Below are 136825 nucleotides of genomic sequence, written 5' to 3' on the forward strand. Positions count from 1 at the left end.
GGATTCTTACTGCTTCGTTCTCTCAAAGCTTGGTCTTCGCGATAGTCAGGACGATTATGCCAAGAAAAAGAACTATCCGTCCAAAAAGGACCATTCTGGTAAAAAAAAGGCACTTAAAAATTAGAGCATACTGTCTCTCTGTTTCTTCTCATTGGTTTTGTTCATTGCTTCATCTGTCCACATTGGGAATGATGGCTTAGATTTCTGGTTGCCATTGTCATCCCCTGTTCTCTGCAATGTCAGTGTACTAGTTCTCTTGATGTAGTGAAAGTGAAAACTTTGATATCTAGATACCAATCTTGAGAACGTCTAGGTAGAAATCACGTACAAGAATGGTGAGCATACAGTGACAGGTACTGTTTGTGCAGTCCAATTTTTTCTTGTTCAATAAAATGTTATGTTATTCCTTGCTGCTGTATTAATTATTAAAATTTTGTCGTTATATTTGTGGTGTGAACATGGTTTTGGGCTAGTCCAACTGAAGCTAGTAAATAATTTTCCAATGATTCAGCAATCAGCAGCTCGCCAGAAGAAACCAACTCCGTTATCTCATTGTAGAGTTGTGTAACCCAATTTTAGTTCAAAATTAATCCAGTTGCCTGATGAAATACTGAGCCGTGGTTAATAAACGGACGAATTGGTGCCGAAGTATGCAAGGTTCAAGAAGCAGGAGGAGAGATGATACAAATCAAATGAACCTCAGACTTTACAGTTTTAAAGCCTTAATAAGTTAAACGGGTATAGCTATGAATAATGAAGATTATAAATTGAAATCTCGCAGAAAATTAGTCACATTCAGGATATTCTGCAGCACAAGTAATACTTGCCTAGATTCTGGTATGTAGAATGATTAGTTACGTTATTTCACTCAATAATACTTGAGAAATCTATCCTACCAAGAAAGCATATTTAACCGTTGAATGGAGGCGAATCTGGTTGCGGGGGATCCTCAAAAGGAGGGATAAAAGGCAGTGGGGGACTCTGCTCTTGCACCACCGGTACAGCATCCGGTGACGGTGGCACAAAGACGAACGGCAGCGGCTGAAATGGGCTCTCGGGCATATCAGGTATCAGCGGAGGTGCAAAGAAAAAGTCGGGTGCTTGTGGAAGTGGAAATGTTGGTGACTGAAACACACCCCCGTCATCCGCTGGAGGGCTTGGAGTAAATGTGAAAGGCAATTCAGGTGGAGTATAAGACGGGATAAGTGTTGGTGCTGGTGGCGTGAAAATGATGTCTGGGCCGTCTTGTGGTGGAAGAAAGAAGTCTGGAGGAGGAGATAATATGGGTGCAAGAGGAGGTGCTGGGGTGAATATATCTGGCGGCAAGTCTGGTATTAGTGGTGGAGGAGAAACTACGGGGAATGTTGGAGAGTCTGGGTTGGTATCGGGTGGTGATAACCACGGAAAGACGGGTGGTTGTAGCAGTTCAGGGGGTGGGGGTGAAGGAACAAGTGGTGGTGGGGGGAAAATAATGGGGAGGTCAGGAGGAGGAGGGGATGGTGAAGGAGGGGGTGGCGATGGGACCAAGGGTGGTGGTGGTAAGGGCGGAGGTGGCGATGGTGAAGGTGGTGGAGGGGATGGGGATGGTGGGGGCGAGGAAGGAATTGCAGGTGGTGGGGGTGAAGGTGAAGGTGATACAGGCGGCGGTGACGGTTGAACAGGTGGCGGTGAAGGGACTACGGGTGGAGGCAGCGATATGGGTGGTGGTGAAGGTATGAGCGGTGGTGGTAGCACTGCAGGTGGAGGGGAAGGAAGTAACGGTGGCGGTAAAGGAATAAGTGGAGGAAGAGGAGGAGAAGGCTGCACAATTGGCGGCCGCGGCGGAGTCGGGCGGGGAGAGGGAGTTGGCCTAGGCAGGAAAGGGTTGTTTCCGGAAGACCTTGAGAAAGGCCATTGGCCGCAGCTTCCAAATAAATATGAATAAAGGGGGTCACAATTTGATGATCCTCCTGATCTTCTTCCTCCGCTGCTGCCTCTTCTGCTCCTCCTCCTACTGCCAACTCTATTTCTTCTTCGTGCACTTCTTAGTTCTTGATCCTCTTCTTGTTGACTCGATTTTGTATGGTTATCCTTGGGGTGATTTCTGGAATATTGTGCAAATGATGAATTGACAAACAGCAATGCTATCAGAGTCACTACCAGTACGTTTCTTTTCATCCTCAGTATTTTTGTTCAGTAGTGCACTTGTCTACGTTCAAGAACTGGAGAGCATCTCCGCACCAATTCTAGTAGTAATACTCTGCTTAAAACAGAAGCAAACTTGCTAGTGGTTTGATAATACGCCGCCCACCTCGTATATAAAGACCAGTAGTCGGATAAATAAATTAAGCAGTAATTAATACTACTACCAGTTCTAGCACTTGAGTAGGGTTGATACAGCTGCTGCTGGAAACCAACTGGAGCAGTAATTGAAGCCAGCTAAATGCGACGAGTATCGATGCAAATGGATTTGGATGGAGACACCGACTGAGGATATTTACTGTACATTACATGCATGCAGCGTCTGTGGCCGGGGTTGAATGGGAAGTGTGGCCGTGTTTCAGGTTGCAGTTGAAGGGTGGGCGGAGGAATGGGTGGGAATTCAATGAAAGGGTTGCCTAGTTTTACGTGCCATTTTTGACATGAACAATCATCCTTGAATGCATTCGCAAGAGTTATGCATTTGCTCTCAATAATGCTTCCTTGAAACATACGTACATACATGTAGTCGTACAAACGCACTCCCAAATCTTCTTCCTCTGGATATTGTGTCGCGCACTGTCCTGAGAATTTCGTTTCGGATTGCCTGCAATTATATGTTGTGCAAACACCGAAGGAGCTACCATTCAACCCGGGTTTGAACACCGGACCGGAATAACCAATTCAACCGCTTGAATCCCGAACCAACATTATATTGGCCGGACCTATATTGAATCTGAAAAACTAAGAAAGTTCTGTTTGATAACTCAATTCAACACTTAAACTTTATGAATTCAAATCTTGATGTGTTCAGATGTGTTTGATAACCAAAAATTAAATATTTGAATTAATTAAATGACATTGAATTTTTTAGGCAAAACTTGCTCTAAAAAATAAGTGATAAACTGTTGACTTATCACTGAATATGATATATACTCAAATGTACGTGATATAATACTTAAATCATTCAGTAACTTAATGGATTCAAATTTCAGTTTTCAATTTTATCAAACGTGCAAATGAATCGAATAGTAAAATACCAATTAACTCGGTCTAAACTAGTCAAAATTGAATGATTGAATTGGTTACCACTAATTTCTTCCTCTTTTTTTTTGGCTTCATAGTTCAGCATCATTCAAATTATTTACTATTAATAAAATAACTAAAAAAAATCTAAGCACTTAACGTGAACAATTGAACCGATTGAAATGCAAACTGAAAACACATTCTATTCATTCATCGGTCTAATTTTTAGAACGATGAATTTAGTTGAAGACGTATGATGGATCTATATTCGGCTGAGCTGGTACAATTACACTCGCCATTTTTTGAAAATCTTAAATTCACTTAAAGAAAAATGTTGTTGCTCTAAATTGCAATGTGTCGACAGTTTAAACTTTAAAAGTACTGTAAAGATGTGGGCTTTCGGAATTCTATAGGCTAGTAAACTGTAGTATAAGATGTAATTGTTTAATAAAATTTAAGAAGATTTCTCTGCCGCCAGTGACTTCTATACTTGCTTTTCTTTGAAAGCCATCAGATAGTTATTTGGAGGATTAATACTTACTAATAGTTATTTGGTGCAACCCATTTGTATACTAAAGGCACCGTTTGAAGGAGAAAAAATATGATGGTTATTGATTATCATTATTCTTCCGTCCATTGTGTTTGGATTGCAATTTTTTGGAGTTTTTTTTGTAGAAAATGTACTATAATAATTTGATGTATACGAGGAAAAAGGTGATAAGAAAATGTGTTCACGAAAAATATAGAGATTTTTTTTTTTTGGATAGAAAATCCCTTTCCAAACAAGGCTGTGCGAAGATTGTGAATTCGGCTTTCCAGTGTCCAATTGTGGTGATGTTCAAGTTCAAGTGCCCAAATCATTTATTTGAGCCTTCAGCAGCCACTCACCACCTCAAATTATGAGACCTTTTTCGCTTTGCTACATAATATGGATCACGGACTCAACTGGTTGGTTGTTGGGTCGACAGTTCCTCATGAGCGGTTCTTTTATGTTCAATCTAACAGTATATATAATTTCATTTGTTCAGACTGTATATTACTTTCAATACAATATAATACAATGTAAATGGAGAATGAATTTTCTTGGGCCTAAATATTTTGTTCGTTAGAGGCAGAGGATTGCATTTCATTCGACTTGAGGGTGTTCTGGGTCGAAATTCTACTAGGGCTGTGACTGTCGTTGTATAGGGCCGCCCTTCTTCTAAATTGCAGCCGAAAACTGGCCGGGAAGAGTAAAAATCCAAATTATCAAGCCCAAATATGACAATAAATGCATTGGCGGTTCGTGCGATTAATTAGTAGTATGCATTTTGATTATAAAAAAAAAAATTATGCATTAAGTTTTTGTACACCGACAATGTATACATTGCTGTATGCATGACAATTAATCAAAGAGAAGGGAAAAAGTGGAATTTAAAAAAGTAGGGAAAAAGGGCACCAGGAGATCTACAAGGGATTCAACTTTAGCCATTAGATCAAGGCTTTCTCGACACGCACACATATATATAAAATTCTTAATTTAATTATCCATTCCAAGTGGCATGCCTAAATAAATAGAATTAATGGGTCACATGAATATTTGAGTTTTAACCACCATATTCATATGCAACAACACTTAACTAAACTAATTTTCTTTCAGAATTTCTCTCTCTTCTTTCGTGATAACCTGATCATTTTTAATAAATTTGAATTACTACTTTTTATTATGATTTCCCTCTTTCTTCTAACAAACTATTATTATTTTTCAATTCTGTAATATATTTTATTCAAATGTATTAAATTTATTTAGTTGGTACTTCATTAACGTTGGGAACCGTGCTGTTACAACAGTAATGACATTTCCGTCAAAAAATTGCGTCGTTTTTCGTGATCACATTTTCCTATTACCTTTTTTCCTCACATACATCAAATCGCTACAGTATTTTTTCCATGAAAAATCACGAAAAATGCAATCCAAACACAACCTTAGTTTTTATATCAAGGGAAGAAGGAAGGAATCAAGAAAGCATGCTTGTCATTTTCCGCGAGGCCAGCGGTTCAGAACAACGCATTATGATGGAATAATTTACAACTGCATGTGCAATTATTGTAATTAATTAAAATGACGTTAAAAGTGGCATTAGCAATCATAAAGTAATACAAAATGACGTTTGTTACTTGTTTAATTTAGCTAAATATGCTTTAATTGTTTCACTTCAAATCAAAAAGAGCTTCATCATCGACCAACAACAACACTTTGACTGATTAGTCATTTCCACAACTGATCAACCTTTTCTTTGAAGCACACAACTGATCAACTTGCCTGAAGTTGGCTTTAGGACTATGACAGGACATGCTGCGAGTATTTATGAACTATCTACAAAGCTCAAACGCTATGATCGGTTGCTGAATAATTGAGTTTTAGTATCGGTATGGTAGTCTTCAATTATATTTCGCTTTTTCAGGCTGGTTTGGATTGAGAAATTGGACCAAGAATTTAAAACCCACTTCAAATTGCTATAGTTGTTTAGATTATTTAAGAGGCATTAGGATTTGTAATTAGTTAATTATTAAAATACATTTTAATTACTAAAATAATTAGTGATTTACAAATTTAAGTAATTGTAACAACCAGAGGCATTTGAAGGGATTTCAAAATTTTCATCAAATTCCTCAATCCAAACGCAAGAAATTAGAAAAACTACTAACAAATCTACAACAACTAGTTCTCCTATAGGGAATACAATTCTATTTCCTTATCCCTAAATCTTAAGTAAATCTTCCCCTAATCTTCAAACACTAAAAAAAAAAAAAAAAAAATTTAGACGTTATCAACCGATAACTAGTAGTCACATTTTAGATATTTGTACTTACTATTTACAACTCTCAAAATCACTTTATACATATCAAGAATTTGAATATCCTTTTATTTATTCCTACAAAAAAAGAAGCAAGCTTATCTTTGGATTGTTTTGACGCTCAATTTATATATTATCAAGAATTTCAATGTTATTTTTTTTATAACGTAAGTAGGAGGTATCGAAACTTTTTGCTTATACTTTTTCTCCCCTCCCCCCAATTTCAATATCATTTATTTACTTCCACGGCCAAAAAAGAAGGAAAAAATTTATGTTAGAATGGTTTTGCCACCTTAACCCCAAAAGAATAAAAATAAAAATAAAAATCAGTTACACCAATTTTTTTTCACCACTAGTTTCCACTTTACAATAAAAAAGAAAAGGATATTAAAAAGAAGAATCCTACTTGCCACTTTCCACTTTTTCAGAAACCACAACCCGGTACGTGACTGTCTTTAAAACAGGGGAGGAGGGCACTGTGGCATCATCTTTTGATAACTGCCACATGATTGTCGTGCAATTGACACTCCTTTTCTGGGTTTAAAAAAGGCATTGGTTTTTCCTGCCACTTTTTCTTTGTCTTTTCTGGGGACCAAATTGCAGACAGATGCAACACGAAAGACTAGGAAGACTGAGATTACACATCCAAAGTTTTTGTACTGTTCTTGCTGCTTCAGTGCCACTCTGCAACTACATTTGAATTGAATTTCAAAGCGCTCCATACAAAGTTACACTATCAGACAATAAAGACAGTTTCATTGCAAATCCCATTTCCAAGATTTCCCATTTCCCCCTGTCTGTTTGAAAATCTGTAAAAGGGGTTGATACAAAAGACAGCGAGAAGAATCATGAAAGTTCTGATTTTGGTGGTACCCGTCTTGATTTTCAGCTCACCTTTGCTCTCATTTCCTGTGGATGTGAAGCCAAACCCTCCTGTTTCTGACCCTGTTCTTCCTACTGAGAAAGAGCCCCCTGTTTTCCCTACTTCGTCTCCTGGTGTGGAAGCTCAATCTCCAGGTAATTCAATAATGTCTTGCCATGTTTCTGATTTCTACTAGCACTTGATTGTGAATATGAGTTCATGCTCGTTTTGTTGTTAATTATTGGATGACTACTTCAAGTTCTGAAATTATGAAAAATACTGATCTTGTTGCCGTTTTGGATATATTTGCGAAATTTTCCCTTGTCCACGGAAATGGTCGCCTTATCATTGAGAGTACTATTTTATCGTACTTCTCTGTACTTTCAGCAAATCAGGATTTGAATTTGACACTAAAACCTGTAACAGCTCTGTCAGCAAGTACCCATCCTTCCCCCGATGACGGTTCAGTTGGGGTGCTTTGCATTGAGAAATGTTAAGCAGGAGAAAAAGAACGTTGTAGATGATTGATAAGCTGTTCTTTTTCCTTTTAAAGTCGTAATGCTGTCTAAAGCCCTTTTTTTTTTGCCCTTTTTTGGTCCATCTTGGGCTTTGAAGGAGAGGCGGCTGTCAGGGCAGTCCATCATCAGGACATAAACAAGAAAATTTTAATTGCACTCGTGGTTTCTGCAACTCTTCTTGGTGGAATATTATTATTGCTGTCGTGTTTTTGGTTCTACAGACTCAAAAAGTTAAAGAGTTCCGATACAAAGGCAAACCAGAACTCAAGTATGATGCTTTCTTCAAGATGCCTTTAAGTCCTTCTAATTTCTTTTTCCTATCTTATTTGTACATTCTGTAACTTGCATTACAACTTATTTTGAGTTTGGATTGCTTTCTCAAGATGCTGCAAAAGGGGTATCATTGGGTCCAATTTTGGATAAAATCACTTCTTCAAAAGCTTTTGGAAAGAAAGGTTCAATTGCTGTTATTGAATACCCTTTGCTAGTAGCTGCAACCAGCAACTTCAACGAAGACAACATTCTGGGTGAAGGTGGATTAGGATGCGTATATAAAGCTCAATTTAGTGATAACTTCCATGCAGCTGTCAAAAGACTCCATGGTAAATGGCAGGACTCCGAAAGAGAGTTCGAGGTAAATTCCAATCGACAATTCTTGAGGATTCTATTTGATTTTATCCATTTTGCCTGTATTTTTATTTACTGCTTTCGTCATTGGAATTGCAGAATGAGGTAGATTTGTTGAGTAAAATCAAGCATCAAAATATAGTTTCAATTCTAGGGTACTGCATTCATGGAGAGACACGGTTTTTGGTGTATGAATTGATGCAGAATGGGTCTTTGGAATCTCACTTGCATGGTAAAATGCCTTCCTACTTTTTGATGTATTATATTATGTGCATTCTGCATAATGTCTTTTGGTTTCTCAATTTGTGTTTCATTAAAAGAGATTAAGTTTCTCCTTTACTTTAGGACCTTCTCATGGATCAACTTTAACTTGGCATCTACGGATGAAAATTGCTCTAGATGTAGCAAGGTATGACATTGAGGAGGATCTGTCCCTCAAGATGTTACTCAACCCCCCAAACCACCCCCCCCCCTCCCCAATAACTTTTTGGCCTGTTTCCATTTCTTGTAGACTAAGATGTATCTCTGAATTGACTAGAGGACTGGAGTATTTGCATGAGCGTTGTAACCCTCCGGTGATACATAGGGATCTCAAATCCGCCAACATCCTCTTGGATTCTACCTACAATGCAAAGGTGAAATGTGGATAGGAGCTATGCCTTCAAATTCCTTCACTTTGCAAATGGAAACTTGATGAGTATTTGTGATAAGCTAATGAATTCCACTTTCATACAGCTTTCTGATTTTGGCCTTGCAATTAGTGGCGGGAACCCAAACAAGAACAGCATAAAGCTTTCAGGAACTTTGGGTTATGTTGCTCCAGAATACCTCCTAGATGGTATGATAGAGTACCTTAAGATTTGCAAAATTACATTATGTCAATTACATTGTTGCAGCTAAAGTTGTCTGTTCATTCTTTTGATTTTGTTCTGTTGACATGAGCTTGAATAAACTTTTTTTTTTTTTTCCCTATTGGTCAATGGAAAGATCATACTTTTGAATAGGCATCTGCTGTTGCTTCTTTTGCTAAACAAATATCAATCTTCCTGGCGTAATTATGCATTTGAGTTATGTTTCTTGGTTTCAAAAGGTTTTTCATTACAACCCGCACTGGCATCTTAAATAATAATGACCTTGGTGTTGTATCACAAATACATGTTGGATGCCCCATGATAGGGATCTAAATAATGACCTTGAAACATCTTAACAGAGCCATATCTTGATTGCTGGATCAATTTCAATTATCCTTCTGAAAACTGTTGTCAGTCTCTGCTCTATCTTCCACTGTTCCTGTTGTCTCATACTTGGAAACTTCCAAGAATTACTGCATTCAATGCTTATTGTAGTTTTTCTGCAATCTTTTTCGGATTTTGATATCTCTGCAATCCTTGATTGACGGACTGCTTGACCTGAATAAGTTTTATGTGTCACTTTTAGTGCACACAGTTGAAGCAGAAACACTATGTGGGCTGTTTTTTGCAATCAAAAAACAAAATTACTATTAGCATTTTGCTGATACGGGACTTCACTTAAAAACAAAGATTATTTGGCATCAAAGTCTGGGCCTTTGAGGAGCAAGCATTAGGTTGACCATATAAAGTATAAACACTGTTAAGCTGAAGTGACTTCCTTAATAAGATAGGGCAATGAGGATTTCAGTTGTCAGAGGTGGTGGTAAAAATCCCTTTCTGAGAAGATAGTGTCCTCCTTTAACTTTAAAAACTCTGCTGCTGTTGCCAATGTTCATGAGCCATGTATAGAGAATGTCTTGTTCAGTAACTGCTGATGCATGAGCTTTTATTTAAAATTGTTCTGTATGAAAAAAAGAACTTTTAACTGTAGTTGTTTAATTGACGTTTAGGTAAATTAACTGAGAAGAGTGATGTATATGCATTTGGTGTTATTCTACTGGAGCTTTTAATTGGAAGAAGGCCAGTAGAGAAAATTACTGAAGCTCAGTGCCAGTCTATTGTTACATGGGTAAGTTCTCCCTAATGCTTGTCGGTTCAAGATCTGGTATCTCAGTAAGCATACTTTCTGATGCAATCTTCCTTTTTCATCATGCAGGCCATGCCTCAGCTCACTGATAGGTCAAAGCTTCCCAAAATTGTAGATCCTGCCATCAGGAACAAGATGGATTTGAAGCACTTATATCAAGTTTGTATTAAGACAACTTTTTAGACTGCTTAGCAGAATAATGCCTTCTTATCAATTACTGATTCAACTCCAATTATTCCTCTGGTAGGTTGCTGCGGTTGCTGTCCTGTGTGTACAGCCAGAACCAAGCTACAGACCATTGATCACAGATGTCCTTCACTCCTTTATTCCCCTCGTTCCTGTTGAGCTTGGAGGATCATTAAAAGTTGCATAGTTGGTTCTTGCTCGTGGCTGAACCTCGCCTAGATGCTGTGCTTTCTGCTGGAATATATACTCGTTGAACGGCTGTCTTTCTTTTTTCCTGGTTTTTGATAATTAGATGTACTTATGCCGGAATTCTTAGGATAGAGAACACATGACAGGAAGAAGTTTTGACGTCTGTCAATGTAAATATAAATCTGATAGATTTCAAAAGTGGAGCATCGCTGCACTCTCATGATCTGGATTCATACCATCCCATCGTCACATTGCAAAGTCACCCAAGTGATGGAACAAGGTCTTCATTTTAAGGGTGTTAGTTACCAAAGATCCGCCTTTTCTCTTCTGGCTAAAGAACAGTGGAACATAATTGACTGTACAAGTAGCTCTATCAACATGTTGCCTTTTTGGGCAACTCTTTCAATATTTTAAGACCGTATCCCTTTCATAAGTTCCGGCTATCGATCCTTTACGGAAACCTAGTTTAGAAGAATCCTTTAAACCTGAGAACCTAATTTAGAAGAACCCTTTAAACTTGAGAACCTCGTTTAACACATTTGAATTACGACTAAATTATCATGTAAATGTACATATTCAATCATTCACGTATAACACTTGGTCACAACTCTTGTAATAATGTTCATTAGCAGGCTCATTACTTAGACCTAATCAAGAGAATCTCTTGTAATCATTTTGATGGTCAAGGATTTTCTTTGATCCTCTCATCAACTTCTCAAATGTCTAGATACATTTTTGCCATTCAGATCCCCTCTCCACAAACCAGATCTTACCATCGAGTCCCACTTCACATGAAATGTTCCCCATAATTAATGCAGCTATATCCTGTGCTACCTAATGCCGATTATCTGTACTAGCTTGCAAAAACTCTGGCAGCTTTCTTTTCCGGCAATTTCCCGTATCTGACTCTGAGTCCGAATTACTAGCAAATATTTAACGCCCGAAGTGTAGATATTAATGAAGGATACGCTATCAATAAGTCTATGCATCTTTCTTCGGGCGTGAGTTAATGAGACCACGCCTTCAGTTACATCGTTCCTAAAGGCGTTCCCCGTGTTTTTGCACCTTTCGATCGTTCCCCCTCTGAAGTCGTTTTAATCCTACACCACCTCGTAACGATGCTTTCCTATGATCCAAACCAAACCAGTTATTTAGTAATCATAGGTGAATTTGATTGGTTGCAAAATATAGCAGTTGGAGTTTTCTTGCTCCATGGCCAAGAGCGAGGGGTCAAATTTTTATACTTTCAACCATGATTTCCCCGCCTATGGAAACTGGTTTTTTACATGGTCTTGAGAAGAATTATGCAAACAAGAGTCACTTTGGCGAGTTTGTGCACAGACGAATAGTTTACCGGAATAACTCCATGAGTTTCGCTTTCTAGCATGCAGTCCAAGACGTGATGACCTAGACTTGAAGAATCAGGTGTTTAATTTTTGCAGCTTACATTTTTTTTTTTTTGACTCGATGTGAGTAGAAACTCCATCGAAATTGGTCAATGAAGACCGTCGCACATTGTGACAATTTTTGTGGGAGGCAAGGTTCGAACTCTTGACCTCCCGCACCACCAAGCCTAAGAAAGCTTGGGATGACCAATTTTTGCAGCTTACATGGTTCTTTGCTTTTTAATTCTTCAAATATGAGGCGGCTGTTTAGAATCAAATCCATATCTGCGGAAAGTTGCCAATACATTGGTACCTCTGAACAAGAATTTGTCTTTACATCACATATGCTAATATTCAAGAAGTTTGTATCTTGTCCACATTCAGACTCCATTTTGTATCTAGTATTTCCCAACGTAGCATAGTTGTCGCGGTACGTATTACCAAACAAACGTTGTTGAAAATAAAAGGGATAATTTCAGAAACCTCCCCTGAGGTTCTGACAATTTCACTGAGCTCCCTGAGATTTGAAAAATTACACATACCTCCTTGTCATTTAAAATGACAATTTTACCCTTAAATATTTTAATGAAATTCCCTTATTTGGTATGCTTATACTTAGAATGAGTTTTAAAATTATTTTTTCATTCTTTTTCCTTCTTATTCCTTTTTTTTAAATTTTTCACCAATAAAATTGTAGAACTACCACTATTACTTCTAGTTTCTATTATAACCAAATGTCGAACTAGTGATTTTTTTGACGAGTTAATTTTATATGTAATCCAATGTTTTTGCTGATCTTTATTTTCTATTTTTTGGTACTAAAATTAACAATAAATCAAAAAGAAATTGCCCAAAATCACTACCAAATTATGATAATTCCACTACCTGAAAAATTCATAAATTCTAAATGAATTATTTCGACATTTTCCTTTCTATCTTATAAATCTAAATCCATAATAAAGTACCATCAAAAGTATCCTAATATAGTAATAAAATTATTATTATAGTTGTTTATTAAATAGTAGGTATGGACATGAAAAATTTGGCACATTTTCCTTATAATTATACTAGATAATCTTATAATTGTATAGGAAAATATATTAAAACTCATTACACAAGGGCATTTTTGGGTATTCATTTAAAAAATTGACCAAATCAATATTATTTTAAGATTTTATTACTAAAACCATCAAATCGAGGGAGGTAAGTGTAATTTTTTAAACCTCAGGGGGGCTCAGTAAAATTATCAAAAATCACAGGGGAGGTTTCTGAAATTATCCCAAAATAAAAAGAATATAAACCTGCACTTCTCATCAAACAACTCACAGCTTCTCAGAGATGCCTAACATGATAAAACGCATCATTCACTGTATCTCAAAGTCTTAGCCGTCCCACATATTCCTTCAATTTGATAAAAAAAAAAGAATGAGAGAAAAAAGAAATGTGGCCATTGCAAGATGGTTGTGTAGGAATAACACAAAAAATATGTTTGTCAAGATCGTACATCCGGGTGGTCATGTTGAACTTCAAGATAGGCCAATTATTGCTGCTGAAATAATGCATCGAAATCCCAAATTTTGTGTTGCCTACCCAAATGTGTTCAAGCAGCCATGGGCAGTTGTTGCACCAGAGACCACCCTCATGCCTGGGCACAAGTTCTACGTAGTGCCAATAAATACGGTCATGAAACTTCAGTTACTTTCCATGAAGTACTCCGCTTCTCAGGTTCTACAAAATCAAACAACCACCACCACCCCGAATGGCACAAATGAGGGAGAGATTCACGGAAAGCATTCAGGATGTTTCTTGTTCATAAGCGGTAAACATCCTAATAAAGTACCTTATGCTTGTCTTAGAAAATCTGATAATGGTGGAATAGGAACTACTTTGAAGGAGAGGAAAGGTGATAACTGCTTTACATTCTTGATTACTGGAATGAAGATGAAAGCCAGTAGTAAGGATAAAAGCAAGAAAACAGGATCTCCAAAGAGCTTTGGATCATCTGAGACAGATGCACTGGCTATCAGGAGGACCATAGATCATGGAAGCAGTCCTAAAAGATTATCGTCTTTTGATCGCTGGCAACCAAGTCTAGAGAGCATCACTGAAGAATTTTAGAATTGTAGATAATATCTCATGCATGTTAAGTTCTTTACACACACACACACACAAAAAGTACGTTAAAAGTGTTTTGTTATAAAGGTTTCTAGTGTTAATGCTCAGCATAGTTCGGAATGAAAAGGGATATTTCGATCTGATCCTCTTCAAACGGGGCACATCTGTTCACATTCTGCTTACAAAGAATTTTCTATTTTCGAGTTCATGAAATTGGAGGGATAGACTCGTAAAGCAATTCAAAGAGACCTACTAAGGAAAGGATTCAAATCACGTGTGAACTGGAATTCGAAAATATTAATGCGATCTTAAATATGCCAAGCAAATTTAGTACCAATATAGATAATAGATTGCCTTCTTAACAAAGTTTCTTTCTAATAGAGACAGCATAGAGCCTGGAGTTCTAGGAAACAGCCCCCAAAATTTTCAAGTATCTGTGCTGCTAACTGATAAGCATGTTATTATCTACAGATTGGCCACAGAAATCAGGCAACCGATGATGAATTAGACAGCTTTATTCATCAGAATTGATGACGGTCCAGTTGACAGAACTAAGAATATGAAAATTAAGCATCTCAACAGAATTGAACTTGAAAGACACAAAGCAACACATTATTCTTATTTGAGAAAATGTTCCTTATTTTGTCAATTTTTTTTTTATCATGTAAGTGTTAAATTTCAGATTAAGATTGCAAAATTTCTGCGCCTTAGTAGAATAACACAAGACAGTGAAAAGCAAGAAGCCAAACAAGAGAACCTTGTAGACTTTGGGACTGGTGCAAGGTAACTAATTGACAGCTGAATTGTCTTCATAAGCTAACTAAACTTCATATGTATTGTTCATCATAGTTTCTCGTTTCTATCGCGTCAAAATAAAACATTTCCTTCGTATTCAACAAATTGATGAAGATTTTAATTAGTGCAAAAGATTAAACCCTCAGTCTAAAATATCTGTAACATATCTAGTAGAAACGAGAGAAAATTGTTATAGAATTAGAAATATACTAGGAGTATAACATTTGATCTTTTGCCAACGTGGCCAAGAATATAGGACAGGACATCTAACATGGAAGTCTAGCAAGTTAATGAAGTAGCAAGCTTCACTATGCACATTTCAATGAAACTAATAGGTAATAACAACAACAGAGATATCATATTTACAAAATTAGATATGGTAGGTAGAACATTTTCGTGTGATTTGTTCTCGATATGTAATTGGACATTTTGCTTTTGGTAGGTTCACATCCAGTGAAGTAGGATAACATTTGAAACACAGGACAAATGTCTTTATTTGGTCGCTATTCAGAAGAATCTGAAGGTAGAAAACACAGTGCTAGATGAATCTCAACAAAAAGTATGTTAAGCAACTGCATAACTGCTGCATACTAATTTCTAATAACTGTATACTTAACGTGAAAACAAAAAAAGCTTAGAAATGCGGCTTTGAAAAATAGCCTGACTAGTAGCAAAATTCGATATGCCAAAGCAAACTTGACCACATTAGCTGCCTAACACAAAGAAGTAGCACTACCATTAAAAGCCACTGCCCAACTAGCTTTTCTACTGCAAGGCTCCACTTTCTATCTGTTGGTATCTTCCCAACCCTCAAATTATCATCATCCCCACGAAATCTAAGATTCAACAAGAGAAAAACAAGGGCATAAGAAAATCTAATTTCCTATTGTTTTCTCTTCCCAAACTTTTCTGGGAATGGACAACTAAAGTTTTCATTAATAAACCGGAGATGGAAAAAAGAAGACATGGAAATTTGTGAATAATTGGGAGTTCCCACATCCTCTTTTGCTCTCATCTAAACTGTGTAGTGTTGTTGGATCGTCTCGATGTCAAGACCCTTGAGCTTCACCACTGATTCCACATGCCCCTTGAGCGTATGAAGCTCCCTTAGCCTTGAAAGCCAAACGAATACAAGCAATAAGACACGAAGCACAATCAAGAATTTAACTCAGTTTACGTTTAAATTCCCAACAAGGGAAATTACCTTGCGACCTCAGCACGTTTCTTGGCCTGTTCAGCAATTTCAGACAACTCTCTATAGTTGTTTTTGTCATTCAAAATATCCGAGTTCTCTGGAGGATGGAGGCCATGCAATGTGCGCTGAGCCAAAGCCCATTGTGCCTCCCTTTCTCCCCTACCATAATCCTTCTTTGTAGTGAAAGCGGTCTAAGAACCAGATGATTTGAGGCAAAGATCAGCACGTATTCTTATTCTGGGCAAGGATAATAAATGTTTTTCGTTCTTGATGAATAAACTGGTGACAAGATTACCTTGTTCTGAAGTAGGTTATTCCAAGCTCTGCCGGTCAAGCAATATCTTATAAAAAATTTCATTACATCCAGAGGGATGTAGAAGATAACACTATAGAGCCAAATCACTCCAGCCCATCCCCAGCCTATGCCATGAATATAAGCAAATTCCCAGTTTGCATAGACCGCAATCAAAGTGGCTATCTATGGATACCAAGGAACCAATCAGCAGAATATATATATATAGTCACAGGAATTTAGGGCGAAGGGATGCAATAAGGATGGAATAGACTTACCAGTTGTGCTACTACAAAAGCACCCACGAGCAGAAGACCAGGACGTTCTACAAAAGACCAGCTCCTGGACCGAGTAACAAAGATGAGTGCTTGACTAACAATACTCACTTGCAGGTAGAGTGCTGAATTTAGCTCGTGGTGCTTGTCTCTGATTGACCTTACACCAAATTTATCCTGGCATTTCAGTTGAAACGTCAATTTTGGCAGGGAGGAAAGTGAGAGATTAGGATATCAGAGAAAAGGACACGAATAGGACACCAACTGCAATATGCATCTAAGAGATATCCAAGAGGGATAATCTAGTTTTTATTGAAACAGTAGAACCTTACCGAGAAGAAATTTGAACCCTGTGCAGCCCAAAAGAAAATGACAGTCATCACAGCAAGATAAGTGCCCAAAACTATACCAGTAGCAAAAATTTCTCTCAGCTTCCATGAGTCTGGCATGGGTGATGGTCGCACCTTGTCTTTTGAAATGGTCATGATGGTTCCATCATTTAGGATGGCAATAATTAGAACCATGAATGGTGAGAAATCGAACTTCCAAATAAGTGCAATGAGCATAAAACCAAGGACAATTCTGATTGTTATGGAAACTGCATATATGGTATAATTCTTCATTCTCTGGAATATAGCTCTACTTGTCAAAACAGCACTAACTATCACGCTAAGTCCTGGCTCTGTCAGCACTATGTCTGATGCACCCCGGGCAGCATCGGTGGCATCAGCCACTGCAATTCCAATATCAGCCTTCTTTAGTGCTGGGGCATCATTCACACCGTCTCCTGTCATCCCACAAATGTGCTTTCTCTCTTGCAGCTTTTTCACAATCTCATATTTATGTTCTGTATTCATCCTTAGGTAGTATTAGAACATTTCAAAGAACTATTAGCTGAACATATCAAGTAAAACGACTCAATCACTCAGCATTCCTACTGGAGAGGCTAAATGCGTGCTTCTTCGCTACAGCTGGATTACAAAATATAAAACATAGTATCTCAAGTCAAGTGTGACTTAAGCTTCTCCAATAGCAACTTCATAAAACTCAAAACTCTGAGTGGAAGGTTTGTTGGATGTAAAATGACAAAACATTAAAATAGAGAGAGATGGCCGGCTCACCAGGGAAGACGCCAGCAAAGCCATCTGCCTTCTCAATGAGCTCCTCAACAGGAAGGTTAGAAATGGTTTCATCTTTGTGTTGACCGAGGAGGGACGAAGAAGGATACATGTTGATCCCCATGCCAAGCCTTCGACCAGTCTCCTTGGCAATGGCGAGCTGATCGCCAGTAATCATCTTAACATTGACACCTAAGTGTAAGGCACGTTTGATGGTTTCTCCACTATCATGCCTCGGAGGATCAAAGAGAGGCAAGAGTCCCACAAATACCCAGGGTCCTCCCTGACCCTCCTTGGTCTTCTCTGGTACGGTCTGCAAAAGAAGGACAGGCAAGTTTATTAGTACTAGGTACCATTTTTAAAGCTGAGAGCCCAATTATCATAGCCGAAGCACAACAGCCCGTCGTGCGAGCCTCCCACAGGGGCCACTATGTCAAAAGCGAAGTATTCTCTTAACCTTTAGCCTCACACTCCACTGCAGTATTCATTCTAGTTCCTACGGTCTTTCTACTTATAATTTACGTAAAAACAGTCAGTCAAAATAATTAATTTGAATTGAACTTGACTTATTATGAGTTCTTATCAAAAATTGACGAGAAAAGTAACCCAATTAAATGAGATTCACTAGCTTGCCTGTTGGGCAACAGCAAGAGAGCGAAGACCCCGATCAGCAAACTTGTCAATTATAGAATGAAGTTTCCTCTTCATATCTTCCCTTAGGCCACATAAATCAGCAATCTGGAGAAAGATCTCAGATAAATAGGCAAGTGTTAGACTTGAACCTAGGATCAGATATAAGATAAAACCCTAGACTTTGTGTTTTACCTGTTCAGGAGCACCTTTGCTGACTCTATACCAATCTCCACGGGAGTCAAAATAAGTGATAGCAGTGCGTTTGTCTACAGGATTAAAGGGAAGAAAATGCACCTCAGTAATATCTGCTCTTGCCTGGTAAATTCAAGCATCAAAATCAGCATCATAAAAGGTAAATGATTTATGCAAAGTAACGAGCTTGGGGTAGAGGGCGATGACAATCCATGTTGAATGACATTAATGCAAAAAGTTGATTTAGTTTCACATCATGTACAACTTCTATCAAACTAGAGGTGGAATCAGCAGTGCGGATGATTATAAGGGTTTTTTACTTAACCTTTCAAGACATAAGTTATCAAAGCTACACAATAAAATGGGCTCATTCTTTTTCATTTTTTCAGTCAAGTTGCACCTGAGAGGTCTCTAAGTTGCAAATCAAAGTCTGATCATAGGATCCAATGAAACACTTCACAAGTACAGCGAATGTGAGAGAAGTAAAAAACTGTTTATACCTCTCTTGGATCAGCCAACATTCCAACTATGCAAGCATCAATGGCATCTTGATTCTCCACCCTGGAAGCCCTAGCTCCAAGAAGAATTACAGTATCCCTATCCACATCTTTTGTAAACACCTGCACCATGTGACAAACATTAAAGAAAAAAAACTGAAGTTGGCTGAAGCTCAAGCTGATTCATATTGTCTGTAAAAGCTTTAGATTGGGACCAACCTCAATTAGGTTCTTGTCTACTGTAAGCTTGTTTAAAGTGAGGGTTCCTGTCTTGTCACTACAAAGGACATCCATCCCAGCCATCTCTTCTATAGCAGTCATCCTCTTGGTGATAGCACCTTGCTGTGATAGCCGGTGGGACCCAATTGCCATTGTCACAGACAAAACTGTTGGCATAGCAATTGGAATGCCACCAATGAGAAGCACCAAGAGATTATCAATCCCATCTCTATACCTGCGTTTCTGAATTGGGAACATCACCACCACCTCTACCATTATTCCCACAGCAATGGAACAAATGCAGAAGTTGCCAATGGCAGTCAACACCTGATCAAAACCATCAGAATGCAAGTCAGAAAATGTCAAATCACCAAAAGCTGAAATAGATGAATGTTTGATGTCAAGCTATGGGAAGAACTCTATTTGAGTAAGTTATTTTGCGAAAAGCTTGTTGGTGATGCAAAAACTTCATTCAGAATACGCAAGTCCCAGAAAGCATCGAGGCTAAAAATAAATAGAAATCACCTTCCTGAAAATGTAATTTTCGCGTTCCTTTTATCTTGTCATTTACGGGTTTGTAACTAATGTCTAGTACTTGGTGTAGAATATCATTATCAGCTCATATAATGTGTGAAGCAACAATATAGAGAACCTACCTTCTGGAAATGGCCAACTTGGTTGGTGCTGTCAACAAGATGAGCTGCTTTTCCGAAAAAGGTGTTAATTCCAGTGGCGATCACAACTGCCTCAATCTCGCCTTGCTTACAGGTGGAACCAGAAAACACTTCGTCGGCTGGGTTCTTTGTCACGGGCAGCGACTCACCAGTAAGGGCAGATTGATCAATCTTGAGAGGATCCCCCTCCAGGAGACGAGCATCAGCAGGGATGATATCTCCCAGCTTGATGCTTATTATATCACCTGGAACCAGTATGGCCGCATCCTGCTCCATCCATCTACCATCCCTCAACACCTACACAAAACAAATATAACAGCATACACCAATTCATAATTTGTTTATCACACTGGCTTTGTTGTTGGATTCAGACTTTGCTTCTGGTAATTCAAGTTGTCCACAACCTTCTGCTAACGAAAACTACCTTTGTTTTTGGTGCAAGACCGGCCATTAGAGCTGCTGCAGCATTGCCAGCATTGTTTTCTTCAACGAAGCTTATGGTGGAGTTGATAACCAGCAGAATTATAATGCCAAGAAAATCTTGCCAATCTGGAGGCTTGCCCTGCAAGTTTTTCATTGTACTTTAAGAATTAGGGATTTAATCCAAAACTAAGAAACCGATTAAATATTTTGGGTATGGAAAAGAAAAGAAAACTAAGGAAACAAGAAAAACAAAAAGGTACAAGAAGTACCTGTCCATTTGCCAAGGCAATGGCTATGACTGCAGCTGCTTCCATGACCCATGACAAAGGGTTCCACATAAAACCCAAGAACTTGAGAATTTTGCTTTCCTGTTTGAAGAAATTTTTAAACGAGTTTCATCACCCATAATAACGAAGCAGGTAAACTTGATACAACTGAAATAGAGGAAATGAAATTTGCCTTTTTCTCCTCTAGCTTGTTAGGCCCAAAGATTTGGAGCCTCTGTTGTGCTTCCTGGGTGGTCAATCCTTCCCTTGAGCAATTTAGCTGTTCAAATACTTCTTGAACCGGTATGCTCTCCTTTACGTGAGCAAAAACAAAACCCGTTAACAAACAGCACCTCTTAGTGCAAATTGCTCAGTGAATGAGCTCAGATAATGTATTCTTCCATTTCTTTACAAAATTTTAAAATTTTCACCTGATCATTTATACGTATGTCTATACATTAGAAATAAACACAGCAATATGAAATAAACCATTTCTCGACCCTTGAAAATCAATTTTCGGAATATCAACCCTATAATTTAAAAACTTTTCAAAATATACAATCAGATAAAATAATCAATCAAAAAACAAACCCCGAATCACTTATATAAATTAGACATGGAGTGAATTTAGTAGTATTTGACGTGCAGGTTGATGCCAAACAGTTCTCAAACAGGTGACATGAATCCACGGCTCATCATCTTCTCTCAGATGCAAACATTTGTAAACAAAAAATGTAAAAGACGATACTTGAAAGAAGCAACAATAAAAATTGAAACATATATCACTTTCGGCTTGCGAGTACTAACAGCAAATATTGATGCATAATTAATCAACTTAACCAAAAAAAAAAAAAAGAAAAATCGAGACAGCTTAACTAAAATAAATCTAAAAATTAATATCGGAACAAGATTTCTTTCTTTCGGGTTCAACTTTCATAATAGCGATTTTCGAACCTACTGTTTTAAAAGAGCAGCCGCAGAGAATATATTCATACATATATTACACAAAGGCAAGATATACACGCATATCAAAATTAATAATCAGAGAAAAACAACCAGAAATAAGTACGAAGAAAATAAAAATGGTTGCAATCAACGAAACAAGAGAAGCAAGAAAACAGGCTCCGTACAAGATCAACATTCTCCTTCCTGATCTCTTCCAAGCTGATGCTTCTGTTGTCCGCCATCGCTCCTGGGAATCTTCAAATTCTGTCCCCTTGGATTCAATTCTATGATCTATTTACGTAAATATTTCTACGATTCTGCTTGATATAATCGTTTGATTTCGTTATTTCTTCTCTAAATTAGAGATTCAAAAAATTGATTGTATTATGGAACTGCATGGCTCTCTACTTCTACTAAGTCACAACTTGCAAATACTCTCCCTACTAGTTTACTATTATTATTATTATTATTATTTTTTGGTAAAAAGATAGTTGTGATGGGAATGGGCTAAATATATACGAGAGGAAGAGGAAGAATTTGATTCCTTTTCTACTATCAGTTTCCTTCTTTTGGTAAATTCTCAGCCTTTGCTTTGTAACGAACTTACACAATCTCGACAATCGCTTTGTTATATCGTAATGCTGTTTTTTCAGCATGTGTCGAAATATGACTCGGATGTGATCGTTGAGATAATTCTTACTATTACTGTATAAATTACTGCAATTTAGATTTCCAGGTTTTTGGAGGACTTGAGTGCAAAATAATGAACAGATGGCCTTGATCATAAACCGAAGAATGAAGGAGCGGGAGTCTTGTCAATTTGTAGCCCAAGTCATTCGGTTGAGTGTGGCCATTGTCTAGTATTTTACTATTCCCTTCTTGAACGAGATTCTTTTTTTTTTTTTTTTTTTTTCCTAAATTCAAGGTCAAGTAATATGAGTCCACGTATCTGTTGGATTTATGAGGGTTTAATTTCAAGGCAATTGAGGAAAGCTGGGGATAAGCATGAGAGGATGATGATTTATAAAAGTCAATTTTTGAAAGTGGAATAAATAAAAAATAAAATAGAAAATCAATCCATTGGATTTGGGATGTGGGATTTGTCAGTTTAAAATTTGTAAGTTAACGGAAGGATTTCTTACTTTAAAAGAATAAATTTACTTGATTTGTTGAGATCCTATAGTATTGTGAGTTTTTACTAGGTCAGATTGCGTTAGAATACTATTTCACTTTTTAAGGTATATCATTACATTTACCAAGGAGTCGACTGGCATCTGGCAACTGTCAATAACTTTTCTCAGTGCAAGTAGTATTTATCTAGAACTAGAAGACAACAAAACCCTACTTGAGAATTGGAAAACAACTGTATAGGGTTTCCTCAAAATCAAAAGGTCTAGCTAGCTCTGGCCTTTTACAGGTTTAAGTCGGGGAAGCATTTAGCATCCCAAAAACGTTGCGGTTGAGACGCAGTAGCCCAAGTTGTACATAAACTTTGAAAGGCCTTTTCAAGACCAACCCATAAGCTAAAACAAACCCAATCCTTAAATCTTAATAAGAATTGAATTAAAAAGAAAGAACTAACTCAACCATGCTAATACGACTTAGGAGAAATAATTTCTTTTAATGTCACATATTTCAAATTTTAATTCAGTGTCTCAAAATCATAAGAAGACTTTGCAGTTTGTAACACTTGAAAGACAAAAATTTTCTGTGGGTATGCCAAGTATTTTCGGTTAGTTTCTTTTGATGAGCAATATAGCGAACTATAGCAACTCCAATATTGTCACTTTATATTAGGGCCGTAAATGAATTGAGCCGCCGCGAGTGATTTAAGTCCGAGCTCGACTTGAGTTCAGTCAATATCGAGTTCGAGTCGAGATTGAACTAACTAAGTCGAACTCGAGATCAAAAATACTAAACTCGTTAACTCGTGAATCAGCTCGAATTCAATTGATTATATATTGATCGAGATCGAATCGAATTTGAACTGATCAAGTCGAATTCGAGTTCAAAAATACAAAACTCGTTAGCTCGCGAGTCGGCTCGACCTCGATTGATTATATATATATGTATATATATTTATTTTAATAATAAAATTATATATATATTTCTAATATTTTATGATTTGTTAAGAAAAATTTATTATTCTATTCATTTTTAAAAAATAATAAAAAATAAAATAATTATTTTTTTATTTTTTAAAACTCTAGCTGGACTCGAATTTGATATTTTGAGTTCGTCGACTTCGAGTTCGAGTTTCGTAAAATTATGTTGAGATTCGATTCGATTAGGTTGAAACTCGACTCGACTCGAGTCAACTCGTTTGCACTCCTACTTTATATAGAATGACATTGTTCTCAAATGATTTTAGATTTTAATTTTGAAAAAGTAATTTTATTGTGTTCTTAACTGCTTTTATATTCTAATTTTGAATTTTTTAAACCTAATAGGGTTCAAAATCAGAAGCATCTATTTTGGTGCTCTTTTATTCTGATTTTTTAAAATCAACTTTTACACAATCATAAGTAGTTGAGAACAAAGTCAATATACATAGAAACTCTCTCTGACCATTCTGTCATGCATGTCCACAATTTCTATACCAAGAAAGGATATATATATTTTTTTAACCATTTGCAATGGCGCCAATCTAAGGAGTTGGAGTATGTCCTCTTGCATGTCTCTACCCTAAAAAAAATTGTTCTCTCTTTATCTTATATTATTCGGAAAATGAGGATTTATCCCTGATTTCAACCTTATTTCCTTGCATCAAGATATGATAAATAATTGATTATGTCTTCCTCTGTAATCATCTTTGTTATCCTTCTTAACGCATTCATGATATTTCGACCTTATAAAATTGGACTCAAGAAATTAATCTATGTATATTGGAAAATTACTTAATAGAACAGAATAAACCATGTTTAGACTGCTAATCGCGAATACTACTATTCCAACTTGTTTTTCCCAATCATGTCGTAAAAAAAGGAAACAAACTGTGCTGAAAACTGGACTCCGAAATGTTAAGTTCATGAGTAAAAGGTCATGTCCCACATTGGTCTGAGAAATGGAGAAAGAACGGTTAATATGTAAGTAAAGGTTCAAGACCTAATGGCTTAAACTTTTGGGTTAGAATTGGGTTCCTGACTTACATATTGGACTCTTTGGTGGACTCTCTCGAGGTGTTTCTCCCTAACAAATTGGTATCAAAACTCACCTAACAAATTGGTATCAAAACTTCAGATTGTGAGATTGGATTACTCATGGGCAAATCAATTTTTCTCGAAATTGGACTGGTGAAAATTCTCTTCTTGATAGTAAACCGAAATGCAAAGGAGTTTGGTTGGTGTTGGACCAGGTGTGCCATAGGTTTGACAGGGGTCCGACTGATGTTAGACTAATGAGCCAAAGGTTGGCAGGGGGTCCAGAATACAGTTTGGATGTTGAAGAAGAGTGGTTCCATGTTTGGGAGAAGAAGTGACCTTGGTGATAAAGATGAACTTGCATTGAGTATTAAGTGGGCTCGAAAAAGGGTTTATAAATTTGGGTTTAATATGGTGGTTACTCATGAAGAAGGAGATTTGTTAGATTCTTGAGTAAAGGGTCGTGTGTCACATTGATCCGAGAGATGGAGAAAAAGCGGTTAATATGCAAGTAAGAACCCAAGACCTAATGACTTAAACTTTTGGGTCAGAGTTGGGTTCCTAACTTATATATTGGGCTCTTTGGTGGACTCTCTCGAGATGTTTCTCCTTAACACGAAATGTAGCAGCAAAAAACAAAATGCTATTGGAGCTAGTTCAACCTTAGAATAAAAACCAGGAGAGAGGTGAATCCGTTAATGCTCCGTCTTTAATATCTAGCTGCAAACTTCTAAAATGCGAGAGCTGATGCTGGACTTCAACAAAAACAAGAAACATTGAGTGAAAAAGTCGATGATAAGTTGTTTTCTTGCCGACAATAATAACCAAATAGAAAGTGATAACAGGACTGTGAGAGAAGAGAAGCCCACAAAACTGAAGCTGATTACTAAAAGGGAGGACCTGATAGGATAACATGGCATTTGATACCTAACAGATGGTTGGAGAAACAAATCATGTGCCCCCTAACATGAATTTTTGGCTCTTCATTAACGTAACATGGTTGCACATGTCCATGGTTATGGCAAAGGTTCAGAGTCTATTAGTTGACGGGAGACATTGCCCGTCCAATGCCCATATACAGACGTTGTGTCCGTGCACGTGTGTACGGGCATGAATTCTCACTTCTATCATACATACTCTCGAAATAAAACGAGGGCTGCAAGGAATTGGTGATAGTCCACAGAATTTAGTGCCATCATTTGTGGTTATGGTGACATGACAAGGAATAATTTACGTGATAGAGTTTTTGATAAAATTACTTGTTTAAGTGTTTAAGTATGATGTCGTTAGATATGTGCTAAATGCATTGAATAGCGCGTGATTATAAATTTTTTTTATATGTATTTAAAATATAATAATTACTCCAAAAATATCAATTTTTCACTTCTGCTAAAAAAGCATAAGTTTTACTTTGCTCTAAAAATATCAGTAGTTTTGCGCTTCTACTAAAAAGTACTTTTGATATCATAAGTTTTACTTCGAAATTTATGAAATGATACTCGCCAAATATCTTTAAAAAAAACTTTTATCATTCAAAAGTATTATTATTATTTTACCAAAAGCATCACATTCACAAAAAGGCTCTTAATCACTTTTGGATGTTTACTGCTTGTTGATGTAAGTTTAAGAAGTTGGACTTCCTGTTGCTCTTAATTACCGATTTACAGATTACCTAAGACTCGACTCTCCGGTACTCATCATCTCGCCCTAAAGTGAACAGGAATTTTTCATTGTCCAGCGTCCTCGTATAGTCAGGGATTACGTACGCTTAATTAGATTATGGATAGCACTGAAGTTTAGCTCCTCAAAAACCATCACTTTGTATTTTTCTTTTCCCCTGAAACGAACAACATCTTGTTTCATCAGACGTTGGAAGATAAATTTGTGATGTTTCCAAATCTGGTCTATTCTAATCAGTAATCTCAGAAGAAGAAGAATTATCTGGGTGGGTTCTTGATGATAGATATCCAAGAGAGAAAAATTAACTGAATCGGATGAAGATAGGATGGACCTGGGGGACCAAAAGTCGGCTTTTCATATAGGGTCCAGAAGGCCGGGTTGCCAGAGCTGAGCAGCACAAACCATACGTGCTGAATACTAGCATCATCAGAGATGTAAAAGCTGGTGAGAGGCCAATGAGAATGTTCCCCAGATATGCAAATGCATCATCATCAGCCCCAAAGCGTCAAGCTCTGTTCACATCGGACAGGGTAACTTCCAATTTTCACGAGTCACGCATGATTGTTTAGTAAAGGTTCTTGGGAAAAAGCATTCCAAGACGAGACTACCTTTTGGTTCCCCCCTTGTTTTCTTTTCTTTCTATATCATTCTTCCGGCTCCGGGAGGATTTCTGGTTTACCTACTTGTACTCCCGAATTGACATCTGATCAGAACATAGAGCTAAACTTTGTCCAGTAATTTTCTTGATTAATCAATTTTATCATGTTATACTTCATGAGAAAACTTGATCCCACCTAAGATTAGGGATATTTCTGATTACATATCGAGCTTTTTCTAGAAAGGAAGCTGCCAAATTGGTAGGGCGTTTGCAATGTCCGCTTTCTGCTTTCCACACTCCTAGAGTTAAGCAGTTGATAGAGCCTGGCGTCCAGTGCAGCATCATTCGTGAATTATTAGTAGAATACGTGTAGAAACAACTGTTAATTGATTGAACATCTGAAAATTTTGAAAAGACTAAAACTTGGACAATTGTATTTACCGCCACTAGCCTCATCATTTTGCCCTCCTATAATCAAGGGCCTGGCAGGAGGCATCCAACTGGGCAGAATGACTAGTGCATTAACGTGTAAGAACAACTCTGTTTACTGGTTGAAAAACTAAAACTTGGGTGAAAAAAAAATATATTAACCAGCAAGGGGTGATTTTTCAATGAAAGGAACGAACACACGAAGAACGAATTTCAAAAGCTTTGACCACAGAAGTTCTTCTGTAGAAAGTATCGACGCTCAAAACCTATTTTGTTTAAAATTTACGTTCAATTTTATTTAAATTATACGTTTTCAATGAATATATTTTTAATTATCTTTTTAATTTATTACATTAAATCGTTATCGCATATTTTTCTACCAAAACTCTGAAAAATAGCAATTCAACCGAGTACGAGGAATAGGTAATCACGAATGATGAATTATAATCAGTTGGTCGGCATATGAATTATGATCATGTTCCTCCATCCTTAGCAACCCGGGACACACACTAGATTCGATAGGTACAGGCAGCGTTTGACTGGATATCACCACAGCGGTCACTGTTTACACAACAGGGCTACAACCACTTTTACCGAATTTTGACCATTGAAAGCTTTGCTCCTGAACCTGATTGATAATGGTGATTCCCCTGCCCCAAAAGCCAATTACTAACACAACAAACAACCACATCGACAAAAGTTGAATGCTCTCTTGGATTATTACTGATATAGTACAACGTTAAAGTTTTAGCTTCTTAGTTTAGACAATGCGCGTTCTTCCATTAGTGCAGGAGAAAACGAAAAACTGAAGAGGAATGCTACCTTTTGCTATAGTCAACATCAAGAGTTCCCGAATGCCTTTATCAAGGCATCTAAGTTCAACAAGGATGCTCTAATAGAATTTAATAATGCTACATACATAGACTAATTCTGCATAACACAAGAAAGCTCAACTGGGCTATAATCGAGCAACTCCTGGATCATCTGCTCTATGTGGTCATCTTCAAGTGACTTGAATTCTTGCCCACTGAGACTCTCCCCCTGGCTTTCACAGCGATCCTGATTCAACGGCACAACAAATTGCATTTCGCCATCTCTCTGGCCAATGCCATCAAGAACCCTATTCCCACGAGAACCACATTGCTGCTCTTGATTTTCCTGAGCAAGTACAGGCCTCTTGTTGACCATCTTGAGAGAAGTCATGTGGCATCTTTGAAGTTTAGCTATTAAGGTAGCAGACAGAAACTTGGTTGAGGAGGAATCAGGATCATTGTCATTGTAAGCAAAATTTGTACGCGCTCTAGGCCCACACATGAGCCTGGCTGCTTCATCATAAGCTCTCGCCGCATCCTCTGCTGTCTCAAATGTGCCTAACCATATTCGAGTCTTCCTATAAACATTAAAACAAAATGCAATAGCCCACTTGTCAGTATATAAAGTATACTTACAATTGATCAAGAACTCAATATGGCAAGTAGTAACTAAAATGAAGAGAGAATACGTTATACATACAATAAAGGATGGCGAATTTCGGACACCCAAGAGCCCCAGTGCCGCTGCCTGACTCCACGATATCGTTGTTCTGGTCTACCCATGGCTGTAACACGAGCAAATACAAAAGGGTTTTTGATAAGAAGTTGAAAAATTGCAGGTGAAATGTGTTGAGGAAGAGAATATAGTATCACTAGAAGGAGATGCAGGGGAGGGGGTTGAAGAGCAGGGGACTACGGGTTTTTGTAAGCGCTCATTTCGGCCTTCACCCTTCAGCTGGCAATCAATATGGGACTGGGCCCGCGAGGCTTTCTATGACTTTCTTTCACTTCTTTCCGATGGTTATTATAAAATTTATAAAACTGAGAGTTTTTCATAAAGTGAGACTTGAGACACAAAAGAAGTATTTGTAGAAAAGGTTGCCTAGAAATATTTATTTCTGTTGGAATTGAATTTAGCACTAGATTTTGTCAGTGAGAGATGTATCAGGTAGCTGCATACTGAGGATTGCAGATATTCTTGTTTGACAATTGCATGAATGGCTGAGTAGTGCACTTTCTCTCTCTCTCTCTCTTTTTTTTTTGGGGTAGGACAATTGTGTGCCAGTACATAATCCGCTTTAACAAGCTATTTGATAGTTAACTCCCTGAGAAACGACAGGCAAAATTGATTCTTGCCTGTCAAAGGAACGTGTTGACATTCTACTACACCATTATTCTAAACTTGTACTCGCTTATATTTGTGATGAATATGCAAAACCCGTTTGGACCAGCCTTTGTTTGGCAGACAAATTTTTTATCAAGTTTGTCTGTTACAAGTTTTTTAAAAATTTTAGTTACAATAATTTTAAAAAATTTATTAAAATTTTTAAACTATACACTTCAAAATATTAAAAAAAAACACACTTCAAAATTTTTTTAAAAAACTTTTACAGTAAACTACAGTATAGTTTTAGACAAACACCCAAAAAATTTACTTGCCAAACGGGGCTGTAGTTTTGGAGAGTTTTCGTTGAGAAATATCCAGTAGCGATGTAGTGTATGTGAGTTATAGAGATGATTGAGTGATATTTCAAGAAAATATTTTAAAATCTTTTATTAAAAAAAATAGCAATAGAAAGGAGACCTCGATATTCATAATTGAAACGCATAAAAAAAAAGTTATTTTCGTCAATCTATTATTGCTAGATATTTGTAACAGAACGACGTCTGTGAGCCATAAGGGTGATAGATGCACCAAAATGTAGGTGAAATGTACCTTTCTTCAAATTTAAGTATCCGTTCTCAATAAAACACTAGGAATGGCTGGAGAGGATTTTTTTTTTTTTCTGCAATAAGAGCTAGAGGCACTATGCTTGTAATTTATTGCACGGACAAGTTACGTGGCTCACATCACATTTACTAAACATAGGAAACCTGCCCATATGCCTCATTCTAGGCAAAGACAAAAAAAAATTGTAGATAGTGTATCTGTTCTGTTTATGTCAATTTTACATACATTTTACGGGCGTGGTGTAGTGTCTGTAGCTGCTATTTTGACCATCTTCTCTTGTGCTAGATTACGCAATCCAAGAATGCAACAAGGATGTTGACGTTGTTTTCTTTTTGGTAAAGTTGTACAATTGTTTCGTCGATGCTAAAGCAATTTGCGTCATTTCTACCTTAATGGTGACCATTGATGCCCCTTTCAAATTGCAGGCGCCAATTGATAATAATGACTCCTCGAAACTTAATGCTTGATTAATGATCCATGTTAAGCGTCTCGGGTTGTTATGTTGCATCACTTTTTATTGGAAAATGATCAAAACTTGAGAATTCAAACCTCACATTGAGGAGCCTTAAGAGTTCATTCGGATTGTTATTTTCGAGAGTTTTTTTTTTATATATATATATTATAGCAATTTGATATATGTGAACTAAAAAAATAATTAACAGAAAATATAAAAATTTTTCTACAGAAAACAACGATCCAAAAGGCCAACAACTAGTGAAGAGCATGGACAAGATTTAGTAACTCTTTCGAGTAATTGTTATTAATCTTTGTTGCAATAATGCATCTTCAAGAACAACTCCAAACTAGGGGAAGCACTATAAGTTAACGAACATCATGATATTGGAAAAAAAGAGAGAGAGAAAGCAGTAGTGCTTCAAGCATGATAAAGTGTCTCGTGGTTTCTTAAATAAACAGCTAATTAAACAAACTATATATGCATGATTTGAGTGGTGGTATATATGTACGTCGAGGAATAATGTGCATTTCTTACAACAAATCCAATCATGCATGCAAATGTGTGCTCTCTAATTTCATTCGCACAATAATTAACAGAAACATTAGAGAATTAACACAGCTTGGGGTGCAGTTAAAATTACAATTTACGAGCACAATAATAATAACTTTTTTTTTTTAAAAAAAGAGGGTTGATGATGATACCTGATTTTATATACAAGCACAATGATATCGCTCATGCACAAATTTTCATGATGGCTTTCATCGCACTAGAAGAAAATTTCTACTAGTTTTGTCCATCTGCGCTAGGTGTACCATGTATGCCAAATTGTCATCTAATCAAATCTTATCGTTTTCCTTTTCGTGCATGGTAGTCTATGCTTGACAGAGAATGGTCGACAAAAGAACCTGCAGGCTATTGATTTTTTCTGCAATTTTGTTTTCAGCCATCACATTCCAACTCTTCTCTTTGCATGGACTAGTTCCAACTTTATACGTACCTTTCATACTAGTTTCAAATTTTAAGTTTCTGGAAATTTGCTCGATTATTGACAAGAGGAAAGCAACTTACAAGGCAATTAAGTTTTTTGATCATTGCTTCATGCATGATATATACTCTTCCATACGTCTTCAAAAAATGAGCTTTGAACTCCAAAGGATCGATCACAATTTTCAAGGGTTTTAGGATGCTAAATCAAAGCAGTCTCCTTAAACTCTGACATTTCTGATCAGGCATTATTTGCAAGAACTGCCAAAGACAGTTGCCTGCGTTATCCTCCTGAATTCAAGAAATATGAAAACATCTTTTGAAATGTTAAAGATCTCTGAAAAATGGAAGACTATGAAGCCCTATATATGCATAAAACAATCACAATCTGCTAACTAATTGAAAAAAGTAAGATTGCGCGTGCATTGAGAATCAGAGAGATAAGAAAGATCCAACCCAAAAATTTATTTTTTTTATTTTTTGGTTTTGCTTTGTGATGTTCCTTTCTTGACATTCACTCAATGGCTAGAGAGAGGTCACCTTTAGATTCTAGGGGGCATTATAAAACATATCACAAAGTGATTCACTTCTCTAATGCAATTCTAATGATTGTCAAAAGACAAGAAAACATTAACACCATCTAATGTGTGCCACTCAGCAACTGGGCCATGCTATAATTGGAGGATTGGAAGTAAAAGGTAAATTTAATGTGATCGAATATCCAGTTTTAATGATATGTTACCTCAAACTTTTGTTCCTTTTCTTTTTCCTCCGTAGTCCAATCCGAGCTCGAGGATTCACACCTAGGAACTTATTGTCCAAATCAACATCCCATTATTTGACTCAAAATACTCCAATCGCATAAAAAAACAATCAATACTTCTGTGGTCGGCTGTGGACTGTAAATGAAACTAAAAATGAACTTGACGTTACAAAAATGTTGAAATTGAGTTTGAACTTGTAGCTGTCTCGACGCGATTGTGCTTGAGCTTAATTTTGCAATAGTTTTTGTATGGTTGTTGAATTAATTATAAATCGAGCTAACTTTTGAGTAGAGCTTGAAAAACCTAATTTATATGTGTAATTGTGCCAAACCAAAATTCAAAATACCGTTGATACTGGTGTTCGTATTAAGAAAAAAAAAACTTAAATACCTTCTTATAAACTTAAAAAACCCTTCCTGATGTTAACATTGAAACTAGATGAAGGCACGTTTATGATAAGTGATGCATTAGTTTCATATGTAGAAACTTTTTTTAAAAAAAAAAAAAAAAGAAAGCGAGGAAATATAGTAGTTTGGATCCCTTATTTAATTTATTGATCATTATTTAATAAAGTATTTTTTTTGGTACTTTTCAGAGAACAAATTTCATAATGCTAGTTAGTTCTTATACAGCTATAAAATTTTCAGCTGCGAGAAGGTGGTAATCACATTAGAGTGTGTGCTATACATTTATTTATAGATCCACTCACCAATGGAAATAAAGAAAAAAAAAAGTAAATAAAGATAGATCCTTTAAAAAGTTAAACAATTACCCAAAAAAAAAAGAAAAAAAATCAGTTACCCAGCCCACCCAATTGTTTCAACAGATCCAAAAAGCATTGAGCAACCTCCACTGAACAAGTTAAGCCCACAAGCCCAATGCCAATACCCGCTCCGTTCGAACCCCCACGGCCACCATCTCCCCTCTCCTAACCAGCACAGCACCCGCTGCCCTGTCCTGTCCTGTCCTTCCCCCGCGATAACCTTCTGCTTGCCTAAAGCAGCTGCAGTCGCCCTCCGCCGCCTGTCACCTTCTCCTTGCTCATGGAAGCTTCGCTCGCCATTCTCATTCCCCTTTTCCTGTTTTCTACCCACTTGCTAATCTTTTAAGGGTTTTCAGCATACGAGTTTGGCCTGAGGTATGGAGCTTCGTTCATGTTGTTGGTGTATTTTGTCTACATTGAGCTCGTTCAATGGATTTTACTTATCAGTTTGTTCGGGATGCTGTTGGAGTATTTTCATTGCCTTTTGTCACTAATTTTAGTGAAGCTGAATTTGTTTAAAATTTCGTCCTGAGTTGAAACGGTTCGAATCGGACAATTCGGACTTTTTTGACGCACCACGAATCGTGACCCACCGATTGTGGAGTTGATCGTTCTCGAACGGCCAGCTAGTTCCGGTGACAACTAGTCCGATGCGGACAAGACATTGAAGCATTTCAATAGCCGTTTTTTTTTCTGTGCGAAAATTTTTGGTGGTGTCAATTGGTTTGGGCTCAATGATGTGATTTTTCGAAAATATTTTGGATGATTTTCTGGTATATAAGTCAACTACACGTCCAAAAAAAAATTGCAAAGGCACTTTTATGGTTTGCGAGCTTGCCCTCGACGCAATGTTTCTAGCGATTAGGCACAAAAAGTAGTTTTGAAGGACTAAGGGTGAACTCCATGATTGCATAGTAAATTCCTGTTAGATTCACAATTGAATTACTCCAGAGAATTCATTTTGTATTAGTAAAGTTCACTTTTTGTGGGACTTGTGATCCTGCTGCTTTCGAGGACAACTAACTCTAGTTTTAACTGGTACACTTCGTGCAAGTATAAATAAAAAATTTGTTAGTTATTCTTAGTGATGCATTCAGTCAAATGATCAAACCCAGTAGATAAAAATGACTCCATGTTGGTGGCAAAGATCGCAAACTCAATGTCTATGAAATGCATTCAGTGGTAATGCAAAGGTCGCAAACTCAATGTCTATGATGTGGTAGCAGAGTGTCTATAAAATTTATTAAGTTTTAACAAGTAGGTTCCTTAGAGAATAGGTTCCACATTTAACCATGTATTATTGTTAATGTTGGGCTTGCTCTTTTACTTCGCCAATTGTAGGAATTTGTTTGAAATGATTGAGTTATAGTTTGATGCCCAATATTGAGGCTAAGCTATATTCATGTCCTGTTGCTGATTGCTTGTTCATGTCTTAATATGATCAATTGCCGGGGATGGCCCCATTGTCTGCTGGATTTTTGAATAATGTAAAGTGTGGAAAAGAATGAAGTCTATTCTTTTAATTAAAATTTTGTTATGCACAATGTGATGGTTCTTTTCCAATATGTATATGTAATTTTCTGTGATATTCATTTTACATGTGTTGTTTTCAGAGGCTTGTGAAAAGCAAAGTTCCATAGATTCAGCACAAGGATGGAGGTTGATTCGGGGAGTTTGGATCTTCTTTTACTAACTCCATATCAATGTAAAAGAAGAAAATTATCTCCACATGGAAAAGCTGCTTCTTTGTCATGTCAGGATCTGAGTAGGATTGAATCTTTGTTCCCAACCCTGCAATCAGCCGATTATTTCACTGAACCTAGCTTGAGTAAGCTTGTTACTCAGGAGGCCTTATATCCTGGTTATTGCAGCAGAGTTAGGGATTTTACTGTAGGAAGGTATGGTTATGGATGTGTAAAGTTTATTGGGGAGACTGATGTTAGATGGTTGGATTTGGATCAGATCATCAAGTTCAGGAGATATGAGGTGGTTGTCTATGAAGATGAAACTACCAAGCCTGCCATTGGTCAGGGCCTAAATAAAGCAGCTGAAGTAACTTTAGTACTGCAAACAAGAACTTCAAGAGATAGCTGCAAAAACCAGTCAACCAGAGTTATGGAGAAGCTGAGGCTCAGCACAGAACGACAAGGTGCAAAATTTTTGTCTTTCAATCCATCAAATGGTGAATGGAAATTCCTTGTTCAACATTTTAGCAGATTTGGTTTGAATGAAGATGATGAAGATGACATAACCATGGATGATGTGTCTACTGAAGTTCAAGCTCCTTTGGAAATGAATGGTGGAGACATTTCAGACATTGATGAAGAAACTGCTTTTGTTGATGCACCTTCACTTTCACATTCTCTTCCTGCTCATTTAGGGCTTGATCCCGCGAAGATGAAAGAAATGAAAATGTTGATGTTCCCTTCAGAGGAAGAGGATGAGGAATCCAATGGCATGATTTCATACCAGAGGGAACGACTGAATAAAGAATCTGTGAAATCTCCTTTAAGACAGTCTTCTCAGCAGATAGTGAACAAAGACAGTCCTCCTTTAGTTCGCAAGACCCCACTAGCTTTGATTGAGTATAACTCTGGAAGTTTTGGCTCAAGCTCTCCTGGATCAATTTTAATGGCCAAACAGAATAAGGGTGTCCTCCTAAGGACAACAAAAGCTGAAGGTTTCAGGCTTGATCTGAAGCAACAAACACCAATAACTGGTAACCATTCTGGGAATATCGTTGATGCTGCATTATTCATGGGCAGATCGTTTCGAGTAGGCTGGGGTCCTAATGGCGTTCTTGTTCATTCTGGTATGCCTGTTGGCAGTAGTGGCTCTCAAAGTGTTTTATCTTCAGTAATTAATTTAGAGAAGGCTGCAGTGGACAAAGTAGCACGAGATGAAAATAACAAAATTAGAGAGGAGCTTGTTGATTTTTGTTTTGAGTCTCCACTTAGTCTTCACAAGGAAATGAGTCATGAGACGAGGGATGTTGAAGTTGGATCCTTTAAACTAAAGCTTCAAAAAGTTGTCTGCAATCGATTCACACTCTCAGAGATTTGCCGTAGCTATATAGGGATTATTGAGAGGCAACTTGAAGTTACAGGGCTGTCTTCTGCTTCTCGGGTTTTACTGATGCACCAAGTAATGGTCTGGGAATTGATAAAAGTTCTTTTTTCCTCAAGGCAAATGAACGGACAATTGAAATCTGTGGAAGTGGACCATGAGGGAGACATGATGGCTGATGCTGGGGAAAGTTCTCCTGAAGTTGACTTGGATGCACTTCCATTAATCCGGAGAGCTGAGTTTAGTTACTGGCTTCAAGAGAGTGTTTGCCACCGGGTACAGGAAGATGTGAGCTCCTTAAATGAATCTAGTGATCTGGAGCACATATTCTTACTCCTAACTGGCCGCCAGTTGGATGCTGCTGTGGAGTTGGCTGCATCTAGAGGGGATGTCAGACTAGCTTGTCTTTTGAGCCAGGCTGGTGGGACCACCGTCAACCGTTCTAATATTGTCTGGCAGCTTGATATTTGGAGAAACAATGGGATGGACTTCAATTTTTTTGAGGAAAATAGGATGCGTCTTCTTGAATTGCTTGCTGGCAATATCCAAGGGGCCTTGCATGATGTTAAAATTGACTGGAAGAGGTTTCTGGGAGTGTTAATGTGGTATCAGCTTCGACCTGACACTTCTTTACCCATTGTTTTCCACACATATCAACAGCTCCTTGACAATGGAAAGGCTCCATGTCCAGTTCCGGTGTATATTGATGAGGGACCAGTAGAACAGGCAGTAAAATGGCGTGCAGGAGAACATTTTGATCTTGCTTATTATCTTATGCTTCTTCATTCTTCTCAAGAAAATAAGTTCGGCTTTCTAAAGACCATGTTCAGTACCTTTGCTTCAACAAATGACCCACTTGACTACCATATGATTTGGCATCAGCGTGCAGTTTTAGAAGCTGTGGGCACTTTCAGTTCTGATGATCTTCACATTCTTGATATGGGACTTGTTTCTCAGTTGCTCTGTTTGGGCCAGTGTCACTGGGCGATCTATGTGGTGCTTCACATACCCCATCACAAGGATTATCCTTACTTACAGGCTATGCTTATCAGGGAAATCCTCTTCCAATACTGTGAAGACTGGAGTAGTGATGACTCACAGCGACAATTTATTCAGGATTTAGGAGTTCCTTCAGCATGGATGCATGAAGCTCTAGTAAGTCGCTCTGTTTCTTTCAAGTCTGTTCATTCCTTTAGCTTGGCGTAGATTACTCATGTTATGGTTGGGAAGCTGCAGAGATTTTTCCCAGCTCTGACAGGTTTGAGGAATTTTTATTTTGGGCTTCCTTTACAGGTGTAGTAGAAATGTAATATTAAGGAGTCAAATTGACTCGTTCTGCTCCACTTCTGGTTGTCATAGTTCATTTGCTTAAAGGGGAAAAATTAAGAGCACTATATAGGGGTTCCATTCTGCTGATCTTTTTTTTTTTTTTTCAATTTAAAATGCATGCAGGCAACGTACTTCAATTACTATGGAGACTTTTTCAATGCCCTAGAACACTTCCTTGAATGTGGGAACTGGCAAAAGGCACACTCAATCTTCATGACTTCAGTTGCTCATTCTCTGTTTTTGTCAGGTGAAAGACTCGAAGCTACATTTTCTCTTTCTTCTACCTATTACTTCACTATGTTGCTCATACTGGCTGATACAATTTTTGTTCTTTTGGAGCATGTGACAGTAGTTTCCCTCAAGAATTAGATGCTTGCCACCTTATTACCAAAGATTTTACAAGTGGTTCAGATATAGTGCCTGCAAGGAGAAACTTGGAGTTTCTTCACAGCATGCTTTTGAATTGATTTAACCATTCTATATTTGTGTACATTGATTATAGCAGCGTAGGTAGAGTCACATGTCTCTGCTTTCTCTCTAGTTGTCATTAGTTTAGAACTTCGATTAGATCTCTTTTGAGAAGGGAGGCTTGGTTAATTGATTTTAGCTTATGCAAGTTTGGCACACTTGAACTCCTGGTATAGTAGCATAGAGAGGGTTGAAACAATTTTTCAACCTAGTTTTTCAAGGGGAAGCTCAGTCTGAGTTATAGGCCGTGTCTTTCAAATTTGACCAAATAAAAGTTTGATGAAGAAAACTACAAATGTTATTTTTGTGGGAGCTTGGCATTTTTTTTGTCACTATATATTCCTAGTTTACTGTTCATAAGGTTTAATTTTTTAACAATAAGTGGTAGTAAATAGTGCTAGTCCTTTTCTTTTTCTTTTTTTTTTAAAAAAAATTAAACACTTTATAGTCTTGAAAGTGATAACACACTAATTTTTTTTAGAGAGACCTTTCTAATCCATTAAATGTTGAGTTATGCTCCTACAACCGGTACTTTTAGGCAACATTCTGTGTCAGAATGAGTCTGCTTAGATTTGCCTTTTAATTTCCTAGCTTGGTATGATCTCTTCTTCTTTTTGTTTTTTTTGGTAATATATATTGTCTTCCAGTTTATATTTGCACTATTTAGGTGGTAGCAGAACATTCTTTTCCATTAAAATATTGGGCAATCATTTACATTCTGGGCCAATGGTTTACATCAAGAGATCTTCTTTGCTGCTGTTTGATGGTATTGTTTAATCTATTAAAATATCCCTACTTTTTGCAGCCAAGCACTCAGAGATATGGCAGCTCGCTACTTCCATGGAAGACCACAAGTCAGAAATTGAAGATTGGGACTTAGGAGCTGGAATGTATATTTCATTTTATTTGTTAAGGAGCTCTTTGCAGGAAGAAAGCACCACAATTAATGAACTGGTACAATAATCCTTGGAAAAGCTGCAAATGTTTGTTAGGGCGTTCCATATCTCAAGATTACATGTGTCAGCTGAATGAATGATTTCAAATGTTAAAACTCAGATCTCACATGTCATGTGAAAATTTCACCACACAATTCTCCTTGACATGTTCCCTGATATATCATTCTCTGCCTTGTGTTCCCTCAGCATATGTTTGTGCTTTGTGTGAGGACTAATGAGCACGGTGATGGTTGCAGGATAACCTAGAGAACAAAAATGATGCCTGTGCAGACTTCGTTGGTCGAGTGAACAAGTCTTTGGCCGTTTGGGGTAGCAGATTGCCTACTGACTCAAGGTATTGATAGTATTTTCTTCTTCCTTTTTTTTCTTTAATCCTTTGGAATTTCTATTTGGATACGCAAATAAGGTAACTATACATTATAAATGTGTATAATTTGAACTGAAATGATCAGTTATAGGATGGAATTTGCTTATTTTCTACTTCATCTATATCCTTTTCTCTTGGAGGATGTTGAGTTAATGGAAACATGGAAGCAAGTTGGACGCTTAGCATTGAACTTGTTCATTTACCTTGTACAAGTAAAAAAAATTTTGTATTTGGATAACTATTTTCTCCTTTTTCTGTGGAAGTTGAACTAAAGTTTTTGTTTAAAATTATGCCAATCTCCTTCTGTGCTTTCTATAACCGCTTTTCTAGTTGATGTGCTGTATAGGGCATCATCTTGCTTTTGATTTCCTGTTTTTTATGGTTCTTGCGGGTTTCTTGTTTATTGGATTGTTCCTTCATTTAATTATTTAAGCATCTTCACGACGTACTGGCGTCTCAGGGTGGTTTACTCAAAGATGGCTGAGGAGATCTGCAATCTGCTTGTGTCTGAAAGCGGTGAGGGTTCAGGCATTGAAGTTCAGTTAAGCTGCTTCACGACCATATTCAGAGCACCCCTCCCAGAAGACCTTCGCTCATGCCATTTGCAAGATGCCGTCTCATTGTTTACCAGTTACATCTCAGAGGCTGCCCCCCAGTAGTTCGCTTCGCTTCCACTTTGTTTGGCCAACCTTTTGTAGTTTTAAGTTTCGGTATTTGTATGCGAAAAATCAGTAGTATCTTTGTACAATTTTCTTGAAAGCCAGACAATTTTTGTTCTTTCCTTTGGAGGAATTTTGGCGTGTAATTAGATTTTTGAAGAGGTCGGGTGACATATACAGCATGTTAGTAGAATTGAAGTGTCAGTCTGGCTGGTTTTTTTTTTTTTTGTCAAAAGTGTCAGTCTGGCTGGTTGATAGAGCACACAGACGTATTTCAGCACCTGATGATGGCCGGAGTCGGCGAGTGTCCTGATCCTGAAACTTTTAAGGTTGGCAGCTGTTAATTACGTTGGATCCACGGCTGGACCACATGGACGTGCAGTGCAAGTGGACAAATGGCTACTTTCGTGCCATCTGAGCATTCCATGGAAGTCAAGTTCTCAAAGTTCATATATGCCAAATTAACGTAGTATATTTTATTGCTTTGCCACTTACCCTGAAAAATACACAATTTACCTATTTTTTAAAATCTATTGTGCTCAAATTTTTCTTTGGGAAAGGGGATTTTTTTTTTTTGGGGGGGGGGGGGGGGGGGGGGGGGACGCGGGTTGGAAGAAGCAGCGTATAAAATTTTACAAAATAAAATAGAAAAAACTAGACCAATGAAGAAGTGAGAATTTACTTTTATACCAATTGATACCGATTCTTCTCTTCCAAAACTTGTCTAAGTTTTTGAAATTTGAGTTAAAAAATAAGAAAGTTTCAAGACAAGAGCAGGAAAATCTCGAAATTCACCAAAAGTGGACAATTTTAATTAGTGAAAATCGAGAAGTAAAATATTTGAATTCGGACATTCTTAAACTCTTTATTTTTTTTTTAAGGTGTAAAGTGGGAATCTAGGAAAATAGACGGTTGAAAGCTGGGGAATGCTCAAGTACTCTTCAGAACAGATGACGTCACCAATCCTTTGTGAGGTTTTAATGAGACAACGACCGATACGCGCACCCGCTGGTGCCGTACGCCGCTCTTTGCTCTTTAAAATTAGAGTTGCAGTACAACTACAAATTGCGGATTACTAATCCAGCTCAGGAGTCCTCTCTCTCCCTCTCTCTCGAGTCGGGGGAACAGCTTTTCGAGCGACGACTGCCTCAGCATCGTTCGCTCGAAGGGTTAAATTCCGCGTAATCGCAAATTCTCTCTCTCTTCTCGATAGAGTTCTCGACGAGGAGGAGCAGAAGAGCAGAAGAGGATGCCTCGCAATTCATCAAGAAAAGGTCCCTCCAATTCTGCTACCTCCACCAATTCTTCCTCGGCGGTCGATCTCTTTCGCTCTGGTGATGATCCTTTCGTTTTTTTTCCTTTTAATATATATCTGGAGTTGAATTCTTTCTTTTATAAATTGGAATTTGATCCTCTTCCCCTTCAAAATTTTTTTTTTTTTTCTGATTGACATATCAGTAGTGTTCATGATGACTTGATGCTTAATTCTGCTTAATTGGACTGAAACTCCCGTATGGGAAGTTTTCTCTCTGTCGCGTATTACTAATATCTATGCTGACTTAAAATATTTCTCTTTGCTTTTTTTGGGTTCTTTCATTTTCGTTGTTTGCTTTTTCTTTCTGCTTTTGGAAGCTCAGTTGGTATGGATAATATTTAATTGAAGATTATAGCCATTGTTTGCAGCTTTTTTTTTTGTTATAGAATTTGTGGTGGAGCTAGATTGGCGTGTCATTCCAAGGATAAGGCTTGAATGTTGTGCTTAGGTAAGTAATTATGCAAGGAAAATTGTGATGACTAGAGTAGTTCTTGGATTCTTAGATTGAAAATTTTGTAGAGACCTCATACTATAGTATTTTGAATTTCAGTTCTTTTTGATAAATTTCTTTGACTCGAATTTCGTGTTGACTTTGTGTCAAAGGACTGCTTTTGATCGTTCGCTTTGAGGAGAGTGGGAGTAATCGAAGTAGAGACTTATGATATGCTCTTATGCTTTCAAATTTGGATCACTATTAGCTTCACTAAGAAAGAAAACAAAAACACAAGGTTGAGCTTGGGAATATGCTGTCTTTGTGACTTGTCCTCTTCTTTGGTGAACTTACATCCTGGATGATCTACTTTTGAGTTGGATGTCAAGCCCAGTTAATGGTTTTCAGAGCATGTTGATTTGATAATAAAGGTGTGAACTTTAGCCTAAAAAATTATCAAGGTATGATTTTGAGGTGCCAGCTAAGGACTAAGAGAGTAAAAGGACACCACATTGCATTTTCTGCTGCTTGAAGCAATTAGCATTGGAATAGCCATAGTTCAGGACGGGTTAGCAAGAGTGGCTGGGAGGTTGGGAATGTTTTGGACTGCAGAGAGTCAACAAGATGAACTTTAACAGGATAACTTGTCTTCTCTAGGCTGACAACTTCATGGTCTCACTACTCTTTTTATCTTTGTTCTTTTCTTTGCTTGTCAATTAACAGGGTAAACTTGTCTTCTTTAGGCTGAGAACTTCATGGTCGCTGTTCGTTTTCTCTTTTTTTTTTCCTTTACTTGTGACCTTGTTTTTCCTTTTATTTTTCTTTTGTTGGTGATGGTTAATGGAAGAATAAGGGTTACAGCATATAGTTAAATGGTGCATATCTCCCTATTCCCCCTCCACCCTGGAAAAAAGAAAAGAAAAAGAATTCAAGAAAAGATCTAGTGTCAGAGACTCGAGAAACCCTCATATAAACCATTTGTTAGCCTTCTGCCTAGGACTTTTGATGTCAGTTAATGATTGTAAGAAAATAATGGTATTAGGACATTCGCCTGAGCTTCTTGGTGAGGTAGTGTTGTATTCTACATCTTAAACTCAATTGAGTTGTGCATTATCTTTATTTTTCATATAAACAAAAAAATATGAACAAATTTGCTCGTTTGGCTGATTTGTTGTAAGGTACTTTATCAGTTTAATCTTTTCAAAATTATTTTCTTTTGGATAACTAGTGACATTCTGAATTCTAAGAATCTGCAATTATTATAAATTTTTCTTGTCATTTGCATTTACTAACGGTGATATTCTTCTCATTTGATATGATCTTGTGATACAACAGAAAATTTCAGCACATTAAACTCTCTTTTTCATCAGTTGTATTTTTAATTCTTCAGCAACAGGTAAAGCTGCCAGCAAGGAGCTGGAGCGAATCGATCAGCTCTTCTTTTCATATGCAAATAATTCATCTGGATTAATTGAGTAAGTCTGCAAATTACATTTCCTATTCTGTCCGTGTCATTTGAGTAAGTCTGTGAATTACATTTTATATTCTGTCCATGTCATTTTGTGATATATTTTTCACCCTACTGATTGAATTAAATCTTATAATCTTCATCCATTATTGGGATGACACTTCTCTCAGACCATCAGTTTTCTGCTTTTGAATCAAGAATTTTTCTTGTTCATGCTGTTCATCGTGTCATTGACTATGTTGACTATATTTTTTTTGACAAATGGCTGGAAGCAAATATGAGTTCAAGCAACAATAGAAGCACATTGAACATTGAACGTTTCACTTCTTTTCACATGGTCTATAACATGTGTTAGTGATTATGCTATAAGAATTGTTGTCTAGTTGAATACAATTCTAAAATTCTCTCTTCTTAGGAGTTGGGTGATTGCATAATTGTCATTTCTGATTGTTTCCTTGACTAGCCCTGAAGGAATTGAATCTTTTTGTTCTGATTTGGAGGTGGATCATACTGATGTCCGGATATTAATGCTGGCATGGTAATTTTTCTTTTCAGTTGTGATTTTCATTCACATAGTTTCTTGTAGTTCTGAAATACTGGCGAATGTTAATCTCAGGAAAATGCAAGCTGAGAAACAAGGATACTTTACCCTGGTAAGGAAGCAAACCGAGAGCATGAAGTATTATGATAGAGCACTATCTGTTGTGTTTTTGGCTTCTTTTGGAATGGAATCATGTTTGACTCTTGGATTTTGATATTTTTAACTGCAACAAACCTCGTGGATAATGACAATTAATAACATTAAGATGGATGAGGAGTTACATCTTTGTCAATAGTGACCGCAGACCAACTATTGAAAAGATGACTAGCATCTGTTTGACTATGCCTTTGGGCTTTTGGCTCCTAAATGATGCTTCATTTGTCGTAATATGCGAATGAAGAGAATTAATTTTTATCCTTTTAATTGCTATTACTCTTGAATCCAAACAGAGCCCCTATGATTTTCTAGATTTCTTGAGTTAATGAAGCCACTCTCTTTCTAGGATGAATGGAGAAGAGGTCTCAGAGCATTGCGAGCAGATACAATTGTTAAACTGAAAAAAGCACTTCCTGACCTTGAGAAAGAGGTTAAATTATTTTTACTCTACAACTTTGATAAGTTAATGGTATCATGTCTTGATGCTCCCTAGAAAGAGAGTGACCAAGGGAGATTTGGTTAGTTTCGCTTTAACCTTTTTCCTACGTATTTTATAGGTTAGGAGACCGTCAACATTTGAGGATTTCTACACATATGCGTTCCGATATTGTCTAACAGGTGAAATTCTGTCTGTGCAAGTGTTGTCATGTTTTTGAAATTGGAACTCCCCTTTTCTCCTTCTCACCTTCTATTCTCTGATTTTTTTAGAGGAAAAACAAAAGAGCATTGATATTGAGAGTATATTTGTTCTACTGGATCTTGTTTTGGGATCCCGATTTGGACCACAAGTTGACTATTTGGTTCAGTATCTTAAGGTGAGTAAATATTCTTCTTTCATAACACTTAAATTGAAATTTATTCTTATTCCAAGATAGCCATATCATTCTCAGGACTTTGCATCTAATTTTAATGAAGAAACCTTATTCACATAGTTGTCTTGCTGCCCTCTTTTTAAGAATTGAGTATTATATGATCTTAGCATGTCTGTGGTGTATGTGAACTTCTGCAACTTGCCATGATGTGGTACCACAGAGGTGACATGGTTCCTTTTTGTCGTAATTAATTATTATTGTTTGCAATTTGAGTTAATTTTACAGGAACAGCTGTGGGATTTTATTGTTTTGAGCAAGAGGTGAAATAGGTAATCTTTGCTAATACTTTTGTGGCTTTGATTTTTCTGCAGACACAGACTGATTACAAGGTTATAAACATGGATCAGTGGAAGGGGTTTTATCGTTTTTGCACTGAGGTAGGTTTGTGTTGGTTCTTTCATTTTTATTCCCCAGATGTTTGTCAAATCTTCTAGTAAAGATGATCATCTCGTATTGGGATTCATGTTGATGATCCTGACACTGGTCTAGTTTGTGGGTATCCTCCGTTTTAGTTACATGAACACCCTATATGTTAAATTACATTGTTTGTAACCTCATCCCGCTGCGTGATTTTGAATTCTTGACCTTCTGAGCTTGATGGTTCTTGTGACAGATAAGCTTCCCAGACCTTAGTAACTATGACCCGGACTCTGCTTGGCCCTGGATCTTGGATAATTTTGTTGACTGGATGAGAGCGAAGCAGGGTTAAGGTTAAATTTAGATGCAAACTTAGCCTTCCTCCCCAAAATGCCATCCTCAAAGTAAGCAATCACGTTCCCTATTCCATAGATGGGGATGCTCAGCGGTCTCAAATGTGACAAGAGGCGTCATTGCACAATCTATTGGCTATGTGACTTTCACGTGTGTGCGGGACCAGATATGTTGATCCTCAAGCACGAGTTTAGCGCAGGGGCTGTTAAGAGTCTTGTCACAATATTATGCTTAGCATTGTTATGAGATGAATTCAGATCTTTTTGGGAGAATGCATTACCATTATATGACAGAATTGATATGCTTGCAGGATTCAAGCAAGACTATACACATCAAGTTGGCTGCCTTCTGCACCATCTTCTGTTTAGAAGCTTTTGCTTTTATTTTTACTGATTGATGTTCTTTCTTTCCTTTTTTTTTATTGGGTGTAGGGAACAGATAAAAAATGAAAGGTGCCTTATTCTTGCAGAACTGAATCTCTTGCTAGAACAGCTTCGCATCTAGTTGCTTCTGTGTTATATGGAAAACTTGTTACTACTATATAAAAGTTTCAATATAGTCGTCTGCTTGTATTTTGCGCTCCCTGTTCTTTATTGGCATTTTACAGCTGCTTTATACGATGCCTTGAGCAGATTTAGCGGTGGCAGGAAGATGATATGATTGAATGGTAAGCTGGTGGGACCTGTTTCAGGTACTGCTGGGACTTTTTGCAGCTAAAACGCAGAAAGTTGGGGGACAGTGGTTGGTAAATCAAGAAAAGGAGTCCCCATAATTCAAAAAGCAGTTGAAGTAATATCTACTTTACATGCAAATATTCTCAAGAAATCAGCCAAGCCCCCGTGACATTGGATGTGGAATACCATGAGTCGATTAGGGCCAGCAACCGCTAATGAGGAATTACATGTCTTAGTTTGGTTAACAACTACTTTTGACTGTTGGTAGATGCCCTCACCCTGGTGCTTAATTCCTTAACTAACTGGATTTAACGGGAGTAAAACTGGAAGCTATATATCTATCTAACCAGCGTGAATGAATAACAGAAATGTGAAAAATCTGTGTGTGAAACTAGCCACTTTATATTTTGAGGTCCTTTAATGTCTGTAAAATGAAAAAGAATCAGAAATGGAACGCCCAACTCGCTGGATGGAACGCCAAGACGTGGTTCTAAACACGTTAGTTATTATATTATGGCACAAAAAATTTGGGTCCGACAAGTTTAATGGTACTTTTTAGGTGCATTTTCAGGTCCAAATTAATCCAAGGACTCTGAATGTACAAATAAAGTTTCTTGAGAGGGGTAAGCACTATAGATCACCCGGGATGGGGGAAAAAATTAAAAAAGGTTTTATATAAACCCACATGAAGACATCTAGGAAGAACTAGAGCCAGGAATCAATGGTGAAGATGGAGGATGAGAGGTTCTACTTGGATCCCTATTCGTTGAATCTTGTGAGGATGAAGATGACGATGAACTTGAAGGCGAATTCGATCTTTTTGAGCGGCTCCTGAGTTTCGTTTTCTCGCTATCGCAGACCTTGTCTTCGATTGTGTGATGACCAACTTTAGTTGTGTTTAAGGTCACTGGAATGATACACTTACAGAAGAAACCTGAGAGCCAAAAGAGAAGATACATGATGTTTTTAACTAAATCCGACATGAATAGACTCCCAAAAGCTTCTGCTAATTCAGGTAATAAGCATCAAATCAAATGGTTGTTCGTAATCGTTCACACACACACACACTCTCAACTCAAAATGCAGAACAACCAAAATTTATATCTTTTCGTAGACCTTGAAAGCTAGTAAAAAAATGTGATGGATTCGTGAGTTCTGGTATCCTTTTCAAACGGTAAGCAAAACTACTAGTAGTTTTTAGCCGAATGTTCTATTTGGTTTCTTCTTATAAAGAAGAAAAAAAAACTTCGAGACTCAATCAAAACCATTTAAAAGCAAATTACAGCACACAGTTCTAGGAAGATTGCACAAAAATTTGAGATAAAAAAAAAAAAAAAAAGAAAGCACAGAGAAAGAGGGAGAAGGTTGGGATGGAGGCTTTTACCTAGCTTGGCAAGGCGATTGACCCAGCTGGGAATTGGATTCCCAGTGAGCTTCATGCAAGCATCATTGCAGAAATGGTTACAATTCTTGGTTATGAGATTGTACGCATTTCCTCTGTACTTTTCAGCAAGCTCCTCCATCACTCCCCTCACCTGCCCTGGTGTCATTTCCGTCCATCCCATCAACAGCGATTTCCTAAACGTGAATCCATCGCACTGCTTTGGTTCCCCTTCGAAAATTCCGGTCGTCGGATACTCATGAGCTCCAAATGCATACTCCACCCCGTGAACTGCCAAGTTCCATCCCACCCACATGATCATTAATCATTTTTACTCTGTTTGTAACCTTTTCCTTTCCTTTTCTATCTATGTAGTTATTCCTTTTCTCTCTTTGTCCCTCCTGTTTAAGCTTTCCTACGGTGTAACTTGTTGCAATTGAAATAATCAAAGAACACTTTTCTGCTCAATCTAATCAAATTCTATGTGGGTTTTCCTTTTCACCAACTATCAAGCCAATGTAGATCTGAATTTGCATAGATTCAGAGCCATAGATAGTAGCATAACAGTTACGCCTTTCAGTTAAATTTTTTTTAAAAAAAAAAAAAAAAAAATTCTGCCAAGCTTGAGAGAAAAGCAAGAATGAATTCTGACCTTGAACTCCGGAATGGTAGACCCCGAGGCCGAGCCAATAAGCATACCCATTAATGGATGTAAGGTCATAAACATTCAGGTTCACTGGCACTGTTCCGCGGCCATTTTTAACTGAACTTTTTCTGCACAACATTCTTGAATTTACTCTGTAGTAAAAAAAAAATTTTGACGAATATGCAAGAATGAATATATCTATATATATATATATGCACTAAAATTTGAATCTTTATTTGATGAAGAAGAGAGAAAATTGAGTTGAGCAGCTTTCGAGAATGTTATCTGTGAGTACAAACCGGCGGCATATCAGTGCCGCAGCGTCCAATTTTGGCGGACGGGAAAGAATATATAAAATCTCGGGGAAGGAGAGAAATGGCCCTGAGGTTGAGTGGGAATTACAGCAAGGACCTGAGGTGATTGGTTGGAATCCCAGCTGTGTAAGTGTGTAATCTATATAATTTTTTAAAATTTTGAAAATTCTTTTTGGGAGAAAGTAACGTAGACTCATTATGAGAAGTGGTGGCAGGATGTTTATTTTATTAGATTAATTAGGAGGTTAGATAGGATGGCGAAGGGGGTTTATGAGGATTTTGATTATATTAAGGTATGATTATCTGTGATTATTATTGTATGCATATTGGTGCAAAGAATTGACAGAATGTGATGATCCCTGGTGCAGAGTAAGTTGGTGGGACTGGGCCATGCAAGAATTGATTTTTGATAATTCTCCTTGTCCTCCTACATCTTCTTCAACAAGCTCTTTCTTTCTTTTCCTCCCATTGCAATTAATTTCACAATTGGTAAGTGAAAAATGCAGCATCCTGATTAAATCTCTAATAGGGTAACGGCTAATCCACAATTTAGACACCAACCTCGGAATCAAAGGTTTGAAATTCTGAAGATAATAAATATGTGTGTGTGGGTTTTTGTCGGACAAATCCTTTCATATGTCCAAGAGAAAGTCAGTAGTATATTGGTTTCTCGTCCCCTTTTTTTAGTTCTATGCCTTGATTCTGACTCATGTTAGTCACGGAGTAGCTTCATTTGTCAACAGTCAAAGCCAAATCAAGAAAGTGAATTTGTCGAGAAAGATTTGCTTAAACAATTAGCATAAGTGAAACGTGTATTCAAGATTTTTCAATATTAGCTAAGTAGATCTTGGCTTAATAGTTAAAATTGAGATTTCAAGGTTCAAAAATTTTAGATTCAAATTCATCTTTTCCATTTTCGTTTCTTAAACACCACCTTCCCCCTGTTTAAAAGAAAAAATTAGAAAAAAAAATCTCAAGATTAACGTCCTAACTCAACCCAAACGTAACACCCAATTTTTTTTTTTTTTTAAAGGCGTAATATTCAAATTTTTGTTGCTCTAATATTGCAAATGGACGGCAAGTGGTTTTCTAATTAAATTCGCACACAACAATCTTAACAAGAGAATGGAGCCTCTTCCACCCTAACACACCGTTTCTGGCTAACACGTTTGTTTGGATAGAGATTATTAGCCAAAATTTATTTGCTTGTATTATCAATATATTTTTCAATCATATCAAAAAAGTGTTACTGTATTTTTTTTTTAAACAAAAAATTATCCCAAATGATCTACTATCCAAACAAACTCGACGATTAGTTTTGGTCTCATCTCGCAATCAACATTAGCTTTGCTGATGTAATAAAACCTCCAAGCACCACCATAATATCTCCATAATCACCATTGTTAATAGCATGAGTGCCACCAGCCACCACTTACTACTGCTTGCTTCATCTCATAGTTTTATCTTATCCTGAGGTACTCATTTCATAACTACCATTGCACCAAATCAGGTTGGAATAGTAGGTCCATTTTATGCTAATGCTGATTGAAATTGTTTTAGTACTATTGATGGTTCGTTTGAAAAAAGTGGCAGCACATAGGAATCGAAAAACCATAATGTCGAATATCATTTTCTTTTCTTTCTTAGGAATAAAGACCTCATTGGAACTCAAATATTGCCTCAGACATCGATTGAGGCTTCAGATACAATTTCAGGAGTGGGGACGGGAGAGGTAAGGAGAAATAGGTGATGGTCGAAGTGGGTAAAAATTAAAATGACTATTGATTATCATCTCAGTACAGCTTAAAAAACAATTTGGAGAAAATCGGAATTCTTTGTGCCCAAAAGAACCTTGTTTTATCTCCATGTTTAAAAAATAAAAAATTGTTCAATTCAATCTTTCATTCTCTAAAATTAGCACGCATACTCGGTATGCTTATGAACATATACTTCTTGCTAAAAGATAGATCATGTCCAAGCCCCGATTTGGTTGATCCTAAAAGCTACATACAAGATTTGAAGAAAAAAATAAGGGACTTATTCTGCCAAGTTCAGAGACTAATTCAGCCAAATTGGCAAAATTTCAGAACTTGATGGACCAAAGCTGCAAAATTTGGAGCTCGAATTCTGATCTTCCGGTCCATTTTCTCCGCCCAAAAGCGAATTTAGGAGTAGCACTAAACAAAATACCTATTCGGCATTCTCCACCCAAAAAACAAGCGTTGTTCCCTCTGTGAAATGCTGATGACTGAAGAATGAGAAGCAGGGGACAGATATGGGGCCTATTTTCAAAGCGATTCAGACGCTTTCAAAGCAGACCCTTTTGCACCAACAAGCCCTCCAACGCTAACAACAAGAATGGCACTAATATTATTATCAAGGAGGAGGCTAATGTTGCTGATGAGGCTTCTTCTTCATCTATAAGCCGACAAGATGCCTATAAAGAGCTGGAAAACCTCAACTTCATGACTGCTGCAAAGATTCTCTTTACCACTCCCCCCAAAAACAAGAAATTTGGGTACAGTTTGTAGGGAGTGCATTCATTTTACTTAATACGTGTTAATACGTGGCATGCTATTAATCTGTGTTTCTTGTTGATTTCTTTTAGGCATTTCACCGAACAGCTTCTGCACATGTATTTTTGAATAAATTGTTAGTTGGATCATGGCAAAGTTTCCATTTCTATGGGATTGTTGTGAGTATTCCTTTTGCGAAATTTACCTACGACTAGTCTCACAAGAATGACTAATTTATGTTCAGAAAGAGGCTTTGCTAGCATTAGCAAACTTTATGGCGAATTTTTTGTGTTGGGGACAGTCAATGCTTGAATTCGTTGAAGCTTATATATATTCTTGGTGCCTATTCCCGGCAATTGTTTTCGAGCCTTTGAAGGTAATGGCTCATTCCTCGATTGGGCAGTGCTATTACAAGTCTTCATAGCTTTTCTGTAGTTTGTCTGCATATTATGTAAAGATCAAATGGAATGTTAATTCAATAGTTATTGAACAAAAGAAGGGTTGAAGTGACAGCAGAAAAGCATAAAAGAGGGAATCAAGGGAAGGACAAATTAAACAAAATTGCATCATCTGAATCTGTTGCCTTCTCTTATGCTTGATATCTTGACCCCGTAATCATGGCCTATCGAGGGAGTTGGTAGACTCTCATATGATTTCCATACGAGACTTCTCAAAGCATTTTTATCGGTGTTCATACTATTACAAGACGATTGGTGACCTTTTATGTTTTGCTGGAAAATGGCATTTTTGTTACCATTGCTCCCGCATTCTCCTTATGTATTTCTCATTGATGGTCAGGCTTGACTTCCATCTGGTACAACTCTTCTTTGCCTGCTTGCCATCATTGGGTACTTACAATCACAAACTCTCACTGTATAATTGTTTTGCAAGTTGATAAAGGTGTTAATATGTTTTTGCTGTTTTCCCTGGCAGCTGTATATTTGGTGGCTCAGTATGCTCGCTCAGAAATGAGAAGAATGGATGCGGTATGACAACCTTATCTTTTCACTTCAATGGCACATTGCTTTGACAGTTTTGCTTTTCAATTATAGCACAAGCTTCAGCAAATCATGACTTAGTTGATGATGTGAGATTTGATTGAACAACTTGAGACTAAAAATTGCTGTTTTGCACATTTAAGAGTCAAGCAGACATTGAACCATTTTTATCCGATACATCACGGTTTTCAACATAAGATATAATTTTGTTTGAGTGAATGGCCCAAAAGGTCACTAAACTATTATAAATGGCACCCTCTGGTCACTAAACTTTTTTTGTGGCCGAAAAGGTCACTAAACTCGCAAAAACTCTCCAACGAAGTCATTTTACCGAATTTCAGCGGTTCCTCATCCGGTAACAGGGTCAATATGGAGTGGAGGAATATAGTAAAGGGGCAAAAATGTCAAACAAAATATGGTCAACCTTTTTTTCTCTCGCAAGTCGTGCCTTAGATCTAGAAATTAGCTGAGTCCTCTTTTCATTTGTTGAAAGACAAATCTTCTCTCATCTATTCAAGGAAAAATCTCCTTCCATTTCATCCTGTCCAATGACTCATGGCAAGACGCAAAAGGTATCACAGAAAGAGTCCATTCATGAGTGAAGACAGGATCTCAGATATCTGCTGGCTTATTGATGACATTCTCTCCTGCCTGTCTTCTGGCCCAAAGGAGTGGAGACAAGATAAGAAAGAGTATAAGCTCGATCCGCCTTCACTTCACTTACACAATTTTTTGAGTTAGACCTAACCTAAGATGGACTCAGAGGACAAGAGTTCCAACTATGGAACTATCGAATCAAAGAAACGAGAGCTCTACTCTATCTACGCTATTGCCCGATCATAGCTGTCTTTTGGGAGTAGTGATCCCCATTCGAGTAGGGCAAAAGAGGACAAGCGGAGGAGAAGAGCTAGCCCGGTGACTAGGAGTCTTCATCCCAGTCCAATCGAACAAAGGCGCTAGCCAGTGTATTATAAGATAAGGGAAGATGAAGAGAATGAAGCTGTTGTGCGATTTCCTGACATTGTTTGCAGTCCACATGATCCTTCCCAGGCACAATGAGTGAAGATAGAGGCCTCACGTTCACCATGTTGATGCCGATTCTTTGCTGGAATGGGTCAGTCTCAATTTCTGTGGATGTCTCGGCGATCTGGAATTCTCCTTTATCGAGCGCCGATTGAATTAGGTTCCTGAAAGCCAAACAACCGTTGCATTGGGGGGCACAATTGAGATTCCATTTCGGGAGTTATCATAGACGAACTGTACGACATAACATTTTTGCATTTCGTATTAACATTTTCAGACTTTGCACTATCTTTTACCAACATTCTTCTTCACCAAAATAAATTTTTTAATAACTTACCATACATCGTGTACGGGTCAGCATACTCATCCCTCGGTCGCTTCACCCACTGCATTGAAATCACCAGCTTCACAATTTCCTTGGCTACTCTTGTTTTTGAGATGGGTTTAGGCTGTAACTCGAAGAGGTTTGCTATTCTGATTTGGTTTACAGGTGGTCAAAGTCACTTTTTTTACTGCCGGAGAAGACGAAGTCAATCTATGGGTTCAAAAATGGTTTGGGATTGAGACAATCTATGGCTTCACCTATTCCAATAATCTTTCGGACATTTTTGCCCCTTTACTATATTCCTCCACTCCATATTGACCCTGTTACCGGATGAGGAATCGCTGAAATTCGGTAAAATGACTTCGCTGGAGAGTTTTTGCGAGTTTAGTGACCTTTTCGGTCACAAAAAAAGTTTAGTGACCAGAGGGTGCCATTTTTAATAGTTTAGTGACCTTTTGGGCCATTCACTCTAATTGTTTTCTGAGGTTTTAGATTATTAATAATGTTGGCTGTTGACGAGATTGTTAATATACTCGTCATTTTTGCTTAATGTCAAATCAGCTGGAATAAAAGGGTACAAAACTTGGTTTCTGAATTGATGGTGTTTATGTTTACTGGTATGGCTGTTAGGATTTTCTATTGCAGGCTTCCTTCATTACTAAATTCTTCAATTTAGGTTACGACTGGATTGCTGCTTTTTAATTGAAATTAAAAACGATAGAAAAGAGTAAGATGTTCAGCAACAGATTCCGGATTAACTAGAAGTACCTATTATCCTTAAGTGATATCGATCATGAAGTGATATTCCAATGAATTGATCTCTTTCGCAAATACTTCCTGTTTAAACTGGATATGATATAAAATACTTTTCAAACTTTTCTCCAAGACCTTAAACTCTTGAGCAAGCAATCCATAATCTTATTGTGTCAAGTTGTAGTTTTGCACTGTAAATTGGCTTCTTGTTGATTATGCTCCCACTGAAAGTGCAACATCAGGAACTGGAGGTGAAAAAAAAAGCTGAAGAAGAGGCAAAAGCAACAGAGAAGGCTGCCGAAGAACAAGAAATGACATCTGATCCACAGCTTTTGGCAGTAAAGGTGAGACTAGATAAGCTGGAAGAGACGGTGAAAGAAATTGTGGTGGAATCAAAGAAAAAATCAGCCGATCCCAGAGATAAGGGTCAGGTTGATGATGGTGGAAGAAAGCAACCAACAATGGTTAAACCCAACAATAGTGCAGGAGATGCCAGTTCTTCTAATGCTGCTAAGGGCAGCCCCAGCAAAGAGGCTGGCGAGGGTAGGACACCATCCGCAGCACTCACTGATGCTTCGCAGGGTGATCAAAAGTTCAGCAAAAACTACGAGCCCTCTTCTGATGTAAAGAAGTGAAGAGTGATTAGATTGAATTTTGATCGGATTTGGCAAGCCTTTTATACATCGGCAAAAAACATTTTTGCAACAAGAATTGGATGGAAATTCGGAGACTTGTGAGAGCCGGAGAGGTAATGAGCATATGTGTCAATTGCTCGGATAGATTGACAAGTAATCATGTTTGAGGGACCAATGCTGTACGATCACTGGAAGGCCAACCTAGGCGGGCTTTAGACATCTAGAATCTTAAATTTCTTGGAGGCTCTACATGGAGCAGTTTTGGTGACTTTAGCTTTTCCCAATCTTTTCAGGAGTTCATTTGGATTTCATGGCTCTACCTTATGTATACATTTTGAAAACCATCTTCGTTACTTCACAGTGCAGTAGTAGTAGAAAATTAGAAATTTGCAAATCTATTGCTCGTCAGGTGAGATAAAGTAGAATTATGCACTTTATGAACAAATCACTAGGAATATTCTTCACAATGTGGCCGATGGTCATATGTATGTATCTTGATTATCCTCCGGCCACACTCCCATCGTAAAAAAGAAAGAATTCTCTTCAATAGCAGTTGCTGCCTTGCTGCATAGTACCTCCAACGAACATTGGTGCATGCATGCATTTGGGTTAAAAACAATTATGTTGTTACAATTTTTTTGATCCTTTTTATCGCAATCTTGGATTCTTTTAAAATAGTGCAACTGCAATATTTGGCAAGTACCCAAAAAAAAAAAAGGACCAACAGGACTTGGTCCAAGATATTTCAAGCCCATTAAACCCAGCAAGCAAAACGATTGCTCAACAAAATCACATTTCAATTTGCGTTACTTGTCTCTGATGTCGGAGTTCAGGCTGGAGGGCCAGGCAGACAGGTGATAAACCCTCCTTAAACCCTCAACCCATCATCGGACTTGCCACAGACCTCACACAGTAACACACACACACAGGGATAATGGCGCATCGCTTAGTGAGACCTCTACGAGGGACCATGACAAGACTTCTTCAGCAGCTACAGTTGAAGCCCTCCAGTGCACTGAACCCGGCAAACTCAAGCAGAAATTACATATCAGAGATGCGAAAAGAAGCATTTGAGGGCAATATTCTCAGACTTCTCCGCAATGAAATCCAATACGAACTCGACCACTCTCCTCCCTCCCAGGTACTCATTTAACCTCGTATACTATTATTCGCTGTTACTGTTACTGTTTCTGTTTCTCATCAATTTCCCTTGCCAATAACCAAAGTTCTGTTCTTTTATGCCTGAATTATTCCGGGGTTACGGTTTACTCATTTCTTTTCTCTTTTTTTCTTTTTTTGGTTAATTGACCCTCTATTTTTTTCATCAACTGTCCTTGCCAATAGCTAAATTTTTGTTCTTTGTCGCTGAATCATTAGGGAGTTAGTGTTTCACTTACCAAAACCCCCTACTTATTTAATCTATCTTTCCAATCCTTATTGCTGAATTATGTGAAGCTTCGGTCTTGATCATCGACTTTAGGCTGTTTGGTCGCCTCTGGAGAAGTTTTAATTGTTAGGGATGTGGGATGCTTGCCCGATCGAACTCTCTCTTATATCCCTTGGCAAGATTTTAATTGGTGAAATAACATAACATGATGTTAAAGCAAATCAGTGATGGAACTGGACCTAACAGGAATTCTTCTGTCTGCTAAATGGGAACCGGAACACATGAAGTTCTGTACAGAGTGGTATCTTATATTCTAAAACTGGTCAGCTAACAAAATACGAGTTCATACTAAATTTTCTGGGGTTAATTAATTTCTCCCAAGAGATTTGTACAAAATATATCGCCTGTAAAATCTAGAAGGAAGAGATGATTTTCAATTTTTAGGACAAGTTCGACCATTGTGAAGTAAATGTGTGCTGCTGCTGCCTTAGTCAAGCATCATTCTCCATGCTATGCAATGACTGGTGAATTGTTGTTTTTAAATTAGTTAGAAGGTTAGTCCAGGTTACATGGCGCTTATTGTATCAAGTTTCCTTTGAGTTTGTTTCAAGCGGAGGTACCACTTATTAATCTTGTAGGACTGTGGCAGAGAACCTCTTCAAATATGTAGAAATATGAGGGGTGAATATGAGAAATGACTAAATTGTGACGTTCAAGGAAATATGTAATTGACAATCACAATTGACGAAACAAATGAAGGGATAGAAGCAACAAAGCACATTCCAACTGATAATCTCTTATTGCAGCCTATTCCAGAATTTCACCTTTTTACAGTTGATGAAAGGCCTGGAGAGCAGTGGATCAGATTGAAGAAGAAATTTGGAGAAACTGAAGAGATCAAAGTTGATGTAACAATGTTTGATGTGTCTATCCCAAAAAAGAAACCAGGTGGTGTTGTCACGGAGGATGACGTGCAGCTTCGTGTTACTATGATTGTCAATATCTGCAAGGGGGAAGGTGTTGATGTTTTGGAGTTTGTTTGCTCTGCATGGCCTGACACCATCGAGATTCGGAAAGTTTATGCTCGTGGACAAAAACAGATTACAAGTCCACCCTACATGGGCCCGGAGTTTAAGTATGTAATTGTTTTGCTTTGCTTCTTGAAGTCATCATGATTTAACCGAACATGGTCCTTGTCTCAAGTGTTATTGGTACTTGCTTTCTTAGAACATGATGTTGTATATTCAGGAAGAAGGATGTAATGCTACCATTTTTGTGAAAGCTGGTGAGAAGTAACAATCATAGCATACAGTATTTACTATTTGTATCCTGTATCTTGTTTGCCGCCTCAAGTGAAGGGAACAAAGAAATGGAAGCCAAAGAAAAAAGAAACACCTGAAGAAATGGATTACATTTTTATTAACCTGTTGTATATGTATATATAAAATTTTCCTAATGGTACAAAACTATCTGAAAACCAGAAACCATGGTGTCCTTTTTCGTTGTTTCTCAGCAACTGAGGGTGGAGCTTTAGCCCTTCATATTATGCTTGTTCTGATTTGTATTTGTGGTTTTTTCTATATGCAGGGAATTGGATGATAAGCTGCAAGATTCGCTTTATGATTATCTGGAGATAAGGGGTATAAATGATGACCTTGCTGCATTCTTGCATAGTTACATGAAGAATAAGGATAAAACAGAATTTATTCGTTGGATGGGTACAGTCAAATCTTTTGTTGAGAAGAAACAGTAGTAGTAGTCAGGCTACACTTATCACTAGTTGCGGTATCTAGATCATTTGATTGCAGTATAGGAAGGATGAGACTTCATTACTTGTCATCATCTTTGAATTTCACCTCAAGCGTAAGATGTGTCACCTCAATTTTAACATAAGATTGGAAGTAGGCTGACTTTTTCCCGGCTTTTCTATTGGCTGTTCAATATTCTTGGATTTTCTTATTCTTGTAATGTGGAGTTGAACATTAAAAAGATTCTGTATGCTGTACAAGTCAATTTATGAAGTTCTGACATATTTCTCTGAGCAAATTTTTAGTTTGTTGCACAGCTTGATTGTTTGTTTAGATAACAGAATAATCAGTTTGATAGATAATGGAGATCATGATTTCTGACAAACCATATGAATGCAGCATCGTACTCTTTTATGTGTTTTGTTGCTTCTTATCGTCGCCCAACAAAACTCATTAATGTCAGGGTATGTTTAGATTAGAGATGATCAATCGTCAATTCTCATGCCAGTGTCACTTATTCTCTGTTGTTTCCTTTTCTTTGTTTTTTCCCTTCTTCCTGAATATCGATTGAGTATTTGGTATGATAACTGGAGAAAATAAACACGCGGTTAAAGTTGTCAATAGGGAAGAGCTTACCTGTGAATTTTGGTATTACCAGCAATAGTCCTCATCAAGGATGAAGCATTTATTACCATGTTGATTGTTAATTTAGTACCTTTTAGAAATAACAAACGTGCTTGTGCACTGTGCCGACCTTTTAATTGGAGATTTGTTGATTTCACCTTCTTTATAATAACCTCATTAAACACAAGGCCTCATTATGAGCATCTGTACATGATTCATCTTGGATTTAGCCAGTATGAAGTACCTATTCTGCTGCTGCTACTATGGAAATATGCCTATTTGCAGGTCCTTTGCCTTCTTTTTATTCAACAATAAAGAGCGGGGCTGTCTGGTAGGTACTTTTAGTTTGTCAACTTCCCAAGATTGTACCAGGAATACCTTTTTTTTCTTTCATTTTTTACTCTCACTGATTGAAAAGACTGCCTAATTTTGCTCTGAATGTCGTGCTTGCAGTTTCTAATACTTTCACAGAGTTATTCTTTGGAGGTTAAACTTAGCAGTTTCATTTTTATTCAAGATATATATATATATTTTTTTTTTGGGTGGGGGGTTGGTTCTCTGGAAGGAGCAGCTGACCCCTCATTTTCATGGGGTCAATTTAACTGAGGCTCCAGAGGGATAATGAAAGTTACTGAAGCTATGACCACATTTTACTCCAGAACAGGAGTCTCCACTGAAGTGAATGTAATGTTTTCTCAAGCTAGCTTTACAGCAATGGGCAGGTGCTGATGACATCATGCAATGGATATACTCTCCCAGTTTCAACAGGTGCTTAATGTTTGGTATGTGTGAAAGGATGTTTGATATCATCCTAAAACACAGTGTGTTTTATGAGGATAGGACAACCAGATAATTGGCCCTTCGTTAAAGAATAGGGCCCTCACCAAACATAATTTGGTGCCGCATAATGCCTGAAGAGAAGAACCAACTTTCGTTTCCCCACCGTAGCATACGTTTGTTCGTTTCCCACCTAGCGTACACCCCTTGTTCCTGGTCTCTGGGTGTTGGACCCATGGTTCAAGTTAGTCAAAACCTACAGAATAATGAAGCTACACGCTTCTTCAGATTAGGGGGTCAAACTTCAGGCCACAAATCGATCCCTGATCAGGATTGTGTTTGTTGAGGCAAAAGGTTATTTTGATCTGAATGTATTGAATCGTTTTAGTACCACCGACTAACAAATTTTGCCCAGAGAAGGTTGAAAAAAAAAAGAAGAAGAAGAAGAAGAAGAAGGAATTCAGACTATGACAAAAGCTTTAAAATTGTTGACTTAACTTGGTATCTGTTATTTATCACGTCTCTAGTTGCTGCTTGGATCACATTAAGGACCCTGAAATGCATCTAGTCAGTTCTGTCGTGTACAACATTCTCAAGTATCTCAAACTCTCTTTCAAACAGAAAAATTGTACTCTTATGTTATTTCAAAAACACGAGCTACTGAAACATGAGTTTCAAAGATTTTGCATTGAAAATCTTGACACGATCAATTCCAATGCCTCTAACATGGCCCCATGCCTCCACCGAACGAGCAAGAAGTGTATTATGATGGTAGTACAATTTTTTGTTTGCCCCCTCCTCCTCCTGCTAATTAGACCACATAACTTTACAATTTACAATTTTGCACGGTACCTTAGGGGGATGCCATTCTCTCAAAAGGGCTTGCTTGCTTTCTAATAGTGCTCGACTCTGAATTAGTCGAGGGTTTAAATATAATCACCAGACACTTGAAAGAAAATATGAAAAACTTAACGAATTATTGCCCCACATTTCTCTAAATAGATTTTGGCCAAAATTGGAGACTTTACTAGTAAAGGCCTGTGACAAGTAGTACCAACATTGCAACATGCACATAGGGGAAATTTTTGAGTTAAACATTGTATAAAAAATGAGGGGGAGAAAAAGTTTTAAGTGAAGAATTTCTACATTTTTTTTTTTTTTTTTTTTGCATTCTTACCATTAGCATCACCATTCATTCATTCAATTTCTTGCACTCGTTATCGTTTGTACAACTACTACCAAGCCATTAATTTAAACAAGATTACGCATTGAAATCCTACTCGATATCAATTTAAGACTTCTACTTTACACTTATATATTTTTGGTCTGAAATTAATTAGTTTGTGCACATACACGAATGATCTTTTAATGACATCTACCAGATCTTTTATTTGTTTCAAGAGAACACTACGGTTTACAGTTTGCATCGGACAATTTAAGGTGGAAGATTGATGATTAATTTGATTCCATACACAAGATATCCTGTAATCATCTCATACCATTTAAAGACGTGATTTTAGGTAGTGGCAGAAAATTATTATGCCCCTCATCCTGCAATCTTAAATTTATCAAACCACAGAGAAGTCACATACCATGAAATGAAGCTTCTTTAATCAATTGAAAATCATTGTGGATCTTCTTTCTTGAGACACAAAATAATATAGGCTCACATACACATATAAAAATCGTCCATCATTATTATTAAAGTTAAAGATGCCCCCTGTGAGTGGATTTTTGAGTTACGTTACTCTTGGATAATGACAAGATAATTTTTAAATATTTTACGTGCATCATGAGTCTGATGTGTCTCCACCATGGTACTTAGCTATATAGGGTCCTGCTTAAGAGATCTCTTAGGTAACAAATCAAGGCAATGAAGATTTGCAACATTTTAATGTAGGAAAATTGATGTGATAGCATGGCTTGTAGAACTCAATTTCCACATGGCTTTACCTAACGATTGAGGAAGACCTCTGCATAGATGGTCTATTTCTTCGCCTGCAGGTGGGTCAAAAACCCTGTCGTTTAGTAGAGTCTCAGCCCTTCTTCTAGGTTCTAACGACCACTACTACTTTCTACTACTACACTTTTTTTTTTTTTTTTTGTGTTGTTGGAGCTAGTAATGTCACTTCAGAGTGGTATATTTAATCAATCATTCATTCATTTAACTGTACGGACTGATGTTTATATGCAATACTGACTGAAACCCATGATACCATTAATTAAAAATGTTTAAATCTTCAAACCATATACATAGTTGTGGTGCCCAAAAGCATAATGGGAATCCTGACAGTTTCTTCAAATATCATGTATCATGTCCCGTTTGATATTTACTAGGATGACAATTAAAGGCTCCATAAAACCATCATATGTTTCCATGTTTCTGAAAATATTCTGAGGATCAAGCAACTACTTGGACTTGGAGACTTGTTTCTTTTTCAGCCAACTGTTCCTCAAACAACTCTTTCGTTTTTCTTTTGAAAATTTGCATTAACATACCGCAAAGCGTTCTGCCAAAAAAAAAAAAAAAAAAAAAGCTGTATGGAAGGAACATCAACTAAAGCTTAAAGAGATTTTGGGACGAGATGTCAAAATTGAGCACATATGATAATCGAAGCAACGCAAATTGATCGCGAAAGCTATACACGATAGAATCTGCCAACTGCCAAAACGATAAAAATAACCAATTCAAGAATAGCAAATTCCTCTGCGGCTAATAAAGAAAAATAACAATTTTAACATCTACTAATTATTTTAAAAAGAAAAAAAAAAACAGAATCCAATAAGAAGGAGCCCTAGAAAAAAACTGTCACAAAAACAAATAAGCTGTAACTACTGGTGCCACTAGGACTACTGCTGCTCTAGAGTTTGAGGGACAAGTCGAGCTTTTTCAACTCTTCTTGACTAGTTTTCAGGTTAGGAGGAGGACCACTGTCCCATTTGTACGACCCTCCAATTCCTTCAACCACAGGAGTAGAAAATTTTTGATTAATATTGGTATCAAACCTAGCAGCCCCACCAATTGAGGAAGATCCCATGTGATAATTTTCCGGTGCAAGCCTCCCAATCGCCGGTTGCTGATCAAGAGGCTTTCTAGACCATCCAGCTTGCCCATACATAGGTGAAAAGCCAACATGATTGGATGCAAAATAAGCCGGCTTGGGAATCATGGAATGAGCCTGAATCCCAAGAGACCTGTTGTTGTTGAATGAGCCATGCAGAGGCAAAGAAGCCATGCTTGGGTAACGCTGCAACAATGAATCGTGCCCAAAAGCTGCTGCTGATGAAGATGACGCTCCCCCGGTCGAACCACCAATCCGGTTCCCTCTTTTTGCGATTGTTCTCTCACGTTTATGTGCATTTTGATGGCCTCCAAGAGCCTGAGAACTACAGAATTTTCTCTGGCAGTAGTTGCAAGAAAACACCCGTCGCTCGGGTTCTTGATTGTTACTAGCACTATTATTGTTAACCCCCAGGGGATTAATGGCATCCGTACTAGCGCTAGTACTTGAGGGATGATTAATCTGTGATGAAACCCCCATGTTGTTGTGTAGACAATCTATAAGGTTGAGTTCAGGCTTCAAATCCTTGGCGCTGGCGAGGCTTAAATCCAAAGCGAGATGAGGGGTTTTGACATCTTTATCATCATCTTCTTGCTTGTGATTTTGATGTTGCACTTCTTCTAATTTTGGGCTGTCCATTGATGGTGAGTTATTTGGGCACGCAAGAGAATTAGTATCGGAAAGTGAGGCTATGGTTGAAGAAGAAGAAGAAGAAGCAGAAGTTTCATGAGAGAGATCACATGCCTCCTTTCTTGTTGTTTTTGCCTTCATATGGAAGAATTGATGTGAGACTTTCCACCTTGCGGGTGAAGATTATTGGGATAAATACAAAGAAAGTCGTAATACTTATTGATTGAGAATAAATGCTGTGGCGCTATGTATAGAAGGAAAATATACAGTTACAGGATCTTATTACGGTAAGAATTGTGAGACAGACAATGGAGAGAGCTGTTATATCTATGCGTCAGCAAGCTTTTGTTTTGTTTTGTTTTGTTTCAAATTCATGAAGGACACCAACACTTTCCACTCGTCTTTCCTTATGTTAAATTTTTTTTCTAAATTTTCTTGCCTTTTTGGTCTTGCCCATTTTGGGGACTTCGCTGGTTGTTTCATGAAAGAAGGCCTAAAGAAAAGGTGATCTTCCTTCTTAGTGTTAGCATTTTGAAATAGACCTTTCCTTGAAAATATGTGGTTTTGAGTCGAGGTACGAGTTGGAACAATGACTTCCATTTTCTTTATTCCTTATCCTTCTTGCTTGCGAACTGCAATGTCATCCAAAGTGTCAAAAACATGCATGACCGCTTGATGTGCATCAGGGTAACACTAGCTCAAAGTTGTGATTGAAAAGATCACAGCCACTATCTATATCTATCTATGGGGTTTCTTCTTTTTTTTTTTTTTCCTTAATCTTGATCTTATTTCCTTCTAACAAACAGATGCTTTCCTCTATTCCTTTGGATATTTTGTTGAACTAGACTTCTTAACCCCCCAAAGAAAAAATTACATGCGTTTAAAAGTCACATGGCAAGAAGTACGTACAGGTATTAAAGAAGGAATGATGTTTGCCTTAAATAATCAGCGTCAATTATGCAAAGCATTTGCATTAATTACTTCTAAATCGAGAGGGATTTTATTCTTCTTAGGTAAGTAAGTTCGAACTTGTGAAAAAAAGAGGAATTTTCGGGTATGGAATTAACATTCGTTACTGGTAATATATATCGGTGTTGTGTTCGCATTCCAAAATGATTAATTACCAACTTGCATGGCATGAATTTGAATATAGCTGATATAAAGACAAAGTTCATGCAATCTCATCAAGTTGGGAAGAAAAGAAACATTATTGATAACGAATAATGTAAGAGTGGTGCTGTTGCAGGTTTGTCACAATTTTATACTTAATTTCTAGTGCGACAGTACTCATAATTAATTAAGCATGGAAAAAAAAAATTACCGCTGCAATAGAGCACGTTGAGCTAGCACATAAAATTTCTTTAGAAGCTAGAAAGAAAAATTAATCTTATAATTAGTATACAAACTAACTAGCATGTCAAATTAATGGAAGTTAATTACTCGATATTTTTTTTCTTTTTCCTTTTTTGGAGGGGAAGCTATAAAGCACAAATCAGGAATATATATATATTACACATCCACTTCATGTGGAAGAAATTTTTATATATAGGAGTATATATGCCATCATGGTGCTTTTTATGGCAATATTCAAAGATCATGTCATCATTAAGCTTCCCAAGCAATGAATACATCAGTAATTTATTCCACTCGCTAAGAAAGAAATCATGCGATTTTCCCACTAATAGAAATGAATCCTATACATTAATTGCTTTGCACCAAACACCTTGACTGAAATTATTTCAGCAGTGAAATAAATATTGTGTGCACTATACATATAAACCATGAGCTAGCGCTCTATCATTATTTTCGTATATCAACAAAATAAGTTTAATAATATCCTCTTGAGGAAGAAATTAATGAGTCTCATTTCTTCTAGATGCTCCATTAACTAAATATAGTCATAAAATAATTACCAATATCTCACCACTGATTAATTGCTCGAAACGAAGCATTCAAAACCCTTTCTTGGCAAAGGAAAGTAACTTTCGTTCCAAAGTGACAGGCACTTTTTATTGGGTGGTTTTTAATTTTAATACAGTCGAATTTATGACAGGGATTTGTTAGGTACCACTCCACATTGAAGAGAGAATATTATAGCCTAAAATGAAACTTGCTCCTCGAATCAGATCTTGGGAGCTGAATCATTATTAATTATTAGTGGCCTAGGAATCTTTTTATTTCGCTGTTGTCGATATCTCATGATCAATCTGCAATATTACACAAGTAGATAAAAGAGTTCCAATAGCTCTCACAAAGTCTCTACTTTGTTTGCTTTGACAATAATTCATTCAGATGTGATTGCTTAATTTAATGGTGTATATCATACTATTACTTGTTCACGGTCACGTAATTAACTACTACATCCTTCTGTCTTTTCATTTTTGGTTCTTTCCATTTAATTTCTTTCCCCTTTACAGTAAATCAAGGGACAATAACGGAAAACCTCCTCTTCTTAAGTGGAATTTATTGAGATATATTCGACCACGAGATCGATGCAGGAATACATTAATAACTTTGGCTAAGCTACAGTTCGGTTCATCATCGCTATTTTTAGAATTTCTTTTTTTTTAATAAAAAAAATGTACTTTAGCAATCTGTAAAAATATACTCAAACAATAGATTAGGGGACCATATAAACTATAAGTTGAAGTTGCAAAAAAATTAAACTGAATCCACACTTCAGTATTAAACTGTTTTTCCGTTGTTGAATTAGCTCGAGATAAATTTACTAATAAATGTTTGATGAGGAAATTAGGTAATTTGGGAGACATTTATGGTTTCATATGTATCTATGCATTCGAGCCAAACATTTTGCCCTCAAAAAATCCTCTACCTACTCTAAGTTAGACTTCATCGGTCGGATCTGTATTGCGTTATTTCATTAAACATTTTGTCAACCATGAAGAACATTTTGCGGATGCGGAATAATTCAAAGGCCTTCGTCAGTCGAAAAAGAAAATAGAAAAAAGATAACCAATAGCCCAATAGCATCAATGCCCCGTGCGCAAATAGGAGTTGTGTTTTGTCATGCAGCAGTTGGAAATGCGACAAATGGCCGACAGGTAGATGGCGGAAGCTGATGTATAAGGGCCTTAACGTGCTACCTCAGTGCCATCCGACGCTGAGATTGATCTCTTTGTAAGAATTATTATCCACAGAACACAATCATTTCCTATATATATACATATATAGCTTCTGATAAACATCGTTTTCACCGAACACTACTGTTAATTAAAGAAAAGGGAGAGACGTATTCTCATTGGAGAAGAAAGGGATCAGGAAAGAAAAGGACATTAGTTTGCAGTTTTAGTTGGAAATTATTCAGTGCACAATAACCATGCTTGGCGGTATTAATTGTACACTAGGAGAAGATGATTGTCAATGAACACTGAAAAAACTAGCTTTGAAAACTGTAGTACCGTAAAATTAGGATGAAGCCTCACAAGACAAATAGTAGTTTCAATCCACAATCCAAGATTTTCTTTACTACTCCCCCTCCCTCCCTCCCTCCCTCTCTCTCAGATCAAGAATAATATATACCGTGTTTGCTTGGACAGGAGATTATATATTGAAAAGAATTTTTAAAATAATCGCATAGAGCGCGCGCTTTACTTTAGGGATAATATGATATACGTAAAATAAAAATGTATCAAAAACATAAAAAAAAATAATTAAAAAACATGTCCAAGGGCAGAGTGGCATGATAGCTGCAGCGTAGACTCGCGAGTGTGTGTGTGTAGTGTATTGCTAATTGCTATACACATTTTTTATACGTACAAGTGTTGGTTCGTGTCACGCATTTACATGATGATGATAATGAAACTTGTGTTGACAATCCCAGCAGGATGAAAAGGGTGTGGTGGTATCCGCCCAACAGCACACGATCGATTGTGATAAACTAAAAAGGCTAAAACAAAAATAACAAATGCACATGCATGCAGTGTCTTTGGATGACATTATGGGGCAATTGTGAAATGTGGGAGAAGCCAAGGGACTTTTGCGTTGATTCCTTGTTGGGTTGAGTTTGCTTAGTCTAATCAAACAGCAAGTCTAGATAATAAAGCTGGTTAGATTTCTTTGTCTGCATATCTGATGCAATCAACATCAGAAAGAAATTTTGAAGAGGAAGCTTTTGTAGCCTTTTCTATCGCTGTCTTTCAGTTTCACATAGAAAAAGGCAGATCACGAAAGAAGAGGAATATATCAAAGTCCAAACACCACTTCAACTATGACGTCTCCCGTTCCTTTTAAATGTCACATTCAAACCCACAGCATCTCCCTATTTCACTTTACTTCTTGTTGCTCGGTTCGTACATGAATCAGCTTAGAAGTGGATCCCCACCCCCCCCCCCCCCTCCCTTTTTTTCCCCCAGAAAACCCCACAAAAAATAAAAAAATGTGGATCACAATTTACAATAACCGCTGAAAAAAGTGAATTAAACTAACCCCAGCACAAATTGCATTAAATCCTTCTCTGAACTATAGGTTGGGGGTTCAAACTAACCCCACCTTCAGTGATAAAAATTTAAAAGTGGCGTCAGAGCATCCTTTTGATTTAATCAAATTTGTATACCTGTTAACCTCTTACAATACTATCGTTGCCCGGCCAAAAAAATAAAAAAGGTGAATCACAATTTACAATGCCCATTTTGCTAAATGAATTTGACAGCAGGCCAGGGTACTGGGCATGGTCAGCATCGCGCTGCTCCAGTGGATTTGGAAGAAAACTTTCGCCCCTGAGTCTTCTTGGCCCATTTGGCTTGCCCAATCAACAACCCGCCCAGCCACAGCAACCCCCATATTTGATACTATTAAAACCTAGAAAATCCCCCAAAAAAAAGGAAAATGGAAAAGTATATACGTATTTCTTATTTTGGCTGGCATGATACTTTCAGCTAAGTATGGTATGCTGAAACTTGTTGGTTACAGACTCCCACTTTCAAGTAGGTAATATTTTCGAAAGGGTTGGGATCTTCTCCGTTCAATTTCTCTCCATTGTTTATATCTTAATTTATATAATATTATAAAATTGTGTGATTGTGCCTTTAATTTTTTTTAAATCTCTAAATCAACATACTAAAAAATGATATGTATTTTTTTGACAATATCTTGACATTCAATTTAAAATAAACATTTGAACAGTGAAATATGTATATATAGGTCAAAATTATGAAAATAATTGCAATGACTAATTAGACGGCAAAACTTGGTCAATTTCATGCAAACTTTTATGTATAACTGACACAAGTAATGAAATATATTATAAACCGTGTTGATTTTCGAATATAATTTCTAAATTAATTTTATTAAGGCGTAATCGAGACAATTTCCCTCCAATGTAACGGAGAGGAGCCTAATCATTCTCAAAAAAATCTCATTTCAATAACAGATAAGACTCTACACAACCATGCTATAGAACTTTTTTTCTCAATAATTAAAACGCTACACAACTGTCTCAATCATTTTCAGTCAACCGATGGATATCCAAGATATAAAAGGCCAACAAATTTAAGCACGAATTTCAAGTTAACTCAATGATAATGCCTTATAAAGTCCAAAAGATGACCTGGTACAACGTCTTGTTACAAACTCAGGATGATTTATTTGTTACAAACGTCTTGTTACAACGTCTTGTTACAAAAGATGACCTGGTACAACGTCTTGTTTGGATAAGAGTTTATTTGGATGATTTATTTGAAATAATTACTGTAACACTTTTTATGATGTGATGTATGTGAGATAAAAAAGATGATAAGGAAGATAAAAAGGTGATTGAGATTTGTGAAGCAAATTATTTTATTTCAAATCTTGTTTGTCCAAACACACCAGACACTGAGAACTAAGGATGAATTGTAAGGACAAAGGAAAGAAATGCACAAGCAACTAGAGCTGTTAAACGAACCGAACTGTTCGGTAACTCGGTTCATTTCGACACATTCGTGTTCATTTCGAACGAATTTTTTTGTTCGATTAATAATCGAGCGAATATGAGCATGTTCGCGAGTTTTAACGAACGTTCGCGAACATAGGCATAATTATCATTTGACAAATTTTAAAATTAATTTTATGGCTAAACTTTTATGTTTGGACTTTGGAGGGTTTTATCTGTTATTTTTATGTTATTGTTAGTTATATAGTTAATGAATAATAGAATTTAGTCACTTAATGCTTTAATTATTTTTTAGAATGATTAATGATTTGTATGGCATATTTAAGGTTTAAAATAATTTGAATTCGAGCATTTCGAGCATGTTAGCGAACAGCTTGTTTATATTAAACGAGCCGAACACGAACACGAACTCGAACTCGAATTCGAACATGAACTTTGTTTAATGAATCGAACACGAACACAGGTTTGGAGTTTGAAAATTAACGAACGAACATGAACGTTGTTCGAATTGCTTAATGAACAGAGGTCAAATATGAGATACTCGATTTGATTCGACTTGTTTACAGCTCTACAAGCAACTAAATTAAGGATGGAATTAAATTTTTTTTTTTAAAAAAAGAGTAAGGATGGAACGACAGTATATCTTAATATTCAAATCTAGCATGCCGGCAATATTGACAGTCCAGATACATGCACCTTGCAATTAAAGATTACATGGAAAGTATATGTACGAGGAACTAGGATGAAAAGGTAAAAACCATGTGTACAAATTAAGCTGACCATCATGGAGAGTCAACAACATTTTGCCAGTGCTTGATCCAGGCTTGACAATGTGCATCTTAAGTTTCAATGGATGCAAAAATTTTCACAAACTCCTGTTTGAACCCAACTAAAGATCAAGGTTTCTAGCCTTGGAAAGTTACTGAAATTTTCGCATCTAGCTGAGTAGAGGACAATATCAGCAACGTTGCAATACTTGCAGAATGTACATACGAACATTTGACAAAACAAACATATATACCACACTTGTCAAATTTATTCCACTCTGTACCCCTCTAATTTATACCCATCTAGCTTAGGGAGCTAGCAACTGTGGTGAATTCCTGATTGATACCATTGCTGAATCTAAAACTTGGGCTTCCTCCTCAATTTTCTTGTAAATATCACCTCTGTAGAAATGTCTTGTCCTAAACAAAACAAATGAAAGAAGACATCCAAACAATGTGGCAGCAGTTATTATCTCAAAAGATCGCCTGCAATATTTCATGCCCTGGCATGTTAAACTTTCCCGACTTTCCTAGTGAGTCCCAATGTTGCTATTTGCTTCATAGCCACCTTGTCACAGAGATAGCCCGCCATTCTCAACATTCAACATGTAACAGCCAAATAGACTAGCCCGGCACCTAAATATTGTCAAGTCGAGTGGTATCTCTGCTTCTGCTCTGATTGCTTGTAATGATATTAAACAGCTATTAATGTGTCAATAACTAAAACAACCTTTTCAATAAGTTTATGGATTTAAGTGTACGATTATTACTAGCTCAACTCCTCAAACATTTAGTACAAGAATTCCAGAAAAGGAAGAAAGAAAAAAAAAAAAAAGAATTCGAAAAAATTGATTGCCGTGCATGGGGGCATATTGCTGCATTCTAAATGATTGGGACTGAAACACAACTATTTAAAATATGAGGGACCTTTCTAGCAATTTATCCCAAAAAGGGACGTTCTCAGCTTATTTCACTAGGGTTTAATAAGTATTGGCAGCCTTGTATATCTTCCCCGCTCTCTCTATTTGTTCTCCGCAACAGGACCGCCACTGCTTATCGCTCCGACGGGTGTTTCTCCGGTGAGCTTTTGAGAAGACGACGTTAACATTGCTTCTCTTTGTTTTATTAATTATTATTTTATTTTTTTCTTAGCTTTAATTTAGAGGTTGTGCAGAGATTTAATACTATGGCGGAAGAGGAGCCGAAGCCGTTGAATTACATACCAGAGGTGATATTGAAGAAGAGGAAAAACAATGAGGAGTGGGCGATTAGGAGAAAGCAGCAGTTGGAGCAGAGAGTTAAGAAGCTCAAGTCGGATAATTTCGTTATTAAGAAGCCTGAACAGTTCATCCGAGAATATCGCGACAGGGTAATTTTTCTCTTAATTTCTTGCTTTTAAGGTACTAAATTTTGTTAAAGTTGTTCAATTCGTAATACTACCACTATTACTTGATCTCTGTTTCCTGTGAGTACAAAGAAGTTTGTAATACCACTAATAGCTTCAGAATTGATGTTTAACACAAGACTTTCTCCTAGCTGTCCTTTGATATTTTGAGCATACCTGATTCTGTATTTGGAAAATTTGAGCTTTCGAAGATTCTTCATGTATTAGTCCCAAACGTGTGTGTTTACATGAGGTTTTCTTCGTATTTGTGATCTGTGGCAATGAAGTTATGAATGCAAAAAACCTTGGACTATGATCTTGTCCTTGGGAAAGCTGTAATAATTGAATGCCCTTCTATTATGATCTGAAATGACTTCGTCCTCCTCTGTGTTGTGTGACATATGGGATGTAATCTAGTTTACCAAATTTGAAGAACAAAAACAGCGGAAAGAGGGAAGAAAGGGGTTCTTTTTTTTAGGTTTTTTTTTTTGGGGGGGGGGAGGGGGAGTGGGAGGGGGACAAATGAAAATGCCAATTAGCAGAGCAAGTGCATCAAATTTTATAAATGATGAATCACTTGCATTGAAGGTTGGCAACAGTACCCATATAGTGATTCTCCGTGCCTTTCAAATGCACTCAGTTTTGATTACGGCCTCGAACAAATCACTACATTTTTCAAATCTCCCCCACCCCCTGTCCATGTGCATTAGTGTTGTTAGTCATCTGACTATAGTCTGCAGTTGAGTTATGTCCTTCAGATCTAATTCCAATGAATGCTATGTCATACATGTTGGAGCCACTGAAAAGCTTTGAGTACTCATTTGGTGGACATGGCTCTCTATAGTATTTTGGGTTGTACCACTTCTTTTCCATTGCTATCCAGCAGCAGAACGTTATTGAGTTATGACCTTAAATTTCATTGACAAACTTTTCTACTATCTGCCTATATTCTGGATGCTTGGTTATGATTTGCTAAAATTCTTACAGTGAAATATTGGTATCCATTGAGCTGCTAATTGGGAGGGGGACAAATGAAAATGCCAATTAGCAGAGCAAGTGCATCAAATTTTATAAATGATGAATCACTTGCATTGAAGGTTGGCAACAGCACCCATATAGTGATTCTCCGTGCCTTTCAAATTCACTCAGTTTTGATTATGGCCTCGAACAAATCACTACATTTTTCAAATCTCCCCCACCCCCGTCCATGTGCATTAGTGTTGTTAGTCATCTGACTATAGTCTGCAGTTGAGTTATGTCCTTCTGATCTAATTCCAATGAATGCTATGCCATACATGTTGGAGCCACTGCAAAGCTTTGAGTGCTCATTTGGTGGACATGGCTCTCTATAGTATTTTGGGTTGTACCACTTCTTTTCCATTGCTATCCAGCAGCAGAACGTTATTGAGTTATGACCTTAAATTTCATTGACAAACTTTTCTACTATCTGCCTATATTCTGGATGCTTGGTTATGATTTGCTAAAATTCTTACAGTGAAATATTGGTATCCATTGAGCTGCTTTCAATATTTGTATTATCCTGCCTCTCATGTCTCATATGTTGAAGCTAATTTAGTTGGAAAACTGCAGCTTCAGAAACCAGCGCTTTTTGTCATCTGCATGTACTGTTGTGTTGTCTGATATCTTTGCTTCCTGATAGGCTAATATATTTGTCATTTGCTGTTTGGCCAGGAGATGGACCTTGTCCAAATGAAAAACAGGAAGAAGCAACTTATACGGAGTGGCGTGATACCCGACTCCAAGCTTCTATTTGTCGTACGCATAGGAGGGTGGGTATCTAGACATCTTATTCGTTTCCAATTAGTCAATACAATGATCTATTAGATCTTGTCCTTGGACATTTATGAGTTATTTGGGGTGCCTTTAAAATTGTACATCAATTCGCCATTTTTTATTTGTTTCAGAAAGAATGATATGCATCCAAACACACGGAAGGTTTTGTATTCCTTGAGACTGAGGAGAGTGTTTAATGGTGTCTTTCTCAAGGCGAATGGAAGGATAATGGAGATTTTGAAGAAAGTGGAGCCTTACATCACTTATGGGTATGCCAAAGCTGAACCGTATTGCTGCTGATTCATATGAAGTTACAAGCTATACTTAATAGCATGTGAATTCTGTTATGTTTTTATTGAGTTGTACGTATATCTGCTCCTTTTAGAGGTCTGCTTGACATGCTGACTTGAAACAAATGATTGGCTTATCCCTGATAAAACCTTGGGACAATTGATTGACTGTACTTGCTCGCAACTGCCCACCTTGATTTGCTGCATGTCATCTCTTTTTTGAGTTCAATCTTCCTCCAGTTCTCCGTTATCGTTCTTGAAATCTAATTGCTTGACAACTATGTGTTGTGTAACTTTGTGAGAATTTAGCTTTTTTTGCTGGCAAATACATCTGTTCTCATCTTTACACGAGGTGGTTGTCCAAATAACATGTTGCAATTCTGCAATTTCAGTAAAAGATGGTTAGCTGTACATAAGCATACTGAATACAGGTTGTATTTCTGTTCCTGTTTTGCGTCCGCTGGCTTCTCAGAAATTCATGTTCACTTGTAGGTATCCTAATCTGAAGAGTGTGAAGGATTTGATATACAAGAAAGGCGTGGCAAAATTTGAAAAACAGAGGGTTCCTTTAACTGACAACAACATTGTTGAACAGGTATGAGAGAGAGATCACTTCTTTGTTGCTTGGGTCCTGTCTGTAGTTGCTTATTAAGGATTAGCAATAACGCGTTTCAATAAATTTTTGCAGGCATTGGGCCAGTTTAACATAATATGCTTAGAAGATATTGTAAATGAGATCACAAATGTCGGCCCACACTTTCAGGAGGTCTCTAGTTTTCTTTGCCCTTTTACACTCAACAAGCCTGTAAAGGCATTGCAGGGCAAGAGGAGACGATACAAGGACGGTGGGGATTCTGGAAATCGTGAGGATGACATCAATGAGCTGCTTCGCAAGATGAATTAACACGTTGATGGAGTTCCTTATCTAGATATTAAGTCAACGGGCTGATGTACTTTTTTTTTTTTTTGGGAATTAACCAGCTGAAGTACATTAAAAGCTTTGGAGCATGTAGCTGTAATTCTTTGTTCCGTTAATTAAGGAGATACGCAGTAATATAAGGATTTTGTCTTTAATGCAGTTACACGGTAACAGAATGGAATTTATCATTGTAGTATACTTGGTTAACAACTATACTAATCTGAAAGTAATGAATGATCGGAAAAGAAAAATGGAGTAATTAGTGGTCCAGTTACAAAATGATTGTATGAGAAGCAAAATTTTAAACATAGCCTCAGGCTACGATTGGCTATATTCTGCATTCAGAAGATGTGAACTAGCAAGTAATCAATTTTCGCATACAGGCCAAGAAGTGAAACATGCCGCGGCTCATTTGAAAGTGTCCGCCAAATGGAACCTTTGTGCCGAACGAATACGATGCTGTGGTGTACATTACGCCAGGATTCGAGGACGTCCAAGCTCTTGAAGCCGAAAGCCTGAATCATTGCGCCATTTAGATTTAGGTGTTCATCATTATGTTGTTTGTTGTTGAACTTTGTCTAGACGGCATGCAAACGGTTAACCTTAATCAAAACGAATAGCAGCTTATACGAATGCTCTGGTGTTTGACATGGAACACGGTGATGACTGGTTAGCCCTAGACAAACTCTACCACGTCCTGTTCGGCTTCTGCGCCACTATCATTTTCACTCTCCTTGCTTCCCGGACCCGCTGCGCTTTCATCCGCAACCGTTCAACCTGGGTTGGGTCCGTACTTTCATTGATGGCTGGCGCCTCCAAGGAGGTTGCAGACGAGATGGGCTACTTCAAATCCGCCGGTGCTTCAGCCAAAGATGCTGTCGCCGACCTCTTCGGGACTTTAATTGCTGTTTTTGCTCTTTGCTTGACTGAATCATTTAATATCCCGGTGGGACTCGGATCTGATTATTCGGATCAAGTTAAGAGGGTCGAGATGGTTTGAGATTGACCTCGTCAGGTGCAAAGAGGACATAAAGCTGTCCACTTGTGAAGGAATCATCTGTCAGGTTAGCTGGATTCATTTGATGGGTGTTTTTCGTTGCTCAGAAATTCCAAATTAATATGCAGTTTTCCTCATCTTTTTGTGATGGTTGCTTCTGTTGATGAAGGATGTGAAGTTTCAAATTCGTGGATGCACTTAGCTGTAGAGGTAATAGCTACGTGATTTAATCTGTTTTCTGAATGATTTGATATTTGGCCATTTCAGATGACTTTACCTATTTATTCTCTCTTTCGAAGTCGGTAATTTGAGATGATATCCTCTGTATGCATATCTGTTCATTTGGAATTCATAGAGGGGTCAATTAGTTTTCATGAAGGGGTAAAGGTGACGACTTTGTTGATTGGTTTTCATGAATTTGCTGCGTGACTAGCTGTTTGATTTTTAACCTGTCCTAGAACTGAAAGTATATATCCTGTGGTAAAAGTTAGATTATTCCACCAATAAAGTGTGTTGTGTGTCGTTTGTATAGACACTTCGGTGTCGTTTGTTTCACGAGGATCTTCGGGAATGTGCATCCCCTTCCAATAACAGGGCTGTTAAAGGTAAACTCATGGTTTGGAGTGATTTAGGAAGTGATTATTATTGTTAAGTATTGTTTAAAAGTGATACAATTTGGGTGAAACTTGAATGGACACCTAAATGATGCTGCATGTCTGTCCATCAACGATGTTGATTTCGTGGAAGTGCAATGCACTTGTTTGATTGTTACTCATCCTCCTTCGGGAGATGTAAACACACCATAAACAGGATTGACACTGATGTAAACTGTTTTTTAAGAAAATACTGTGGCTGACCTCATAACAATCAGTTGCATCTTAGAAACTCCCAATTTTTATTTATTTGTTTGTTTAGAAACTCCATGTTATTGGTCCAGCATTTGTCCATTCTTGAAAACTAGTCTCCTTTGCATTCACAGACTTGTGCTTTATTCAAACTAGTGATCGATGCACACTCGATGTGTGTGCAATCTTGGTACTTTGTTGCTATTTCTAGTCAAATCATCAGCCTTTCCTACCTATTTAATCTGATGTAACCTGAAAATTCTGGGTGAAGTATGGTAAAACAACGAATAGGCTGAGATGAGATGTTTGGAGCAACACTTGATCTGTTGCACTGCGTTCTGGGATAAATGCTGAAGCATGTAGCTGGTCTTGTTGCAGGTGTTGTTGAGTTGCAGAAATGGTGGCTGTGACAATGGTTTGTTGGTCTCCTCATGTTTGGACAGTTACGCCATCAAGGATTGGCTGAAGCAGCATAACAATCTGAGAATCTGGTTTGGAGTTCATACGCAGGACTTAACGAATTGACATCGTATAATCCTCCGGCTATGTGCATTATCTAATTCTGGCAGCCGATTTCCAATTTGCTCAAACATCTGATACACGCATCTGCTTTGTAATGACTTCAATATCTCTACTGCTCCCCTTGAACTACATTGCCAACTGGATTGCTTTCCAGTGTTATCCTTTTCCACCCTGTCCTACAAATCTTTCAACCGTGATAGATCTTCATACCCATCGTGCAGTTCTGCAGGGAGTAATAGAGGCCATGGACTCAAAGGCTTCTGCAATAGCCTCCTCTTTGGGTGGACTCTTATGATTCTTGTACTTCGGGGTGGATCTAGATACCTTTTTTTTTTCAGTTGGTTCAATGTTTGCTAAAACGCAGAGAATATCTCATCACTTTCTTAAGAAATTTGTAAAGCAAATGCCTTAAATTCGTTTCTTTAATCGTTTAATTCCACCCTTAGCACCAAGGCTTGTTTTTGGCACGAGACAGCTGGGCCGTTCTAAAAAATCTCCCAGAGCCTGCCTCATATAGCAACAAGAAGGCTGGCAAATTGGCAAGACTTGAACTGATAATTTTCATGGTATTAATTCTTACCATTTTGTCACAACGAGACAATTCATAGATACAGGCAACGATGCTAGCAAGACTCGAACTAATGATCTTACAATACAGCTCTTAAATTCTTTTCAACTAAATAAACTAGAATTGAAAATCTCACAATACAGTTATTGCTTCCTTTTCATCTAAGCTAAGCATATCCTCTCAACCAAGCTATGTGCCAAAGCAAAAATACAAATTTGGAATTTTAGCCCCGTAGAATAATCATCTATTTATGAAACATTATACTAGCTAGACTATGTGATGAAAAAAAAAAGCCAGGCTATACGATGGATGAGCTTAAACTCTAATTTTTCATTTTATAACTCTAATTTCGCTTTGATGACATTTTTTTTTGGGCGAAAGTAGTTCAACAGAAAATTAAACAAAAAAAAAGGGTGGTAAGTAGGGATGTACGCGAATAGCTTGGTCAATGGCTTGGCTTGAACTCGGTTTGACCGAGTTCGAGCCGAGTCTCGAGCTACTCGAGTCCACATTTGAGTCGAGTTCAAGTCAGAATTTTGCAGCTCATCGAGCCGTATAATTTAAATAATATATATAATATAAATAATATATATGTATTATAATTATAAAATGATCATTATGGATATAACTTATACTGAATTTACAAGTAAGGTGTCGAGTCAAAAAGCTTAATTGCTCGACTGAATAAGGTTTGACTAAAGGTCGAGCCTTGTCGAGTCTCGTCTCGAGCTTTTAAAGATTTTCTCGAGTCAAACTCGAGTTTGAGATTTTTCCACTCAATCGAACTCGAGCTCTAAGTTATTTATAGGTCAAGTCGAGCTTGAGTATAGACTGTATAGCAATAGTCGAGCTCGACTCGGCTCGAGTATAGCAGTACTGGTAAGCTCTTTAGTGGGCCTTGGTCTTTGGACTGGTTACCTATGCTTGAAACGGGCCAAGAACAACACAACAGTCTGATCTGAAGTCTGAATAGACATAGAGAGCCCAGGGGCAATTAAGTCAAGAAAATTAACTAGGGTTTCTGATGAGGGTATAAGGGCTATATATTTATTTCAGTCATCAGTAAAGATGCCAGCCTTCGTGTTCATTTTCCGGAAACCAGAACAACCCTAGTTTCCGCCAGTTTCCCCCGCCCGACAGGCAAAAGAGCAAAAGCGAGAGAGGGATTGACAAAACAATGGCGACTGCTACTACGCAGAAACAGCTGTCGACGAAGGAGGCCGACATCCAAATGATGTTGGCCGCCGAAGTCCACCTCGGTACCAAAAACTGCGATTTCCAGATGGAGCGCTACGTCTTCAAGCGCCGCAACGACGGTAAATTCCCATTCTATTTTATTTTGATCATATTTTAAATTTATTTTTTAAATTAATTTGTTAGTACCGTGCTATGTCGTTACTCGTCTGGTGTATGAGGATCTTATGGTATTCTAGATGTCTAATCGTTCTGGTATTATTTGCCTTGTTAGGTTCTCACATTTTTTGGGCAATTATCTTTTAGTAGTCAATTCTGATGGTAGTGCAAGTCCTGACGAGTATGATGGGATCTCAATTTTGAAGTTAAATTATGGGGAATAAATTTCTGATTTTAGGTGTGAGTGACAATCTTTGAATATGTCGGGCTTTTTCTTTCGTCTCGTTTGAAGTTAAATTATGCCTAACGTTATGATCTAGCTGGAACTGAATGAAACTTGAAATGGTGCAGAATTAGGAATTTGGCTTCTGTTACTCTAAAATTAGGACACCTGACGTAGAATTTTGGACGAGCAGCTAGGTTGTAGGCTTAGCTAGTTGTAGATGGCCTTTTTTTCGGTGTGCTTGAAAGCTTTACTGAATGTGCTTGTGAGTCTTTTACTTTTGTTTTTATTGTATGTTGATTTTTATTGTTAACGGCTCAGGAATTCACATCATTAACCTTGCAAAAACATGGGAAAAGCTTCAAATGGCTGCGAGGGCTATCGTTGCGATTGAGAATCCTCAGGACATTATTGTCCAATCTGCCAGGCCATATGGTCAGAGGGCTGTCTTGAAATTCGCTCAGTACACCCATACTCATGCAATTGCTGGGCGCCACACTCCTGGTACCTTCACCAACCAGCTCCAAACCTCATTCAGTGAGCCTCGTCTCCTTATCCTTACAGATCCAAGAACTGATCATCAGGTTATCCCTCGTTCTTGTTTGAGGTTTACCAACTGGGCTTTTAAAATAAAAAAATATGGACGGAATTGTCCTGCTTGTTATGATTCTCAAACTTCTTTTGAACTACCTGCAGCCTATTAAGGAAGCAGCTCTGTCAAACATCCCAACCATTGCTTTTTGCGACACTGATTCCCCTATGCGATATGTTGATATTGGTATCCCTGCTAACAACAAGGGGAAACACAGTATTGGTTGCTTGTTCTGGCTTTTAGCAAGGATGGTTCTACAGATGCGTGGTGTTATCCCACAGGGTCACAAGTGGGACGTTATGGTAAACACTACTGTGTTTTTGTTTTGATTTCACATCTATCAGTAATTTTGCTCATTCAAATGGGGAATATGCTCCAATTGACTTCTGAAGTTTGATGATGTTTGAAATCTTCATAATTTCTTGTTTGGATTAACATGATGTTCTGACACACATAAACAAGTGGCAGCAAATTAGACTGAAATTTGTTTCTGTTACTTTGCATGTCTGAAATATAGTTCTTTTTTTGGCATTTTGGCAGGTGGACCTGTTTTTCTACAGGGAGCCTGAGGAGGCCAAGGAACCACAAGAAGAGGAGGCACCTGCTCCAGATTATGGTGACTTTACTTCTGCAGCTCTTGGAGTTCAGGATAGTTGGGGTACTAGCAATATTCCAGAGGGAGAATGGACAATGGCTGCCCAACCTCCCAATCCTGCAGTTCCTGCAGCTGGTTGGCCTGCAGAGCCTGGTTAGTTTCTGTCCTTTAAAACAAATAATATTATACGAAAAGTGTTTTACTGCCAAGTTTTTGTATTTAAGTGTATAATGTGAAATGGTGAATTGGCTGTCCTTATTTTGTTAGATGCTGCCACCAGTTTATGGCTTAAACTTTTTTAGTTAAAAAACAAGTGTTTTTGAGTATCTTTTAATTCTGCAACTTTTGTTATCTATCCTTGGTACATTGATGTCCCTAAGCTTACTGCTTGTGATCCATTTGTGTTGAATCGTGCATTGTTTTTATTTTGTATCCTAACCCTGTCAACTAATTGTGGAAATTTGTCTTCTGATTGTCTTCAGTCCCTGCAGTATCAACTGACGGATGGGAGGCAACTGCTGCACCACCAATGGCTCCTGGAGTTAACCCCATGGCTCCTGGAGTTAACCCCGTGGCTCCCCCCGGTGGGGATTGGGAGTAGAAGTTTTTGTTAGGGAACATTTTGTTAATTTGTCCTCCTACCTTAAGCCATGCAATCTGCTTAGCTTGAACATCTGTTAGTTTATGGTCTGAATCCTGCCATAGTTATTTTTGTAGCGGTTGAGCTTAAAGAAAATTCTCTGATACAGTTCCAAAATGGTGTTATATGTTTGTCTCAAAACTATAGAGCTTATCTTCTGCTGATATGCTGGTGGATGTTTTTTGAAAATTTTGCATGTTGGGCATTTTCAAGTCAAAAACTAAGTTGATTATATTATGCTTTGTGCACGCAACCTAGTGTGAAGTTTGATCCCTAAGAAAAAAAATGTGTTGGTACTGGTTTGCCTTGCCAGTTGTGCAATCCCTTAAAACGGGGTAAAAGCATTTTCATCTTGAAATCGATCGCTCCTGGTAACAGCTGATTGTGGCACTTCCTATTCTTGTATTACGCGTTCTAATGAATTCTTGTGCATTCAAGTGGATATTAGACCTGGCCTGTCACGCCAGATCTAAGCCACTGGGGTGGGTATGCTATCGGAGCGAGGCCACTCGCCACTCCAAGGGCGGTGGGAAGTCAAAAGGCTACCTATGTTTAATGCATGCGGCAGATGTGCCTTGAATCTTAAATACGCGTGTTACACTTACACGTACGAGGTGTACCTAAGACGCCTTAAAGATACGGTGCTCGATGATTGGCTGGCCCGCCTAACGGTGCAAAGAAAAGAATTTGGTAAAACTTGGGAGTAAAAATCTTGCCACACATACAACAATGTAGATAACGGAAAGATTTGTAGGAATGCCGGAAGGAAGTAAATTATATCCGTCACCATGCCGAGTGAGTTGTGTGGACAGCTCAGCTTGGAACCTCAACGGACGAGATTTTGAACAGGTATTTCCAGTGTTGCAGTTCACTGGCTAAGTTGCGTGAATCCCTCTCATTTCTCTTGCATTAAATTATAGAGAAGGAAAGAGAGAAATGTTCATAAAAATCCGTTTGCGTTAATAATCCAGGCAAATATCAAGAATAAATAAACTCGGGATGTTGTCACTTATCCATGAATTCCTCCATTAACTTTCAAGTAAAATCTTGTGCCGTGATTTTGACTGAGGACATTCTTGAGCACGATATTGCATATCAATGGCAGGAAGATGGTAGCAAAAGAGCAAGTGGACTCGTAATAATGGCTAAGGTATTCATTCATGCCCGGAGAGAAGGTTTGATGAGATTTTGGTCTGACTATTTTGCTGTTTTCGGACTGCCTGCACCACTTTTAGGAGGTCTATTCTTTCATTATTTATACTGATTAAGTGGAAGCATAAATGTCGCAAAACAGTTTTGTCATCGAGATTCATTCAACGGCTTGGTTTTGCATATCCATTCAGTCTCTAAACCAACAAGCAACAGAAATTGAGAAAAAGAAGGGGGGGAAAAATACGGAAAAAAAAAACACGTCCAAAGTTCGTGCCAAGCCTGTACAGTTAACTTAGAGACAACGAGCCAAATTTGTGCAATGGTTCCCCAGCTAGCGGAGTGTATCACTATCGATCATGGTTCACCTTCTGAAGCTGGGTGCTGCTGATGACATGTTTTGAGGGTTGGCATCATCATCAGGTAACTTGACAGCAGAGTAAGTACCTGCACCAGCCAGTGCCCCAAGTACGGGTGCAGTCAGGTAAATCCATATGCCTTTGAAGTTGTTTGCTGCTACAGCTGGACCCAGAGTTCTCACTGGATTCATCGACGCTCCCGTTGACTCCCTGTACCATTACACGAGTGGAAAGTTTTAGATTCATTGGTGATTTCTCAACATTTGTTAATGATGCTGGGGACTAATAATTCAGGAGGAATGACTGGTGTGCATCGTTTTGAGCCTCTCAAAGAGTTTACTTTTTTGTATTTCCCTTTCTTCTTCTTGAGCAGAGAGAAAGGAAGCATCTCGTTTTAACTTTCTGAGTTGTCAACTCACTTTCTTTTTCCCATTCCAAAAGGCAATTATACTTACATTCATCTTGGTCGCAATAATGATAGCAGCAGAAGTTTTCTTTTCCACACAAAATTTAAAAAAAAAAAAAAAAGATTTTCTTTTCTTATTCCTTTTTGCAGCATTATTATCCTTCCAGAAATCTTTATGGCCAAACCTTTTTCATTCTGAATCATCATAACAAGAAATCTATGTGGATTGTTGCCTGTTGGTCTCATTTTTGGTTTTCTAACATGAAAAGTACTTCTTGATTTCTTCGTTATGGTCACCTTCTCATGGATTGAATTCAGCCATTGACCGTGGCCCTTGTATGTTCACGTTTGAAATTTTTTCCATCACCAGTATAATTAGGAAAAGAAATTAAGGGAAAAAAAAAATCAAAGAAAGAATCGCTTGAGATGATTATTAAAATTTTGAAGATTACCCAGCTATGAGTATGTTGAGCATGACTGTAGCTCCCACTGCAATTCCTGCAAGCTCCCCCACCTGTGGAGTGACACAAATGACATGATCATCAATCTGAGAATTAACCATCTTCTCACAAGGTTCCACTAGTGTCCTACACATGTTAGGTTCTTGCATGATAATGCATGTGAGGAATAACATGATAATAAGTCTGAGATTTGGTCATCATGTTACATTACGATTACATACATGTGGATGGACGTACAGAATCCAAGCAAACTTATAAGACAGAAAACCAAAACTGCAATAAGGCCAATAATTTCCATACCCTGTTTATATCATTACATTGATTTCCAGATCACTGACAGATTTGCCTGAACAAGTGTCTGTAATTTTGTAGTGGCACAACTTGATGTGGTCGTTCAAATTAATATTCATTAAAATCTGAAACTTGCAGCTGTCATCATTTAACAGATTGTAGCAACGAATTACAATAACTAAGACTATTAGTAGCATCTGAGTAGTGAGGGGTGACTTACAGCTCTGGTGTCAGTGGCCACAGCAGTAACAACAAACATGAGATTGAAGCCAATGATGAATTCTAAAGCAAAAGCTTGGCCATACTCTCCTGATGGAATAGTTACTCCCCCGCTCATAATAGGATGGAAAATTCCCTTGAGTATAAATGCAGCAGATAATGATGCCAATACTTGTGCTGCTATGTATGCTGGAACCTGACCAAAATACAAATTGCACCATCTGAGAGCATTCAAATGCTGTAATCTTATAGTTGAAAACTACTTGTCTCACTCGTTTGCAGTTTTTAAGGTTAGTTGTTTATACATGCTTCCAAGGAAAGTGCTTGAGAGCAGCAAAGGCAATGGTGACTGCTGGATTGATATGGGCTCCTGAAATATGGCCTGTGGCAAGAATCACAATCATAACAGCGAGTCCGGTGGATGCTGATAGGCCTATAAGAGTCTCTGAGCCTTGAGTCTTTTGATTTACTATGGCCGTGGCTGTCCCTGAAAAGATCAGTATCAGAGTGCCTATAAACTCAGCTCCCACCTGATTTGAACAGCAATTCAAGAACCAATAATATCACATAAAAAGTTATATATGACAGTTTATATTCAGTGCGGGATGTGGAAATTCATAACAGCTTTCGGGAGATTTGCACACCTTTCTTGCAAGTGAGACGGGAGGAGGCGGCAATGCGCAGGAGACAGAGGGTAAGGTACCTTCTTCCAAGGCCCATGCTTCAACCATGAAGCACTTGCAGCTACTAAGAAGCGATCTTCTGCCATTGCCACTCCTCTCAGGCTTGATCCCACCAAAAAGGGGAGCTCCAGGAGTCCCTGGAGTAACTGGCGTTGAAGGGGCTGATGGGACATCTTCAGAATCCATCAATAAAGAAAAGGGATTGAGGACAAAGTAGAGTTGCAGTAAGAGAAGCTGGTACCGCGTGCTCAAGTGCTTACCCTTCCTTCGTCCTTGTGACTGAGCTGGAACATGATGCACAGATTTATACTACAGGGCATAAGAGAGTTGACCTGTGCAGTACCATGAGAAAAAGAAGGCCTGAAATGAAATTAGTGGACTGAACTCAAATGTGATGAGCGAGTGAAAGTGGCTTTGGAAGTGGATGGCGGGACAAAATCAGAAAATTTTTTGCATTAGGAAAAGGACAAAATCAGAAGCATTGAACTTGAGACACCAGTCATGGTCTTCCCGTCCCTTCCACTACGAAATGTACGTATTTTCACTCGAGGCTGGCTTGAACTCAATTATTGTCAAGACCATTGTCTGCAGCGCCCTTAGTTGTTAAAGGAAAAGAAATATACTTGGATTTCAACTATAGTAAATTAAGATCAGGAGACGGCCAGAGAATCATGGTAGGTGAATTGCTAGCGAGAATGCACTCCTCTTAGGAGATTATGTTGTTAAAGTAATCATATTTGGCAGCTTTCTTTTGATTAACAATAGCCAAAAAGGGACTAAAGGAGGAAAATGATGCGTCGGTTGCTAGGATCCCCTTGGGCTGTTTAGTTGTTTACAGAAGATGAATGGTTCAGTTTAGCCAACTTAAGGAGTAGTTATGGCTTCTTAACCTTTTCTTCACTTTCATGTCGCAGTGTAATGATTGAGATCATTACCTCCAATTTTAAAACTAACACAGACAAGTCGGGTACATTAGTATCATGCAGGCAGCCAGTTGAGAGCAACATCTCTGTGGATCAATTAATTTGTTGCATTTGAAGGGGTGTAGGGCTCTGAAATTGAGAATTTCTGTCATGTGACGTACCCCATTTAAACCCCGATTTCACTCGAAACAAAAACTCGAAATTGAAAAGATTTCCAACGACATCGGAAAGTGAATTAAAGCATTTTATGAGAAGGTACATATTTAATTTTTTTCTTCTGATTATATATGTTTCATAATGATCATCTTTATAGTTTGACGTACTAGTGAAACTGCTAAAGTTACACTCAGCTGATTCCAGCTAGTGAACAGATCATGGGGTATTGTCTCCAACTCAATGCTTGTATAACTTGGAAAGTGAAGTACAGATTTCTTGTCTCCAATTTGTAAGTTTGCCAAGTGACACTTTTCAATAAGTATTTGGCACCAGTTACTGATAATTGGCTAGTAAATTCCACCCATCCTTGCTCCTTCAGTACATGACAATTTTGGTCCCTTAACTTACATGACCCGTGATCCAAGATGAACATTTTGCTTTATTTATTTGGTGTGTCTTCAGAATTTAGATCAGCATCAGCTTTGATTGCTAAGCTTCAGCAGGGGTTTTGAATCTTGTTACGGAGAAGTGAAAACAACGCAAGAATAATACAAGTAGTTTTTTTTTTCCCCCTTTCTTCTTTTCTTGTTGAAGCATAAGAATAATAATAGTGAAAGTTAGCAAATGTAGAACACACAAATGATTCCAGTGTCCTGCTACGTTTATTTTGATGCATTTTCCCCAATCAGCCAAGTTGGCTACGCTGTTGTCTTATCAGCTACATATGTATATATCGAGTCCCTAGAGCTAACTCTACCGCTAGAAACAAAAGTCATTTCAAACTCTAAATTTGGTTCTATTAGACTAGTACTAGTTTGAGATGCAGAAGTAAAGGATAAAAAGTACTCCCAGTATCATAAACGAACCAAGAAAGAGATTCTTAACATAATTATTATTAGTATTTCAACGGCAGGGCATTTCTTGCGCTGACGGATGGTTGGCCAGGAAACAAAGTTCTTCCAATGTCATCTCAAAGACAAATTCTTGATGTCTAATTCAAAAGAGCCAATGATGCATTTGCAGAATTATCTACTGATATGTAGAAGAACTAAATTCACTTAATGCCAACTTGCCATGCCAGGGGCATCTCTGCCTTCAGACGTATCAGATTATGGCAGCACTTTCCATCCAACTTTTGTTTATGGCTGCAACCATTTGTTGAGAAGTGGGATGCGATGATAATTATTAATGTGGTACAGAGAGCACAGTAATCAAAGCAGTAAAGGTTAATAAATATAGTAGTAGTAGTAGTAGTCGGTAGTAATAAATATAACATGTGGTAAATGAATGAATCAAACTGCTGAATGATGAACAGCGTAACAGTGATAGTTTGAATGCTCGGGGGCTCTTATTGGGCATCAAAGCTGCCTAACCCAATGGACCCTCCGTCCTTGGGTTGATTCTAACCAACCACAAGATTCCCTCCCGATGGGACTCGGCACTGCGAGTCGGTAAAATTGTCCAGCCGTAGGGACGGCCTCCCCAATAAATAATTTAAGAAACAAATATTTACCACAATAATTTTATTATTAATGCTTTTTTTAAGTGGGAGGAGAGGAGTGAGATTAAAGAGTGAGAGAGACTGCAACTCAAAATTTCTAAGACTGGGAGACTTTTCGCTATTTGAGGATGAATTACATTTGATTCCACCAGACATTTATTGCAATTATAATGAATTTGTTGAAGGGATTGTTAATGAAATCGTCACGTGATACATGATGAACACTGTATAATTCACAGTAAATTACTTGTACAATTTCGTAACAACACGCTGCCGACCGAATATGTGCAACAATTTCGTAACAACGCGCATGGGGCTGTAATCGAACCGAATTGCTCCCGAACTGAGCAGCTCGGTCAAAAATTTGACTCGGACTCGGGTTAATCGAGTTCGAGAAACTTGATAAGCCAAACAAGTCGAGCTCGAGTATCCAGATGCAATGTTCAAAGGCATATTGAGTCTTACCGATTTTTTAAATTTTAATTTTTTAATATATTATTGTTATTATGAAATTACCCATATGCCTAAAAAAAGTGATTGAATTTATGAAATGTTTCAAATCGTATGAAAATTTTTAAAGGGCAATAATGTCTTTTAACTTAAAAATTATCAAGAAAAAGAAATTTTCTGACTCGCATTGACTCGAGCCAATGCAAGTCAAACCTGAGTTCTATGAGCAATCATCGAACTCAAGCTCGAGTTCTAATAATACTACTTGTTCGATCTCGAGTTCGAACCTCCTTCTTGCATGTCGAGTCGAGCTCGAATATGGCGATATTCGAGTTCGATTAAACTCAATTACATCCCTAAACACGCTACAAATGAGAGATAATAAAACAAGACCTCCTTTCCTAAGAAAGCCCCTTTATTTATCCTTTTCAAAAAGTTACAAAAATGACAAACAAATATCTTTTAGAAATCTTCTTGTATCCGCTACCCATGTAAATTAGGAGTAACTTACATCCTATTGAACATGTGTTACATATCCATGATGCCAAAAACATCTGTTCAAGGAATCAATTAGGTTCATCTCTAGTCCTTGCAAGTACTCTATTCTACCAGTGACAGATCCCTGTTAGTCACAAGTTAAAAGGAAAAGAAATTTCCATCGTCTTTCCTTATTACAACCACTTGCAAGTGCCTTGAGTATACTCGACATCAAGTTGATCAAATTAAATTTGAATTTAAAAATATTAAACTTGTTAACTCGCAGCCGACTCAAGTTGGATTATATATATATATATGTTATTTAATAGTAAAATTATATATATATTTCTAATAATTTATTATTTATTAAAAAAATATAATTTTTTTATTTTTAAAATAAAATAATTATTTTTTATTTTAAACTCGAGTTCAAACTCAACCTGAATTTGAGTCGAGTTCGAATTTCTTAAAACTATGTTAAGACCCGATTCAATTAGTCGATTCGATTCGTTGAGGGAAGTAAGAATTTAGTATTAACAACTCTATATTATATTCATGGTAGAATCGACTCGGCGAGGGAAGTAAGAATTTAGTATTAACAACTCTATATTATATTCATGGTAGTCTAGTACTACTTACTGCGGGCCAATTACTGCTCATCTATTTGAGAGAAACCTTGACTCTAGTAGCACAGGGTAGGGCTGTCAATGGGTCGGGTCGGGCCGAAATTCATTATTTTGTACCCGGACACGGATCCAACCCGTTTATCCGACGGGTCTTTTATTCTATGTTTCGGATTCGAATCCGACGGGTCGGGTCCGGGTCGGGTCCACCCGAACAAATTTAGCAAAATTTATAATTTCTAATAAAAATGAGAAAAAATATATTTGTAAACTAATTTATAACTAATGCAAAGAAAAAACCAAATAAGAAAAAAAAATCAAATTGACTTTACTCAAATACATCACCCTAATCAAATTATATTGATAAATATATATTTTTTAAATTATTAATTTATTTATATCCGGATCCGGGTCTAATACGGGTCGGAATACTATATTCCGTATCCGACCCGTTTTTTTGTTTGACAAAATGGATCTGGATCCGGATCGGAGAAACGGAATTAAATCCCTATTCATACCCGCAATAATTTCACGAATCCGGTCCGGATCCGAATCTAGACCGACCCGTTGACAAGCCTAGCTCAGGGAGTCTTGAAGACTCAAACCAAAAGCCCCCACACTGAAAATTACAGAAAGTGAAACCCCACTTAATAAACGTGCACTTTTACCAAGGCTCGATTTCCGATTTCCCTCTCTGAAATCTGAACAGCTCATATCACTTTGCAAGTCCGGGCCCCGGTTCATTGACATATCATCGGGATTTGTGAGCATTATTATTACTCCCTCCGTCCCACTTTGATAGTCCTGTTTTTTTTTCCACACAATTTAAGAAAAAATAGTTAATTTTGTTGGAAAAGTAAATTTAGATTACTATTTTCTTAAAATACCCTCACATTAAATAGAGTACAACTTTATGGGAATTTGAATTGATGGTAAAAAAAGAATCAATTCTCATTAAACGGGGTAGGTTTATAGTAACAACAACTTACATTGAATAAGGGCATTTTAGAAAAATTAAAATACAACTACATTTTTCAATTGGAAAGTGGACTACAATTTGGGACAGACGAAAAAGGAAAACAGGACTATCAAAGTGGGACGGAGGGAGTATTAATATTTTTCTTAAGTACTATGATTAGTCAATATTATATTCCCATACACGTACATTCTTTAGACGAAGGTGTACAACACAATATGTGGAAATTGGTATCACGACGAAAATTGTTGAATATTAGTAGCATGTATATTTATTAGTATGTGAGCTGTAATCGTGTCTCATCTAATGATGATGTTTGATTAACGGTTCCAATTAGTCATAGTGGTTTTTGCTGCGAAACACCGGATAATTCTCATCAGACCTCCAAGGTGGAGTGGAGGAAGTGACTCTACAGCTTTTTCACTTTTTCAGCGTCCCACCAAATTCCCTCCCACCAGTGACTTGTCCATACTCTCTATTGGTACTGTACTAAGAAGGATTATTATAGCTACAAAACCAAAGCCCATTTTTCTTACTGACCTTTTTTCTTACTGCTTCTTAGGGTTTTGAGGAACCATTTTAGCTCTCCAAAAACCCTGCGATTGCTGCCGGCGATTCTCGTGGTCGCCGCCGCAGTTACTGACGGTGGAGCCACATACATTTGGTCATCGTTTACAGTTGTCGTCTTTCACTGGTCACTCCCCGCTCTGTCTCTCCTCCTCCATCTTTTGAGGTAAAATTTTGTAGAGGCCTTTTATTTTTCTTTTTCTTTTGTTGACAAAAAAAAAGTGGTGGAAATTTTGTGCTTCCGCTCTGTTTTCTGGCGTTATTTTCTGTTTTTAGTATCTATAAAGCTCTGCATTTGCGTAAGCTTTACCGTACTTAATCCCCTTTGCTTAATGTGATTTTTTTTTTCTCGGGGCATCATTTCATCCTCCTTTTGAACCTGCGTAATGGGACATTTTTGAAGTGTTAGCTTGGAGTACTGTTTGGAATTTTTTTTTTTCTCTTTTCAATCAAATTGGTTCCTTTTTTTCAACATTTTTTCTTATCGTATCTGTCAAATTTGCTAAATTTCTAATATTAGTTCCTGTTCACTCGACTATTAAGCACTTTTGAGAAAGCAGAAGAAAGCAAAAGAATATTTACCCACCATCAGAGAAAGCAGAAGAAAGAGATTAAGCAGAAGGTGCTCCTGTCTGAGCACTTTTGACTAATATGGCATAATTGATTTTTCTAGAGATTTGTCTTGCCTCTGTGAACTCTGCTATTGGGGTATAATGTAGAGACTGCTAACTCTTTAGTCCATTTAATCAAGAGTTCTTGTCTCAACCTTCTTGTATTTTTGGATTCAATTGGTAAATTAGCTCGACTTTACCCACTGCATCACACTCTAATTTTCATTCAGGTAACAATGTCGTGAAAGCTTCATTTTTATGTGATTTTTTAAATTTTCTTCTATTATTCTTGCTAATGTAAGAATACTTCTTTCCAGTAGCCCTTTTAAAATTTTTTTTTTCCTCTCTCTCCCCTTTTTTCACAGTTTTTGGACATATTTGGTATGTTAAACTGCAGATACTTCTGCTCCTCTTTTTGTTTCTTTGCTTTTGATACAGAGGACAGGGACAGGATTGGAGGTGGGCTGGGCATTGTGGCTTTGTTTAAACTCTAATTGATGTACAGGGATTTAATGAGCTTGCAACTGATTTTTTTTCATTGTGCATGCTAATTTACAAAGCTTGACTTCACAGGCCAGACAATTACGTATTTTATTCTTCTTGAGTATGGATATGATGGCTCACAAAATGAAATGACCTATTCCACCTAAGCATGTTTGTGCTATCACAGCTTTAGCGCTCTCAAAATGCTTAGTAAGATTGCTTCTGTATTTCAATTGTCATTCCGCTGCCGTCATTTGGAAGTTTACAACTTAAAGAACAGTACATTGTTCACTTCAATTCTGCATCTGAGTACCTTATCACCTGAATTTATGATAGATCACACATTGTATCAAATTCAGTAGTCAGTACCTTGGGATCTCTCATGCAGTTCTATCATTATAATTTCCTTGTATTCCTAATGCTTATATTCATTTAAGCTTGATTCTTCAGGCCAATGTTTTGTGGTTTTATTGGTTGCTTCACTTTATGCAATTTAATTATATGTACAACTTTTGCTAATGATGTCAACATATTAAGCTTTATGGGTCACATGATTTATGTAAATCATCTTTTGGTTCATGTTTATTGTTAGATGGGTAGCAGTTGCTCAGATGAAGAATCAGATATAAGTGATTCAGAGATTAAGGACTACAAAGAAAAGCCGTTAGAAGAATTGAAGAGTGGAAAGTTCAAAGTAAAGGGCCCAAATGGCTCCCTTCGTTGCCCTTTCTGTGCTGGAAAGAAGAAGCAGGATTACAAATACAAGGACCTTCTACAACATGCTTCTGGAGTCAGTAAAGGTTCTGCCAACAGAAGTGCAATACAGAAGGCAAAGCATCTTGCTTTAGCTGAATATTTGGAGACTGATCTTGTAAACGAGGCTGAGCCACAACCATTACGTGTAACTCCACCAGCGGTTGCTGATACATCTGAGCAGAATGAGTTATATTGTTGGCCTTGGACAGGGGTGGTGGTGAACATTCTGAACGAGACGAAGAGTGGGAAAGCTGTGGATAGCAGTGCATTCTGGTTGAATAAATTCTCCAAATACAAGCCTCTGGAAGTTAAAGTTTTCTGGGATGATGAGTGTCAGATTGCACAAGCTGTGGTAAAGTTTGATAATGATTGGATTGGTTTCAGAAATGCAATGGAGTTTGAGAAGTCCTTTGAAGGTGATCACCATAGCAAGAAAGAATGGATTGATCAGAAAACTAACTCTGCTTCAGGTATTTTTGGCTGGTCTGCACGTGCTGATGATTATTATTCAGAAGGACCCATTGGAAAGTATCTTCGCGATACTGGAGAACTTAAAACTGTTGCTGACCTTGTCAAGGAGGCCGTGAATGACAGAAACAAAGTTGTGGCTAATTTAACCAATGAGATTGACCTGAAAAATGAAAATTTGAATAAGTTAAGAACAAAATACAATGAGAAGACCTTATCTTTAAGTAGGATGCTGGAGGAGAAAGACATGCTGCATCGTGCTTTCTGTGAAGGTTTTTCCTCCTATGTTTTCATGCTATTAGACACACTGATTTACTGTAATTAACTTTGGTTTATGTGTGTTTTTTTTTTTTTTTAAATTTCCTTGTTCCTTTCAGAAAGAAGAAAGATGCAACGGCTTGCTCACGATCATGTTAAAAAGATTCTTGATGAACAAGAGAAGCTTAACTCGGAGCTGGATAGCAAGAAGAAAAAACTTGATTACTGGAGTAAAGAGTTGAACAAGCGTGAAGCCTTAACTGAGCGTGAAAGGCAAAAGCTTGATGAGGAGAAGAAAAAGGTGATACCATTTGCACATTAGAATGCAGTCACTTATATAATGTGAGAAACATTTCCTGATTGGTGTCAACTGATGGTTTCCAGAATGACATGAGAAACAATGCACTTCAAATGGCGTCTGTAGAGCAGAGAAAAGCAGATGAAAATGTGTTGAGACTAGTTGAAGAACAAAAGGTGGGTTCGATTAATATCATGTTTATGCTCCTTTTTCCGAGTTAATTATTACTTTGCTTTCTTTTTCATATTGTTCCTTGTAAATTGGGATGTTATATATGCAGAGAGAAAAGGAGGAAGCTCTAAAGAAGATTCTGGATCTGGAAAGGGATCTAAATGCAAAGCAGAAGCTGGAAATGGAAATTGAAGAACTGAGAGGTAAATTAGAAGTGATGAAACATTTGGGAGATGATGCTGCTGTTCAGAAGAAAATCAAAGAGATGACTGAGGAACTGAACGAGAAAGTTGAGGAAATGAAGTCTGTTGAGGATTTGTATCAAACTTTAGTCACCAAAGAGCGCCAAAGCAATGATGAGCTTCAAGAAGCTCGAAAAGAATTGATATCGGTACTTTCTTTTTCTTTTTTCCCTTTCAAGTTTCCATAGAGTTCATTAAAACTGAAGTTGTGGTTGATACTATATGAGAAGTATAGGATCAGAAAGCAAACATCGGAACCATTCTACATGAACTTGATTCATGTTAAAAAATTATTGCTGATTTATATGGACTGGACATCCAAAATGGTAGTGGCTATCTGATAATGCCTCTCTGATTTTATCTAAAGAATGAAAAGTTGGTGATGTTCTTTTGATACTAAACAAGATGACTGTAAGGTATGTTATATGTAGGAGAGGAATCTAGGCATGAGTTAATCAATGGGTGGTCCTTAGTTGATCACATCTGATTCAGAAGTGATATTCTTTTGCGTATCGTGTATGGCGTGAAACTGATTAGTTCACATGTTGAAATATGTGAATACAATGTTGTGTTCTTTGCTTTCAGGGCTTAAGTGAGATGCTGACAAGAGGCCGTGCTCATATTGGTGTTAAGAGAATGGGTGAAATTGATCCGAAGACTTTTGAAGGTGAATGCAAGCAGAGATACCCTGATGATTATGACTACAAGGCCCTAGAATTGTGCTCCTTATGGCAAGAAAGATTAAAGGATCCTGATTGGTACCCATTTAAAATTGTCAGGGTCGATAGTGAGAATCACCAGGTAGGCCCAAAATCATTCACTGTATTCTCTCCAGTTTCTGTTTTTCACCCCATCTTTTCACTCAATGCCTTTCATGGCTGACTTCCTCTTGTAAATACCGGAAGCCACTAGTTGTACGTCTCTTCAGCATGTTTTAGTTTCACTTATCTTCCATATCTATATGGGCAAAGGTTCTTTTATTCCCAGTATGTTGTAATATTTATTCCTCAATGCAGAAAATTCTGGATGAGGATGATGAAAAACTCAGGGAATTAAGGTCAGAATGGGGAGAGAATATCTTCCTTACTGTAACAATGGCCTTGAAGGACATAGATGAGTACAATTCAAGTGGTAGATATGTAGTTTCTGAGTTGTGGAACTTCAAAGATGATCGAAAGGCCACATTGAAGGAGGTGATTGGTTTCATCTTCAAGCAATTGAAGACTCTCAAGCGCAAGAGATGATTAGTTGAGGTACGCGTCTTATCCATGTATGCTGTCTGTTTACTAGATTTCGGATACATGCAATTAGCTTCTAGTTAACAGCTGGGTCAGTTGTCAAGTGATAGGCAATTATATATGTGGTTGTGCTTACCCTACTAGGGTTCTCTTATGTAGATGTGCTCTTCTTTCTCTCTCTCTCTCTCTCTCTCTCTCTCTTTTGTATTTCTGTAGGCTAGCGGGAGAAGTTTGCAAATTGAATGCTCACAAGCCAGCATGGATTGGACATGGTTTGAAACGATAATCCTCTGTAGCACAACGAGTCTCAGCAGGCATATGTTTTCCTTGTGCGCTCTTGTGGGAAAGACCGTTCAAACTAATAATAATAATATTTGCTGAAACAAGACAATTCTGTACATTCGAATTGGGCCTGGCCAAACTTTTGAAAATCAATTCGACCATGCTTAAAGGTCTCCTTTGCAATGGTCCGTTCTGGAAACTGATGCCTGTCCGTTATATTTGTTTTAGGTGGCCTGGCATATCATCTGTTCCATTCAATCCGGAATCGTTGCTGGGATGCCACGCCAACTTCAACACCCCAAACACATTCTAGAGTGTCAGGTTATTTAGTAGATTATGTTTTATACAGACAGAGTCCTAAAAATGATAGTTTAACCTTCAAAAATCAATTGCAAATCAGTTCAACATGTTCCGCGCACGTTAGCTTATTTCTGTGAAATAACGCTGTTCGTTCCTGGGTTGGGCTCTAAAATCACATAGCAACAAGGAAGACTTTAGAGGTGGTCAAAAGGAGAAGAATATTACAACCACCGATTAATATTATCAAACAAACAAGAACAGAAGAAAAGCTCATTAGCACTGTTGGTAAGGGCCAATTGTTCGTTAGGCCTGAAGGTTTCCTTTTAAAAGCTAGTTTTTGCACCGATTTTCGCACCGCTTGACCTGAGAAGAAAATCTAATTCTGGCAGTACAAAACATCATATGATTAGGGATCAATAATATTCCAACAGAATTTGGGTCACAATACAGTGAAGCACGTCTGATTTTACAAAACATTCTACTTCATCCTGCACTGCAGATTATTAACTACATATGCTGGAAAAAACAAAGTAAATGAAAAGGATTACGAAACTAAATCAGTGCTAGCACAAGGAAATGAAATCAGTGACTTCATCCAGTCAATAACCACCCCAAACATCTGACTGTCGAATAGACGTAGAAAAGTAGAATTACTAGCAGATGTAGTACACACACAGTACTATGCTGGGAGAGAAATTCTTACATATCCGTAGCAAAAAAGTAAGACATTCCTTACATATCCGTAGCAAAAAAGTAAGACATTGTCTGCGCTTGTGCGCTAGAGTAACTGTATAGAACCATTTCTCCAACAGATCATGTTTACCCAGATTGACTGGCCCAAAAATTTAGAACCCTTATGTCACCAACTACAGTTCCCATAGGTTCCCACACTGACCACAAAACACCCTCAGACTAATGCAAACAGAAAAGAATGGAAGGAAAAACAAATAGAGGAATGGTAGAAAGAAATTTTGACAAAAAAGAATCGATGAAAGAAATTTGTACTCACCTAGAGAGAAAATTTTGGACGAAAAATCTTCCTCCATATATAGGCCTGATAATTACAAGATAGCAATAATCAACAGGCAACAATAGATATTTGCAGGAAGAAAGTCTAAGTTCCAAGTTAGTAGTAAATTTGAATGCCACAAACCCAATGACATGCTGAACTTGATATTTGCAGGAAAAAAAAAAAAAAGCTTCAGACAACTCAAAAATACAATAGATCCAAGATCCAGGCTTGCATGACTCATGTCTATGGTACCAACAAGATGCCGATTCTGAATCCCTTAACTAAATGTCAATGGTTGAGTGAATGAAAGAAGGCAACTTGGGAACAATCATACTAAGCAGCTTCTTTCGTTGTTCTTGAGCAGTGGGACAGCTCTCTTTCGTTGTTGACACTTAAAAGAACTCATGCTAAGCAGACTGTCAACATCCTTCTTAAAATGGAACTTCATAACATTTATCTCCAAGCATTAAGAGAAATTCACATTTTAACCCTGCAAATATAGTGGTTAAAACAAAGTCGAATATTACAGGAAGCACATCAATGGCACTTATCATTCATTTCTGACACTTGAAAGAACTTGTGCTAATATGGCTTTGTGCAGACTTTTGACATCCTTCTTAAAATGGATATTCATATTATTTAGCCGAAGGAGCCAGCTAGAGATATTGATTTTAACCATGCGAAGATCATGCTGGTTGGAAACAAAAGGGAATGATCAAGGAAGTAAAGACAAAAGGAATTCCTAACCAATATAACTATCACTATGACTTCAACATGCTCAATAAAGAAGAGATGAGTTTGAACGTGGAAACTATTTAAAGCTAATCTGTGAACCACAAGCTGGGAAAGCCATTAACTCACAATGAAGCCCGGTTCTAAGAATAAATTACTAGCATGCTATTGACATAAATGACGCAAATCCCGAATTAAGGTAAGTTGTGACTCAAGACATTTCTGTTTGGTCAATAAACCAAATAGTGGAAAGATTTACCAGGTTTCTATCACCCACGGATTGACTATTGATTCAAATCTAGGTTACGGTTAAAACTGGAAAGGACCAAAAGAACACAGATTAATTATGGAAAAGAAAAGGTACAAGAAGAAGAGAAAACGGATACAAAACATACCTGTACAACCTCTCACAAAAGTCTCGAAGCAAAAGCATTTGATTCAGCCAAAATGTGCATGATGAACCCTGGAATGTCAATGAGAACTTGTTTTGATAAACTTGAGAACTATCATTAATATCAATGAGACCTTGTTTTGATAAACTTGAGAACTATCATTACTCGCGGGACACCCATCCAAATGTTTTTAATTCTAGTCATCAATCCAGACCACTCATGTTGGGAGTGAGCAAGAAGTGAAGAGGATTGAAAACACAAAACCAAGGAAATCATTCAATATATACGGAAACGAACAGATAATTTCATCAATCAAACATCTTTATCTGGAAAGTTTACAAAGAAGTACATGGAGTACAATAAACATCTACTATCAATTCTTTGTTTTCACACATTTTTATTTTTTTTCAGTGAACATTCTGTCCATTCTCAACACCTAGACCGTACAAGACACCAGTATACTTCTCCAGCGAGCCACTAAAGAAGTTCTCTTTCAACTTCCTGAATGTACAAGCTGTGAGCAAGCTATCTGAACCGGCTTGGTGGCAGACACCAACCCTCTCAACTTCCAAGAGCTCTGCCAGCTTGTTTAATCCACCATGGAGGCTGTTGCAGAACTTCATCAAATGCTTGATATCATATATTACCGGAAAGTAGATATTAATCAATGTAAAAAACTCTGCCTGCGTGTCCGGCAGGTTCTGGCATGTGAGGAGCTTAAGCAAATACCCGAAATCATATCCACTATGAAATGTAACCCAATACACATTATCATTCAAAACAATCCCGGATGACATCAATAGCTCCCCGAAATGCTTTGCATCAATACCCTTTTCGTTATTCTTCGCAAAATCAAACCCACTCTGCCTCAACAATTCAATGGAATCATTCGCAAAAACATCTTCATTCGGGTTAAACTCCCTGAAATTGAACTGCCAGGTGCAATACTTATTATCCACTCCACATTTAGGCAGATTTCCCTTCTCATCCGAAAATGTGAGGCCTAATTGGATTAACTTCAGTAAGTCTACATTGTCCTTTAAAGTTTGATAATGAAAATCAGTATTGCTCTTGAAATTTCCCACGGGCCTAAGAACAACACCAGGAAACTCGGTATCCATAGCTACATAAGGATAGTCATCCACAATTTCTCGGATCAATGCAAACTCTTCTTCAAGATTATCATTCCATACCTCCCGAATTTGAACCGATTCGCTTTTAGGCAAAAGCGACATCTCTTGGAAAAACAAAAAAAAACCAGAACCTTTTTTTGAACTGTTTCAATCAAAATCTACACAAAATTTCTCTCAAAGAACATAATCCTCAGAGATCCTTGAGATTTACCAGAACCTAAATCCGATCTATTGGACAACCCTCCAACTCCAACAGACCTGCAAGAAAGTCAAAACCCAGAAAAATCAGCCCAGAAAACAACAATTAATCAAAACCCACAAAAAATTAACCAGAAAAGAAACAAAAATTATTAGGATCCGGATAAGCAAAAAAGCCAGAAAATCTTTCCGAAAAACTTACCCTCCAATCAATTAAAGATCCAAACTTCTTTGAATTCTGAATCAATGATCGGAAGCTAATAAGTATAAGAGCGTGGAAACGTATAATTTTTCTTTTCGAAATTATGTATTCCTTTATACATACATATCAATATATGTATATATATCTCTATAGAGAGAAATAGAGAGAGAGAAATGTCTTAGGGTTTGAAGATGGGAGATGTATGGCGGCCAAGAGAGATAAGAAGATTAAGTAAATTAGGGCAAGAAAACAAAGGCAATTTTTTTTTTTTTCCAATATTTTTATTTTTTTTTTATCTTTTTTTTTTTTTTAAAGAGAAAGAGTTTTTTTTTTTTTTACATAGAGAGAGAGGAGGCTGAACGAGGACTTTCAAGAGTCTCTGATTTCTTAAAAGGGTTTTTTTTAAAAAAAAAAAAAAATTGTCATTATTAATTTAATTTAATTTTAAATTTTTGGGAGGAAAAAGAGGAGACAGAGGGCTGCATAGGATGTGGAGCATAGGATGTGGAGGGGAAAGATTTGAATTTTACAAGTCAATAAAAGAATCAAGGGTTTTGTTTGACAAAATTGTTTGATGGATGGATGGAAGATTATTGAACAAGTCAAGGGTTTTGTTAGGGTCTAATGGCCAATCTAATCACAAATTATGCATTTCATAATAAAAAAAAATGTATTATGTCTCCGAACTTTCTATTTTTGTCATTTGTTCTCTCGAAATTAAGCAAATTGCACCTTTACCTCATTACCGTTTCTCATAAATTGAACCATAACTAAAGCACTCTTTATCAGATTTGTGCAGCAGCTGATTGCAGATTAATAATTAATTAATGTTACTGTAATTAATGAATGAATAAGTTGGCACTTCTTCTACAGATTTGATTTTGATGGGAGCAGAAGCGAAAGTTAAGGAGGATAATTAATTAGAGCTAATTTGAAATGTAAGGAATTAGTGTATGAATAAATAAATAAATTGTATCTGACCTCCCTCATTCTCATCGTGGATGCCATGGTAGGGACCATTTAGGCGGTAAGGGTAGATTAATGATTGAGATTTGTGTGGTCAGCGATGGAAGCCTCGTCCGGGGCGGCAATGGGTTGGCTTTTACCTATCAGATTTTTCTTGGGACGTTTTCGTTGACTCTTGAGGCCCCAAAAACAAAACAAAAAAGTTGCACAGTGATTTTTTAGCTCGAAGCATTGCTAAGTGGGACATTTGTACCACTACAAAAGCTGAGTAGAAAAAACGACCCAATTAGTGAGTCAGCAGAGGTTTTGGTGAATCTGAAAACAACACCTGGTCCTGCGCCTGCGCCTGCCGTAGTAGCTGCTGCTGCACTATGATCGATCGATCATCAGGTACTGTCTTGTTCCTGATTCGTGATGACATATTATTAACTTTTGAAATTTTAAAGTGCAACGCTCGCTGTCAATTAGTGTACAAGTTTATGGAAGATTCCACGGCGTAGGTGAAATTCAGTTGTTTGACAAAAAAAAAGAAGGTGAAATTCAGTTAGAGAAAGACAAAAAAGAAACTTGTGTTAAACCGGTTTGTTTGGATAGTGTATTATTTAAAATATTATTTGGAATAATTACTGTAGCATTTTTTGTGATGTGATGTATGTGAAATAAAAAAGTGATTGGGAATATAAAGAGGTGAGTTGGAAAATGTGTTTACGATGCAAGCGGAAATATTATTTGAGATAAAAGCACTATCCAAACAACAAGATGAAAATAATAATGACAGGTTTGTTTGGATTTTTTATTTTTTTAAATAATATTTCATTTGAATCATAAACACGTTCCTCAATTTATCTTTTTATATTTTCAATCACTTTTTTATCTCATATACATCACATCATAAAAAGTATTACAGTAACTATTATAAATAATATTTCAAAGAATACTCTATCCAAACCGACCCTATCTTAATAATGTAATCGAGAATATAAAAAGTGGTCAAAAAAATATGTTTATAAGAATGTAAATAAAATATTTTTTAGTGGCTCGACCAGATGAAAAGCTAGGCATTATCAGAAGGGGGCAACGAAAGAGAAGTGGTGCTACTCTGTACCAGTAATTCATATCCATAGTGGTTAAAGTTTTTCGAAGAAAAAAAAAAATCTGTAAAGCTGAAGTAACAAAATTGATGCAATAAGTGCAGGGGAGTGATGATTGGGACGGTATAATCATCTTCAAATGCACGCTACATTGACGTCTCTTCACCAAAAAAAAGTGAAGAGTGGAGGCCCCACTTTTGCCGTGAGCATTGAGCAGTCGCCATGAATGAATGAATGCATTATTATTGATTTGTTTGAGATGAAGACCGCTCATGGCAATTGGCAATACATTCCATGTACCAAAGGAGATGAATCTGTATCTTTCCTCTCTATCAATTTCCCCAACACTTTGCTTTCAACGCATTCATATATATACCTATCTACCTCTTTCTTTCTTTCTTTCTTTCTTTTTTTTTTTTTTTAAAAAAGCTACTCCGCATAACATCCAGTGATAGTTTAATGGAAGTGAAATTACTATATTAAGGAAGGGTGGGTAAAGAAATTCTTTTTTTTGGGTAGTTATGGTTCTTAAGAAAGATAATTAAATAAAAATTGTCGACTGAAAAATAATTCGTTACGCATAATTGAAGCATCGACAGAGGATATCCGAATCAAGCCCAACTCCGTAAGGAATTCCAGGCTACCCATCACAGGCAATTTGGGGCAATATCCGAAGTAGGCCCAACAGCGACGTGGCTGGAACATTTCCTCAGGGTAGGCCGGGCCTGGACTTAAACCAGATGGAGGATAAATCAGTAAATTCAGTGAGCAGCTAGGGTTTTGGGGCTCTCGTATAAGAGAGCAAAAGTTTCAGTCGTCGTCTCCGTTTTCACTCTCACGACTCTCAACTGCGGCCTCGGCTCTCTCTCTCTCTCAACCTCCGTCATCCCAGGTCAGTTGCCAACTCTCTCCCTTTAGCCTTCCCTCTTCATTCATTATTATTCGTATATGAGATTTGCAAATGTGTTTAAAGTTAGAGCCTTTAAGCTCTTAAGTATGAATTTTTAAATTGGTTAGATGGCTGCTTATTAAACAATGGTTTTTTTTTTTAATGTTTTGGGTTGCTGAGGTTGTTTTGGAATTCAGTGGAAACTAACTCGTGGAGAAAGGTTATTTTGCTGGACCAGAAGCATGAGATGAGGAAATTGCATATTGTGAAATTTATCTGTTTGGATTTTGCTTTTCAAGTTGTAATGAAAGGCTAGATTAGTTGAACATTGTTGAATTGGAACTTTAACTTAAAAAAAAAAAAATTTTTGGACACGCTTTTGCTGAAATGAGCTTAAAAAAATGAAAGAAACCCAAAACAAGTGCTACAATTAGTTGTTTTTGTCCCATGAAGAGGATGCTCTATACTTGTTTTCTGTGTTTTGGATAGTAGAAATGCTCCTTTTCTTTTACATAGACGTTCATGAGAGCGTGATTTATTCTGTTTTTATTACCACTCTGTATATATTAGAAGCATTAAGTGATGCATAGTAATTCTTTTGATGTTTGGATCAGTTTTCCTGTGTGCAGGTTTTATGCTACATCTTACCTTTCCTTCACATTCTGTTTTGGCAGGTTTTAGTCGTTGTTTAAAAATCGAAGGCAACAATGTCGGGGTATGTGTATATGATTTTTCAGTTTGGCTTTTCTTTATCCTCTGTTCTGCTCATACTTTAATGGGAAATGCTCTGGATTGTCTTCGGTTGGGGTTTTTGATTAAACTTTTTAACTCTTGTTGTTTTCTTTTCTCAATATTTTGGTGGACTTATCTAAACTATTAATTAGTTCTTCTAAGTGTTTTGTTGCACGTAACCAGTTTGGACTAGTGCTGCCTTTTTCGGTTTTGTCTTGGCACTCGATGATGATTTTACTTTTCAGTATGGAAATTAGGATACTGATTATCATTTGAAGGACCAGGATCTTGATTCTTTGAACTTTGCTTAGATGGTAATATGTCAAGTGGAAAGTATAGCTTGTTTCCCGTGCTGGTTAATCATTCATTTTATGCCTTCCTTCTGTTTCTTTTTCTTATTTATCTTTTGCTGGCTCTATGTTTTCCTGCATCTGGGTTTCATTGTGGTTTGGATGGCTGTTTATCTTTCATTCTTATTTCGGAATTCTTATTTCGGATAAAGAATGCTGTCTTCTTAATTTTCTTTGTTTTGTATCTTTTATGTTGCAGTGAAGAGCAGCCAGTTGCTGTAGAGACTCCTGCTCCTGCTCCTGCTCTTGGGGAGCCCATGGACATCATGACTGCTTTGCAGTTGGTCTTGAGAAAATCATTGGCTCATGGTGGCCTTGCTAGAGGCCTTCATGAAGGTGCAAAAGTGATTGAGAAGCATGCTGCTCAGCTCTGTGTATTGGCTGAGGACTGCAACCAGCCAGACTATGTTAAACTAGTCAAAGCACTTTGTGCAGATCACAACGTGAACTTGATTTCTGTTCCTAGTGCCAAGACTCTTGGTGAATGGGCTGGTGTAAGTAAATATATGCTGTTGGATTTTGAGGATTATGCTTTTTGTTTCTTGATTATCCTTCCCACCCCACAACTCTTCCTGAATATAAACTTGTGTATCCTATAGCTTTAGTTCTTTAAGATCTTGAAATATTTAAAGCTACTTGCACATACAAAGAGCACTCATACAGGCACATTCTCTTGGTGGAACAAAAAAGCATGGTTAGCAAAGTAGGCTTGGCTGTTTGTTTCAGCTTTTTATACATATTTATGGTCAAAACATGCTGGAAACATTATATTTGAACATTTGAGGACTGATCAGTTAGAAAGGTAGTATTGAGGCATTGGACACTTTGTGATGGATTTGTTCCTTTTATGTGGAAAGAGGAAAATTTGTTTTTTGTACTTGTGATGTGTCTTAAACTTGTCTTTTACTTTTATCGTGTGAGATATGGTGCTGTAGTTTCACTTGTTTTTCCCCTCTGTATACAGTTGTGCAAGATCGACTCCGAAGGGAAGGCAAGGAAGGTTGTGGGTTGCTCCTGCGTCGTTGTAAAGGTAAAGAACGAGCCTAATGTTTTTTGCGTGTTTGGTGTGAAGATACGATGCTTAATATGAGCCCCAACATTTTCTTTTGCTTTCAGGATTACGGAGAGGAAACGGAGGGTCTGCACATTGTTCAAGAATATGTGAAATCTCACTGAAAAAACTGGACGTTGTCTGGGATTTTTTCCAAACAGAAAGCCTAGTTTCAGTTTGTTGTTAAAGAGCTTCTCTTAGAAAAGTTTTGTTATTCAATGAGAACCAAACTACCTTTTTGGAGCTTAACAGATTTTGATAATTGAGATGCCAAGAGTTGCTTCTTATGTATGTTTCACACTGCTACAGATTGTGGCTCTTTATTAGTGCAGCTTGTTTTTAATCATCATGGTCTTTAATACGTCTGGGGAAGAATTTGACAAGAAGTCTTCCGACTTAGGCTAGCAGTTGATTATCTATCCTTAGTTCTCGTGGTGATGATGATGTCTTTGGTTGAATGGTGGGTGTTAATTGCTTTCAGTAACGAAGTAATAATGTTTAATATGATCGGTTGTTGGTAGTGCCTTGTAGAAGTTTTAGCGCTGAAGAAGCAAGTCTCTAAGGTATGGAAGATGAAAATTTAGGCGTTTAAGTTTTTTTTTTTTAAATTAAGAGAACAGTAAAGTGTTCTTGTGCTACGTTGGAATTACAGCGAACTTCACTCAGTGCTTCATGCTGCCGAGCCTCCGTATGTTACTTCTTTTTCACCGAAATGCGTATGTCACTTCAGAATTTCTATGATTCAAAGCAATTAATAAGAGAAGGAAGGAATAATATGCAGAACCCGTGGGTTAGACATCTTAATGAAACTTTCTTTTTCGCCGTTAGAGGATGAGATCATATAGCCGGCTCCCCATAGTGTGATAAACATGAAGCCAGTTAAGCATCATCAGTCGATGGCAATTTATACGCGCAACTGAATACCATAAGCGGGTTATTATAGGCAACAGAAAATAAAACGGATCCACCCAAAAGGAAAATACACACACACATATATATATGTGTGTATGTATGTGTGTATATGCAGATAGTAATTAATTGTTCAGGAAGGTCTCAAAAGTCAAGACCATCTCCCCGAAACAAAATACGGCTTCAACCAAGTTTACACGGAAGAAGACACAATCTTCTTGTGCATCATCATCATTGATGTTGTATTTTCCAGAATTCGACCTCTGTAATTGCTAGTCGGACCTGAATTCTGCATCTGAAATCACCAACTTCGATGACCAGGGCTAACTAATCAATGTCAAGATATGTCACGGTTCTTGAGGGTACTCACTGGGTTCGGAAGTTCGTATTTCACACCTAACTAGTTGAAAGAGATTTATTTGTTGCATTATTTGTATGTTCAAGATTAAACAGTGTATAGAAAGACTCTGACATGCAGTGAATATTTGAATACTTGCAGTTTATGAAGTTCTAAGGGTTCATTGTTTTTTATTTGAATGGCTGAAGGAACAAAATTCAAATTTTCTACTCCAACCAGTAACATAAACGTTGGACGAGGGAATTTGGGTAGTTTTCCACGGTAGATTTTAGCTTTCACCAGAAGCAATTCTTACGCGCATTAATCATGTTAGCTTTCTGTAAGCAGTTAATGTACTATATACAAACCAGAAGCATCAAACTGAAAACCTTCGGCCCCGTTCGTTAATTACAAATGCTTTGGGATCAAACGCACGAGTGCGGAAGGGGAGCCTCAAGTAGTAACCAAGATTACAAGCGTACATCTGTGCGTGTAATGCGCTTAAAGAGTTCAACAATGCAAGATTATATGGTAGAGAGAGCTCAAAAAGAGCACAGAATCATGATTTGATTCTTATCTACAGCAAACTTGACACCACCGGAAATTTGAAAGGACGATAAATTCCTGGAGTTCCACATGATTGTTAATAGTGCATTACTCTATATATTGGTTCAAAATCTTAAACACTTGCAGGAAAACGGGCCCTCTGATACAACTACAATTCTGAACCTCATTTGGAACAAAAACAGCAAATGAAGAGACATTTAAATGACATGTAAACGGAGCAAGTTAAAAAAGGTTTGGGCAGGGAGGTGCAGACGCAAGAATTCAGAAAAACTAAGGCATATTAGTGTCAAAGAACTCTAAAATCATGACGATGCATGCTTGCTTTCAGCTACTGGGAGGTACACACCCTCTGCCGCCAACCAAACATTATCAGGGCGCTTCTCCCGAACACCACAAACCTGCAGAATAGGCAAAGAAGCTGTCAAGGAAGGGCAGATTAAGGGAGAAGGGGCATTTAGCCTTTGGAATTTTCCAGATGCAAGAATGAAGATACAAATCATCCTTGTAAAGAGCTAAGTTTGCAATATATGTAGCTCTCACCTCCTGCTGGCCCCCTGCTATGCGGGTGTATTTCTTATCATGACTGTGGAGGTATCCACCTGTATCTACATGGCGAAGCCTCACCCGCTGATCTTGCCTCCAGCTTTTTCCGTTTCCCTCAATTTCAAGCCTACCGATACAGCATGATGACTAAATATCAATAATTTTTAAAAAAAAAGATATAATAGAAAATCTAAGGAACTCAAGTATCACCTCCAAAAGTCTCCGGTGTCAGATTCACCATCGCTGCCAAAACAACTGACCTGCAAAATTTGTTTAACAGATTACTTACAGCCTTTATAGTGTCAACACACTAAGTCCAAAATGGAGCTGATTCTAAAGCACAAAATATTTCTCCATCTGTGATAAGACACATTAAATTGGTACAACTTTAAGCAGGCTCCCTGTAAATTTAAGTTGATCCATCAGACTCAAAATAAATGATTAAATTGTAGCCTGAAAGTAATAAACCAGAAAACTTGTAGTCATGTCAAACTACTCTTCAAGTTCATTCTTTTGCTTCTACTATTTTCCTGTTTTGCTTGGAATTCACTCCCATGCTTTTACAAGTGATAAAGTTAATATAAAAGCATTCCTTGTTATCTGCAAGGCAGTATGACTACCCAATTGAAAAGAACAGGAACCTCAAGGGAAAGATTAGAGCAAACACAGACAGAGGAACTTAAAACACTGTGTGTCTTTTTCCTTTTGGGAATTGGGGTAAGGATGCGAGCTTTACTACAAGCAGAGTCGTTCTTCCTCTTTAGTCTTGTCCGTTTGTAGCAAGTGCAGGCTGATTCCAGGTAGGTCCAAAAGGATGCCTTTTTAATCAAGTGCCGGTTATGTAAACTATGAGTGAATTAAGACCAATGGAACAAGAGTTTAGGAACTTTCTTGCACAAGATAAACTGGAGGTTTCTTGAAAAGACTCCTATAACTTCAATTCAGGGACACATCTGTATTTGACATGTGAATGAGAGATTGTGATACTAACATGATCAGCTGCACATTCTACAAGTTCATAAACAGCTCGAGCTACACAAGTCAGTCTTACAACATTAACAAAGCCAAGGACACACCACTACTTTATACGTCAAAAAGAACCATTAAACATCATGTTCAACTTGGACGAGAGAAGCTACAGAGAAAAAGTAGGTGGCTGACCTCCATATTGCCAGAGATGGGGGATGCATGCAAGTGGCTATGTAACCATTTTCTGGTCCTCATGTGTTGCAGCTTGATGATGGTACCACCTTTGATTGTATCCCCTTGTTGGGCATTGGTATCTGGTACAGGTCTAACAATCTACAAGCCAAGTTTAATTACGTTAACCTTTACCTAACCTTAGAAAATTATGATGATCTAGAAAAAATAGATAGTAGAAAAAGAAACATACCCAATAGCTGTTTGAGTCATCAACGTTGGGAAAACCAGTGACGGACTGCTGCCCACTACCAGAGCCATATGGTACATCATGCGAATGCAGCCTAAACTTTGTTCTTTCATGCATCAACTTGATCACTGACCCATAAGTAATCTACCAAAATCACAGATGCCGAACAAAATAAGAATGACTTAGCACAAAGCCCCATTATACAACTATTAGAACTCAAAGCATCATACACCCATTTTTAATTTTCGCCACACAATAGAAACCTCAAACTATAAAATAGGAAAAAAAATCAAATTTAATTCATTAATCAGCTCTTTAAAAAATCCAAATTGCAATTTTTGACTGACACCCAGCTAGATTTTCAACAAAGATTGTCGAGGCATTTCATCAAACATGTCGAAGGCTATTACTAATTCTACACAAACAACTCCATTTCCTCTTTCCCTGTCCTCTTTTAGCTTAGAAGCCTCTGAAACGCTAGAATTTATATCCATCACATGCCTATAATAGCAAAAACTAGGTCAAAATTTTGAACCAAAAACAACTATAAATCAACTTTCCGAGTACAGTTTCAACAAATAGGGGGAAAAAGCACACACACAAAGATGCACCGCATATCTGTGCAACTACAGGAACGTAAAAACCACGAATTTGAAGTAGTAAGTGGGCTTTCGGTTTACCTGGACGCCTTCGGAAGCGGCAGAGACAGGGGAAGAGGTGAAATCGGAGTCAAGGGTAAGAAAAAGGAAAATGGCGAGACCGAAAAACGAGATTGCCATTAGTAAAAGTAAGCCAATGAACCAGGTAGTTTGCCAAAAAGGCAAATTGAGATCGGACTTGGAAGACGATTCTCGATAAACTATTCGAGTCGGGGGGGAAATTTGTTGAGCCGAATTCGAAGAAGAAGAAGATGATGACCCGGAAGTGGGTTTCCTTCGAGAGAGATTTTGTTGCTGTTGGCTGCCTGAGGGAGCCACGGTTGAAGCTTTATGGAAATCGGAGCTCCAATCACAGGCTCCGATGCTTGGAAGATCCTAATGATGAAGATGAAGGCGGGGCTAATCGCAACCGGAATCGTTTTTTGTTTTTGTTTTATTTTGATTTGATTTTTGTTTTTTGCTTTTACAGTTCTTTTGCCTACTGAGCTAATGATAAATTTCCAGTGCCACTCGTGCTGAGTCATCATGGCGAATTCCAATTCGCCAAGTGGAGATCGAGTGACGTGGCTAAATACAATTGGATGACCAGTAAGTCACCTGACGTGTCCCTGGCTTCGCGCTACTGTGGACTTTTTTTTCTTTCTGTTGCTTTTAATAATTTCCTTAATCAGCGATGCATTAGAAATTTCTAAAAGAAAACTTTCAAAATAGGAATTAAAAAGAAAAGGTTTTCCAAAAGAAAATTAATTCAACTGTAGATAAAAAAAAAAAGAGACTAAGCTCGAACCTTGATTTTTCTAAGGGTGCATAATATAGCTCATGACAAGATGGTTATTAGTAATAGCAAAATTTTACTTAAAATGTTCAAATTCATTTCCCCATTCTATTCGTAATAATTTTTGGGTCTCCAGTAGCAATGCTGCATATTATAGTGCTCACTGAAGTTTAACAAATTAGCCAAAATTTTTTTTTTTTAATAATTAAAGAAAACCACAAAGAATGGAAAAGGACCAAAATTCACAAGAATGATCCTTGATGCCAAAAGTTCAATCAATCACAAACTAAACCCCGATAGGTAATTAGTAGGCCATTAACAGCACATCCAAGGATCATGCACAATGCTCGTCTATAATCTTCCAGGCTTTGATGTCAAGATTAGTGTTGCTGGCTGCCCCCCGCACCAAAAATGCACGGCCAGTTAGGCACAAAAATCTTTTGTCATCTGCAGCATCTTGTGAGTTGTGAACGTAGCTCGTCAACTTATTTGCATAGAACTGCAATAGATACATGGAAAGCAAACCAATTAGTAGGTTTATTGGCAAGGAGCTAGCAGAAGAATCAAGCTGGTCTAATGTCCAAATTGACGTCTTCTTGCAGATTTCTTTTTCCCCGCGTATTGTAATTGATGGAAATTAAGTTGAAGGTCTAGTCCCTGCTTTATGCTCCTGGCACGGTGGACCTCTACTTGCTCTAACAAACCGTTCCAAGCACAGTTGTAAAATCAGAGAACATCTGAACTCCTAGTAGCCGTCTCTTTAATTTCTCCGGTTCCGGTTGCTGTGAAGCTGTGGACATTCTTGAAACTGTTGCAAAGTTCAGCTGCTTCATTATCTTGTTGGACCCAGGCTTCGATGCACCAGTAGTCACTGAAATCTTAATTTGAACTCCTTTTGAGTACCATTAAGTGAGTCTAATATGCTACCACTCGCATGCCGGATTCTCCAACGTGGAAGAAATGGCTTAATTACAGATGAAAGAGATGGCTTCCAAAGCCCCTTCTAGCCTGGAACGAGAAAGGGAAATGATGTAATGATACTCTTCACTCCATATATATAGATGGCGCGCGCAATGTTTCATTTTCTTGTCATTCTTGTTCTATCTTCACTCTATGCCACAGATCACTTCACCGGTTTCCTCTTGGTTAGCAGCAGGAGATCATTTAACAAGAATGTCCTTTGCTGGCTACTGTGCTACATCCAAAAGGAACACGAAAACAAGATTTGTACATAGGTGTGAGAGTGTGGCTATGGATTTTTCTAGTACGCAAGGCTTCTACGAAATGTTAATTGATTAGATTAATTATCAATTCTCGTCCAAAGAATTCCAATTAATTAATTGATGAAGCTTATGCCTTGGAATTGTTGCTTTGACATGCTTTGGAAGAACAATTGCACCTAGCAATCAGTATACTTTCGAATGCAAACCAGTCTATGTATGCATGGTAAAACTTAACTGCAATTATAATCTTTGAAGGAGCTCCCAAATTGGTCGTGGCCGATGGATTTCAAATTGAAGTCCCCATTTCTTCATTTGTCCTAGCTTCGTCCTGGAGCTTTGAGCTCCACCTGTAAACTATACTGGCATGTGCACATACTACTACAAATTTGTTTTGAATTTTAATGAGATTCGCAAACTCAATATTTCAGAAGCTGTAAATTAGGTACAACATGCTTATAATCTAAGGCATGCCTGTTGGTAAATGAAATCGTAGTAGGAATTAATTGAACTCCACGAACTTCAAGTTCAGAGAGGCTAAGCGTTGAAGCAAGTCTGGAAGAAGTTAACAGGCATATACGATTTTCACATAGAAATTCAGTGAAATATGCGTAATGCTCTGGCGAAACAAGCAAGTATAAGAAGTATCATTCATTCCCTCATGTTTCTATGGCTCCGGCAAAACATGACAGTTAAAACATTTATTGGCATGTTGAAGTGAAATCCAAACGTGATTATTGAGTCACTAAAAGAAGTTTAGGTTTTGGTGACTTATAAGATCACTACAAGCCACAAAAACTTCAACCGGTTTGTTATTTAGAGAAAAGCCAGCAGGGGACAATGTGGTACGATTATTTCTCTTCCTTCAACTGATTTGTTATTTAGAGCAAAGCAGATATAATTTTGTTTCTTGCTGCATCCAAAAATTCGTACCTCACTTCTGTTGTAATACTGTCTTGCTCATCGTGTTTGTGGATGACGGAGATATGCATCGCATGGACTTCCTTAATGTTGCTTTCCTTCATTTTGTCCACAATATGAGGTGTATGAAAAAGATCATCTTCCTGTAACTTCACAATAAAATTTGAAGGTGTACAGGAAGATAATCAGTGTGGAATGTCCCATTTGGATTGTTATTTTCTGAATCTTTTATATATAAAAAAACATATACTGCAACGATTTGATGTATGTAATGTAAAACAGTAATTAACAAATATGGAAAAAAAAAAGTAAAAATTTTTCTTTGAAAATCTCCTATCCAAACAAACTTAATAGTGTTTTGAGCAAGTGAGAATTCTTGTAGTGGTTCTGCATGGGCCACTCTAAATTCGTCTTGCTGCATTACCTAATTTTGATTTCGTGATCGCGAGTTTGATTTTGTTTGGAGCAAGTGAAATATGATGTTTGGAATTGAAGATTTTCAAAGTTCTTGAATTGACAACATCTTCTTTCTTTGCATTCTAGAAAAAGGCAAACCAACCCTCAAAAAAGAAGAAAGAAGGGGAGGAACAAAAGGGGGGAAACCAGGAAGCAAGTGAAAGGTAGTCTACTGACTTTCCACAATTTTATCGCTGGTGGTCTACAACTGAAAGCATATTATCCCGGAATCAGGTAGTTTAGATTTCTACGCATATGCCTTTAAGGTGTTCTTTAGGTAGACACAAGAAAAAATCAGCCAAGGATTGACATGTATCGTAAACAAAGCGTTTATCTTTTATCGTAAATGAAGATTACTTGTGAAAAACAAGAAATGGTGGTGGTATATTTTTTATGATTGTGGACATCGATTTGTGTTTGACTAATATTATTACAAGTCCCAAAAGCTTTTCAAGGATTGGGGGTCCGTCGGCGTCCACCATTATTATTACCTAAAAGAGAAAACAGCAAACAGTTCCCACAATCGGAAAAAACAGGATACAAAGGTGGAGGATCCATTTTATTAGCATTTAATAAATGTAATCATGTGGATAAAATGGCTCTTACATTTTCATTTCTTATGCTATAGAAGAAAAGGAAAAGTTGCTAAAATAGCACCTTAATGATCTGAAATCCCCAGCAGTTTAATTTTAATTAGTGCTCATGCATGTTTTTTATTTTTTAGCACCACCTGATGGATTAACTCTAAAAAGGTATAACTTGAAAATTCATTCTTGATGTTGTCTTCTTTCTCCATCCTCTTTTCTAAAGGATGCGGAATCTATTCTGTCATTAAATTCTTTAGATCAGCCAGAAATGCACAAACGAACTGGCAGCTGGCAACCACAACGCAAATTAAGCTCCCTCCCTAGATAGCTAAGGTGGATTTATTAGTGCATGAAAATTGGATTTGCCATTTTTCCACTACGTTAATTAACCAGAAGCGACTTTAATTTACTTGTTTACGTTTATGTAGATTAAGGTATATTTATGCTGCTTCATGGACAGAAGGATGAGGAACCAGGGAGGAGAGGAGAAAAGAAAACAAAGAAAGTTAAGGGGAAAAAAAAAGAAATTAAAAGAAACAGAGAGAGGGAAAGAAACCCTCTAAAAATTTAATTATAAGTCAAATATTATTGAGAACTAAATTGTAGTTCGTACAAATTTTGTTGGTTAGTTTGCCTCTCTGACCAACAACGTTAATTGTCAAAAAAAAAAAAAAAACAAGAGCTAATAAATACTGGGAGTTTGTTAAATTCAGGATTCAGAACACGACCAAAGTCAATGTGGGGAAGGAGAGCTTTAGGCGTAGGTGTAACTACAAAGAGAAACTTCCCCGAACATGGTTGAAATTTTCTAGCTAAGGTTGTTGCACTTAGATTATGCATTGAATTTTTTTCTGGAAGACTGGAACTAACTTGAGATGACAAGTCCGTGTAAATAATGAGCCAACATAATTAAATTTATTTCGCTCAAGAACCTGCTATGAATATGCTAATTAAGGTTTTCTCAAAAGGGGAAAAAAAAAAAAAAGAACTGGTGAATAATTAGTTTTAAACCAGAACACTGGATTCCTAGTTTATTGAATGTGAAAGCCAAATTTTGCACCAGTTTCCAACTAAAACCCTCTAGCCTTTGCTGTCTGATTGTCACGATACAGTTGAAATTGAAATGTCAGAAACAGGTGATTGGTGTTCGTCAAAGAAGGTAGCAACTACAAAAAAAAAAAAAAAATTTCCCCGTTTCTTTTGCCCTTCTTTTCTTAACCAGTAATCTTACATTAAGAAAACATCGATCAGCTAGCACAAGAACGTACGTAATTTTCAAAATTGGCAAACTGATTCGGTTCGAGTTTAGTCCAAGTGCTATGGATAAGAGGGGGCTGTTGTAAGCGTTTGTTTCGTCTGATGTTCTTCAATTGACTTGAGAAGCCGGTTAAGAGGTCATCGAAAATGACCATTTTTTGAGGACCAAGTCATTCACAGATATGAAAGAAATGCCAAATGCAGACTTATTATGTCGATTGAACACAGAGTTGGTGAAGTATTTCAATCAAATGCATTTGGAAAGGAGTGAGCCGGTCACGCGGTTTGAATTTTTTTCTCTTGCAGCCGAAGTAATAAGAAATAGAAGGAACAAATTAACGGTGGGAAGATAAAAGTTGGTACCGTTTGACTCTCAAGTAGAGTTCACATATGGGTACTCTTGTATTAGAATCATTAAATTCCACTACGAGTATGAGTCTTAATGATTCTGTTTGGCTTAGAACCGGGATAGATTTCATTCAGTCAATGAACTAATCGATTTGAGATTCAAATAGTAAGCGTGGAATGATAAGGGCAAAACTAGCACTTTCATTGCCATTGCAGGATGCCGAACAATAGGTATAGGTGTTATTAATTTTGACACCCATTTCTTACGATTATTCATAACTGTTTACCAAACCCCCCTACCTAAATCTAGTAACCTAAATTTAGACTTCTAGGTTATGTTCAAGAACTTGATTCTTCATTTCTCTCGTCCAAATTTCTTTTTTAAAATTTTTTCCTTGTGTGGAAGTAAATTAAGAAGCATGTTGTCTACTTTAAACCCGTCAGCAATGTTTACATGTCACATATTTGTGAATAAATTCAGTGCACAACATTTCTTTTTGCTACAACAACTATTACTGCAAGGAAAATAGCCTGCGAGACACCCTCTTAACCCAATATTTGCCGTCTTACTATGAGAAAGATTTGTGATGATTTACATCAGATTAAGGCAAAAGTGCTTTGCATATGAGAGATATGGAAGCTGATACAAAGCATTGAATCAAAGAAGTTTAGCGTAATTGAAATATAAGGTTAAGCACTAAAACTGGGCTGGACATGCAAGGCAATAATAAGATCCTCTCGTTATGGTCTTCTGTGACTGCCGTAATCTTGATTCTTGATAACGGAAGAAAAATAATACTGTATGAACAAACTAGTGAAAGCGAAGGCAATAACTTCTGTTTATATCTAGAATTCCAATTGGGTCTTTTGATTTGTCAGAGTTGCATCAATTAGGAGTTTGGGCAGCATTCTAGGGAGTGGTCTTAAACCCCATGATTGATTAATGTGCCAGGATTCAAACTTCTGATTCCATACACATACAGGATGAAAACTAATACGCTACTATTGGCCAATGGTCGGACTGTTTTATCCACGTTAGGAAAGATGTTTAATGCAAACCCTATGCAAGTAGAAACGTTTTGTACCATTAATTTTTATTTGTGTGCATAACCAAAAAATGATGGGCTTGGCTTGCTTTGCCTAATTGGTTCTAGAATTTCTCTGCCCTCAACTGTTGTAACTCGTAACCTGGCTGGATATTTGATATTCTTTGTCATTTCTATTATTACAAAAGAGTAAATCTTATATATACTGACGGTGTATACATTATCACCGTTGAATTCATGATATGTATGTAAAAATTGAATTTCAAATTCAAATTTTGCATAGTTGTCATTCATCCGACGCTGACGGTGTAAACACTTTCAATGTAGAAAAATTAATCCATTACAAAAAAGTAAATCTTATATACACTGACAGTGTATACACTATCACCGTTGGATTCATGACATGTGTGCAAAAGTTGAATTTCAAATTCAAATTTTGCATAGTTATCATTCATCAAACGCTGACAGTGTATACACTGTCAGTATAGGAAAGATTAATCTATTATAAAAGAATAAATTTTATATACACTGACAGTATATACAAGTACAGGAAGGCTTACCAAAAGACTTGATAAAAGAAGGCTGGATATTTGATAATCTTTGTCATTTCTATTATTACAAAAGAGTAAATCTTATATACACTGACAGTGTATATACTATCACCGTTGAATTCATGATATGTATGCAAAAATTGAATTTCAAATTCAAATTTTGCATGGTTGTCATTCATCCGACGCTGAATTCAAATTTTGTGTAGTTGTCATTCATCCGATACTGAGAGTGTAAACACTTTCAATGTAGAAAAGATTAATTCATTACAAAAGAGTAAATCTTATATAAACTGACAGTGTATACATTATCATCGTTGGATTCATGACATGTATGCAAAAGTTGAATTTCAAATTCAAATTTTACATAGTTGTCATTTATCCAACGCTGACAATGCATACACTTTCAGTATAGAAAAGATTAATCCATTACAAAAGAGTAAATCTTATATACACTCGTCACAACGTATACAAGAAGGCCTACCAAAAAACTTGATAAAAGAAGGCCCTACAACGAATGAAGTAGACTTTCATCATCCAACCACCTCTGGAATCCTAATATATTTTCCTTAGTTTTGTTACTTATTTAATTAACTCGACCTGTCTATACATATATCCGGAAAATCACCAGCAGTTTAATTTAATCTTTTATAACCAACCCACTTGTCCCTCTCAGGCCTCTTCTTTCAGGAATTTCTGTTTATCTAATATCTATCACCATTTTCCTTTTATATTACTATTTCTAATTTTTTTTCTTTACTCGAGTGTGGTAGGTGAGCCAGTGAACGTTATTTTCGCACTATAAATTCCACTTGAATCACAGCCTTTTTCTGTACTTTGGGTCTCTCCTTTGCCTTTCATTGCAGAAGAAATTTTGTTCTCGCGCGCAGAAATCTTCTCATTACTTACCAACCTCACGTCTCACCTAAACCAAAAAGAAAAGAAAAGAAAAGAAAAACCAGGTCAGAAGCATGCCTTCAGTTTCCGGCCAAGTCGTCTGTGTCACTGGCGCCGGTGGATACATCGCTTCCTGGATAGTTAAGCTCCTCCTTGAAAAAGGCTACACTGTTAGAGGAACTGTTAGAAACCCTGGTAAGATCAAATATCATTCCCTCCTCTTGACTTTGTATACTTGCGTGTTATGGTTTTCATCTTTTCTTAGACGGGAAAAAAAATGATTTTTTTACATGGCTGGTTGCTAAATTATTGATCATGTCTTTCCATTACTGGAGGAGGGAATTCTTGAGTGCATGAACATGTCAACAGCCAGTATGGTTATCAAAATGTTAGGTCCACCTATGTTTTTTTTTTTTTTTCCAAATTTTTTGTTTTGTATTAAGTGTAGATGATGCGAAGAATGGTCACTTGCGGGAGCTAGAAGGAGCAAAAGAGAGATTGACACTATGCAGAGCTGACCTTCTTGATTATCAGAGTTTACGTGAAGCCATCAAAGGCTGTGATGGGGTTTTCCACACTGCTTCACCCGTTACGGATGATCCGGTAAGTTCAAAGTTGTGGATCATGGTATCTTATACTGCATGTCTGTATCTCATCAGGAATCGACTCCTACTCACCAGTCACCAACCACCCTTTGATCTTTTCAATGTTGGTGAGAAAGTGAAAGAAAGCGATTGCAATCATCGCTATGGACAGCAATAGCATATTTTTACAAATTTTCTCGGTAGCTAATACTAGTATGCAAGATTAAAACCTTTTTTTTTTTGGGCGAAAAGCAAGATCACAAACTTTATGGCCCTGAAATAATTGGAAATAATTAGGTCCCGTTCGGATTGCATTTTTCTGGATTTTTTTGTAGAAAAATTATTGTAACAATTTGATATACGTGAGGTAAAAAGGTGATAAGGAGATGTGGTCACGGAAAACGTAATAATTTTTCTGAGGAAAATTGCAATCCAAACAGGGCCTTAGCATTTCTTAGATTTAAAAAAAAAAAGCAAAATTTAGAATATAATTTTGAGTTGGGTTTGGTGAAGGGCCCTACTTCTTGTTTATTATTATTATTATTATTATTATTTTTGAACATATCTTTTGTTTATCTTTAGTTGGTGGCATGATGCTAAGTAACAGAGCACCTGCCCAGCACCATATATTTCTTTTTTGACATTCACATTACCGGTAGCCTGTAACTCTCCATGGATCCCACCAACCACGGGCAATTTTTTATTTATTTATTTATTTTGGGAAGGGGCGAGGGGCAAATGCGTATGCATGACGCTAGAGGAAATTCAATAGTACTATAGTTTTATTTTTGATGCCTTTAATAATTGTAATAATGATGATGGAATAAACTCATAAAGGAACAAATGGTGGAGCCAGCGGTGATTGGGACCAAAAATGTGATCAACGCAGCTGCTGAGGCCAAGGTCCGGCGGATGGTTTTCACCTCATCAATTGGTGCGGTCTACATGGACCCCCACAGGGAACCTGAAAAAGTTGTGGACGAGAGTTGTTGGAGTGATCTTGAATTCTGCAAGAATACTAAGGTTTGCTGCAACTCATCTTATCTGCTACATTTATAGCATCAGTCCATTAAATATTAGGAGACAAGAAGAAGAACCTTGCAAGTCATTTATTTTGTTCTTTAACGTGGACTCGAACACTTAATTTAGGTGGGGAATGTTGAATATACCGCCCAACAAAAGCTTGATGCTTGATCATGCGATGAACAAGTATATAGAAATGTGACATAACTCATTACACACATCATTTGTGCTTTTCGTGTAGGTGAGCAGCTTCCAAAGTTGCCAACTTAACCTGGCTGCCCTTAAAATATTCCGTTGAATTTTTACTGGGATCTGTCACAATTTTATGAACAGTGATCCCTTTTGGATCTTACGTATAGCTAGAACCAGATTTTGTAATTCTACCTTGCCCTTGTACATTGAATAGAGAGAATGACGGTATTGCAAAATTGTAACAAGATAGCAAAAAGATGGTAGAAAACTTTTGCCGGTGACCGACACATAGTCCAAACCATTAGTGATGATCCTACAAGGTTGATGCTAATTGATGATGGTACGTGCAGAATTGGTATTGCTACGGGAAAGCTGTGGCAGAAAAAGCAGCATGGGACGAAGCCAAGGAGAAAGGGGTGGATTTGGTGGTGATCAACCCGGTGCTGGTGTTGGGACCATTGTTGCAACCGACCGTGAATGCCAGTATTCTTCATATCCTCAAATACTTGACTGGATCTGCAAAGACTTATGCCAACTCTGTGCAGGCCTACGTGCACGTTAAGGATGTTGCATTGGCACACGTTCTTATCTACGAGACTCCCTCGGCATCTGGGAGATACCTCTGCGCCGAGAGCGTTCTTCATCGTGGTGAAGTGGTTGAAATCTTGGCCAAACTCTTTCCGGAGTACCCAATTCCAACCAAGTAAGTTCACTTGCTGCTCAATCATTCTGATTCTACTCCAACTCACTGTAACATTATTCATTACTTTTTATGTAAAACCCAGAAAAGCGGAAGTGGTAAATCAAATTTATGCTGTAGAAAATTAATGAGCCCACAAATTAATTTGGTGGCCGTTTGACTAATGTTAGGTGAAATGGTTTACACCCAAAAATAAGAAATAAAAAAAAAGAGTTACTATTTGAAAAATGACGGCGATTTCTTGTTTACTAATTTGATTGATATCTTTCTGTTTCCGCAACATTCTTTTTGTAGTCTTTACCCAACTTTATGTCAAAGATTTTGCTTCTCCAGTGATAGGTAATTGTTTCCCTCAAAATGGCCGGTGATTTGGCTTCTCAATTTCACCAAACCAAAAAAGTTTTAGCTTTTGGAGAATGGAAATAGTTTTTTTTTTTGGGGACGCATGTGTAAGAAGAGGCTTTATTATTATTATTATTATTCTTTTTGGGTGTGGGGAGTGGGGAAGATTCATTTATTTGTCATCTCCAATGGTGTTGTAAACGGATTAGGGAGCACAAGTTATGCACAATATATTAGCATAAACTATATTTTAGAGATCAATACAGTACATATAATAATCTTGTGGCTCTGAATGAAAACCCAAAATAAGCTCATGTTTGGAATTTCTGATGTAGTTTTTAGAATCAGAAAAGCAATCCACTCGCTTTGACAATATGTTAAGAACTTCCTCTTTATTATACAATCAATTTGAATTGATTTTAACTTGAATTGGTACTATAACAAGAATGAGTACACACCAACCCTTTCTTATTCAATTATCTTTTTTCGTTGCTGGTTTGTGGGCTGGAGGAACTTGGAAGCTCCTTCACGTAAAGTGGTTTAGGTAACCTACTATGACAGGCAAAAGTAAGTTGTGTATCAAATCATTAGACGAAGGCATAATTGGCAGTCATCCTCCTTATTAAAAATGATAAAGAAAGAGACCTCACCTACCGCCACGACCACGAGTCGTTTGTTATCTGCATACATCTCTACCTACCGGGGCCTTGTGTTTTGTGGCTTGCCATGGTTGAAAACGTATCCCTTTCGATCTATGTCATGGGGTCTAATCTCGTTCTTGTCCAAGAAAATCTAGTTCTGTCTTGATGCTTAGTGGCCCTATTTTGATATCCAAGTGTAGGGAAAAGAACAATTTTGCTCCTCGCATGAGATGTATTAATTCTTGTTTCACTTGCGCATGAAAGTTCTGTCCAATCTGATGCTAGTTACTACACAAATTTTCTTTTTGAATTGAGTACGCATGTGGGGTTTTTTTTTTTTTTTTTTTTTTTGTGGTTTGAAGAATACACGTATGGATTTCAAATTTGCATCCACAATAATAGACTAGTATGTGCTAATTTCATCTTCTGCTCGTCATTGTTTTGGTCTCATACGTTATTGCCAACCATGCAGTGACTAGGATGAGATCATAAAATAGAGACATCTTGAATCTGCTGTACATTTTTTATATCATCTTGATTTGAGATGTTGACTTATTAGTTTGTGAACTGAGGTCTCATTTCATCGTGCAAACGGTTTGTATGGATGAACAGGTGCTCCGATGAAACAAGACCAAGAGCAAAAGCTTACAAGTTCACAAATCAGAAGCTCAAGGATTTGGGGTTTGAATTCACACCGGTGAAACAGTGCCTATATGAGACGGTTAAAAGCCTTCAGGAGAAGGGCCAGATACCCCTCCCCACTCGGAATGATGAGCCCATTAAAATTCACTACTAGTCTGACTCTCTCGTATTCTGATTGCTATTGATATCAAAATGTTAGCTTTTTATCATTAAAGAAGAAGAAGTAGTAGAAGTATAAAGAATGTTTAAGGTTGCAATCCAAATCCGTTGCTTGTGAACCAGAATGTTTAAGGTAGTAGTATTTGTGCTCCAGATTTCCGTACCCGTTGTGAAGTCTTTACTACCTAAGATATATACATAGTTTCTGGCTTAATTTATAGTATCTACTTTTTACTATTCTTGGTTCTTCCAATCACTGGACAACTTTTTCTGGCATAAAAAGTCTGGATGGATGATTAAATCTTGCACGTTTTAGCGAGGGGAAAAAGATATGGTAGTGTTAAATCAGGACGACTTGTCCACTGTATGCTAGGGTTGTAAACGAGTCGAACTCGAGTATCGCCATTAGGGATGGCAACGGGGCGGGGTTGGGGCGGGGGACCCCTCCCCCGTCCCCCGCCCCGTTGCCTATTAGTTCCCCCCGTCCCCCGCCCCGTCCCCCGCCTCCTGCTCCGCCCCGCCCCCGCCCCGCCTTGCCCCGCTTCCCCCGCGGGTGCCCCCGCGGGGTTAATAAAATTTTATTATATAATTTTATTATAATTAAATTTTAATAAATAATCAAGTACTAAAATATCAACACATCACCAAATTATTATTCATTGTAATTTTACAATTGAAACTCATAAAAACAATCAAACATAAGTTATTTGAATACAATCCAATATGATGAAATAAATATAACTAAAATAGTCAAGTTTTCACTTTTAGTACAAATGCAATCACTAATTCATTATTGTGTTTGTGCTTTTTTTTGAGAAAAAAGTGTTATTCTATTAAGTGTAATTAGAAATTTAGTATAAATGTATTAGTAAATTTAGTATAACTAATTAATAAATTCTATTAGTAGACATGTAGAATTATTCATATAATTGATAATATCAATTATATTACATAAACTAATATACATTATATAATACATCTAACTAATAATATCATTATCATAAGTTTATAACTAATTAACTTACATATTATATATAATTATATATATATTATATATATATATATATTTTTTTTTTTTTTTGCGGGGGCGGGGCGGGGGATGGGGCGGGGGTATACTCCCCCGCCCCGTTTCTAAGCGGGGGGAAAAAATTCCCCCCCGCCCCCGCCCCACCCCCCGCCCCAACCCCCGCCCCGAAAGCCCCCCGCGGGGCGGGTGCCCGCGGGCCCCCTCCCCCATTGCCATCCCTAATCGCCATACTCGAGCTCGACTCGACTCGACATATAGATAGGGGTGCTCGAGTTCGAGCTCGAGCTCGAACGAGTAGTATTATTGGAGCTTGAGCTCGAGCTCGAAACTTGCTCGCAGTACTCGAACTCGACTCGCATGGGTTCGAGTCCATACGAGCCTTATTGAGCTCGGTCGAGCTCGATTTATTAAATTTTATTTTTTTGATAATTTTTGAGCAAAAAGATATTATTGTCCTTTTAAAATTTTTATATGACTTGAAATATTTCGTAAATTCAATAATTCTTTTGGGTATAAGGGTAATTTTATAATAATATATTAAATAATTAAAATTAAAATGTTCGATAAGGCTCGTCGAGCCTTCGAGCATTTCTTCTGGATGCTCGAACTCGACTCGATAGCCTTATCGAACTGCTCGAACTTGACTCGAACTCGGTCATAGCCTTATCGAACTGCTCGAACTCGACTCGAACTCGGTTCGATTACAGCCCTACGTGTATGCTACGTGCAAAACATTCATACGGTCACGTATACTTACAATATCCAGAACGTCTGCCAGTAACAGTTTTATACTTTTATGCATGAATGATCTGGAAATGATGATGGGCAAAGTCACCCAATGACTTTCTAGTGTGAAAAGTGAAAACGATCGTCGATTGTACTAGGGAATAGTGCAAGCCAAGTAGTAGTTTTTCACTTATTCGTGCGTATGGACTATGGTCTGAACACTTGTCGGTCATCTAATAAACAGACCAACGACAATCGATCCTATATAGGACAACCAACGTACATCCCAAGGGTCGTGTTTTTGCCAACCTTGCTACTGTTTGACAAAATCTCTGGTTTTACTAGTTTGACCACACATACACACACACACACTTTGCAGAAGCAAAAGAGCTCGCTGTCTGTCATTAGCCCAGAACAGAACAATGGGTGGGTTACACTTACACCTCTGTGAGCCCTATCATTTCAAAACACCAGAATTATGAATAGACTCTCCAGCATTTGCTTTTTCTTGGACCAATATTTTATATTCATCCCAAACCAGGAAAATACTTGGTTTAGATTCCATCACGTTTATATCACTAAAATCCTGCCACAAACTTTGGTCAGAAAATTAACCAATATAAAATCTTACACCCACCACCCAATAGATGAATAGACCCAGGGAAACTCGTGGAATTCTCCGAATGCACAAAATAGGATGAGGGGCAGGAGCGATCATCAGAATGAACCGTTCATGACCAGATTTTGACAAAAAAAAAATGTACAGTCCAGATTACTAATTGTACACCGATTTTCACAACGGATGTGGGATTCGCAAAATTTTATACTAAAGTTACATGTTGTGCAAATAAAGTTAAACCGTGTGCAAACAAAGTTACACGCTGTTAAAAATGACCAAAACCGTCACCTGCAACCGTTCCTGCCCCTTGTCCTACAAAATACCTCACAAAGTGTGGTGTTTTTCACTTTTTCTTTAACATCTCATCATGTTTAAATCAATGCAATTATCTTTTTGCCATCACATAGATCCACTTATATGGCAATGCCTAACCCCTTTTCCCAAATTCTGTGCTGATCCTTTTGCTACTTCAGCACTTGAGCTTGTGCTGCCCTCTAATGTTACAAAAAAAAAAACATTCGAGACGAATGAATGTTGTCAATTTAGAATAAGCCACTGTGTGAAAATTATTAGTCCACGTGAGCATTGGAAAGACAAAGTCAAGTCACTTAAAATCAACAGAAAAATGGGGTAACATTCTGTGTAAAACAGCTACTTGAACTAGCTATCGTTTATTTGGAACTGAAAACAGAAACTTTCCCCTACTTCTGCCTCGCCTACGATATCTATACGGAGTACTTTTTTAGTCATCATCCGAAGTAGTCCTCGTCTGAGGCAATTGCATGTTTACTATATCCTCCCTAGGCAGAACTGATGCATTGCTCGACTCGTTTGCCATCTGCAAACTTTCGGGTAGAAGAATGTCAACTTTCTTAGTCTTGCGCACGACCAAGTATAGGATACCAGCCAAATAAACTAACACGGCCGAAAATCCTAGTACTCCACAGAATACAATGCCAACAACCCTTAAATGGCTATGAGTAAGAGTTGTTACCAACTTCTCTGCCAAATAGTAGATGTTTATGCCCATTATCAGGGAGCCAATAATCCAAGTTGCTGCAGAGATCTGTGCACAACAAAAGGCAGCAATGTGATGTGATGTTCTTAAAGCTGATATTACCGTACCTTAGATCGCATAGGCTGCATATGTATCAGCAAACTCATAAACAGAAAGCTAGCTCTCAGCCTCTTACCCAAATAGAGTTTGCATGCATTCCCATCTTAGTCTTGCTACTTGTGAACTTGAGAAGTGGGATGAGTGCAAACGGAAGTTCAAATGACAGGATCATCTGCAAAGAACGATAAAGAAAAGTAGTTTAACCACAACTTCTGTTATTCAACGATCTATCAGCATGACCTACAAAATTGGGTGTTCACCAAAAAGGAGAAAATAGCAAGTACATGTGTTGAAGACTACAAGGAAAGGATACCATACCGATGCTATAATAATAAGATTTCCAGCACCAGCAGAGCCTCCAATCAGTGCCACAATTAGACTGGGGACTATAGCTAAGCATCGAGTCAAGAAGTTCCGAATCCACGGTTTCATTTGCAAGTCAAGGAATCCCTGCAAATATGAGATAAGAAACATATAGTTCTCTACCATAAAGAACAACTCTTGCACTTTACTGCCATCCATATGCTTCCATTATAAAACAGAAAAGCGACAATAAAATTGTTTAACATATAAAAAAAAAAAAAGTGCAACTGACTTGCATAACATATTGCCCTGCATATGTTCCAGTGATTGTAGAACTTTGGCCCGATGCAAGCAAAGCAATTGCAAATACCTTGGAGCTCCAACTTCCTAAAACATGCTACAGGTAACAAAGAAAATGATAGAAACCGGGGTCATGAAATCACGATAATTTGATGGTAATTGCAGTCAACATATACTCGCAATCATGTGTACCGTTTATCTTTCAAACCACGAAACATACTTTAAGTAAGAATGATGCTTTGTTCAAATCCAAGTCTTGACAATTCTGCTCATCTTCTGGGTTCAGATCTGGGGAATTGCAAACTGCACCACTTACTGAGATGACCGATACATTAATGAGGAAGGCCACCATTAGGGCAAACCCGCTTTCTAGCAGATAAAATCTGCAAGCCTCCTGTAGACAATACAAATAATTCAAAATTATGTGAAGAAATGAAAAGTAATAGAAGTGCTTCGGTAATTGCACTTCAAACGGCAAAAGTAGTGGATTGATGGTACTTAGTCCAAATGGAATTATCATTCATCTTAGGCTCAAAAGATCAACTGCATTGGTCAGAACAAATTTTAAATCTTCATCACTGGAGTAGCTATGGATGAACTTGATCCAAGCTTAAGAAAAAGACCTCGCATATAAGATATGCCCATGCTTTACCAAAACATCTTAATTTGGATGACTGATTGTCAAGAAAATCAAAAGTAGACAGAATGTGGTAGCCGGTAGTTTTAGATTGATTTGATAAGAGACTCAGCTATGTACTAAATAGCCCTCATCGTTTTCAACATGATTTTGAAGTAATTACAAGAAACATCCGGGTAAGTAAAGGCAAAAACATGTAGCAGTGGAATGGGCTAGTAATGCAATTTCTGGGATGTAATGTTTGTTGAATTAAAAATTTCTATAAATCCTATATATTCTCTTAACATGGTAAGCATATAGCACTGGCATTACTAGAATATTTAAAACCTCATATCCAGTAACAGCATCAAAACATCATTTCATGATCAAAATACCTGTTGAAATTTAGAATAATCAAGCTAGTGTCAAAAGAACCAAATGATTTCACTTACTTGCATGTGCTAGTTGAAAATAATGAATAAATACATAAGTTGAAATTATAGTCATTTGGAGATGAAAATTACTTTGATGCCAGAAACTGATCGTGGAATTTTCCTAGATAAGACCAAAGCAGAATGGAGGAACAGATTATGCCTGCAAGAAGGAAAGTTAATTACTGTTATAATGTGCATTAGCATGAGTCATTTCATTGTCAAATTAGCTAACATGCTAAACACTCACGGCATAACCATAGCACCAAGCAATGAAATGGCTAGTTTAGTGGCACCACTTCCCTTGAGCTGCGGAACAAAAAGTCCATAAAGAACCTCTGAAGATTTGGGTTTTGCATAGCCAAGCTCCACAAAGAAGCACGCGGCCATGATAAGCACCAACAAAGCAATAAAGATCTCAAGTTTTCTGACCTGTATAATGGTTGGAATTAATTAATACTGCAGTAACTGTATGCTAGGATTAAGGTGCAAATTCTTGATTAAACCATAACTTCTTCGAATTACAACTCAAATTCATCTTTCCTAGTAAGTTCAAAAACCTCAAAATTAATAAGAATAGCTTTAGTACCCCGTATTGCTGTAACAATAGCAAAACCAAAGTACTGAGCCCTGTGATTAGCACGCCACACCATATAGGAATTTTGAAGAGCATGTTTAATGCAAATGCTGTCCCTATCACTAGTATAAGAAAAAGTAACAGAGTTAGCACTGAAATTTATTGAGAGCCACTCACACAGTTTATGTCTTCAAAGAAAGTCACAGATAAGGAGAAGATTAAATTCTATCATAATGATATTATACTCTGCCAAATTTCAGGATGAGGATGTTAAACCAACATAACATCATCATTCCTCTGAATAAATATAAAATAAAATATGATACTCATGCAAGCCCAAGAAACCAGTTTTTGATGATAAACCCCACTTTCTAATTGCCACATGTTGGTTCTCCATTGAAGATAGAAAATTGATTTTGTAGAACAATCAGATTGTAGTCCTTGACAAGTCACTTACCGCATCCTTTCCACCCCTGCTCCTCCTTTAAGTGAACACACAATGAGAATTTGAATATGGAAAATATGTTATATGGTGCTGAGTTTTCTTTCTAAATGCCTATAATGTTTTCCAAATTAGTCAATCAACAATACCCACAATCCAATCATAAGTTGTGCTCAGCCAACTCACACACTAAAGCTGAATAGCTCCAGAAAAGAAGGGTGGAAGTAATATAACAATACTGAGAGCATGATATCACTGCCAAGATGAATTAAGTAAAATAAACAAAAACTGAATACCTACCTTCAGGAATATCACATGCAACAATAGCAATTTCAGCAAGAATCCACAAGATGATATTGGCCACCTTTGGATACTCTTTTCTACAGTGTTCTGCTAAATGCTTTCCTAAAATAGTATAAAGTGATCCAATCTAGCCAAGGTTACAATCAAATCTGAAAGATGATGGTAGCGGAAATACATATGGTAGACCAATAGAATACCTGTAACAACACCCAAATTTGCTGCTAGAGATTGGATTATGAGAGCTGCAATTGATGCCAGTAATATGATCCAAAGTAACTGTAAAATATTAAGAGAAGGTCTGAAGAAGTGGAACAGAATCTTCTTTAGTTACTCATGGGTAGATGTAGAAAAACTCTTGTGAAGGCAAAGCTTTTGTTTGGTGGCTCGCCAACCAAAATTGTAGAACAATGTTCAATGGCAATCCTACTTTTGAGCTCATTATTCGACGCAATCCACAAAAACAAGAAAGCTAATCAATGTCCCTCGTCCATTCAATTGGATTTTCTTTAAATTATAGAAGTCTAAGGGGACCAAATAGAGGAAGTTATTGCTCTTTCAATATGGGACAAGCAAAAGTATCTGATGCCAACAGAATCAAGACTTCCCAACACATGTTCAAGATAGACTTTAAGTTGGATGGACTAAGACAAAACAGGACAATACGCACCCCATACTTGTATTGGGCTCCTGACTGCAGATCAGTTTGAACTGTAAACCAAATCACAAAATAAGGGTCATGATGTGCGGCAATATCTCCATTAGCATGAAACAAAACACATGGCGAAGTCTTACAGTTTCCTGGATCAATGTAGGCAATAGAAACAAGAAATCCAGGACCCAAATAGGCAAAAAAGTTCCTCCAGCTTTTCTTCTGCAGATTGAAAATTGGAAAAGCCTCCAATCAAGTATCTATATTTCATATTACACAGCACTTCAATTATCATATTCAGTGATGAAGAGAAATAGCAAACCAAAAGCCAGAAAAATTATAAATGGGTCTGTTAACAACCATAACTCAAAGTGAAATTTTATTTGATGGGAGTTGATATCTGCAGCTCCAAGGTTATGCTTCTATGATCACTTCTATAAAGTCAAGAAGCAAGACAATGGGACTTTATTTACTTAAGATTTTAGAGATCAGATACATCAGTAATTAGCTGAGCCACTGCCACTTTATAATGCTGCACGAAGAAAATCAGTGATAAATGCTCAATGAGGCTAACCTGAACAAAAGATATGATATTTTGAATCAACAGATTTTGCAAGGAAAAAGGTTAGCTACTCAACTGAGTGTGCTCTCTCACGAACTCAATTGCTGAAGGCCACAAATGGAGTGCATTCTCTAATTCTGAGATTTTTAGTCAGAAATTTATGTCCATGGGATCCTTTTTAGATTCTGATAACTTGGTCTGTTGCACTAGACCCCAGCTTTTAAAATAAATCACAGTAAAGACAAAAAACAACCGACTCCTGCAATATAATTTTGGAAGATTCCTTATGCACTAAAAAAAATCTTCGTTTATCAGACATTTACATGTTGACATAAAACTAAAACCAATCTCAGATAATAAAAACAAACTAAGATGATACATCACTGCATGATATTGTCACCTATTACAGTTGTGGAAGACAATAACCATGAAAAAGGGAAATAAAAACTCCAAAAACTGGTGAAAAACAGAAGAGAGAGAAATACTGACATCAGAAACGACAATCTGATCATATTCAATGTTATCAATGAGCGGCTCATTGGCAAGCCTCGGATTTTCAGAGCTGGTCATGAACTGTCCTTGGCCAGCAGTTCTAGCCGCCATCTTGCCTCTGCTTCATGGGAAGTGAAACGAAAAAAAATTAGAAAATGGATTGAACATAACTGATAAAAGCTTGAATTTTTCCAAGAACAACAATGAGAAAAGAATAAAATTCACCAATCACAATGCATGCAAATAAACATTGAAAAGCCACCCGCAATTACTGTGAAGTATTTCCATCATATAAATTAAATCCACCGAACCGAAAACAAACTTCTGATATATCTAAACAATGGGAAAACCCCATTAAAGCTTAAGCTGCCATCTTGAAAAATTCTCCAAAGGTGCAAGGATTGAACCCAGTTACTCAATCTTCAAAAACATGCAAATTCATCGACCATGATTCTAGAACAAGCGGTAAGGATTAATCTCGTGACCCAGATCATGGTTTTAGTTTTTGCTCGTGATAAAATTGACTGGTTGACCAAAAAAATAAAAAATAAAAAAAAAATAAAAAGAGGATAGTCTTAACTCTTAAATTAACCACCATTTTCAGGGCAGTTAATCTCACTGAAAATGCAATCAAACGCCGAGAAAATTAAAAAATTTCCAGGATTTAAAGAAACGAAAAGAATGTCAAGAAGAGTATGTGAACTACCTTTCTTGAGATACGCCTTAGTTTTGAGAAAACTGAATAAGGGTTGGCAACGGAAAAAAACTGGGGAACCGAATAGTATAGGGGTGGCAACAAAGATTTATCGGGGAGAGAGACAGAGACAGGTCAGAGTTAGGTGTCAGCTCCAGAAGTCAAACATAGAAAATACTTTTTTTTTTTCGACTGTCATCTTTACTCCTACTCCTACACTATCTACGGGGAGGCTCAACTGAGCCTATGATGACCGATGGGGACAGAACCACCACCGGACCAGACGGGTGCACTACGCACCCGTCTGGATTTGAAGCAGAGCCACAAGAGTGGCATTTTTGGTGGGAGGCAAGGGTTCACTTTTTGGTGGGAAGCAAGATTTGAACCCTTGCCTCCCACCCCACCAAACATAGAAAATACTTGCTACCACAAAACTTATAATGTGGTGGTTTAAAATTATTTGGGACAACTAAATACTCTATGTTATAAAAAATCAATTGGGTTTGTTTAGATAGTGCTTTTATCTCAAATAATATTTCGCTTGTATCATAAACACATATTTCAACCCATCTTTTTATATTTTCAATCACCTTTTTATCTCACATACATCACGTCACAAAAAGTGCTACAGTAATTATTCCAAATAATATTTCAAATAATACACTATCCAAACAAAATATTACAGAAGTTTAAAAGAAAACTATCTAAGGCTTGGTATTTATTATTTGCCAGGTCATCTAATGGAATAAACTTGTATAGTAATTAAAATTATATATATGAATATAAGATTTAAATTCTAATATATAATACTATATAGTAGGCGAATAATTTGTATAACAATCAAACTTTGAAATGAGCTTGTGCTCCGCTTATAATTCAAATGATTGAATATTTAAGTAAAGTTCAGTATTAAGTAAATAATATTTATTAGAAAGTGAAAGAAACAAAGCAATTTGTAAAATATTTTAGTTCAAGGTTCCATTGTGAAGATAGGTGAGAAATTTCACTACTTTTGTTGTAACCTTGGGGTAGAAGGAATACAATCAAAATTCAGAAAGGCAAAATGTGGAGCAATAGTAATATATCTAAAAAATAATAATAATACTATTCTACAGTTTCTACTGCCGACAACGATAATATTTGTATAATCAAATCTATCCTATTCTATATGAGGGGGAGCCTAAAGAGGTTGTGTAGGGGGCTAGCAGGTATACAATTTTTTTTCCCGGTAACGATAATATTTGTATAACCTAATCTATCGTATTCTATAGGAATGGGGAATCTAAAAAAGCTATGTAAGGAACTAGTAGGTATACAGATCTAACTAGATCAAAATGATGCTCTGTCACCACCTTTAAATTTTGTTCAAAACAGATGGAATTTAAACTCTGGACCCTGCAGCCCAAAATCCAAAAAGGTACTTAAGTTTCCATTTGGTAACCACTACTTTTACGAGTACTACATTCATAGTCCTTGAATTTACCAGGAAACAGTTTACTTTTCCACCAATCACTACTTTTTTTGGGTTGTAAAAGAGATGCTTGGGTGAGTTCTAACTCCAATTATCATAATGGGTTAGGATATACTTTCGAAATTATAAACAGGATTGGTATATAATCCACGCATCCCTCACATTCATAGCGAAATTTGAATACATGATCAATTCTAAAGCTTTGCATACGGAAAATTATGTACTAGTAATACAATTTGCAACAATCAAACTCCAAACGAGGACGAGGGGAGAGTGTTTTTTTTAAAAAAAAATCTCTACTAGCATTATGTCTCGTGCACTGATAAGGTTGTCTAATATTTGAACTACTGCATTCTTTATGAACAATTACTCGGTCTCTTGAACGAATTATTTTCCTAGCTCTGTACAAGTAGTTTTACTGTATGACTACAGATAGTTCTACGGTTATATTTAACCATCCACAACTTAAGAAAAAAAAATATGCTAGTAAATTCCAAAAGGACTAGTTTACGAAGATGAGTCAATTAAACCAACAAAATTGAAAAGTGAAGAAAAGAAAAGAAACTAGCAGTAGTATTAGGGTGAGTGTTAGATTTATCAGTGTGGTTGCCCTAAGAAATTTCATTGAACATGCAATGAGGAAACGAAAAAATATAGTAATAAAGTTCCCGGAATTGAAAAAGAAGAGGAGGAAGAAGAAGAAAGGAATGTGAAGAGAGAGAGAGAGAGAGAGAGAGCTATAGACAGCTAAACATACCTCTTTGAAGAGCGAAGACTCGAAATTAATTGTACGGGGTTGACAACAAGATTTATAGAGTGGGGAAGAGAAGGGAAAAGAGCTTCTCTGGGAGCGACGAGGCTGAAAATAGTGAAAGTCTAACGCCAAAGGGGTCCTGACTCCTGAGTTGTTCCGTTCTAGACTTCTAGTACATGCAGTCCTTGTGCACTGGTTTTACTGCACTGTAAATGCTGCTTGTGCGGAACTACTTGCAGCATGCCCCTTTTAGCGTGTGCTAATTTTCCGCTGCGTAATACGCGGCCACACTCTTTGAGATAAATAATTGAAGATTAACTTTACGTAACTTCACGCAAAATGTGTCTCGATACACAATATTTTTTTCAAGTATTATTTTGTTTGCGTCATAAATGTATTTTTTAATTATCTTTTCATATTTTTTAACTATATTTTTATGTCACATACATCACATCATAAAAAATAGTACTCCCTCCGTCCCACTTTGATAGTCCTGATTTCTTTTTCACACAGTTTAAGAAAAAGTAGTTAACTTTGTTGGAACAATCAATTTAGGTAGTTATTTTCCTAAAATAACCTCACATTAATTAGAGTACAACTTTATGGAAACTTGAATTGATGGTAAAAAAAGAATCAACTCTCATTAAATGGGGTAGATTTATAGTAACAACAACTTACATTGAATAAGGGTATTTTAGAAAAATTAAAATACAACTACAATCTTCAATTGGAAAGTGGACTACAATTTGGGACAAACGAAAAAGAAAAACAGGACTATCAAAGTGGGACGGAGGGAGTAATATTATAGAGGTTATTATAAATAATATTTAAAACAGTTCGCTAAACAGGTGCCTTATGAGCACTCGTTAAAATATATTTCAGGTGTTATATTTTTTTAAAAATCTTAAAAAAAATAAATAAATACAAGAGAAGGTTGATAAGATTAAATAACAAAAGCATATAAATATAAGAGATAATAATAAGTATTAGTGTATATATATATATAGTAGGTTAGACAAATACTGCATCCATTAGAAAAACCCTATTTAAAAAATATACACTATCCAAGTACATCACATCTTTCTTTACTTTCTTTTTGGCAAAGGTGGAGGAAATATTCGTCTTTTTTCTTGATAGTAATAACATGATTATCAATTGCTTAAGAAAACAAAAGGTATTTATTCTCAAACTGAAGCTGAAGCTGACTGTAGATGCACAAATCCAAGTTGACTGCTGAATAAGTGGAGCATGCTTAAGTAGCACGCCATACTTTCTGTTTTATTCCCAAACTCAGGCGGCGTAATTTATCCACCTCATCACAGATTGTAGTGTAGGACCCAGCTAATTCCATCAGTCTGTGATACAGACAATGTCGTCGTTTTACTGTTTTAGTGTTCGGCATCGTTCTTTTTGGACGGAAGTGGATGATTCTCATCTCTTCTTCTGCTGATTATTCATTTTCTGATCGATTCTCTTGCCAGTGGACAGTGGAGTGGGGTACTTTGAGATTACTCAATTTTGACGAGTTTGAGATTTTGTGGGTCCTCTTAAAGTTTCGAGCCTTGCCGCACACGTGGAATGCGTCAATTCCGGTGCTCGTACTTCCATTGCTACGCAACTAATACTAACACAAAGTACACAGGAAGGAAGATTAGTCTAGTTAAATTGAGATATTCTCTGTATTAAAAAAAAAAAATACACTAACACAAAGTGCAAGATTTATTTTTTTCCTCATTATTAAAATACTAGTAAATTTTATGGGCTACACGTAGATTGAAGGATGCTGGATTAGTTAATCGTGGACGCGGGGCTGAAGCGGTTGTCAGAACAACCGCTCCGGAAGGTGTAACACCATTTGTACATGGTGTAACATCATCTGTACAAGGTGTAACAATTGAACAACAGCGAGTAAAATAAAACAACATTTTTGTGGGTCCCACACGGCGTGAAAATCGAGTTACAAGACGTGATCTGAGCCGCACAAATTTTTGAGACTTCATCCAAGTCGTGAACTGCCTGGGACGGTTGTCAGAGACAACCGTCCAGGCCCCTCGTCCGTTAATCGTAGTGCTACCGATGTTTGTGGGTCAAACAAGAAGGTGTTCCTTTTGCTGGCAATACCAGATGAAAGTATGCCTCCGGTCCAATGAAAGAAAAACAAAAAGAAACTTATGCAAAGTGCAACGAATCCAATTCCACATTTGATGGATTTAGATGTCTTTGAAAAAAGTAGCCATTAGCCAACCCCGTTTATTTGTGCACTTTTTGTCAATGGCATTGAATTTGGATAAACCCAATTTTCAAATATCAAACTATCAAAATTATGTTATGCACTCATCAAGTGGTATGGTACAATTTGAACAATTAAATCTTTGAAAATTGAGTCTATCTAAGTGTAAGACTCGTCAATACTTCGTGTTGGATAGACAAGTCAAGCCTAAAATGAGAGATTTTCTGTTTTGGACTTAAAAATTCTAGATAGCTTGAGACAACTAGAGTCAAACACAATTTAGCTAGAAAAACTTAAAAAGAAATTAAGTGAAAGATTACCTTAAGGTTCAATGATTATCTTTTTTTGGTTATCTAATGTTTAAAACAAGAAAATCTATCTTACTGTGAAAATCTTACTTACTTTGAAGACTTGCAAATGGGATGGGCCATTAAGGTAACACTTGTTCAAATGAAAAAGGGATGGGCCAAATCCATGCCTTTACTGTCTAAATCCACGTCTGTACTGCATTGATAACTTGTATCACGAGCAGTCATAACTTGTGTCATTAGTATTGAAAATTATATCATGTGTGGATTTAGCCCCCAGTGAAAAATTACTCTTCATGCTAAGACTAAATTGAATATTTTTTTTCTGATTCAAGGGAGACGACCTAATTTGGTTTGACAGTAGCAGAAAATATTAAACTAGTAGTGAATACTAAGAAATTGGGCTAAGATTTCTGTAAGCCTCATGATTGGATCAGTAGCGCATAATATTTATTGAACGCTAGCGAGTGAGGCTATGAACTGCCCTTGACTGAATTCGCAGCAACCATGCATAGGATACAGAACAGCGGGCCTTTTTATTGGGCCATGAAATTTTTTTTCGGTTGCACCCACAATGGAGGCGGCCCATGTCTATCTGCCATTTTTCAATATTTGTTTGCTGTTATTGCTTAAATATTAACGTTTATCCAACGGTTGATATACATGTATTATGACTTTGATTAGCTTATTCATTGATACACTTAGGCTCTATTTGATAACTCAATTCAGCACTTAAAATTAATAATTTCGGATCTTAATATATTCAGTTGCATTTGATAACAAAAAAAAAAGCATCTGAATTAATTAAGTGGTACCGAATTAGCTAACAAAAAACTTGGTCTCAAAAATAAGTGATAAGTGATAAGTAATATACACTCAAACATATCAAATTTAGTACTTAACTGTTCAATAATTTAATAAATTCAAACTTCAAATTTCAGTTTTATCAAATGCACCCTTAGTATAATTTATCTACTGATATTACTTGCATGAACACTTTTATTGAAAAGTTGGCACAAAATTTTATGTTAGGCAATAAAATACGTCTTAGGTGTGTTTGCTTGCCGGCTTTTGAAGTTACTGTGGGGATTAGGTTTATTTGCGATAAAAATCTTACTTTCGTAAGAAAATTTGGGAAAAGGTGTGTTTGCTTGCCTCTTGTTTGAGCATTGATTCACATTGTGACTACCACAGCTAGCCACAGCAATGGATGAGAGGTTAGTTGTTATATTTGTTTACAATATCTTTATTACTATACTTATGAACACTATAAGTGGTAATGCAATATGTTGGTTTATGTAAATGGTTACTTGTTAGAACAGGATTCAACCTCAACAGCAACAAATGGTTACTTGTTACATATGATACAGCAGAACCCGAAGAGAGAGGCAGAAAAAGACTAGCACAGCGATGACAAGCATCCAAGTCTGAATGAAACAACAGCCGCATGCAACTCCTTTTGATTAGCCAATGAATCACCCATTCGTAAATATAAACCTCTGCAACAAGGGCTGCATAATCTTTGGACTGAGGCTACATTCTGATAACTAATATGATTTATATAAAACAGCCTCATGAGTGGTATTTCCAATGGAAATACAAGAGCTGTGAAACAATCAGTTTATGTAAAAAATTCACTTATGTTATATAAACACATTAACTTTTGCATAAATCTTAATCATCTATATACACTGTATTATGTATCCATCCATTGCCAATCAAAACCTCTGCCCGAGCCACCTCACTCGAAGCCTGAGGCCGGCCCCTCTTCAACTAGTTTGAATACAAGTGACAGAAACAGCAAACCATTATAGCTTCAGAGACAAAGACAGCATCTGGAGAAGCACGATGTTTCGGCCCATCAGATGGTCCACCTTAGCTCATGGCCCCTTGTTTGAGCTTTGTTCCAATGTACACCAAAGTCTCCCAAGGGTCTTTCAGAAGATAAAACCTTCATTAGAAAAAAACAAAAAAAAAAAAATCGTTCGTCTTTGTCTGAACTAATTCATCCCAATTTTTTTCCTTTTAGGGATGTTACAAAAATTAATGAGTTACCATCCAATATAAGATGATTTTAGAAAATTACCGAGCCATGCTGGGAGATTTTTGATCCATGTATGACCTTGATAATTTGCTTGTCATGAGGACTAGGTTTTTCTCCACCTCATTGGGTTAGGTTTCTCCGAAACGTAAGTATCAAGGGATATATTATTTGTCTCCATATCTTATAAATTCTGAACCTACAAGCAAAATCCCTATACAACAGACGTTTGCAGATGGCACTTGATGATAGATTGCTTTTGCGCATTATTGGTGATTAATAAGTTTATTATTGCTGGGGATATCATTACAAGCATTATTATTGATCAAGTAGAGGTATAATTAGCCGGAACTGGTCAAGCTCACGCCACTTTTGTAACAGGCCCTACTTCACATGATGCCCATTTCCATCGAAACATCGACGTTTGGAGTTAGGGTCAAATGCGCATGCATGAGCGTACAGTTGCAGGGATGCATGAGTTTTTTGACAAATTGTACTGTCCAAATAAAAATTACAAGAAGCCAACAAAAAATTAAACACACATCAAAATCATCAGTCCCCAGGTGGCATTATCTAGATAGAGTTACACTAGTGCAAGCAACAAAACTGATGTCCCAAGCCGTGATAAAGACAAAAAAAAAAAAGGGTTAGTCATGTACTCCTCCTGCGTTTCTGGAAAAGACCATTGCCAGTGAAATTTTGCCCTTTCTTATCATTCTTATTTTTGTTTTTGCTACGTTCTCCTTTTTCTGTGTTTTAATGCTCTGACTGGTCAGAAGTCCTAAGGAATTCATGTACTAAACAGAAATGGTTGTGAAGGATTTTTTCCACGGTAGTGAAGAATAAAACGATATACTCTAGACGAAACTTGGGGAACGAAATTAGTTAGATTCTAAGCAATATAATGTTCGAAGGTAAATTTTTCCTTCTATTAAACCTTTTCAGGGACTTCTGTGGTTTTCTTTTTCCTTCAAAAGAAAAAGTAAATTTCCAATACTTGGCTGTGGTGACTATAAAGCTTTTTATCGGACAAAGGTGTGAAGGCAAAAGAACAAGAAAGAATGTTTTGGAACCTGGACCTATCAAAGATG

The 136825-nt window shown here is 37.3% G+C and overlaps 21 protein-coding genes and 2 non-coding genes across 27 annotated transcripts in view; 14 read left to right on the plus strand and 9 right to left on the minus strand.

Annotated features, from left to right (window-relative positions):
* The window catches only part of LOC113768274 (golgin subfamily A member 2), a 5318-nt gene extending 4900 nt beyond the window's left edge, over positions 1-418 (plus strand). Inside the window, exon 5 of the mRNA XM_027312554.1 lies at positions 1-418. This exon is cut by the window's left edge and continues 80 nt beyond it. Coding sequence (XP_027168355.1) covers positions 1-124 — 124 coding nt within the window. The 3' untranslated portion in view covers positions 125-418.
* A 491-nt stretch (positions 419-909) lies between these two features.
* LOC113767929 (vegetative cell wall protein gp1-like) lies at positions 910-2157 on the minus strand. The gene has a single exon (XM_027312133.1). The coding sequence runs from the start codon at positions 2155-2157 to the stop codon at positions 910-912; it is 1248 nt and encodes a 415-aa protein (XP_027167934.1).
* Positions 2158-6531: 4374 nt separating this feature from the next.
* LOC113768277 (probable receptor-like protein kinase At1g80640) lies at positions 6532-10829 on the plus strand. 2 transcript variants are annotated; one of them, XM_027312557.1, is made up of 10 exons: positions 6532-7058; positions 7519-7689; positions 7805-8055; positions 8148-8280; positions 8394-8457; positions 8560-8683; positions 8784-8886; positions 9910-10028; positions 10116-10205; positions 10294-10829. In XM_027312557.1, exons 1-10 carry the CDS (start codon positions 6890-6892, stop codon positions 10417-10419), a joined length of 1350 nt encoding a protein of 449 aa, XP_027168358.1. In that variant the 5' UTR covers positions 6532-6889; the 3' UTR covers positions 10420-10829. The 2 variants fall into 2 exon arrangements, with proteins under 2 accessions (XP_027168358.1, XP_027168359.1); XM_027312558.1 differs by having other exon boundaries at positions 6534-7058; positions 8587-8683.
* Positions 10830-15731: 4902 nt separating this feature from the next.
* On the minus strand, positions 15732-21687 carry LOC113768273 (plasma membrane ATPase 4-like). The gene is made up of 15 exons (XM_027312553.1): positions 21631-21687; positions 20694-20813; positions 20504-20602; positions 20236-20373; positions 19794-20108; positions 19138-19464; positions 18922-19041; positions 18422-18544; positions 18230-18334; positions 17600-17909; positions 16811-17325; positions 16482-16655; positions 16207-16389; positions 15921-16102; positions 15732-15828 (listed from the first exon to the last, which is right to left on the minus strand). Exons 1-15 carry the CDS (start codon positions 21685-21687, stop codon positions 15732-15734), a joined length of 2865 nt encoding a protein of 954 aa, XP_027168354.1.
* Positions 21688-27982: 6295 nt separating this feature from the next.
* On the minus strand, positions 27983-28981 carry LOC113768281 (ethylene-responsive transcription factor ERF003-like). Its single transcript, XM_027312563.1, has 2 exons — positions 28805-28981; positions 27983-28682 (listed from the first exon to the last, which is right to left on the minus strand). The coding sequence occupies exons 1-2, from the start codon at positions 28885-28887 to the stop codon at positions 28217-28219; spliced, it is 549 nt and encodes a 182-aa protein (XP_027168364.1). The 5' UTR covers positions 28888-28981; the 3' UTR covers positions 27983-28216.
* Positions 28982-33194: 4213 nt separating this feature from the next.
* On the plus strand, positions 33195-40362 carry LOC113768272 (nuclear pore complex protein NUP96). The gene is made up of 6 exons (XM_027312552.1): positions 33195-33398; positions 34637-37244; positions 37542-37665; positions 38692-38840; positions 39079-39176; positions 39670-40362. The coding sequence occupies exons 2-6, from the start codon at positions 34677-34679 to the stop codon at positions 39866-39868; spliced, it is 3138 nt and encodes a 1045-aa protein (XP_027168353.1). The 5' UTR covers positions 33195-33398; positions 34637-34676; the 3' UTR covers positions 39869-40362.
* Positions 40363-40931: 569 nt separating this feature from the next.
* LOC113768279 (DCN1-like protein 4) lies at positions 40932-45943 on the plus strand. 2 transcript variants are annotated; one of them, XM_027312560.1, is made up of 10 exons: positions 40932-41202; positions 43004-43088; positions 43545-43619; positions 43698-43734; positions 44125-44208; positions 44336-44396; positions 44487-44593; positions 44962-45027; positions 45264-45360; positions 45440-45943. In XM_027312560.1, the coding sequence occupies exons 1-9, from the start codon at positions 41118-41120 to the stop codon at positions 45357-45359; spliced, it is 696 nt and encodes a 231-aa protein (XP_027168361.1). In that variant the 5' UTR covers positions 40932-41117; the 3' UTR covers position 45360; positions 45440-45943. The 2 variants fall into 2 exon arrangements, with proteins under 2 accessions (XP_027168361.1, XP_027168362.1); XM_027312561.1 differs by adding an exon at positions 41552-41631 and having other exon boundaries at positions 41131-41202; positions 45264-45943.
* Positions 45944-46520: 577 nt separating this feature from the next.
* LOC113768280 (deSI-like protein At4g17486) lies at positions 46521-48417 on the minus strand. The gene is made up of 3 exons (XM_027312562.1): positions 48069-48417; positions 47420-47707; positions 46521-46969 (listed from the first exon to the last, which is right to left on the minus strand). Exons 1-3 carry the CDS (start codon positions 48199-48201, stop codon positions 46731-46733), a joined length of 660 nt encoding a protein of 219 aa, XP_027168363.1. The 5' UTR covers positions 48202-48417; the 3' UTR covers positions 46521-46730.
* A 2175-nt stretch (positions 48418-50592) lies between these two features.
* Positions 50593-55020, plus strand: LOC113768608. The gene is made up of 4 exons (XM_027313035.1): positions 50593-50894; positions 51691-51740; positions 51826-51878; positions 54234-55020. The coding sequence occupies exons 1-4, from the start codon at positions 50632-50634 to the stop codon at positions 54624-54626; spliced, it is 759 nt and encodes a 252-aa protein (XP_027168836.1). The 5' UTR covers positions 50593-50631; the 3' UTR covers positions 54627-55020.
* Positions 55021-55453: 433 nt separating this feature from the next.
* On the plus strand, positions 55454-58034 carry LOC113768602 (uncharacterized protein At2g39795, mitochondrial). The gene is made up of 3 exons (XM_027313030.1): positions 55454-55767; positions 56820-57148; positions 57601-58034. The coding sequence occupies exons 1-3, from the start codon at positions 55561-55563 to the stop codon at positions 57764-57766; spliced, it is 702 nt and encodes a 233-aa protein (XP_027168831.1). The 5' UTR covers positions 55454-55560; the 3' UTR covers positions 57767-58034.
* Positions 58035-61788: 3754 nt separating this feature from the next.
* LOC113768750 (zinc finger protein 1-like) lies at positions 61789-63030 on the minus strand. The gene has a single exon (XM_027313218.1). It carries the CDS (start codon positions 62993-62995, stop codon positions 62024-62026), a length of 972 nt encoding a protein of 323 aa, XP_027169019.1. The 5' UTR covers positions 62996-63030; the 3' UTR covers positions 61789-62023.
* A 7494-nt stretch (positions 63031-70524) lies between these two features.
* Positions 70525-74061, plus strand: LOC113768761 (60S ribosomal protein L7-1). 2 transcript variants are annotated; one of them, XM_027313230.1, is made up of 6 exons: positions 70525-70590; positions 70686-70880; positions 72588-72685; positions 72821-72958; positions 73472-73574; positions 73668-74061. In XM_027313230.1, exons 2-6 carry the CDS (start codon positions 70698-70700, stop codon positions 73881-73883), a joined length of 738 nt encoding a protein of 245 aa, XP_027169031.1. In that variant the 5' UTR covers positions 70525-70590; positions 70686-70697; the 3' UTR covers positions 73884-74061. The 2 variants fall into 2 exon arrangements, with proteins under 2 accessions (XP_027169031.1, XP_027169032.1); XM_027313231.1 differs by having other exon boundaries at positions 70537-70590; positions 70675-70880.
* On the plus strand, positions 71437-71568 carry LOC113769732. Its single transcript, XR_003468278.1, has one exon. It is a non-coding gene; the product is annotated as a small nucleolar RNA snoR86 (small nucleolar RNA).
* Positions 71946-72077, plus strand: LOC113769731. Its single transcript, XR_003468277.1, has one exon. It is a non-coding gene; the product is annotated as a small nucleolar RNA snoR86 (small nucleolar RNA).
* A 274-nt stretch (positions 74062-74335) lies between the features above and the next one.
* LOC113768711 lies at positions 74336-76661 on the plus strand. Its single transcript, XM_027313166.1, has 3 exons — positions 74336-74962; positions 75065-75105; positions 76119-76661. The coding sequence occupies exon 1, from the start codon at positions 74548-74550 to the stop codon at positions 74896-74898; it is 351 nt and encodes a 116-aa protein (XP_027168967.1). The 5' UTR covers positions 74336-74547; the 3' UTR covers positions 74899-74962; positions 75065-75105; positions 76119-76661.
* A 1242-nt stretch (positions 76662-77903) lies between these two features.
* On the plus strand, positions 77904-80422 carry LOC113767642 (40S ribosomal protein SA-like). Its single transcript, XM_027311800.1, has 5 exons — positions 77904-78146; positions 78728-78990; positions 79103-79300; positions 79539-79746; positions 80076-80422. Exons 1-5 carry the CDS (start codon positions 78008-78010, stop codon positions 80192-80194), a joined length of 927 nt encoding a protein of 308 aa, XP_027167601.1. The 5' UTR covers positions 77904-78007; the 3' UTR covers positions 80195-80422.
* Positions 80423-81541: 1119 nt separating this feature from the next.
* On the minus strand, positions 81542-84050 carry LOC113768804 (aquaporin NIP6-1). Its single transcript, XM_027313300.1, has 5 exons — positions 83763-84050; positions 83424-83648; positions 83120-83314; positions 82600-82661; positions 81542-81951 (listed from the first exon to the last, which is right to left on the minus strand). The coding sequence occupies exons 1-5, from the start codon at positions 83985-83987 to the stop codon at positions 81747-81749; spliced, it is 912 nt and encodes a 303-aa protein (XP_027169101.1). The 5' UTR covers positions 83988-84050; the 3' UTR covers positions 81542-81746.
* Positions 84051-89331: 5281 nt separating this feature from the next.
* On the plus strand, positions 89332-94480 carry LOC113768502 (factor of DNA methylation 1). Of its 2 annotated transcripts, XM_027312891.1 has the most exons (9): positions 89332-89388; positions 89470-89640; positions 91161-92064; positions 92170-92351; positions 92435-92524; positions 92629-92910; positions 93347-93562; positions 93778-94014; positions 94216-94480. In XM_027312891.1, exons 3-8 carry the CDS (start codon positions 91161-91163, stop codon positions 94003-94005), a joined length of 1902 nt encoding a protein of 633 aa, XP_027168692.1. In that variant the 5' UTR covers positions 89332-89388; positions 89470-89640; the 3' UTR covers positions 94006-94014; positions 94216-94480. The 2 variants fall into 2 exon arrangements, with proteins under 2 accessions (XP_027168692.1, XP_027168691.1); XM_027312890.1 differs by having other exon boundaries at positions 89365-89640.
* A 2521-nt stretch (positions 94481-97001) lies between these two features.
* On the minus strand, positions 97002-98545 carry LOC113767574 (probable CCR4-associated factor 1 homolog 7). The gene is made up of 2 exons (XM_027311720.1): positions 98251-98545; positions 97002-98108 (listed from the first exon to the last, which is right to left on the minus strand). Exon 2 carries the CDS (start codon positions 97950-97952, stop codon positions 97125-97127), a length of 828 nt encoding a protein of 275 aa, XP_027167521.1. The 5' UTR covers positions 97953-98108; positions 98251-98545; the 3' UTR covers positions 97002-97124.
* Positions 98546-101138: 2593 nt separating this feature from the next.
* LOC113768185 (40S ribosomal protein S12) lies at positions 101139-103675 on the plus strand. The gene is made up of 5 exons (XM_027312445.1): positions 101139-101199; positions 101871-101911; positions 102478-102772; positions 103243-103308; positions 103395-103675. The coding sequence occupies exons 2-5, from the start codon at positions 101904-101906 to the stop codon at positions 103452-103454; spliced, it is 429 nt and encodes a 142-aa protein (XP_027168246.1). The 5' UTR covers positions 101139-101199; positions 101871-101903; the 3' UTR covers positions 103455-103675.
* Positions 103676-105104: 1429 nt separating this feature from the next.
* Positions 105105-108188, minus strand: LOC113767856 (stromal cell-derived factor 2-like protein). The gene is made up of 6 exons (XM_027312060.1): positions 107756-108188; positions 107079-107219; positions 106847-106987; positions 105896-105945; positions 105683-105812; positions 105105-105540 (listed from the first exon to the last, which is right to left on the minus strand). The coding sequence occupies exons 1-6, from the start codon at positions 107852-107854 to the stop codon at positions 105445-105447; spliced, it is 657 nt and encodes a 218-aa protein (XP_027167861.1). The 5' UTR covers positions 107855-108188; the 3' UTR covers positions 105105-105444.
* A 7517-nt stretch (positions 108189-115705) lies between these two features.
* On the plus strand, positions 115706-120308 carry LOC113767751 (cinnamoyl-CoA reductase 1-like). Its single transcript, XM_027311930.1, has 5 exons — positions 115706-115984; positions 116238-116392; positions 117211-117396; positions 117939-118291; positions 119884-120308. The coding sequence occupies exons 1-5, from the start codon at positions 115864-115866 to the stop codon at positions 120065-120067; spliced, it is 999 nt and encodes a 332-aa protein (XP_027167731.1). The 5' UTR covers positions 115706-115863; the 3' UTR covers positions 120068-120308.
* A 2696-nt stretch (positions 120309-123004) lies between these two features.
* On the minus strand, positions 123005-131209 carry LOC113768444 (metal transporter Nramp6-like). The gene is made up of 14 exons (XM_027312797.1): positions 131159-131209; positions 128234-128354; positions 127326-127404; positions 127201-127241; positions 126731-126809; positions 126531-126635; positions 125801-125910; positions 125462-125643; positions 125305-125374; positions 124385-124558; positions 124157-124261; positions 123880-124011; positions 123638-123733; positions 123005-123510 (listed from the first exon to the last, which is right to left on the minus strand). Exons 2-14 carry the CDS (start codon positions 128345-128347, stop codon positions 123187-123189), a joined length of 1611 nt encoding a protein of 536 aa, XP_027168598.1. The 5' UTR covers positions 128348-128354; positions 131159-131209; the 3' UTR covers positions 123005-123186.
* Between the last annotated feature and the right edge of the window lie 5616 nt (positions 131210-136825).

This window comes from Coffea eugenioides, chromosome 4 (assembly GCF_003713205.1).
Source record: "Coffea eugenioides isolate CCC68of chromosome 4, Ceug_1.0, whole genome shotgun sequence".
In the NCBI taxonomy this organism is placed as follows: domain Eukaryota; kingdom Viridiplantae; phylum Streptophyta; class Magnoliopsida; order Gentianales; family Rubiaceae; genus Coffea; species Coffea eugenioides.

What these genes read in the sequence shown, in the direction of transcription:
- LOC113768281 (XM_027312563.1), bottom strand. Translation starts at nt 28,887, where the DNA reads ATGGGTAGACCAGAACAACGATATCGTGGAGTCAGGCAGCGGCACTGG. An exon ending in GAAATTCGCCATCCTTTATT is followed by an intron (nt 28,683 to 28,804) that starts GTATGTATAACG and finishes TAATGTTTATAG; the next exon opens with GAAGACTCGAATATGGTTAG.
- LOC113767929 (XM_027312133.1), bottom strand. Translation starts at nt 2,157, where the DNA reads ATGAAAAGAAACGTACTGGTAGTGACTCTGATAGCATTGCTGTTTGTC.
- LOC113767574 (XM_027311720.1), bottom strand. Translation starts at nt 97,952, where the DNA reads ATGTCGCTTTTGCCTAAAAGCGAATCGGTTCAAATTCGGGAGGTATGG.
- LOC113768750 (XM_027313218.1), bottom strand. Translation starts at nt 62,995, where the DNA reads ATGAAGGCAAAAACAACAAGAAAGGAGGCATGTGATCTCTCTCATGAA.
- LOC113767751 (XM_027311930.1), top strand. Translation starts at nt 115,864, where the DNA reads ATGCCTTCAGTTTCCGGCCAAGTCGTCTGTGTCACTGGCGCCGGTGGA. An exon ending in CACCCGTTACGGATGATCCG is followed by an intron (nt 116,393 to 117,210) that starts GTAAGTTCAAAG and finishes AAACTCATAAAG; the next exon opens with GAACAAATGGTGGAGCCAGC. An exon ending in AATTCTGCAAGAATACTAAG is followed by an intron (nt 117,397 to 117,938) that starts GTTTGCTGCAAC and finishes TGGTACGTGCAG; the next exon opens with AATTGGTATTGCTACGGGAA.
- LOC113768602 (XM_027313030.1), top strand. Translation starts at nt 55,561, where the DNA reads ATGGCGCATCGCTTAGTGAGACCTCTACGAGGGACCATGACAAGACTT. An exon ending in ACCACTCTCCTCCCTCCCAG is followed by an intron (nt 55,768 to 56,819) that starts GTACTCATTTAA and finishes CTCTTATTGCAG; the next exon opens with CCTATTCCAGAATTTCACCT. An exon ending in TACATGGGCCCGGAGTTTAA is followed by an intron (nt 57,149 to 57,600) that starts GTATGTAATTGT and finishes TTCTATATGCAG; the next exon opens with GGAATTGGATGATAAGCTGC.
- LOC113768444 (XM_027312797.1), bottom strand. Translation starts at nt 128,347, where the DNA reads ATGGCGGCTAGAACTGCTGGCCAAGGACAGTTCATGACCAGCTCTGAA. An exon ending in TATTGTTACAGCAATACGGG is followed by an intron (nt 125,644 to 125,800) that starts GTACTAAAGCTA and finishes ACCATTATACAG; the next exon opens with GTCAGAAAACTTGAGATCTT. An exon ending in CAGGGCAATATGTTATGCAA is followed by an intron (nt 124,012 to 124,156) that starts GTCAGTTGCACT and finishes TCATATTTGCAG; the next exon opens with GGATTCCTTGACTTGCAAAT.
- LOC113768277 (XM_027312557.1), top strand. Translation starts at nt 6,890, where the DNA reads ATGAAAGTTCTGATTTTGGTGGTACCCGTCTTGATTTTCAGCTCACCT. An exon ending in ACTCCGAAAGAGAGTTCGAG is followed by an intron (nt 8,056 to 8,147) that starts GTAAATTCCAAT and finishes TTGGAATTGCAG; the next exon opens with AATGAGGTAGATTTGTTGAG. An exon ending in TCCAGAATACCTCCTAGATG is followed by an intron (nt 8,887 to 9,909) that starts GTATGATAGAGT and finishes ATTGACGTTTAG; the next exon opens with GTAAATTAACTGAGAAGAGT.
- LOC113768272 (XM_027312552.1), top strand. Translation starts at nt 34,677, where the DNA reads ATGGAGGTTGATTCGGGGAGTTTGGATCTTCTTTTACTAACTCCATAT. An exon ending in TCATTCTCTGTTTTTGTCAG is followed by an intron (nt 37,666 to 38,691) that starts GTGAAAGACTCG and finishes TACTTTTTGCAG; the next exon opens with CCAAGCACTCAGAGATATGG. An exon ending in AGATTGCCTACTGACTCAAG is followed by an intron (nt 39,177 to 39,669) that starts GTATTGATAGTA and finishes CTGGCGTCTCAG; the next exon opens with GGTGGTTTACTCAAAGATGG.
- LOC113767856 (XM_027312060.1), bottom strand. Translation starts at nt 107,854, where the DNA reads ATGGCAATCTCGTTTTTCGGTCTCGCCATTTTCCTTTTTCTTACCCTT. An exon ending in CCATCTCTGGCAATATGGAG is followed by an intron (nt 105,946 to 106,846) that starts GTCAGCCACCTA and finishes CAAATTTTGCAG; the next exon opens with GTCAGTTGTTTTGGCAGCGA. An exon ending in TAGCAGGGGGCCAGCAGGAG is followed by an intron (nt 105,541 to 105,682) that starts GTGAGAGCTACA and finishes CCTATTCTGCAG; the next exon opens with GTTTGTGGTGTTCGGGAGAA.
- LOC113768502 (XM_027312891.1), top strand. Translation starts at nt 91,161, where the DNA reads ATGGGTAGCAGTTGCTCAGATGAAGAATCAGATATAAGTGATTCAGAG. An exon ending in GACTAGTTGAAGAACAAAAG is followed by an intron (nt 92,525 to 92,628) that starts GTGGGTTCGATT and finishes TTATATATGCAG; the next exon opens with AGAGAAAAGGAGGAAGCTCT. An exon ending in TCGATAGTGAGAATCACCAG is followed by an intron (nt 93,563 to 93,777) that starts GTAGGCCCAAAA and finishes TCCTCAATGCAG; the next exon opens with AAAATTCTGGATGAGGATGA.
- LOC113768608 (XM_027313035.1), top strand. Translation starts at nt 50,632, where the DNA reads ATGAGAAGCAGGGGACAGATATGGGGCCTATTTTCAAAGCGATTCAGA. An exon ending in TGCCTGCTTGCCATCATTGG is followed by an intron (nt 51,741 to 51,825) that starts GTACTTACAATC and finishes TTTCCCTGGCAG; the next exon opens with CTGTATATTTGGTGGCTCAG. An exon ending in AAATGAGAAGAATGGATGCG is followed by an intron (nt 51,879 to 54,233) that starts GTATGACAACCT and finishes GTGCAACATCAG; the next exon opens with GAACTGGAGGTGAAAAAAAA.
- LOC113768761 (XM_027313230.1), top strand. Translation starts at nt 70,698, where the DNA reads ATGGCGGAAGAGGAGCCGAAGCCGTTGAATTACATACCAGAGGTGATA. An exon ending in GAGCCTTACATCACTTATGG is followed by an intron (nt 72,959 to 73,471) that starts GTATGCCAAAGC and finishes GTTCACTTGTAG; the next exon opens with GTATCCTAATCTGAAGAGTG. An exon ending in ACAACAACATTGTTGAACAG is followed by an intron (nt 73,575 to 73,667) that starts GTATGAGAGAGA and finishes AAATTTTTGCAG; the next exon opens with GCATTGGGCCAGTTTAACAT.
- LOC113768279 (XM_027312560.1), top strand. Translation starts at nt 41,118, where the DNA reads ATGCCTCGCAATTCATCAAGAAAAGGTCCCTCCAATTCTGCTACCTCC. An exon ending in ATTTGGTTCAGTATCTTAAG is followed by an intron (nt 44,594 to 44,961) that starts GTGAGTAAATAT and finishes ATTTTTCTGCAG; the next exon opens with ACACAGACTGATTACAAGGT. An exon ending in TTTATCGTTTTTGCACTGAG is followed by an intron (nt 45,028 to 45,263) that starts GTAGGTTTGTGT and finishes TTCTTGTGACAG; the next exon opens with ATAAGCTTCCCAGACCTTAG.
- LOC113768185 (XM_027312445.1), top strand. An exon ending in CTCTTGGTGAATGGGCTGGT is followed by an intron (nt 102,773 to 103,242) that starts GTAAGTAAATAT and finishes CTCTGTATACAG; the next exon opens with TTGTGCAAGATCGACTCCGA. An exon ending in GCTCCTGCGTCGTTGTAAAG is followed by an intron (nt 103,309 to 103,394) that starts GTAAAGAACGAG and finishes TTTTGCTTTCAG; the next exon opens with GATTACGGAGAGGAAACGGA.
- LOC113768280 (XM_027312562.1), bottom strand. Translation starts at nt 48,201, where the DNA reads ATGTTGTGCAGAAAAAGTTCAGTTAAAAATGGCCGCGGAACAGTGCCA. An exon ending in CTACCATTCCGGAGTTCAAG is followed by an intron (nt 47,708 to 48,068) that starts GTCAGAATTCAT and finishes GGAACTTGGCAG; the next exon opens with TTCACGGGGTGGAGTATGCA. An exon ending in CAATCGCCTTGCCAAGCTAG is followed by an intron (nt 46,970 to 47,419) that starts GTAAAAGCCTCC and finishes TTTGGCTCTCAG; the next exon opens with GTTTCTTCTGTAAGTGTATC.
- LOC113768273 (XM_027312553.1), bottom strand. Translation starts at nt 21,687, where the DNA reads ATGGCGGACAACAGAAGCATCAGCTTGGAAGAGATCAGGAAGGAGAAT. An exon ending in GGAAGGAGAATGTTGATCTT is followed by an intron (nt 20,814 to 21,630) that starts GTACGGAGCCTG and finishes GCTCACGTAAAG; the next exon opens with GAGAGCATACCGGTTCAAGA. An exon ending in ATAACCTACTTCAGAACAAG is followed by an intron (nt 16,103 to 16,206) that starts GTAATCTTGTCA and finishes TCTGGTTCTTAG; the next exon opens with ACCGCTTTCACTACAAAGAA.
- LOC113767642 (XM_027311800.1), top strand. Translation starts at nt 78,008, where the DNA reads ATGGCGACTGCTACTACGCAGAAACAGCTGTCGACGAAGGAGGCCGAC. An exon ending in CTTCAAGCGCCGCAACGACG is followed by an intron (nt 78,147 to 78,727) that starts GTAAATTCCCAT and finishes TTAACGGCTCAG; the next exon opens with GAATTCACATCATTAACCTT. An exon ending in GTCACAAGTGGGACGTTATG is followed by an intron (nt 79,301 to 79,538) that starts GTAAACACTACT and finishes GCATTTTGGCAG; the next exon opens with GTGGACCTGTTTTTCTACAG.
- LOC113768804 (XM_027313300.1), bottom strand. Translation starts at nt 83,987, where the DNA reads ATGGATTCTGAAGATGTCCCATCAGCCCCTTCAACGCCAGTTACTCCA. An exon ending in CCGTCTCACTTGCAAGAAAG is followed by an intron (nt 83,649 to 83,762) that starts GTGTGCAAATCT and finishes TGTTCAAATCAG; the next exon opens with GTGGGAGCTGAGTTTATAGG. An exon ending in AGCACTTTCCTTGGAAGCAT is followed by an intron (nt 83,315 to 83,423) that starts GTATAAACAACT and finishes TATTTTGGTCAG; the next exon opens with GTTCCAGCATACATAGCAGC.
- LOC113768711 (XM_027313166.1), top strand. Translation starts at nt 74,548, where the DNA reads ATGGAACACGGTGATGACTGGTTAGCCCTAGACAAACTCTACCACGTC.